Raw genomic sequence first — 144,179 nt, 5'->3', positions numbered from 1 at the left:
GCTTCAAATCCTGATAGATTCTGCTTGGAAACTTAATAAACGGTTCCATGGTGTGCAAATATATCTTCCCATTGAGCCTGTAGAACACTCAGTGAAAATTGAAGTAATAAATGATAGGCTCTTATGTTTTGGGCCAATTTGTGAACAAGCAGAGCTCTTCTGTTCACTATTTGCAGCCATAAATAATATTTGGCTTTCCCTTTGCCCTTCCCTTTAGAATTGGGATGGATTGGTTTCTTATCCACAATTTACATTCTCAGCGGGACCAAAAATGCATTATATTGACTTTCAGGAGTGCCAAGGTCCCTTGCTTGCAAAGCTTGAAACCTCCTATCCTGGATTTCTTGCAAATTTATCAAAAAAGATTTTAGGCTGTGGCTACCCAGAACCGTTTCTTCTCTCTTCTACCCAGCTGAGAGTTGCACAGTCTCTTGTCTTGGGTCTCTCTCTGGAATATCTTGCTTTTTCCCTGGGAAGCCACAGTGCTTCTGCTCCTTCGTCAGCTGCACAATCAATTACACCAGACCGTTTGAGCTTCCTTGGATCAAAAATTGTTCTATGATGCACTATTTCATCCAACTAAAGGTTAGAAACAGAGTTTTAATTTTATATAGATTTCCTGGCCTCCTTTAGAGGTGTCATTACTTGTGTTGAATTCCCATTTATAAGATAAACTATCAGCTGACTTCTTCTGAGGTTTCCCATCCTGTCTGCCATCCATCACTTACAGGCATGTATGCTTGCTTTCTCTTGCCACAAAATAAACATGGTGAGATAAGGACAAAGATGGGGCCAGAACAATAGTTGAAGGGCCAGTGTTTATACTTGTAGCCCTGGCTGGTCACTTCAAGGCATGTTAGTCACCTAAGCCTTGTAGCTCGAGAGGCAAAAGGAGTTATGCTCCCCTGTTTAAGATTCTAGTTGGTATCTTTAGAATCTTGACTGTAACGATCTGACTTACAACTCACAAATCTTATATTTATTTATTATTTATTTATTTGTTTATTTTGATTTGTCAATCTCTTACAAGATAATAGGTATAAGTATATACATAGTTATGAATACATGAAATGGGTACATATAAGAAAAATAAAAGAAACAATAAACAGGGACGGTAGGCATGTTGGTGCACTTATGCACGACCCCTACAGACGTCTTAGGAAAGGGGGTCAGTAGTAGACAGTCTAAGGTTAAAGTTTTTGGGGAAGAAACCACAGGGTCAGGTAGAGTATTCCAGACATTGACCACTCTGTTGCTGAAGTCGTATTTCCTGCAATCAAGTTTGGTGTGGTTAACCTTGAGTTTGTATCTATTGTGTGCTCTTGTGTTGTTATGGTTGAAGCTGAAGTATTCATTGACAGGTAAGTCATTGCAATGTATGATTTTATATACCATACTTAGATCATACTGAAGACAGCCTAATTCAAGGTTTATAGGTCTAGAATTTCAAGTCTGGTGGCATAAGGTATTCTACAACGAGTAGAGGAGTGGAGAACTCTTCTTGTGAAATATTTCTGGACTTTCTCAATTGTGCTAATATCACATACGTAATGTGGGTTCCAGACTGATGAGCTGGGTATTCGATATTGGTCTAGCAAATGTTTTGTACGCTCTAGTTAGTAGTGTGATATTACCAGAAAAAAAGCTACGTAGGATTAGGTTAACAACTCTTAATGCCTTTTTGGCTATGTAGTTACAGTAGGCTCTAGCACTTAGATCATTAGAGATGAGTATTCCAAGGTCCTTTACAGAGCTTGGATCATCAACAAGATCTTGACTATTCAGCTTGTATTTTATTTTCTGATATTTTTTTTGCCAATATGTAAGACAGAGCATTTATTTATTGAGATTTGAAGTTGCCATTTGTTTGACCATTCCTATACATAGTCAAGATCTTTTTAAAGGGTAGCAGTATTGTCTGTGGTATTGAACAGCTTTACATCATCAGTGAAGAGAACGCATTGCTCTTAATGTGATTACAGAGGTCATTTTTGTAGAGTATAAAGAAAGTTCATCCTAGAACACTGCCTGGGGGAGTGAGTATTGATATTTGATAGGACACTCCCAATTTTGACCATTTGTTGTCTGACAGGAATGCTTCTATCCAGTTATGCAGTTGTCCAGAGATACCATAAGATTTTAGTTTTAGGAGTAGTTTGTCGTGTACCATTGATTCAAAGGCTTTACAGAAGTCTATGTAAATTGTGTCTATTGCTTTGCCCTGATTGAGTTGTGTAGTCCATATGTTTTTGCAGTGTAAGAGTTGCAGATTACAGGATAGTTTTTTTCTGAAACCAAATTGTTTATTAGAGAGTAGGTTGTTGACCTTGTTTGTGACCTGCATTTCTAAGACTTCTTCCAACTTTCTTTTGTCCTACTAGCATATTCTTTGCTAGTATTTGTATTTTGTATTTGTATTTTTGTTTTATCTTTGTTTATTTTCAAACCTGCTACTTTTCCATATTATTCTATTTTTTTCTATTAATTTGGGCGCTGTTTCCAATGGGTCTTCTAATATAAATATCAGGTCATCTTCAAAGGCTTGCAATTTATACTCTTCCTTTTGAATTTTCATTCCTTTTATTTCTTTATCTTCTCTAATATTCCTATTCAACATTTCCAATGTTAACACAAACAGCAGGGGCGACAGTGGACAACCTTGCCTTGTCCCTTTTAATAGATTAATATAAAACATAATATAGACATATATAACCATTGGTTGAAAATATAACATAAATTTTAAGATAAAACTTGGAACATCTCGTATAAAATGATGGAATAAATAGTTTAGTCATGGATGATTAATAACTGAGCACATGTTAGTTTGACAATGTGAAAATTGACATAAATTGTGAGTAAATGACTACAAAAAGATAGCACAAAAGATCTGCAACCAACTGACACACTGTATGGATATAAAATGGAAGATGTTTTAATGTTTTGTTTTTAACAATAAAAATTCTTTATATAAAAAAAGAATGTTTCTTATAGTCTCTACCCAAACTCATTAAAATGAAAGTCAAATCTATGGCTTTCCTTGACAGCCATATTGAAATAGTTAGCCGGTGTCTTAATCTGAGTTTGATTTTGAAGCTCCTGCTCATAATCTTCTTTCATTTTTGTCCCTCTCCCCATTGTGAATTGCTTTTGGTTCTCTCTTCCTTTTCATTGTTGCTGACAAGGGTGATCTTAGCAGAAGTTTCTTTTTCTCCTATTTATTTCTTCTATTTATTCATTTCTTCTCCTATTTTTCTTATTTCAGCCATCAGATCTAATGAGACATTTACTATATGAGAATAGTAGTATTCCAGGATCAAACATAACTCTTTCAGGACTAATATTCCCAGAGATCCTTTGCATAGGTTGAAGTGATTACTCCCAAATATTGAATCAATTGACAATGGAATTGATTCAAGTGACAATGAAAACAACCCTTGTTGATATAGAAATTCCCAAATATATGTGTATAGAACTACAATGCCCTCACATGCTTCCATATCTGTTAAAGGGGTGCCCACAGAATGCAGTCCCACTGAAGCAATAAGTTAATGTATCTTTTTATTAAATATTACTTTGGATAGTATATATAGAACAAATTATGAGTTCTTTTTATGACCATTTTACAATATTTAAGAATTATTTGTAACATTTTTTCTAAATATTATATGGACATATTAGTATATGGATATAGATATTGCATTGTGAACCCGTAATCTATATATATAATAACAAAAAAGCACTCACTCATCATCACAAAATCTCCAGAACCCCATAAAGCCTACAAACTTGAAATTTGCTCGTATGTTCCTCTTGGTTTCTAGGAGCTCACTAAGAAAGGATTTTTTGAAATGACCACCAGAGCATTAGTATTTCCTATATTATTATTAACACGCTCTGATGCTAAGGAGTTCTACACCCCCTCCCCAACTGATTTCTTTTCAAGTGGGGAAGGAGTGTAGAACTCCTTAGTTCTACACCCCCTCCCCACTTGAAAAGAAATCTGTTCCAAATGCAAAACAAGCAGAGGAGAGAAGTTTCAGTTTCAGGTTTAGTTTCTCAGCAGCAACCAGCTTTAGTACAGAACAGTTGAGCTAAGCCACACCCAGGCTCCTTGCTGTCTCCTTGCTCACACAGCAAATATGGTTTCAGTTTCCAAACAGCCCTCAACTCTCTCACACACTGACAGGACACTAGCCAGCTGAATACTGTTGGATACTTATAGTCAGAGGCACATTTTTTTTTCTTCCCCAAAAACTTCCCTGATCACATAGTTTCGTAGCAAAGCAAGGATACCCTGCTAGTGACCTATAAAACAAACATGTTTGTACCAGATAACATTGATGGAATCAGGCTAAGGTAATTCATGTCTTACTAAACCTTTGGTAACTAGAAGCTATCTTTGATAGTATTATACTAACCAGTGTCTCCATGTAGACAAATTTTTTTCTTTGGGATGCAAAATATGCAGGACTGCTGTCACACGTGTATGTGAAAACTGTTTTTTTTTTTTTTAGTTTTAAAAAGTTAGCCTTTTTTAAAAAAAATTGATTGCCCCATTTTTTTAAAAAAAAAGAGAGATCAATGAGTCAAAGCCCATGAAAACAAATAAGCATGCCCTGTCTTTTGTTCAGTATCAAGATGTACTATCTGGCTGAAAGAGAAATGGGAATACAGTACTGTTGTTTTTATCATGTACTTCTCCTCAGAGCAAAACTACTGTCAGGAAGAGACAGGCCAGAGGGTTTTACACAGAAGGATGCCTTATACCAGGTCAAAATATTGCTCATTTGACCTAGAATTGTTTTGCTCTGATTGGCAGCAGTTCTCCGGCTACCCAATCCATTGAACCCAGACAGGTCAGGGAATCCAGTTCTTTTGCTTACAGACACTCTCTCCCATTGAGCTATCTTTCCTTCTTGAGGACCCATTCTTTAAAGAAACAAGAAAATAGCTTTGTCGTTTGCAGAGAATCTTTTTCACATCAGCTTCACTGGGTCAGAGCATTATGAAATATTGGGACGCTTCTTTTAGAACCTATGATCTATTTTCAGACTTACTATGTTGAACTGAAAGTATGGGGAAATTCATTTGTTTGCGTTTTAATCTAACTTACCTAAACAGAAATGGAAACTTGGATGCAATCATCCTTCAATTGTCATCCTTTTCTGAATGTTGTGATGCAAAATTCTGAGAGTGGGCTGGGGAATTAATGCACACATTTGGGGAAATAAATGCTAGAATAATATCCTTGAACTTGAACTGAAAGTGCTTAGCTCACATCTGATAGAGTCATAGAGTAACTAGCATGTGCCTACAGGTGCTACTAGTCCATTGACATCACATCACATAGCATTTTCTTTCATTTTGTGTATTGTGGGCCAGATTTGCTTCTATCAGATTGGGTTTAACCTTCACTGTATCTTTTTCCATGTCCTTCAGCCATGTGGTGGTGGTTGTTTTTGAAAAGCTCTACTTTGCTACCCTCAAGACTTGATTTCCAGAGCAATCAGGAAGGAAGTTATGAAGTGGCCTTGCAGCAGATTTGTCCAAAATACCATATTTGATGCTTCTAATTTCATCAGCCACCACAGGTTGCTTTCAACTTCTCTTTCAACTGTCTACAAAAATCACGTTGTTTTCAGAAACATTAGATCTCCACAACACAAACTTTCACTACTCAAAATTTGCTGGAAGACACATCTCTGTTCTGCTCTGTGCAGATACTCCAGCAATACTTTAATGGTTTCAGGTATTTTGTGATGGATTGAAATCCTTAATATTTGATGTACATAATGCATTTGGGGAAAAAACTTTAACAGTAATCATCTTGAAGCAAGATTCAAGATTTCATATCATAAAGGAGCACTGCTAGTATTAATGATAGATAGAGGTTCATTTCCATGCCAATGCTTATGCTGCCTTTTTATCAAAGGTACCATATCAGGGTTTTGAAAGCTGAGATAGCCTAGTTGATTGATTGTTATTAGCTGTGCCAGCTATTTATGTTCTTGGACTACTGATACAAGGTATTTAAATTGTTGAGCTCTATCAAAATAAATTGTTGCCTTAGAGCCATTGGTTGTGAATACCTTGGTCTTGTCTTTATTGATAGTTGAGCCATATGGAGTTTTTAACATTAGGATTCCTTTTCACTATCTGCAAAAATCATATTGTGTCCACAAATATTAGATTGTCACAACAAAAACTTTTACTAGTCAAAACTTGCTGGAAGATACATATCTGTTCTGCTCTGTACAGATGTTGCAGGTATTTTAAGGATACCTATTGGCCTTAAAAGAGCATTTAAAGTATCAATACTGCAAGGAAGGCCAGGTAGAAATCAATTATCAAAAAATTAGAATCATGGTATTTGCCAAAGGCCCAAGAACTACTCCTAGATCATAGATAGCCACAAGATTGAGCACATCTTCTTTTTCAAATATCTGGGGGAAATCCTCCTTTCTGCTGAAGATAGGAAATCCCTCAGGAACTATGTTGCTGAAAATGCATGGAGCTGATGCATGGAGCAATGTCAAGCTGATGGGAAAAAGATTCTCTGCAAACAGCAAAGCTATTTTCTTAAATGCCATTCTTAAATTCCTTGAGTCAAGATTTGGTCACTACTGTATATGAGGTAGCACCATTAGAAGCCAAGCCAATAGTCCAACTTCTTTAGGATGCCCAGCTGAGTCTCGTTGTCCAATTTTGTATCATTAGAATTTATAAAATCCAAAACTGTAAAATCAGCACTTCAAGTCTCAAATTGTGTTTCTAATGTCACCCTGTAACTATTGAGACAGGCTTCATGAAAGTGGAGGTCAGAGTGTGGGTAACCATATTCACTTACTGGCTCAAATTATTCTTTATTTTTCCTTGGCTTGCCGATTAACTACGAGGAGTAATTTTCAATCCACATGGAAACAAGCAGTGGTAACTAAAATGTCATCCCTGGGCTTTTCTCCAGGTGTTATATTCAGCATGGTATACAGGCCAAAGTACTCATTAAGCAGCATGTAGCAGCTATAGAGTGCCCAATTGGCTCTAGCCAGGACCTCAGCTTTTACGGTCTATAAATCCAATAGGTACTCTCCCTCCCCTGTGACATACTTAACCAAACTTGAAATTCCTAAATACCAGACAGCATTATAATACCCTCCACTCACCTGTCCTTAAAGGCCAATTCAGGAAGATTCCTCACCCAGAAATACAATACCTTGTAATTCTGGACACACAGAAACAACAGAGCATGAACTTCTCCAGTGCTTATATTACAGAGACATTCATATTAACCTCATCCTACCATTATTAATAGCCAGGACAATTCTACACCTCCCTCATGCTTTTAGATACCAACCATGTCACAATATACAATGCTGCCAGATTCTGTGCAGCAGCATTCCAAATTTATGGGATGATGACTTGCCATAAACTAGGCCTAGTGAGCACCTAGTTCACAAATTGGTTATATATCAAATATAGATATAGTCTTTCATATACTTTTTATGCTTCCCTATAGCCTAAGACTCCTGTCCTTACTTTAAATCTTTATAAGCTTTTATGTATACATTCTGCTTTTCATATTTTCTTTAAGACTGATGTATCTTCTGTTTTCAATTGACTGAACCCTATCTCTTTATGCTGAGCTTTGACTGTTATAAAGGTTTGATTTTATTAGATCTGTGATGAATTCATCTTGTCCAAAATTGACACCCTGTTGATTGGCAAGGACTTTCCAGTGACTACATCAATCATAATATTGGTCAGCAAGAGAGAAGTAGCATAGCCTTGTCTCAACAGTAAACATGGGGAGGATTTTGGCCATTTGGCCATTAACATAGACAGAACTTTGTGAATCTTATGTGCCTGCTGCAGGAAATGTCATGTTTTAACCAGCACAATTTCTACAGTGAGAAATTTCTCTTTGGAAATGTTCCTACAAACATAATGTATACCATATAAACATGAATGATACTGCAGAAAATTGTTTACAAAATATTTATACTGGAATGCACATCAAAGAAAAGTATATACTGTAAATGCAGATGAAGAAATGGACTTGAAAATGATCTCTTATTTTATTATGATCCAATATTCATTTTAAAAAATTGCAAATGTATCGGTATATACGAATGGGATGAAACAATCTTAAGAGCAGGAAAAAAACATTGAAAAAATCTGATGGTGATAAGATTGATCTGTTCCTATAAAGATAATCCTTATAACCATGTTACCTCAGAAGTAGCAGCAGGCAACCATATTTGCAGGGTATCTTGTGTACTGTTAATGGTTATCTTACTGTTGATAAATGCTCAGAAAACTCTGGGTTTCCCTGGAGCCTAATTTGAACATCATTGAAAATAAAAATGGCCTTAGCATTTAGGAAGAGTGAACTTCTTTAAAAAAAGGAAAAGAAAAGAGAAAGAAGCCCTGATCAGCAATATTCTTCTATTAATAGAGTCTTTGGTACAATGGAATATGATATAGCCATTTTCCTTTTTCTGAGATCTGAATCTGAAGAATGGGTATAAGCTTAGGCTGATCTATTTATTATCACTAATTTATTCCATGTGGTAGAAAAGGTGAGACCATGTATGCCACACTCAGGTTTCGTATATTGTTTGCCAACAATAAGATTTTTTTTGAGGAATGCCAATCAACTGGTTCTACTGACACAAAATACCAGTTGTAATCATCAAGCCCTCTGTTTCCTTCTATTATTTTAATTTTTCCAGTTCATTAACTGGATGCTATTGTGGGGAAAATAAATGATAACCATTAGTAACAAGCTAGGTCAAACCTTTTTTAAATTATAATGATCAAGATAAGATTGGATGAGAGACCAGAATCTTCTAAACTAGGGCTGTCAAACTCCTAGCCCACGGACTGGATGTGTTACATACTGGCCACGCCCGGTTTAGCGAAAGGGAAAAAAGCCCCGATACATCACATGATGTAGCTGTGACGTGAGATTGACACCTCTGTTCTTAACTAACATCCTGACTATTGCTTAAGGTCACACCAGACTAAATCAGTGTGCCTGAATGGCTGGGATTGGTAGATACTACATTGGCTGTAGATACTACAAGGGCAAAGGTCCCACAGCAAACTTCCCACATTGGTTCTGCAGACATTCTTTGGCCTTTACTGTTTCTGAACTATCTTCTAGCTATTATTTAGCATTCCCTTCCCCCAAGAGATACAGACAATGTCCTCTTCCCTGGGATTCTGAAGAGATCTGAAGATATTTGCCTTTGGTCTCAGGCCTGCATTTGAAGTGTTTGTGGAGCCCTTGATTTGGATTGATTTGGTTTGGTTTCTTGATTTATGACTTTTTTTAGTCCAGGCTGCCTATGGTATAATATGTTTTAAACCATGTTTATTGTTTTGTATTTGTATCTCTATGCAAGATACCCAGAGTCTATGAGAGGGGTATAATAAATTTAAACTAATCATCATTATTGTTATATCTGGGAGGACAGTTCAAGAACGGAGGCAAGACTCAGATAGCAACAACAGCTCTTTATTTGTGACTTCAGATCTGAGCAACTAACCCCAGCCGCAGCAGCCCTTTATATAGGGCTGGCTGCGGCTAGGCAGCCAATGAAGGCGATTTGAGTTTGTTGCTCTTGGCAGGGCCAATCGCGGCAGCCCGTTTACTGGCCAATCGCATCAGTCTATGGTGACCAATCACGATCGGTTATCAGCGGGCCAATCAGATTTGCAGGCTACGAGCCTGCTAGTCCAGAACACCCCTCCCCTCTCGGTTCCGTTTAAGGGGTGGAGTAATATAGTCTCACAGGTAGGCAGGTCTTCGCACCTGTCTGCCTGACTTACGCAATTCCGCTTGTCCCTGTTCAAACTCGGGTTCAGATGGACTGCTTGCTGGATCAAACAGGAACGGTGAACCGGTGCCATGGTTAGGGCTCTCCTCTGGTGCCCCCGGGGTGATAGAGTCCTCACCCTCGCTGTTACTGCCATGGCTCCCGGGGCTCGCTGAACCTGCCAGGTTGCTGCTTCTTGGCGAAGCATTTGACTGTCCAGTCTCAGCTGCAGCTGGTGAGTGTTGCCAACCATGGTGCGGTGATCTCGGTGTTAGCTCAGAATAAACAGGTGTTGGTTCTAATTCTGAGTTCACTGCTTCCCCTCCCCCCCAGTGTCAAAATTAGGGTCAGGGTTGGAAGATGTGGTTAGTCTGGAGCGCAGTTGGTCAATATGGCGTTTCCATGCTCTGCCATCAGTGGTGAGTAGACAGTAGGAGCGGGGACCCGTAACTTGAGTTACTTGGGCAGGAATCCAAAGGGGATCCCCAGAAATGTTTTTTGCGAAAACAAGGTCTCCTACCTTGAAAACACGGTGCTTGCTGCTGGAACCCAGGGGCTTTTCCGGGGTGTAGGCAGGGTGCAAATGATCTAGAAGCGATCTGAGTTTCATGGACATCAGGAGTTCAGCTGGGCTCTTGTTGGTCGTGCTGTCTGGTGTGATGTGTTGTGAAAAAAATGCAATTGGTGCTTCTGAGCCGTTTGGTAGGACGTGGCTCAGGATGGCCCCTACCCCAAATGGTGAGGCATCACACGTGACAGTCAAAGGTAGTGTCTCGTTATACTGAATTAGTACTGCCTTTGAGGTAAGAAGGTCTTTTACTTGCTGGAAGGCGTGTTCCTCCCGACGTCCCCAAATCCAGGATGCCCTTTTATCGAGTAGTCTATGAAGGGGCTCAGCAACAGTCGCCTTCTGGGGTAGGAAGATCTTATAAAAGTTAATAAGTCCCAGGAAGGCTTGGAGGTTGGTTTTATTTTTGGGTCTTGGGGCGTTTTTGATAGCTGCCAATTTTTTTTTCTGTGGGGTGGATTCCTTGCTTGTCAAGGAGGTAGCCAAGAAACTCCACCCTTTCTGTGCAAAGCTGGCACGTTTCCTTCTTAACCTTGAGGCCAGCATTTTTGAACCTCTGTAGGACTGCTCTGAGGCGTTTTTCTAATTGGTTTTTTGTGGGTGCTGCTATTAATACGTCATCAAAATAGGGCACGACCCCTTTTATCCCTTGTAATAGTCTCTCCATCAGAGAGAGACTGAAAGATGCCTGGGGCTACGCTTACACCAAACTGGAGCCTGTTGCATTTGAATGCACCACAATGTGTGACTATAGTTTGGGCTTCTGCAGTCTCGGGATCAACTGGCAGCTGTTGATACACTTGGGCCAGATCTAATTTTGTGAATATCTTGCCACCCCCAAGTGAATGCAGGAGATGTTGAACAACTGGCACTGGGTAGGCGCTCTGCTGTAGTGCGTGATTGAGGGTGGCCTTGTAGTCATCGCAGATTCTTATGGACCTGTCAGGCTTTATGGGGGTGACAATTGGTGTCTCCCATCGGGCGTGGTCAATAGGTTCTAACATGCCTTGCGCAATTAATTTGTCCAGTTGCTCGTCAATTTTGGATTTGAGAGCAAAGGGAACTCGGTGTGGCTTTAGGCAAATGGGTGCAATGTCGGGGCGAAGATTAAATGAAATAGGGGACCCCTTGTATTTGCCTAGGCTTTCGTTGAACACTTCTCGGAAGTCGTGGACGAGAGCTGCCTCCCAGTCATTGTCTTCAGTATGATGGATGCCAGCCATTCCGATTCCTAATGGCGCGAACCACTGAAGACCCAATAGACTTGGCCGGTCTCGGTCTACGATGGTGAGTGGTAGAATTGCCTTATGTCCCTTGAATGAGACCTGCACATGGCGGGTACCTGCGACTGGAATCCGGTTGCCTTGATAGTCTTTCAGTATGAGTCTCTGACTGCTGAGGTCTTGGCGTCGGATGTTGGGGATTAGCTGCTAGAGTGTTCTCCAGGATACCATGGATAGTGATGACCCAGAGTCGACTTCCATGTTGCACGGTTTGTTTTCAATTGTGACCTCTACTCGGATCTTTTTAGCGTCAAGTGATGAAGCGTGGCCGATGGTGATGGTTTGATGAGCCTCCTCTCGTCTGGGGGTGTCGTTAAACCTTCGGGGTCTGCTGTACCAGTTCCACTGGTTGCTAGGGCGGTCCCTCTGCATGGTGGCGTTGCCATCATTTCTCTTTGGGCTGCTCCCTCTCCGTCTGGGGCTGGAGTTTCTCTTGTTTCTGCATACCTTCGCGATGTGTCCCCGTTTCTCGCAAAAACGGCATATGGCGTCTAAGAATCTGCATTCAGATCGGGGATGGTTTCCCCCACATCCGGCGCATTGGTAGTTGGATTTGCGACCCCGCTGGTCCCGTTGCTCACGTTCTGACTGGAGTCTGTGGACTTCTTCTTCCTCGCTATCTGAGGATGACTCGACATCTTCGTGATGGGTGGTCGATGTGTACTTGTCTGAAGGTTTCCCAGCATCGTTGGTGGGTTGGCGGTTGGTCCCGCTGGTTCGACGCATCCGTGCTGCTGATTTACGAGTGGCTTCGGCTGCTGTGGCATCTGCTATGGCATCTGCAAGTGAGATGTCTCCCTTGGCCATGATCTTGCTCTGGACGGTTGGGTCTCTGAGGCCAAGGACGATGTGATCTCTCATGGCTTCTTCGAGGTTGTCGAAGCCACACAAACCACCCAGGTTCCTCAGGTCTGCCACAAAATCCCCAACGCTCTCTCCTTCGCGTTGGTCCCTCTGGTAGAACTCATGTCTGCGAATGAGAGTTGGCACAGCTGGGGCGTAATGGTTGCGCAGGATGGGAGCAAGGGTGTCCCAATCCATGGTTTTAACTTCAGCTGGCTTGGCTAAGGCTTTAGCCATCTTAAAAATGGCTGGTCCACAATGGGTTAGAAAAACGGCTGGTTTCTTGCTGGGCGTGGCATCTTTGAGGTTGTTGGACTCCAGGAACATTTGAAATCTGTCCATGTACGAGTCCCAATCTTCGCTAGCTGGATCGAATGGTGCGGGTGGTATAGCACTGCTGGCCATGTCGCCGTCGTTGCACTCTGTCAGCCACGTGGCTCCTTCGGCTAGCTCAATTTCAATAGCTTTCATTGCCTCCGTATCCCATCCTCGTCGCCAGTGTTATATCTGGGAGGACGGTTCATGAACGGAGGCAAGACTCAGATGGCAACAACAGCTCTTTATTTGTGACTTCAGATCTGAGCAACTAACCCCAGCCGCAGCAGCCCTTTATATAGGGCTGGCTGCGGCTAGGCAGCCAATGAAGGTGATTTGAGTTTGCCGCTCTTGGCAGGGCCAATCGCGGCAGCCCGTTTACTGGCCAATCGCATCAGTCTATGGCGACCAATCACGATCGGTTATCAGCGGGCCAATCAGATTTGCAGGCTATGAGCCTGCTAGTCCAGAACAATTATCATAATAAATTCTTTCCAGCTATTTCTGAGATATGGAAGCTGCATTTGCTTGGGCTGGGTCAGCAAGACCTCCTTCAATCTGGCTAAGTAAAATACTATTTTATTTTCTTCTCTCACAACTATGTCACTTAATGGCCACAAGCTTTTTATTTCTTCTTCCTAATACTAGACTTGTTCAGATCATCTACTAAAATATTTTTGAATAATATTAAAATATCTTAACAAGTGGAATAGAAAGAAGGCAGGTAGAAGAAATACAGATCCTACATGGTCAGAAATAAACAGAAATAATAAAACCAGTCTGTTACTAAAATACATGAGAACCAGCTTTTGTTCCTAAAAAACAGTGCACTCTTTCACTGCTGAGGTGGAGGAAAGGGACAAAATTTTAAACATATTATAAATATGACTTCAGTCTGATACATATTATAATAGTTCCTAGAATTCTTTGGTAAAGGCTCTATTAGCTAGTCTAAAATAAACTTTATCAGAAGCTCTGTGCCTTTGAATGCTTGCTTCTAGTCTAGCATTGTCAAGAAAAACCTGATACAGTGAGATGGTGTAAGGAAAAAAAATGTGTTATCCAGGTAGCATATGGATGGACTTATACACTGCAAATTTCACAGGCTTGATTACTATTTGTGGCACACAACTGAAAACAAGTCAGCCTATATTTGTCAAGTACAAATCTTTCAAGATTAGTTTTATTTCATGTTTTGATCAAGTAGCAAGGTTGGGAGAAGGTTGTAAATGGCGCATATCTTGATTTCAATAAGGCAATTGAGAAAGTAGTCTACGATATATTCCTATTAGCAAGCTAAGTAAGCACAGGCCGGATGACATATCAGTTAAATGGTAAATCTGTCTTGGAAAAGATGGCAGTGAAACTGAAGCAAGCAGCCAATGGGCTGCTGCACTACCTGGCAGGTCTTTAGAAGCTAGAAGTTGTGCTGCAGAGAGCTTCAGAAGACCAGAAATAGCCCTTCTTCCCACCTCCCATTCAGTAGCACTCTGTCTTCGCTGGATGAATCCAGTGGCTGAAAAGCATGATGTAAAGCATCCATACTCACATCCTAGTTACACAGGTCAGGGTACTAAAGAATCAGAAGTCCAGGAGAATGAGAAACAGCTACAGGGTTGAATCCTGACAACAGTTCTAGAATTTGTGCATATCCATGGAGAAAGGATGCAGTTGCAGAAGGAGCTAATATTCCATCCAGCCTCAACCCGCTTACAACTATGGTGGTTGATATTTGGCACCATGTCAGAGATCATTCCGTCAAAATAAATTGAAACATTCAACAAATAGTGCTGGCTAGAATTTATCACATCTTAGAGCTGGTGAAGATTCAGAATGCTTCCCTAGATTTTCTGGAGACTTGGTTCTTCTTACAGAACAGATTTACTAATGTGAACATCAGTCACACAGTTTAAAAAGTTAAGGCAATAGGAGAAATTCTTCTTCAGGGACTTATGAGAATCGCTGTTGCTACCAAGAATCTCATCAGCCTGAACCATCATCAAATAAGCAATTAGGTGGGAGCATCTGAGCATCTTGTCCAAGATTTGTAAAGAAATGGTGTCCTGTGCCTCTCATCACAAGAACATTATTCTGTATCATCATTAAAACAAATATACAAGTTTTTAAAGATGTGGTCATCAATAGTTGCTAACAAAACTGGTAGTATCGAGTGGACTATCATAAGATAAATTTTGGGTTCTGTATTCTTCAATTTATATTCTTGACTTGGATGAAGAGATGGTAGATTGCTTATTAAATTTTGGCAGGAGACTGAAATAATTGGAATAGCTAATACTTTTCAACACAAAAATAAAATCCAAAATGACTTTGATGAGGTTAGAAAAATGAATAGTATAGTATAGTATAGTATAGTATAGTATAGTATAGTATAGTATAGTATAGTATAGTATAGAATAGAATAGAATAGAATAGAATAGAATAGAATAGAATAGAATAGAATTCTTTATTGGCCAAGTGTGATAAGGCGCACAAGAAATTTATCTTGGTGCAATTGCTCTCAGTATACATAAAAGAAAAGATACATTCGTCAAGAGTCAAGAATCATAAGGTACAACACTTAATGATAGTCATAGGGTATAATGGTGAAAATAACAAAATGAAATGAAAATAACAAAATGAAATTTAACAGAGACAAATGTGAAGTTATTCACATAGAAAACAGATGCATGAATATAAAATGGCAGATCCCTGGCTTGGTAATGATTGTTGTAGAAAAGATATTGAAATAATAATTATTGCAAATCAATTATGAATCAGTATTATATTTGCAAATAAGGCAAATATAATGTTAAAAATTTAGTTTCAAATTATGAGAAATCTGTTTCCCTTTATTCTTCATTGTCCAGATTCCACCTCATATATATTCTGTCCACTTCTGAATACCATGTTTTAAGAAGGATTAGGAAAAGCTGGACTAAGTTCAGGGGGAAAATGAGGATGATCAGGAAAAACTGGTATTTAAGTTACAAGAAGACAGATTCCAAATGTATATTGGAAGACGTTTCCTAATAATATGATTAGACAATGGAGCCAATTATCCAGAGCTAGGTGGATTCTTCATTGGATGTGTTAAACAGAGACCAGTCACCTGTAGGTTGTTTTAAATTGAATTCCTATACTGAGCAGGAGGTAAGACTTCATGGTCTAAATCATCATTTCCTGATTCTGGCAATTTTATGATGTGTGGATTCCAATTGCAGAATTCCCCAGCCAACATTCTGGGAGTTGAAATCCATACATCTTAAAAGTTGTTGAGGTGGGGAAACACTGGTCTAAATGGTCTCTTTCAACTTAGTGATTCTATTATCCTAAATCAATAAAGTGCATGCTAATCAAGTAGAATAATATTACTATCATCTTATACTATTGCTACTTTGAAGATAAATTATCCATCATGATTCATTATTTATCCATATATAGTGTTGACATATAGTATATTATATATGACTTACTGCAGGATCAATTTTTCCCAGGCATCTAAATAATTATTGATTTAAGTGATCATTTCATGTGTTTGGAGGTTTATATTAAAGGGATAATAATAAAAACTAGCCCTAATCATGGATATTTGCAGTGTTTTCTCCTGCCCATATCAACCCAAAACTCCTAAGATAGAGGTCAAAGAGGATGTTTTGTATTTGGCACAAGACAAATAAAGTGATCCTACATATTAATGATATGAAAGGTTTTTTATCCTATTAAAAATGGAAATCTCACCAATGAAGTGACAAGAGGCTAAAAATAGAGTTGTGCTCATACAATTTGCAGAACAGAATAACAGAGTTGGAGAGGACCTTGGAGGTCTTCTAATCCTACCCCTTGCTCAACTAGAACAGTGGCCCCCAACCTTTTTTGTGCCACGGCCTGGTAGCGGCATCACAAAATGATTCACGGCCTGGTACCGGCATCAGCACGCATGGCAAGGCAAGCCGAGCGACCGGCCAGCCAGCCGTCCCCCGCTTCTCCCCGCCACCTTCAACTCCTCCTTTATACCTTTGTCAATGGGCTTTGGGACGGCTTTGGGACAGTTGCTCGGCTTGCCTTGCCTTGGGTGCTGAAAGAATCCTCATGCCTTAGTTTTGTTTGAAGCCGCCCCTCCCCTTCGATGAAACTAAGGCACAAGGATTCCTTCAGGACCCAAACCCTTTCCAATCAGAAAAGCTCACCAGAAGCACTTTCTCATCAAAACAAGATGGCAGCACCCAGCAACCCAGCGGCCCGGTAGAAAATGTTCCACGGACTGGTACCGGTCCGGGGCCCGGTGGTTGGGGACCCCTGAACTAGAAGACCTTATTCAATATCAAACAAATGGTTGTCCAATCTCTTCCTAAAAACCTCCAAACCTGCAGGACCCACATTTCTGGAGGCAAGTTGTCTGACTGATTAATTGTTTTTTAAGTGTCAGGAAATTTCTCCCTACTTCTAGTTTGGTTCTCTCCTTAATTAATTTCCATCCATTCTTTCTTGTTCTGGTTTCAGGTACTTTGGAGAATAGTTTGATTCCCTCTTTTTTGCAGTAAAGCCTTAGATATTAGAATACCGCATATAAATCTTTGATGGCTTCTTAGCTAAATGCAGACAATAGAGTTCATCTTCTAATTCCTTAAGAACAACTTCAACTACATAGCATCACCTTTGGCTCTTCCTCTTGCAGACATCCAGTGTAGATCTAAGAAAACAGGTATGAGAAGGTATTTTTCATTCATTATAATCTTAGATATTTAGGTGTGCCAGGTAGAGGAAATGGGCAGGAACTGAAGCCAGGTAGGAATATCTATGCTATCTGGTGGATATACCTACTTTTGACAAGTGGCCAAGTTCCCATTGCAAAGATCTTGTACTGCAGCTTTGTTACCTGGCTATGATTTTAGCAGGACCAGCAACAGAGAATTCTTGGAGCTGCAAACAACACATCTGGAGAGCCTACGTTAAAGAACATTGCTGTTCTTCAGGATGCACTGCCTGTCAGTGCACTGAGTCACATGGATTTCTCAAAAGATGTGTAGGATTAAAGTGGCATATGTATAAGTGCTGCAACTGTCAAAATGGTGGGGACTTTACAGTCAGGTATATCAAACTAGCTCGCTGTAGTATTTAACATGATTGATTGCTGTCTTTATTTAGTCTATACAAATTCTGCAACTTTTCCAAACCCTCCAAGCGGGACCAAGCAGAAGGCTATCCCTTGAATTCCTGTTTGTATTATTACCATCTAATGAATTCGGTCCTACAGCAGGTGTCAAATCATATCCGTTGTTTTGCAATCGACTCTGAATAGAAGATGTATGACTCCTGCAAATGAATCTAATATGAATCTAATGAGCAGTAATGAGCAACTGTTTTGTCATTATTGAGGCAACCACTGTGATACTAATAAACTCTCATTTTTGCTCTTTAGAAGAAAGCACTGGCCAGGATTTATAACATGGCCTTAATGTCCCCAAAGCCTGAGGCAAAACAGCAAAGTGAAACCCCTAAACTGAGCATAATTTAGTCATTTTCGATCTGGCAGGCCTCTTATTTTGTCTTATTAAAATGAAGCCAGTTTTATGCCTTTTGAGCATCCTCTGGCTTGAAGGGGAAAGATGAAGAATGATTGTCCATTAAAGGAGCATAAAGCTAAAGAGGTGGGCATTCTGCCTTAATTTCATTTAATGTAAACATAATCATTGTCTGCCTCTGTATTCAATGGCCCTTTCAGAGCCATAAAGGAAATAATCTGAATACACTTAGAAGGGAACATTTGGGGTCTTGTGCTTGCCTGGGCATCTTGACATGTTACTCACTGACTGGACCAGAAGAATCAGTGATAGACATCAAAGATGGATATCTGTGTCTCTCTATCACTAAATAACTACACAGAACAGATTTAGTTGAATTATTCTGAAGAAAGAAATCAGTTTAACCAGAAAAATCTTAGTCACTGGTTAGAGGTTCGAGGAATCCGTCCATGGAATCCAGGATGGAGTACCAGTATTATCAACATACATTTTTCTCCTACTTATATCTGATGAAAAGTTTGTAGGCAAACTGCAAAATATTTGGAAGCTAACAATATACTGGAAGAAAATTAAGGTCTGAAATATTTACTTAATTTTAGCGGGGAAGGAGAGAGATAATATGTTTTAAAATCCTATAAAGTAGCTGTGTGGACAAACTGCAGTATTTTGTTGCAAATATATTTTCCAGATATGTTTGTTTATATAGCCACCCCATTTACATAAATATGACTTCAGGTAATATATATCAATAAAACCAAAGAAAAGCAAAATTATTCTTAAACCAACAAAATAAACAGGAACCGAGCTAAAATTGACATAATGCTATAGAGTTAGGGCTCTACCTCCCAAACAACCAGGCTCCTGGCACAATGCCTGAAGGGAAAACTACGATTTTAGATCTTTTTTGAAAACTAACAGAGTTTGTAGCCAAACACATTTCAGAAAAGAGACTGTTCCAGAGAGAACTCATCACAGCAGAAAAGGAAATGAGGAACAAGTAGAACAAAAGTTACATAAATAAATAAATCAAAGTGCTGACCTATCTTTTTGGAAATGAAAATAAGGTAGGGATGGTGGGTACATTTTGAATGTTCACAGTATATAATGGGAACTCCCAGAAAATGTCCAGGTACAATTTACCATTTATTTACCATACTATAAAATAGAGGAGATTGCGCTCTGCTTCTAATCAGGATGCTCTCCTCTATCCTGTATCTTTGTTATACTTCATATGGTTGAAGGCATACTTCAACCATAGTACTGAACTGTAGCTATCCACTCTTTTATTTTCTATGAATGAATTTAGACTTTTTAAATTAAAATAATACTAGAGCTTGCACTTTGCTTAGTTTATGCCCAAATTACATTGAAAAACCCTTCAACAAACAAACAAACAAGTAAAATACTGCAGATATAAATGCCTATATAGAATACATATCAGAATCTTTACTGGTTCTTAAATTAGTTTAAAAGGAGAGGGGTTCCTCTAAATTTCATAGAAAAAGAATTTGAGCAGATGTTGCATTGCACTGAGAATTTTTCTAACCTGGGAGAACTTTTCCATATTTTTATGAATACAAAAATAGAAAGCTGCTTATTGAGTATGATTCTGAAAAACTTCTAACATCCTATATTATTTTCCAAGATGAAGAAAACATTTATTATAAATTATATTCCATTAAGAAGACATTAGATACTCAAGAAATCTACATTCTCAGCCAGGTTATCAGAAACTCTAAATCTCTATTAAATTGCATTAATATATATATATATATATATATATATATATATATATATATATATATATATGTGTGTGTGTGTGTGTGTGTGTGTGTGTGTGTGTGTGTGTGTGTATTTTCTTAAGTTTTCGTGGGTACTTACATGTATGGTATTCAGTTTTGTTTGGGTATTTTCCCACGTCATTATAGTTGTGCTTTTAAAGTTGTAGCAACGTTTCGGCAGAATCTCATCTGCCATCATTTTATATATAATATATATAATATACACATACATATATATACATACATACATACATACATATAAACTTGTTACACATATTGGAAAACTGGATGACCCTCAAATTACTTAGTATACTTATCCCACCCATGGAAATGTTTGCATATTTATATGTGCAAAGTAAGCCTGTGTACCCATTTGAGATAAGGCAAAAGCTGTTGGGCATACTTTTATTAATTTTTTTATTAATTTTGATTTGTCAATTGCTTACAAGATAATAGGTATAAGTATATACATAGTTATGAATACATGAAATGGGTACATATGAGAAAAATAAAAAACAATAGGACAGGGACGGTAGGTACATTGGTGCGCTTATGCATGCCCCCTACAGAACTCTTAGGAAAGCGGGGAGGTCAATAGTAGACAGTACACATTAACTCTGTGGACAAACCTTTTCCGGGTTTAGTGCATAAACATGTTCACTTATATATGGTCACAACTGTCTTTACTGAAAAGATGGCCACCATCCAGATTCCATTACTTTTCTGCTTATCTTGCTTCCAAGTACAAATTATATACATGATAATACAATAATGCCATGTTTTTAAAAAAGAAAAGACAGCTGGGTACCCACCATTATAGCCCGCAAGTAATGTCCTCAAAATGCAGTTCCAATGGTTTTCCAAAAGCTAAGTGCTAGCCCTCCATCAAAAAAATAATGCTTGTGGATGGTGCAGAGCATTCTCCCTATGCAATAAAATGAGACTTACTGTAGAGATTTGTTCAGAAGGTTGAATGATTCCACACAGGGTACAGCTGTTTGTTTTACTGCATGATGCACTATATACACATTGAACTACTGAATGGAGAACATATTGCTGGCATTTAAGATATTATTATAGACACAGTGGTGTAATTATGTGAGTGGAAGAGCCAAAAGAAGGGGGAACGGGAGGAGGTATTGCAATAACTACTTTCCAATATTGTGAATTAGAGATGTGTGAATACCAAAAGCCTTCTTTGCAGCAGACTTAGTGAAATTTCAGACGTAGTGAATTTCAGAAGTAGTGAAATTCCAGGGTAGGGTGTTCTTCATTCTCTAGATGTTAGCTTTTGTAGTCAAGAGGGGGGAAATTACAGGATACAGATAAAACATCACGATAAACTTGAGGTGTTGCTTAGACAACAAATGTCTCACATATAAAGGGGCATTTGAGCATTTACAGAATTCACAACCTAAAGCTCCCTGAAATTGGAGAGACTTTTAGAGTTAAGTATTCAGGTAAAACCAACCTACTTACTGTTTTCTCTTCCTTTGCACTCTTTATCCTCCACCCCCAATGATAGGGCATTTCCTACAAAAGGACAATCAAAGCTGACACAAAGTTCTTGCATGGATTGTCCCTTGATGGCAAGGAAGGTCATTTCTAGCTAAGAATCTTCGGATTTGTAGTCCTCTTAAAGGAACTCTTTTCTTCTTCAGATGGCCTTGAATGAGATGGCATCATATTATTTGATTTTGGGAAAGCCACCTTGTGGCTATTCCAGAAAGCCTTAGAAATAAATTTGTTGATAAGTGACCTCTCCACTGATGGATTTCTGAATCCTTTTGCTCCTTAAGTGCTGCGATTGTGGCTATTTCTGATGTGTTGACTAATTTTTAATTTCCTTATTGACATATGTAAACCACTCAGAGTCACCCACTGGAGTGACATATAAATAGTAAACAAACAACAAACATTTCCAGGAGTGAAAAGAGCGCAGACCAAATATTCTTTGTAGAGTTTGCGTGAGGTGTCGGTGGTGATATTTGAAGTGCCCACTCTGCTGTTTTAATGTGATTTTAACTGATTGCTTTTTATGATATTTATGATATAGTTTTACATGAGCTCCTTAGATTCTGTGAAATTTTGATACATTGAATAAAAAACAATATTGTTTCTAACAAAAAGAATATTTTTTCAGAATTATTTTCAGTATGAATAACAACAGTAGCAATGTGATGACCCATAGTCTCTCAAAATAACCCAAAACCCAAAACATACATTAAAGTCCGGTAAAGCCTTCAACTTAACTTCACTGTTTTATTAGGCACAGTTTAAAGTCACAAAAGTAAATAATGAGGTAAACAGAAATCCAAAACAAACCGCATTGATGAGAGTTCCAAAGCAAGCCAAGATAACTAATTATAAACTCCAGGAAAATAACCGAGAAAAGTCCATGGGAAGAATGCCAGCAAAGATAAGCCTCTTTCAAGGTAAACACTAATGGACTTCAGCAATTCTAACTACACAGTTGAAAACTTATATACATAGCTCCCACCTGCAAGCCACGAGGAGGATCATGGTAATCTCTTGAATAGATCTCACTTTTCCCTGATCCTCTCCTCCCTGCGTGACTTAGGATAGATAGGGCATAGGCCTGGATCCTCCTCTGGCTGATCAGCCGGCCTCTGCCTTTCCCCAGCCTCATCCACCACCTCTGGAGCCACACTCCCACTCCCTGTTGGCTGTTCTTCCTCTTCCTCAGAGTCAGACTCCACCAGGGGCATGACACTATTCCCCCCACAGGGCCCCCTTCCCCAGGAACAGGCAGACGAGGACATTGAGGAAACTGAGCGTGAAAGTCCTGGACCAAACGAGGAGCATGAACATCAGTGGCATCGAACCAGGTGAAGTCCTCTGGTCCATAACCTTTCCATGCCACCAAATACTAAAATTGGCCCCGCAAATGGCGTGAATCTTGGATGCTATCCACTTCATATTCCTCCTCTCCCAGAGGGGCTACTGGGGCTGGCTGTGATGGAGCCGGTCGATGCGGACTGTCGGGCAAGGCAGGGACTAACAGGGAATGATGAAAAACAGGATGGATATGCATGGTCCGTGGCAGGGAGAGACGATAAGCCACAGGATTGATCACCGCCTCGACTGGAAAAGGTCCCAAGTAACGGTGATCGAGCTTTTTCGATGGTCGCATCGTTGGTAAATATCGAGTAAAGAGCCAAACCCGATCGCCGACCACTAAAGGTGGAACATCATGACGATGTCGGTCTGCAAACCATTTATAGTCTTCCTGGGCTCTCTCTAGTTGATTGCGGACCATGTGGTGAACAGCTTTTAACTCCTGCAAAAATATATCCGCTGCTGGAATTGGGGAATCAGACGGGGCTAAAGGGAAAAGTCGTGGATGAAACCCATAGTTACCAAAGAAAGGGGACACACAGGTGGATGCATGTTGAGCATTGTCATAAGCGAATTCTGCCACCGGCAGCACTTCCACCCAATGTCTGGTTGAGTATTGCTGAAACAGTGGAGGTACTGCTCCAAAATAGCATTCACTCTCTCTGTCCCCCCATCAGTTTTGGGGTGATGAGCAGATGACAGACACATCTGAACCTGCAGTTTTGCGAGTAGGGTCTGCCAGAAGCGTGCCATAAACTGTACCCCCCCCAATCTGATACCATGAGGTCTGGTAACGCATGCAACCGGAAAACATGGGAGATAAACAAGTGGGCCGTTATCTTGGTTGATGGAAGACCTGCACATGGAATAAAGTGGGCCATTTTAGTCAACATATCCACCACCACCAAAATGGTTGTGGCACATTCAATGGTGGTAACTCAACGATGAAATCCAATAAAACTGCCCCCCACAGTCGTTCTGGCATGGGCAAGGGCTGCAAGCGACCAGGGGGTACACCAGGAGCATACTTGGCTTGGCGACAGATCCCACAGGACGCCACATATCCGAACACTTCATGTTTAAGTCTCGGCCACCAAAATGTCCTAGAGATGAGGTGCAGTGTTTTGAACACCCCAAAGTGTCCTGCCGCTGGACTATCATGATATTGACGTAGGATAAGGCCATGAAGAGGACCTCCAGGCACATAAATGTGATCATCGAACCGCAACAGGTCCCCAATATACACCCAAGGAATCTCTTGTCTCCCATTCTCATCCAATTCAGGTTCCTCAGTGGTCGCAAAGAACTCCAATGGAATCACTGTCCAGGGCAAGATTTTATCCTCCCTTCAGGTATACTCGGGCTTCCAAGATAGGGTGTCGGTGCATTGATTCCCTCCACTTGGAACATAGGACACCCAGAAATCAAATCGAGCAAAGAATAAGGACCATCTCACCTGTCGCTGGTTCAATGTCTGAACTGTACGTAGGTGTTCCAAATTGCGATGATCCGTCCAAACCTTGATTTGGTGACGATTTTTTCTGTGTCCATTTCCACCCCAGCAGGTGAAATACAAGTCCCAAGAAGTCAATCGTGGTTTGTGCAAACTGACACTTCTCACGTTTAGCAAACAGGTGGTTATCACACAAACATTGCAACACTAGCCGCACATGCTGCCAATGTTCCTGCAGGAACTCTGAGTAAATCAAAATGTCATCTAAATAAATGACCACAAAGATAAGCCTCTTTCAAGGTAAACACTAATTGACTTCAGCAATTCTAACTGCGCAGTTGCAAACTTATATACATAGCTCCCACCTGCAAGCCACAAGGAGGATCATGGTAATCTCCTCTTGAGTAGACCTCACTTTTCCCTGATCCTCTCCTCCCTGCATAACCTAGGATGGATAGAGGATGGGCCTGGATCCTCCTCTGACTGCTCAGCCGGCCTCTGCCCCTCCCCAGCCTCCTCCACCACCTCCGGACCCACACTCCCACTCCCTGTTGGTTGTTCCTCCTCTTCCTCAGAGCCAGACTCCACCCGGGGCATGACAAGCAGGCTTATATATTGCTTCACAGTGCTTTACATCACTCTCTGAATGTCAGCGTGTTTTCCACAATAATCTGGGCCCTCATTTTGCCAACCTCAGAAGGATGCAAGGCTGAGCAACCCTGAGCCTATCAGGATCAAACTCCGGGCAGTGGGCAGATTTAAGCCTGCAATACTGCATTCTGACCACTTCGCCACCATGGAGAATTATGCATTTTTAAAATTTTATTAAGCCCTTTTTCAAACATTACCTTTGAATAAGAACTGTATTTTTCAGAATACAGTGAGCCAAATTAAAACTTTTTTTATTTTTAAGTGAAACTTTTATTTCCTTCTGCTTTCCTCCTTTTATGAAAGAGGCCTGACTACATAGGAGACCTCTATTCCCTGTTACCCCGCTGGGTTCCTCAGAGTGAAGGCTTTATGGCTTAGGACAAGATGAGGATGGAACCTGTGAAATGGAGAGATGGGAAGTAGCTAAGGTGATGGGTATTGTTAACTGCTGTAGAAATTGGGGAATATCCACTGGTACTGGAGCCATTCTAACATGAACAGGAGTGTTTACCTTTTCCAGCCCTTCTCCTTCAAAGAAGTAGTCCACTTTTAAGTAAGACGTTTTATGGAAAGGCTGCCTATTGTTGAGAAACACCTCAAAACAGGTAAGGCTAGGACAAAAGCTAAATTGATGACTTACTTAATAATCTACTTAATGTGGCATGATCAAAAGAGCAGCCTTTGATTATTGCCACAGTTCAGTCTATACCTATGCAATGCATTTATTTCAGAAATGGTGTGATATGGCAATGGCTAGGTCGCTGCATTCTATATTAATATTCCACATTGAGTTTGCAAGTCTAGGATTGAAATTTCAAACACAAAAGAGAATCAGGATGAAAAGCACTCTCTGGACTACATAGAACTCCTTAGATATGGCTCCCAAGAGCCTCCACATTTTTAAAGACATGGTATGTATTATTAAATATATGACTGGAGATAAATTCTGTTAATTGGATTTAATTTAGTAACATGTAAATTACAATGAAATTAAATCAAAATTTGTTTTTGTCCTGGCATAGGCAGCTAATATTTAGAATGGGGGCCCTCTTACACCAATTATGACCAACCCACCCAGGGGAGTCACTGCCAGTTAGAGGAGAACCTTGTGCTAACTGGATCAAATGGTCTGATCTGGAATATAAGGCTGTTTTCTTCCTAAATAGGAAAGTAGGTATACTTTTTCTGAAATGCTACAATGTTATGTACACATTATTTAGAAGCACAAAAGGCATGGCTAAACATTTTCACAATTATCTTTTGGGTTATCCACAGATTTATTCATAATTAATTGATCAGCCTGGTAAGATTTTTTTGAAAGAATCAATTGACCAAGTCCTTTCTAGTCTCAGTTTCTTCTGTTTTACATAAACAATCCCAGTCATATACAATTGCATTTAGAATTCTGAATGCATAACCTATCAGAGAATCTAAATAATTGTCCATTTGGGATAGGGGAAGAGGATGGTGCAAGGAGGAAAAAGAAACTCTTTATAAGACATAACATTGGCAAATTACTCCAGTGTGCCATCCATATTTAGTACACATTATCCAAGACATAGTACATTAACTGACTCATTAGCTATTTCCAACCATATGGACTTCAGTTTAGATGGGTCACTTTCATAATATTTTGAGGTGAAGTTCCTTAATTATTGTAATTGCATGATCTCAATCATGAGGCCAGACATGTGAAATTGTGCCAGAGCTTTTCAAATGGGTATCAGTGCCTCCCAGACATTGACAGAAAAGCAGGGCATACTCCTTGGACATTAAAGCCCCTTTGGTACTAGAGAAGTAATTACTGAAAAGTTTTAGAGAACTTGGTGGAAGCAAGTAAAAAACACACTGATCAATGAAACCAAACTGCCAACCAATCAGCATCCTATATGGACATGGAAAAAAAATACCTTGTGATTGCCATTTTGAAGGAACACACTCCATGCTTCCCTTGTTGCAATGCTGATGTTCTTTATACCAGGCAGTGATGTCTCTTGGTGTAATTTTAGCAATGGGATTTTAAGCGCTCTGGAGCTAAAGGGAAAAAGGATGAATAGAGAAAGTGCTGAAGTGTCAGTGTTAAATACCACAAGGGTGTCACGCTAGGCAACAGTGTGAGAAGTTACACGTCGCTTGCAACTGCTGTTCCAAGTGTAGGTGTGAAACGGTAAGGTTTCAAGATAATTGCACCATTCGTTGTTATCCACAGTTCCAGTCTGAAGTGAGTAGCTAAAAAGCAAAACATTATATATATATATATGTCTGTCTGTCTGTCTGTCTGTCTGTCTGTCTATCTATTTATCTATCTATCTATCTATCTATCTATCTATCTATCTATCTATCTATCTATCTATCTATCTATCTATCTATCTATTAAAAGCATAGCATGTTGTAGCTAAGATCTGTTTTCTCGTTTCATATTTTTCATATATATATATGAAAAATATGAAATGAGAAAACAGATCTTAGCTTCAACATGCTATACTTTTAATATTGAATAATAAAACAAGTTAAATCAAAGCAACATCCATAATATTCTGTATTACTTACTATCACCTTTTGAGGCATTTTAAAAATAAGTTATATTCTGTCTAAACATCAGTGTTAGCCAAAGTTCATACACCTGCCAATTACAGAAACATCTGGTGAAAAGAAACCTCCCAGCAGCTGTACTGGTCACCAATCCCTAAGGCAATTACAGGCAGCTCTACCTTGAAGCTCCCTTCTGATCTTCTCTTCAGTCTCTGCTTTAGGGAAGGACAGAACTGCTGTTGCTTACTGACCCTCATGACAGTTCAGAGTTGATTGGAAATGAACAGAAATTTCTATATTCCCCATAGCAAGATGATATTAGAAGGTTGCTGTGTGACCAATATGCAATGGTAGCTTTCTCTTTGTGCCATATCCCATTTTTCTTTCTGTAGATTATGGATTGTCTTGGGAGAAAATGTACATGTACTAAGTCTCTCATAGTTTTTTTTATTCTGTTTTTATGTTAGCCACTTTGAAAAATATGTAAAGATGAAAACTAAATGTATGAAGTACAACTATTTAAATAAATTTACTTCTAGAATGAGAGCATTTAGCCCCCCTCTGTACTGACGAATGCTATGGGAATCAACCCATCAGGTTAAAAATTATATGGTTTATCATGTAATCCAAGTATATGAATATACTGAGCATACACAAAGAATACATTGTTTATGGAGGTTCTCAGTCATCCAGGTCATGATTGCCTCAAAGGTGGTTATTTAAAAGGCACCTTTTGCTTCTCATCCAAGCAGCTTCTTTGGTTCTGAAGAAACTGAAGAAACTTCTTGATGAGAAGCAAAATGTTTTCAAGGAAAAAAACAACAAAGTCCAGTTGCCTTTTGAACAGCACAGTTGCACAGCGAATACATTATTAGCATTTAATCCCATTCTTTCTTCAAAGATGGTGACTGGTTCAATCCTAGCCTGACATTCTAAGCCTGCCTTTCAACCTGGCATTAACTCAGATGTGTCCAGTCTCCAATTTCAACATTTACCTGCTGGAATTTTGGAAGTTATAATTATAAAACAGGGCATTTTTTTTTGAAAAAAAGAAACTACTAGCTTTGCAGCAGTTTTTGTTTTCTGTTTTTATCTTTTTACACATATGAATGAATCCCAGGTACCTTTATAAAATAGCAGATAGGCTACTCAGAATTGATTTGACTGTTTTTGTTCTTGAAGCTTCAGACAGCATATATAGCATTCCTCTTTCCAATTTTATCTTCACATGAACAGCCTTATGAGATATGTTGAACTAAGAGGCAGTGACTGAAGCTACCCATTGATGTCCATCATTGAGAAGAGGAACTTGGATCTCCAGCATCTTAACCATGGGCTAGAGGGGAGAAAACAGACACATTCAGAGACAACAGGTTTTTTATCCCAAGTCTACATATAATCTTGTCAACTAGAAACACCATTCTTTTATTATATTGGACTTTTTAAAGAAATACAGGGAGAAAAGAAAGAAAACTATTTTAGCCTGAATGGGTAATATTGTTTTAGAAAATCAAAATATCTGGATTTATGAAAAACACTGAGGTCTTTTTTTCCCCTCTCCTCTGTAGGGAGATAATGAAACTCAGTGTAAGCAGTTGCAGCTCTGCCATCCATTCTGTACAGCCCTGTGAGATCTGCAACTGACATTAATGATGACCCAAAAGCCACCATATTTCATTGATGACTGCAGATTGTCATAAAGGCATAAGCTGTGCTGGAGGTCAAAGCAATTCTTCAACAGCAAAAAAAAAAAAAAGGTTCTTTAGAGAAGTAAAAGTCTACAATACAAAAATGGCCATGCTGCATGTTGGAAATACACTAGGTACTGTGAGTAGCAAAAATAAGGATTTCCCTCTTTTTCAAATAAGTGATAAATTATAAATAAATAAATTATAAAAATGAATTATTTCATACATCATTTAGAAGGAATTCACTGTGACATATGTGAGGATGGCCTCAAGCTAAGATAGCTTTAGGGTTAGACAAGTTCAAGGGAGATGAACCTAAATTATTAGATGCATTGGCTGCACCGAGTATCCAAGTTCAGAGGCTTTATACTTCTGTGTACTTGCTGTTAGGGGAAACAGGGCAGATGACATCAGACTTTCCTAAAACAAGTGATACTAAACTAAAGAGTTCTATCCAGGGGTGGGATTCAAATTTTGTAACAACTGGTTCTGTGGGCATGGCTAGGTGGGCATGGCCATGTGACTGGGTGAGCGTGGCTTTTTTTGGCAGCAAATCCCCCCCCCCCCCATTTTTCAGGCCTTCTGGGCCTCAGGGAAGCCTCCTGGGCAGTAAGTAAGTACGGGGAATCCCAGCACAGCTGATCATAGGAATAGCTGATCGTCCAGAGGTGGAAAAAAAAGAAATACCTTAAGGAGTGATTGAGCAGGGAAGAACACAGTCAGCGATGTCGGGCATGTGTGCAACATTGCACATGCGCGATAAAGACTGACTGGGCAAGGAGGGGAGGGGTGGGCGGAGAGGGGAGGGCCAGCCAGACACAATTTACCAGTTCTCCAAGCTGCACAGAATCATAACAACCGGTTCTATAGAATCGACCCGAACTGATAGAATCCCACCTCTGGTTCTATCCATGCCTGCTTCAAAGCCAACTGCAATGAATTTGGTAGATTGCAGCAATATTTTCAAGCAATCTACAAATCTCAAAGAAATATGGCATATTCAGATTTTTTTAAAAGACAGTGTAGTGAGTATTACTACATTACAACACATATTTGTGGTGTGGGATCACACAACACATATTAATTTAAGTGGCTAAATAGATTGTGGATTATATGAAGTTTTTAATTCTTAAAATAATTGGACTAAATTAGGACTGAAAACTAAGATCATAGTGCGATATTCTGATCATCATAATATGTTGGCTTTCACCGATTTCTTCTATTTTCTTCCAAATAACTGTATGTAATACATGGAATTAAAGCCTTGAAAAGTATCATTTTGACTCTCAAGTTCAGCTCCCATTTGGTGAAAAATCAAATGAAAGTAATCCTGGTAGCTTGGTTTCCAACTTCTGTTTGAACAAATCCAGTGAAATTCAATATCTCTCAATAATTAGTCTCACTGTTGACTTGTTTTATTAGTTCTTACTTAATTTTAGCCTGTATCTTATTTTAACCTGTAACTGTACTATTGGAATAAAAGTAACAGATTATGGCATAATATTCCTCTAAGTTTTTTATTTTCCTCAGTTCCTTTCAATCTGTCTTTGTGGCATTTAGTAACTATCCCCAATTGTAATTTCTTATAACTTGTCACATTTTATATTACTTTATATTACAATGCCCAGAAATGGGCACAGAACTTGAAAAGGGTATAAAAATAACGGAACCCATAGGTTTACCTCCCATGATACATAAATAACACTTCCATTGATGCGGTTAGATTCTTTTTTAAATTGTAGCCAATTATATTGACTCAAGAGAGGCAGTTTTGTCTTGTGGTTAAGGCCTCAGGCTAGAAACCAAGAGACTGTGAATTCTGGTCTCACCATAGGCATGAATGTCAGCTGGGTGATTTCAGGCCAGGTTCTCTCTCAGCTCATGGACTCAAGCTCAGGCAACAAGCTAATCCATCAATTTCTGTTGCAACAATGGATTAACACTCAGATGATTAAAAAGAGAGAAGCTGCATTTGCAGGAAAATGCTAGAAAGAAAAAAAATATTAGACTGATACAAAATCAAGAGAGACACAAAAATGCTGGTGGCTTCTTTATAGTAAAGGATAGACTTCTATTTTGTAAAAATATACTTATAAAAGTGTTATGCAAGTGCTTTATTGTTACCTCTGCACTAATACTATACTATAATTACTCTTACAATATACCAATCCCCTTCAGTTACTGATACTATGACAATGATTATACTTCTCTATACTATTAATGTTCAATTAATTATATTACTCTACTGCCTATTACAATCACCTATATACTATGTTCTATACTATTACTGGTATGCATTGACATTTTTTTTCTTAAGCATGTCTGCCTTAAATTCCCTATCTCTGAGATTTATTTTCTTTTTTATTACCAGCCAGTATGTAGAGCTCTCCACCTTTTTTAACATTGTGCTTTGTCTTGCTGTACTGCTATATTTTTCCTCTCTTGTGGACTGCCCACTCCTTCTGTAGGAAAAATGCTTTCTTTCCTTTGGCTTTTCTTTCTTTTTTTGCTGGTAGCTGTGGAGCTATGAAACACACGTCTCCTTCCACAGATGTGTGAAAGTTGCAGTTTTATTAGCAACTCTGCTGTGCTGATGCTGGGAAGGCTAAAATGGGAGGGAAAGAAAGCAGAAGCGTATGAAATTTAGTTAAATGGCCTGCTCTTCTACACAACCTAAAACCACATTTGGCTTGATTGTCAAATTTACATGCCATTCTACAACAGCTGGTTTCATTTAAGTTGAGACAAAATAATTTCAACTTATTTCCAATGAAATGTATAATTTTCCTGTTTCTTTTGCTTTATTTGTGAGTACATATACAGGATATCAATCCTACTTTAGGTCTGGCTTCTACAAAGTTATGAGGGTTATAACTCCTCCTGCTGTTCACTTCTTGAAAACTGGTCTCCGATCCAGATTTAAAAACATTTTTTAAACTTGCATGGGTTGATTGTAATATGACTGTAATGCATGTGTATGGGGGTAGATGGGGATAATGTTTTCTGCTGGCACTACTCCTAAATCCATATATAGAATCCTAAACTGGAACAGGATCTTATATCTATATATGGACTTTGGAAGAAACAAAAAGTAAGCAGATCAATGCATATTTATCTTTCATAAATTTACCATAAGAATTACATTTAACATTTAAAAATACTTAGCAATTTACAACACAACCTTATGTAAACAAATCCAGAGAATAAGTCAAAGTTATTTCCACTGCCAGTGATTGTTCTATAGTGATTGGGCCACCACAGAGAAAGCTGGTTTTCTGGGAAGGCCCCCATCACTTTATAAGGAGGTGGACTCCTGTCAGTCAGACTCATTTTATTTTATTTTATTTTTATTATTTATTTTTGTCAATTGCTTACAAGATAATAGGTATAGGTGAAAACATAGTTATGAATACATGGATACATATAAGAAAAATAAAAATAAATAAAAGAAACAATATGACAGGGACATTTAGGATCCTCCTTTTGCTGCCATATAATAGTCTACACTTTCTGGGTTGCAAAAATCCAAGATGGCCACAAAATGTCATCAAGATCACCAATGAACAGTATTTTACATCCCATGTTCATAATTCTTCATTTTTAATCTTTACAACTCTATGATGTCAATCTGGCTGAAAGGTAACTAATAAACATCTCTCTTATGCTACAAAATCTCTGTGAAGCAGCATATACACAGGCTGGCAGCAACTGATTCAGTTTCACATGCTGCAGGATAAAAACTTAGAAGAAAGAATGTATATGTAGTAATCACATATTAAAACATTACGATAGACAAGGAGCAGTAAAACTGTTGAGAAGCACAAAGCTTGATTACTGAAATATACTCTATTGGGGGCTGCTCCTGATGGCTACCTGGAAACTTCAACTGGTCCAGAATGCAGTGGAACCAGTAGTGATGAGCATGCCTTGGTATGCCTATGAAACACCTCTGATTTCTGAGGTGCGCTGTTGACATTTTGCTCCCATATGCTGGTTGCTACCTTTAAAGCCCTAACTGAATAGATCCTGGTTATCTGAGGGATCATCCATCTCCTACCTATAGCATCTACCCCACCAATTCTATCCTTCAGGATTGGCTTGTTCAAGTCGCGTCAATTAAACAATGTCATCTATCAAGATCCTGGAAAAGTGCCTTCTCTATAGTACTCTCTGAAGTGAAGCTTTCTTCCACCCTGAGAACTAGATGGCTACCACTGTGCTGTTGGTTAGAAGAGCTGGGAAGACCTGGTTCTTCAACCAGGCTTTCGGCCAGTGTGTCAGGATTCCGGCAGTTACCCCCATTTAAATCATGAGTCTCAAGCCAAACTTCCAAAACTTCAAAAAGATTTATTGGGAGTTAAAATGTCTGGCCCTTCAGGGATGTAGCTGACTCTGAGACACATAATTCATTGTCACCCTTGACCCTGGTTTTCCCCCACCCCCTGGGTGTATCATAATCCATATTCTCCATTGGGACACATCCATAACCAAGAGTCATCAATCATGCTCTTCAGTTAGAATACTGTGTGGCAGAAACTTCAGTCACCTAGTTACTATCTTTGAAAACTATTGATGGAATGCACTTTTGGTTTCCAAGCTGCCACACTGCTCCCCCCTCCCTTTCTGTTGGCAACTCTAAAAAGACCATCGAAATATTTTATGAGTTGACACAGTGATTGTGTAGCCCCCTTGACACATCTCCATCTCGCACTTCCCTCTTTGATTTATTAAATTGACTGTCATTTGATTGTCCTGAGCTGCCCAGGGCAGCAAATAAGTTTATTTTATTTTATTTATTTTTATTTATTTATTTGATTTGTCAATTGCTTACAAGATAATAGGTATAAGTATATACATAGTTATGAATACACGAAATGGATACCTATAAGAAAAATAAAAGAAACAATAGGACAGGGACCGTAGGCATGTTGGTGTGCTTATGCACACCCCCTACAGACCTCTTAGGAAAGGGGTGAGGTCAATAGTAGGCAGTCTAAGGTTAAAGTTTTTGGGGTTTGGGGAAGAAACTACAGAGTCAGGTAGAGTATTCCAGACATTGACCACTCTGTTGCTGAAGTCGTATTTCCTGCAATCAAGTTTGGTGCAGTTAACTTTGAGTTTGTATCTATTGTTTGCTCTTGCATTATTATGGTTGAAGCTGAACTATTCATTGACAGGTAAGTCATTGCAATGTATGATTTTATATTCCATACTTAGATCATACTGAAGATGGCGTAATTCAAGGTTTTCTAGGTCTAGAATTTCAAGTCTGGTGGCATAAGGTATTCTACAATGAATAGAGGAGTGGAGAACTCTTCTTGTGAAATATTTCTGGACTTTCTCAACTGTGCTAATATCAGATACGTAATGTGGGTTCCAGATTGATGAGCTGTATTCGAGTATTGGTGATATTACCAGTAGTGTGATATTACCAGAGAAAAAGCTATGAAGGATTAGGTTAACAACTCTTAATGCCTTTTTGGCTATGTAGTTACAGTGGGCTCTAGCACTTAGATCATTAGAGATGAGTATTCCAAGGTCCTTTACAGAGCTTGGATCATCAACAAGATCTTGACTATTCAGCTTGTATTTTATTTTCTGATTTTTTTTTTGCCAATATGTAAGACAGAGCATTTATTTGTTGAGATTTGAAGTTGCCATTTGTTTGACTATTCTGATACATAGTCAAGATCTTTTTGAAGGGTAGCAGTATTGTCTGTGGTATTGAACAGCTTTACATCATCAGCGAAAAGAATGCAGTTGCTCTTAATATGATCACAGAGGTCATTTATGTAGAGTATGAAGCGAGTTGGTCCTAGACCCCCCCTGCCTTGGGGACACCACTATTGACAGGTACAGAATTTGATAGGACACTCCCAGTTTTGACCATTTGTTGTCTGTTTGACAGGAATGCTTCTATCCAGTTATACAGTTGTCCAGAGATACCATAACATTTTAGTTTTAGTAGTTTGTCATGTACCACTGAATCAAAGGCTTTACAGAAGTCTATGTAGATTGCATCTATTGCTTTGCCCTGATCAAGTTGTGTAGTCCATATGTTTTTGCAGTGTAAGAGTTGCAGATTACAGGATAGTTTTTTTTCCTGAAACCAAATTGTTTATTGGAGAGGAGGTTGTTTGTCTCTAAGTGGAGGATAATGGATTGGTTAATAATTGATTCCATGACTTTACAGCATAAGGAGATTGGTCTGTAATTTTCAACTAGGCTGGGGTCTCCCTTTTTGAAGATGGGGATGACCGTGGCTTGTGATCATAGGTTAGGCAGGTAGCTGGTCCTGAAAGATTTTTCAAAGATTATGCTTAGAGGTTTGGCTATGGCAGTGGATACCTTTTTTAAGAAATAGGCACATATTCCATCCGGTCCAATAGATAGAGATGGTTTTAGATTGCATAGTGCTTTTTCAACATTGTCTTCTGTAAAATCGATATGTATTAGATCATTGTAGTTGTCTGTGGTTTGGCTAGGAAATATTGGGCATGATCGATACTGGGCTGTTTACAAATACTGAGCCAAAGAATGTGTTAAAGATGTTGGCTTTAATGGTGTCGTCGTTGCAGTCTTTACCATGAGGTCATATCAGGGGTGGTACGGACCTTGAGTCTTTTAGTTTGTTGTTTACAAAATTGTAAAAAGCGTGGGTGGAATTGGTGCATAGGTTTTCCTCTTGTTTAATGTGATAATTTAATAATTATTTAATAATTATTATTTAAAGCAATAGTACAAATGTAGGAGTTAAATGGGACTGTTTAATATACAAATGTAGGACGTATGTCCTACATTTGTATATTAAACAGTCCCATCAAATCAAAAATCGATTTCCCCCACAACTGAAAAACCAGTAGGCCAGGGATGAGCAACCTTTTATGGCTCACTCAGGAATTCTGGGAGTTGAAGTCCATAAGTGATAAAAGAGCCAAGTTTCCCTACCCTTGGGCTAGAGGACAAGCGCAATTAATCGCCTCGCTGACCGGCCTCTCGATTTCACACGGGCCGTTAGTTTATTCACCGACTAGTAACTTTCAGTGCCGCGTCACGTGACTGGGCGCAGAACAGCGGCTGGCGGTGTACGCTTTCTTCTGATAGGCCGCCAGCCGCGAAGGCTTGTTTTGGGATTGAGCAGCGTCAGAAGAACCTCAGGGCGAAGAAAGGGAAGTAACGCCGAGCGCGTGCGGGAGAGGCGGGGCGCGTGGCCTTGCTTCTCCAGGGTGGTAGGTGGCGATACGGCTCTTTCCCCAAGGGAATTGCGGGGTGGGGGGGAGGCAGACGGGTCTCTGTGCAGTTGTGCGGGTCGGGGAAGACTGTTCTTCGCTTTAGAAGTATTAATGCGTGAGCTGCCCTTCCTCAACTTCTCCTGTCTCCGAAGCGAAGAGCTTCGGCCCTTTTTCGGGTATTCTCTCCTTGCTTGACTTTTTGCAGTTTTGGGCGCGACGGTAATAATGTCGTTGAACAACGAGAGTCAAAGGAAAAGGGCAACCGGCCGCTGTCCTATGGGCAGCTCCATGGTCATCGCTGCTCCATTTGTGGTTTCTTAGTCACCTACTCAGTTAATTCTGTCTTGCCTGCTACTCACTCTTTTCAGGCTTAATGGAAGTGAGTCGCCCGGACTCGCTGAGAGAGAGAGTGGGGAGGTCATATAAAGTTTCTTAAATACGTTAAATGTTTTTAACGCGTCCCGTCCCCAAATAGTCCTCCGTCCTCCTTAGAAGTCTATATAGCCCGAGGAGTGATTCCAAAGTTCTTGGTACTTTTCTTCATATGAGAATGTACTATTATAGATGCTGGAAAGCTGGGAATGAATTCTCTATTTAAGGCTGCTGCTTGGGAGTAGCGTATCATACATGTACCCTCTACAAAGATAGCTCGCGAAAGGGGCATCCACCGAGTTGCTGTATGTGTCAGTCCTGCTTTTGTTGGAGTTGATAGGAGGGCGCCTGTAATTTGGATGCTCTGTAGGGAATACACATAGTCTATTCTCTCATATGGAGGACAGAGTTGTAAGGAAAGCTTGACTAATATGTTAATTCCAGGGAATCCTTCAAACTTAAAAGCCATCTCTTCTTGCAGATAGCATGTTTCAGTTTGCCGTCTCTTTCTTGGTAGATGGGGATGTTGAATATTGAGATATTGAATATTGAGATCTATATGAATATGTACATACATTAATACATCTTTTATTTATATTTTATCCCTGGAGGCAAAGCACATTTAGTTTTAAACAAGAAAAAGTAATAAAATACAAGTAATTTATAACAATGTATTGTTTATTTTTTAATTTCAAACTTATCTACAGTATAAATCATTATTCAAATACCCTGTGGATATGGAGTACTCACAGTTCTCACTTATGTAATTGCTAGTCTAGGTGGCCCAGTTGCCTTTAGTTAGTTTTATATGGAAAATAAAAATAATAATAAAATAATAGAAAAAATATTAATAAAAAGTTAATTCCAGAAACAATAACCATATTGCCTTGGGACCATAGAAGCTAGAATTCCTGGGAAAACTATGCTTTTAATCTTGTTTTTGTTTTTAAATATTGTCTTGACCTGATTTGAATGAAAGAAGAAGCACAGAGTTGTTTCGCTTTATAGAATTTGAATTTTTGATTTGCCATTACCTTTTTGTGAACTTGGTCTTATCAGTTTATTTTCAATTGCTATCACCCAGATATTAAGCAAGTGGGTTTTCTTGTACTTATTTCTATGGCAGGAAAAACCCCTTTAAAAAAAAACAGATGTTAAAATATAACTAACGAAAAGAGTAAAATGTTCACCTAAGAAAAAAGGTTGAAAACTTGGGTTTGGGATTTTGATACCAGTCTTTGAATCTGAACTTCCCCTGTTACTGTAGTGTGGGATTAATGAAAGTAGAAGGAAAGTATCTCCTCACTTTTTGTTAACTCAAGGGTCTTCAAACTTGGCAAGTTTTAAGACTTGTGGACTTCAACTCCCAGGATTCTGAGCTAACATGACTGGAGGAGGAATTCTGGGAGTTGAAGTCCACAAGTCTTAAAGCTGTCAAGTTTGAAGACTCCTGTGTTAACTGATCCCTTTTCTTCTTGAATCCAAGCATATAAAGGTATTAAAAATGCTTTTTGCTCTGAGTTTACTTTAAGTCTTGACATTATGCTACTTTTGGCTGCCTAGTCAATATGGGTTTAGAGCACTAAAACCAACCATGCATTCTATCAAAAAAGTTTTTATATGAAATGCTGTAGTTACTACTAAAGTATAATAGCAAGCAATTGTGTACAAAAAGACAGCTGAAGAAATATAATAAATTGATAATATTGCCAAAAATATGGGCAATATTGCATGATGCTCAGTTTCAATTATTTTAAGGGGTTTTCAGACTTTGTCTCAAGAAGAAAATACTGCCTGTTATTCATGAGAAACAAAGTTAGATATATGTACACTGTGAAAAGTAGGGGCAGATACATTCTTACCAATGTATCAAGTGAAGATCCATCCAAACATCACTGCTAGAATCAAGCCAAATGCTTGTAGTTTACAAAGGAAGAGTGTTATAATTTACTAAAGATATCTGGGCATATTCACCCTGAACAGTTGAAACTGATAAGGCAAAATATCACTATTATATATTTATTACAACATTCTATCCCTTGCATTTCTCACAACTCAAGATGATTTTTATTATGGCCAAAGCTGCCTTATTCAATTATATTCTTAAATCTTCAGCTGAATCACTTTAAGGTGAAACAAAGAGGCTAAGCTTGCTGATATCTGTATTATGATGGGTTTTGTTTTGTTTTTTGTTTTTTAAAAAAGCTAATATAAGAAGTCTATGGAGAAACAGCATGTTCTTTTTCTAGAATTGTCTTTTATTTCTTCTGTTCAGGCATAATGCCTCCCCAAAAGCATAGAAAAAACAACCTCCCAGATCCTCTTCAAGAAGGAATAATATTGACGGATACCCAAAAACACAAATGGAGGTTGGGTCCTATGATTGCTTATGGAGGATTTGGCTTGGTCTATCTAGGTAAGACATGTAGTATTAAAATATTTTGTGTGAGAAACTTACTACTTGAAATCATGCCTCAATGTAACTAGGAAATGGATATGTTCTTTGTCCTCCCTCCTTTGTTGTGATGGGGGGGGAGGCTTTCTGGAAGTCCACTATGACTTCTTAGACACTTCAGATGTGAATGTTGCCTGCAAAAGAGATTTAATACTTTATAAAAAGAACCCACTTTATAAAAGGAGGAAAAACTATACTTTGCTGAATAATAATTAGGATTAAAGGATCTCCTTCCAAAACCTTTGCGTATAAATCATGAAATTAGACATGTCCCCTGTTTTGTTTGCAACCTCAAATAGCCGAAAGGTGTTTTTTTTAAGTACTTTATCATATCTTGATAAAGGAACTTTGAATCCTTGATTTGAATATGAAATTGACTCATCATTTTTCTGATTCAGTGTCAGTCAAATTGTGCTATTTTTTAATTGCTGTTCCAAACCAAATATTGTAATAAATAAAAACATATATTTTCTGAATATTTCATTCTTATTAATTTTATTATTTTGTGATATAGAATGAAAACAAGCAAGAACTAATATTTAGAGTAAAAGAGAGAAAAGAGAAAGAAAAGAGAAAGAGCAAAGACAATGCAAAAATCAAAGAAAAAAAATAAAGAAGTGACTTATTTTCTTTTACAGCCATTATAAGTATAGATATAAAATATCTCTGTATGATTACAGCATTCTGTACATTTTCTCAATATTATTTTTATTCTAATCTTCAAAATCATATAACATTTTTTTCTTTTTCTTGTAAAGAGTCAATAAGGGGTTTTCAATCATCATTAAATTTTGACAATGTCCTATAGTATTTCTAGTTAAAGGAATGGCTATCTCAGTAAATCCAAGGATCTTCACTATCCATTTCTTCCATTGTGGGTAATTTTCAAACACTTCTTTATATAAAATTGTATTTCATGGTACAAAAGAATCCACTGATTATTTATTTTTTGGTTCTACTTTGCCACACAAACCCTGCTTCCAGAGGTGAGAATTGTGGAGAATTGATGGGGAACATGTCCAGGATTGGTTTCAACATAGTTATTTTTCTCACTTGCACTTGAGGAAGACACCAGGAGTATATCTATAAGATTAAAGAATTTTATACCTTAAATGCCAGTTGGATAGTTTACTAGGATTAGTACCCAGGCAGAAGCTAGCAAATATTTTACTTTCCTTGATTAAAATAATTCCATTTTAGATAAATACTTTTGCCTTGCTTTGGTTTTGCAACACTGAAAATTGTTAAAAGTGATGTTTCCTTGGTCTCCAGCTTGAGTACTAAACAGTTTCATGCCCATTTAACTTTGCTGGTTTGAGTAGAAGTGGAAAATTAGGAAAGGAGAAATATGTAAATAAGATTTCCTTGACAAGAGGACTTTCAGATTCATTTAGTTTATGCATCTTGGCTTATCAGATGGGAATTCTGTAAGTTTTTCTAACACATCTGGAGGGCACCTGACTAGTGAAGGGTGATACAAAAAATGAAGGAAAGCAGAAAAATAAATCCTGTCTTCCTAGCTGTTACTTTGCAAAAATAGTAAAGAATTTTGAAAACAAAAATCACCAGAATTGGTACTTTCTGATCTTGGAATGTCTACAGATTGTAGATATTGTGAAGTTAGCATAAAAGTAAAGCCCATAGGAAATTATTACTCTTCAAATTTTTATAACTACAGCATGCTCGCACACAAACCTCCACTTTCTTGAGGCTATCCATATTTGCAAAATGAGTATTCGTTGCCAGAGCTCCAGCAGTGGCAATGAGATCAGCTGTGGACAAGAGTTGGGAATTCTGTTTAATTGCCAATAGTCACTGCTTTCCTCTTCCCTCTGTGTAAACTTTGCCTGCAAAACTGACTCCACAAGATGTACTGCAGGCATTTTTTCCATTATTTCAGGAGATGATTGCTACACAAATAAACTATTGTACATGGAAATTTGTAGGTTCCAGCTGGCAAGCAAAACCAGCAAGTTACTTTGTCGGACTTCTGGGTGCCATGGTGCCAGGTTATCATTGTGTGGGGAGAAAAAAAAGCAATATTCTCCAGAAGTGTGCTCTGATGTTAACTTTTGCATATGAAACTAACAAAAGCTATGGGAAACAACCATGGCTTAATGGCAGAACTCATGCTGTGCAGGCAGAGGATCTTACTTTTTTTTTCTTATCACAGAGCAAGACCACTTTCAGTGGTTAATGCTTGGTTAGCTGTAAAGGATGTCTTACTCTGTATAAAATGGATGCATTGGGCATTTTTTTAATTAAACTTGTTTGCATAAGTTAAGAAAATCTTAGGTTTATATGGTATTGGGTTTATTATAAAATACATTATAAGTACATGCATAAAATGGAAGAGAACTACAAACAAAAGATTAAAACATATAATTTGAACAGCTAGAAGTTATTATTAAATGCCCAGTCATATCCTGCAAGTACACCTATCATCTTTTCGAATGAATATGGTAAAAATGACAGAATAACAAGGTAGGTCGAAGATAGCCAGTTTCTTCCCCTTTCAATTAGTTTGTATTCTGATTTGGATTTTAATGATTTATAATAATATATTCATTCAAAGTTTATAAATTATTTTGATCAGAACTTAAAAATTGTATGAAGTTGTATGCAGGTTAGAAGACGTTTGTGTAGAAAGACAGTCATAACTTGATTGTAATTAATAGTAGTTGAGTCCTAAGATGTAAAACTGAACTGATATCTAGAGAAGATCAATTTGGAATGGGCCTACCATAAATCATGTCAAACTAGTGCTTCTTCATTGGATATCATTATCCATATTTTCATGAACATGGGGCAGAAGTTATGCAAAGGACTAATTAGTCTGGGGATGAATTTCAAGGTCCCATTGGAAGACATCTATTTCCTGTTGTTGTGAAATAAGGAGAGGAAAATATGGATATAGTCAACATGGAGATGAGAAACTAGTTACTACTTACTTCTCTTCAAAAAACTTAACATGTAGGAGTTCTGGATTCTGAATCAAGGTTTCTTGAAAATCATTTCGATTTGTGGTGTTCAACTCCCAGAATTATCCAGCCAGCATAGTTTTGGTTGAAATTTTGGAAGGTGAACTCTATGTATCTAATCACATCCATCTTAGAAAAAGCTGTCCTAAATTATGTACCTGGGGAACCCTATAGTTCCAAGTCCTTTCTAATCCATTCACTGAATAAATTGAAATCAAACTGATGATTTCCTGGCATACTACTTTAAATCTTGTAAAAACAGGAATAATATTAATGATAGAGCTTTATCACATATTATGAAGAAAGCAATGAAAAATTACATTATTTCATTTATAGCCAAACTCTTGTTAAAGAAAAATCCTTTTCCAGTTTTTAATATGAATATAACTACATCATATCTTGTTGAGTTGAAATTCAATTCTAGATGAAGTGGCTCAAGTCTTCCATAACTTTCTCTGCCTTAATTTTATCTTACAGCTTCCCCTTGTCTTGATGTTCCTGTAGAAAACAATGCTGTGCATGTCATTAAAGTGGTAATTATTACAACTTTCAAAATATTGCCTTTTTATTGTTTCTAATCCAATAGAATTGCATGCTTTCCTTTCATTTTTATTTGTTTATTTGAAGAGGGTGTACTCTTTTAGACAGAAGATTCACAGAACATCAGAAGTGGTATTCAGCAGGATCTGACCAGTTCTGGAGAACCGATAGCAGAAATTTTGAGTAGTTCAGAGAACCGGCAAATGTCACCTCTGACTGGAGATTTTACAATATCCTTCCCCTGCCACGCCCACCAAGCCATGCCCACAGAACCAGTAGTAAAAAAAAATTGAATCCCACCACTGCCCACATAACCAGTAGTAAAAAAAATTGAATCCCACCACTGCAGAACATCTTAGGGCAAGACGATCCTTGCTCTATCAATCACAGGCTTAAGAAATGATCAAAGGAAGGAAAAAGAAAATTAGAAAAGTTAGCACAAGGTATTACCCTGATTCTTGTATTTTTTCCAAACTTTACTAACAATTGTTATAGGACCATGATGGAGAACCTATGGCATGTGTGCCTGAATTGGCACGCAGAGCCACTTCTGCTGGCACACGAGTGGTCGCCCGGAAGAGCCCCACTGCGCATGCACCACCCGCCTGACAGCTGATTGTCAAGTATCTGGCGTGCATATGCGTGGGGCATGGGAGATGCATGCACATGTGCAGAGACGCACAGCGCACATGGAGGATTGTGTGTGCATGCGCAGAGATGCACAACACTCATGGGATATCATGTGCGCAAGCGCAGCGGGCATGGGGGGATGCACGCATTACCTTTTCAGCACAGGAGCCCAAAAAGGTTAGCCATCATTATAGGAGGGATCAGTATTGTGTTCTTGCCTTTTGATGAGAACTTTTGTGTTTCAGCTCTCTTCTTGTGTTACATCTGTATATGTTGGTGTGTCAGGTGCCAAAAACAAGAAAGACACAGTGATTCTTCCAATAATGTCTTTATTGTTCCTCACCTCTTGCCAAACTAAGGCAGGCTACTACCTACATGAACGTTTACTTTGGGAATGGTTAGAAAAAGGCTGTCTTTGCCCTCTTTCTCTCACACAAACTATCTGAACTGAGTTGGTCTATTCCTCTGGAATGTAGACTGTTCTACAGAGGAATTATTGAGTCTGTCATCTGCACCTCTGTAACTGGTTTGGTTCTGCAACCCAACAAGACAGACGCAGACTTCAGAGGATAATTAGGACTGTAGAAAAAACAATTACTACCAATCTGCCTCCCATGAAGGGCCTGTATACTGCACGAGTCAAAAAGAGGGCTGTGAAAATATTTAGAGATCCCTCACATCCCAGACATAAACTGTTTAAACTCCCTCAAAATGACGCTATAGAGCACAGCATACCAGAACAACTAGACACAAGAACAGTTTTTTCCCAAAAGCCATCACTCTACAAAACAAATAATTCCCTCAACACTGTTCAGCTATTTACAAAGTCTGCAGTACTATTACTATTAATCTTCTCATCACTCCTTATCATCCATCCCCTCCCACTTGTGACTGTATGACTAACTTCGTTGCTTGTATTCTTACAATTTATATTGACTTTGTTTCCTAGTATGATTTGATTGCTTATTGTACCCTATGACTATTTTTAAGTGTTGTACCTTATGATTCTTGACTCTTGACGAATGTATTTTTTGTTTATGTACACTGAGAGTATTTGCACCAAGACAAATACCTTGCGTGTCCAATCACACTTGGCCATTAAAGAATTCTGTTCTATTCTATATTCTATTCCTATTCCTATTCCTATTCCTATTCCTATTCCTATTCCTATTCTATTCTATTCTATTCTATTCCATTCCATTCTATTCCATTCCATTCCATTCCATTCCACTCCACTCCACTCCACTCCACTCCACTCCTCCTGGGAATCCATCCTATTACATTCCATTATGTGGTGTGTGGATTGAAAAGCTTTGTATGCTCTGCTCTGAATCTTGTGACCAGAAAAAAGTAACATTTAGAATGGAGTACTCAGTAATATTCCAATCTACTTCCCAACTAGAGATCTCTCTCCCTCTCTCCCCACCCCTGTGTATGTGTGTGTCTGTCTGTCTGTTTGTCTATCTATCTATCTATCTATCTATCTATCTATCTATCTATCTATCTATCCTATAATGTTTTCTTATGTTTTCGCGGGTATTTATATGTATGGTATTTAGGTTTCTTCGGGTAGTTTCCCACGTCTTAATATTTGTGCTTTTTTTATAGCGATGTTTCAGCAGAATCTCATCTGCCATCCTCAGGCTTGTGTGTTGGGTTCTTTTTAATCTTTAATCACACACAATCTTTAATCACACACAAGATTAAAAAGAACCCAATACACAAGCCTAAGGATGGCAGATGAGATTCTGCCGACACGTCGCTAAAAAAAAGCACAAATATTAAGATGTGGGAAAATACCCGAAGAAACCTAAATAATATACATACATACATACATACATACATACATACATACATACATACATACATATCTGTAGCCTCCAGCTTGTTCCACCCATCTGTGCATTCCATCTTACTTTTGCCAGCTGCTTCTACCAAATCTGGCTCTATAGTGTTCAGGTTTTGGAGTTACCGTGCAATAGATAGATGGGTGCAGAGTTTGAGGAAGTTTACTTAGTTTATTTCCAAATTTGTTTGGGAAAAATAATAATGGTATATTTAATAAAAATAGTCTTTACATAATTAATACTGAAATCTTTCTTATTAATAAGTCAGGGATACCTAATTTACTTGTGCCTTTCTCCATGACCTGAAAGACAAAGTTATCACAACAGAAATTACGAATTTTGTAGGACCATGCAGGACAAAAGATGGTTCAGTTATCAAAGTCTCCCATACCAGTGGTTTGATTCCTTTTTGAAAATTGTGCAATATATAGTTGGAAGGCATTATCCGCACAAGAGTTATACAGAAAACATAGAATTTTTTTTAATAATCCAGACAAAAGGTCTTCTTTACAAAATTATGCGAGACTGTTCAAGCCAAGCATAGTTAAGCAGAACTGGACCAAAGAATGCTTGGTTTTTCTGGATTTCAAATCAAACAAAATCTAGATGGGGTGACTAGACAAATCTGATGTGTGGTTGTCCTTTCTCCTCATCAAGCTCCACTTCTTAACACTTCTCCCTATTTATATGTAACATTAAATTATGTGTAATTGACATGAAACTTTGTGCTTTTTTATATATATCCGTATAGGAATATCTTGAAAATGGACCCTTGTTTGCAGAACTGAAATTCTACCAACGAGCAGCAAAACAAGAAAACAGTAAGTCAGTCAACAGAAGTGTCCTATATCAATCTATTATCAGGGGTGAAATTCAACCACCGTGGCCCACCTCGGGAGAGATGGTAGGGACAATTTGAATCAATAAAAACATCACCCCAATTGCTATTACTATTATACCAAGTATAACAAGCCACACCCATAGCCAAGCCCACACAGCCAGTAGGGGAAAAATTTTAATTTCACCCCTGGCTATTAATAATATTTTTTCAGGAATAATAGCTTTGGAATAATCACTTATGAAAATTTAACTTTATTTCAGTGTTACTTTTAGCAAATGTATCTTCCCAACTAGATCTCTCTCTCTCCCCCCCCCCCCACCCTCTGTATGACATGTATGAAAATATATATTTTCATAACATTGTATTGTAGTATCTCAAAAAATCATAGTTATGTTATGTTTTATTTTTAAAAAGCTGGACAGTTTTAAAGAACTTGGTTTCCTCTCATGTTTTGTCAGTCAAAAAATGGATGAAGATGAAGCAACTAACATTTTTAGGCGTTCCTGTTTTCTTGGGATCAGGCCAAGTCAAACATCTTGGTAAAAGGTAAGGAAGACATTACAATACAGCAGAGCTGGACAAGAATTCTGGGATAGGGAATTTTAATAGACCTTTCTTGAAAGTAATGAGGAAACACTTTAAGATAATGTGAAAGAAGGATATGCTTCGTGTAACATCTTGGAGACTGCTGCTACATTAGGTGGATTAATATCTAATCTAGTAAAACAAATCAGTTTATTACACTCATATACTTTTGTTGTTGACTTTTTATGTAAGGGCAGTATGTTCTCATTGTTTTTCTTTGTGGTCATACTATATTAGTTACAGATTTATGGTGATGGAAAGATTAGGAGAAGATCTTCAAACTATCTTTGAAAGACAAGGGAGAAAATTTTACAATGAAACTGTTCTGCATATTGGGATGCAGGTGGTAGGTATAAAACCTCAGAGTAAGCCTGGGATGGGGATCAATGGACCTTTTGAGTTTTAAGTACTGTCTTTCATATGTATTTTTAAATGGTCTGTTTAATTTTGCTTGAAAGAATGACTACAAAGGAGGAGGACTTTCTCCATACTTCTCTTCCTCTGTTGTAATGATTTGAAACTAATTAATTAAAACTTGAGCTGAGCGTCTGCATTTCATATTTAAAAGATTTTTTTAGTCTATCATGATTTACATGTATTTTTATTACTTGAAATCTAAAAATTGGCTATTTGCCTCTACTCGCCCCTTTTAAGTGATTATTCAAAGTATACTATCAAAGTATTATATATTAGTTTAATTAAATAGCTTACTTTGCCTTTTCACTCTGCATTAAGAAATATGTTTTTCTCCAAAATATGATAACAGATAACAGATAATCAGAGTTGGAAGGGACCCCCCCCCGCCCAAGCGAGAGACCCTACACCATTTCTGACAAATGGTAGTACAATATCTTGAAAGTCTCAAGTGATGACCCTCCCACAACTTCCGAGGGCAAGCTGTTCCATTGGTTAATTGTTCTCATTGTCAGAAAGTTTCTCCTTATTTCCAGGTTAAATCTCTCCTTGTTCATTTTCCATACTTTATTCGTTGTCTGGCCTACAGGTGCTTTAGAAAATAGCTTGACCCCTTCCTCTCTGTGGCAGCCCTTCAAATATTGAAACACTGCTATCATGTCTCCCCTGGCCCTTCTCTTCACTAGACTAGCCATGCCCAGTTCCTGTAACCGTTCTTCATATGTTTTAGTCTCCAGTCCCCTAATCATCCTGGTTGCTCTTCTCTATATTTTTTCTAGAGTCTCAACATCTTTTTTATAGTGTGGTGATCAGAACTGGATGCAGTACTCTACGTGTGGTTTTACTAAGGCTTTATAGAGTGGTATTAATACCTCACTTGATCTCGATTGTATCCCTCTGTTAATACAACTTAAGATTGCATTACCCTTTTTGGCTGCTGCTGCACACTGCTGGCTCATATTTAGCTGGCTCATAGTTAGACTCCAAGATATCTGTCACAGTTACTGCTATTAAGCCTGGTTTCACCCAGTCTGTATGTGTACTTTTGGTTTTTCTTGCCTAAGTGTAGGACTTTACTTTTCTCTACATTGAATTTCATTTTGTTAGATACAGCCAGTGTTCTAGTCTGTCAAGATCCATCTGGATCTTGAGTCTATTTTCTTGGGTGTTAGCTATTCCTGCCAGTTTAGTATCATCTGCAAATTTGGTAAGTTTCTATTACCTCATCTAAATCGTTAATGAAGATATTGAAGAGTACTGGGTCTAAGGCGGAACCTTGTGGCACCCTGCTGCTTACTTCCCTCCATGTAGACTTAGACACATTAAGGACTACTCCTTAAGTACAGTTTGTCAGCTAGTTGCAAATCTATCTGGTGGTAGTGCTATCTATCCCAATTTTTCCTAGCTTACCAAAAAGTAGGTTGTGGTCTACTTTATCAAATACCTTGCTGAAATCTAAGTATATTTTGTCCACAGTATTTCACTTGTCTACCAATTTAGTCACTGTTAAAGAATAAAATAAGATTGGTATGGCATGGTCTATTTTTAACAATCCTGTGCTGGCTGCTAGTTATTACTTTATTTGTTTCTATGGATAGTCCTCAACTTACAGTTCATTTACTGATTGTTCAAAATGGCACTGAAGAAAGTGACTTATGACCGTTTTTCATATTTAAGACCATTGTGGCTTCCCCATGGTCAGTGATCAGAATTCATAAGCTTGGCAATTGACTCACAGTTATGATGGTTGATGTAGCCTAGGATCCTTTTGCAATCTTCTGACAAGCAAAGTCAATTGGGAAGCCAGACAATTACTACTAACTTAAAAACTGCAATGATTCACTTAAGATCTGTGGCAAGGTCACAAAATAGTGCAAAATTCACTTAGCGAATATGCTTAGCAACAGAAAATTTGGGCTCAATAGTAAATTGTAAGTTGAAGACTACCTGTAATATTTCCCTTCCTTTATTTGATAAAATTTGTTAAGTCTTTAAATAATATTGCGGGGGTAATTGTAATAAAAATACAAATACTAGTTTCCTTTGTAATACAGTCTCTCCTTGCCCATTAGCTGGATGTCTTAGAATATATTCATGAAAATGAATATGTGCATGGGGATATTAAAGCAGCAAACTTACTTTTGGACTACAAAAATCCACATGAGGTAAATAAATATATTGTATCCCCTATCCATACATCTAATTTTTCATTATTAAATGTTCTTCAATTTTGTAAAAAAATCAGGATGTAGAGTTGGTTGTTGCTTAAACTACATGCATTGTTGCTAAGAAGAAGAAAGCATGAGGGGTTTGTGTTGTTATTCAGATAAAATTCACAGTCTGATTTACAAATTCTTATTCTATGTAGTAGCTCAATGAAGTGATTTGTTACCAAAACTTTACCAAACACCTGACTCTTTCATGGCTCTAAGAATTAGATGTCTTGTTTATACATGTGAAGGAAATTGCTCTATGTGCTTTTTTCATATAGATGCATTGAAATCAACATGAGAAAATGCATGTAGAGCTAATTAGCATGCTGAAAATGCACATTTTACCAGTTGAAAAGTATTTCACTTCTGTTTACCTCTGTCATAGTTGACAAATTGAGAGGCTAGTGCCAGTTGCCAAATCTAGTGTTAAAGGCATTCATAGTTGCTGGTTACTTTGCTTATGGCAGATTTACTGAATAAACTTCACTTGCCAAAGAAAATCACAGTGATAGGTTCAGGAAATTCCTACCTTAAAAGAAAGTATTTTTTAATTGGAAACATTTAATGTGGGAATCTACAGATTCAAAGTCCTCAAACGTCATTAATTTCAGTACCCTCTAGTGAGCAACTGTGATGACTCAGATTCAACCATGTTATTCCTAGTTCTGATTGCAGCATAGTCTTTAATGACTATTTTCAAAAAAAAGATGTTCTTGACAAACTCTGTTGAACAACTGCTTTTGAGATACTGACATTGGGTTGTTGTTTTTTTGTATTAAGTTTTAGTGGAGAAGATTCAATTATACTTTTAAATAGGAGACAACTGCATGGGCATTAATATGTACTTTTAAATATAGACTACAGAATAACTTTTTATTTTGCTTCAAAATAATGCAAATTATTTTACAGAAATTTACAGAAAATATAGACAGAAAAAACATAGTTGAATTTTGAAGTGTACAATTAGACACTTAAGTATGTTTTGCAATGTAAAAAAATATGGTATAGCTGTGAGACTTGTGTGCTGAGTAATCCCTTCAACTTCAACAAAGAATGATTTTGTCTCTGCATGGGACAGCTGGATCAGGCTCCCTGCTTACAAATGGCCTAGAAGTCAATCAGAACTCCTTGCCCCCAGGGATAAATGCTTTGGGAAGATCAAGTTTTACATCTTGAGCTGCAGTTGATTGCCGTTTTACTGCTAATAACGCTGTCATTGAGTTCTGCGGCCTAATTAAGTTGGCCTCCTAATATACTGGTGATCTAAATTTATTACTGTGCTAACAAAGCAATATATCTCATCAGGTTTATATGGCATCTCCATTGACTAAAAAAAATGAAAGGTGAAATACTTCCCATGTTTTTGTTATGTTTTTGTTCAAACTGTGTTCTGCTACCCTGTGGATACTTTGCCTTTTAAATATGGTGAGTAAAAAACTTGAACCTGGATAATTGAAGCATGTATGTGAATATTTAAAAACACATTTTTGGTTTCCCGGAGGTCATTGCAGAGCATTTATTTAGAATGTGTTGTTTGGAATGCTGTTGTATAAAAAGGTAGGCGAAAGTCTTTCCCAGTACTGCATTTTCCTTATAATGGATTTGAAGACAGTATTTGTATTTTAGTGCTATTAATAGTAATTTATTGCAATAATACAAAAAAGTGGTTTTAATTCTCTTACTACTTAATGCTGTGCAATAAAACCAGGCCTATATTGTTTTATAATAAATAATTTTTATCTGATAAGGTTGGCGCTTGTAAATTCTAAAGATTTAAGTTGGATTCTCTGTGTATGTATAAAATTCTCACACGTGAAGAGTCTTCCCCTCTTTTTCTTTTCTATTGAGTATTCCAGAATACATAATAGAATAACAGAACTGGAAGGGACCTTGGAGGTCTTCTAGCGCAACCCCTTGCTCAGGCAGGACATCCTATACCATTTCAGACAAATGGATGTCCAATCTCTTCTTAAAAACCTACAGTGATAGAGCGCCCACAATTTCGTTTCAACAAAATATAGTTTGTTGCATAAGTCACAGTTGGTTTGTTTCACATAATACGCTATTTGTCTGTCATGATCTATAGATAACACTGACTGGATTTACACAACACACTAAACCAAATCAAAATTAGCCACATTATGGCTTAGGATGATACATAAATTCAATATCAAGAATAATTAATTTGTGGGGCCCTTGTTCTAATCTGGTAAAGATCTGCATCACTTAAGTATCCATAACTGTTAATTTTCCCTACTTCCCTTGAAAATAAAAAATATGTCATTCTTTAGCTTCCTAGACTGCTGATTTCCTTAGCTACACTGCAGTAGCAGTGATGTCATCATCATCTTTAGACCAGGGGCGTCAAACTCATGTTGTAACAATGGTGTCATGTGATCTATTGTGACTTTTTCCCCCTTTGCTAAACCAGGCGTGGCCAGTGTGACAGCCCTGCTTTAGTTTTATTGTGACTTCCTCTCCTATTCTTGGTACATTAGATTAAATAATTACTCCTGTAATTACTCCTCTTCATGTCAACATTACACTGAAATTAGGCTATATCTTAAATTGATAAGCTCAGTAGTATAGTTGCTTCAGTCAATTCCATTAAGTTGGGTTTTCTGTCACATTGATTAGATACATTATTGTCTTCTGGCTTGGCTGGGTTGAATACTAAGCAAAGTGAATTCAGCAGAAAATGCAAGAGCAAATAGAGGCAGTCAGTCAGCCTGATAAAACTTTTTGTCTTTTCTGAGAATTCCAGATGCTGCATCCAATCTTCAGCCTTCATATCATAATCTCTATAGATCTGTTGGATGAGATATGCACTGGTGTAATCTGAAAAGAATGATCCCATGAAAAAAGAGCACTGTGCTCCTGGTTCCACATTCTAAATATGCATAGGAGATGCTGCAACAAGAAATTATATTTTTAAAACCTGTCACTTCAGCAGTCCCAAGACTGCAAAGCTTGCCTGAAGCCCAAAGAGGAGCTAATCATTTTAATGGAATCAGTTACAAGATAACTTGCTTATTTACCTTTTACTTTGAAAAAAAAAGATCAGAGAAAGAGTATCAAGAGCAACATAATTAAGAGAAGGTCATTTCTTGAGATGTGCATATTGTTTTAGGACAGGAACAAACTTCCGAGGAAGAACAAAAATAGTTTCACGGGATTGTTCTTTTCGGAGTGATATAAAAAATAGTTTCTTCAGTATAGTAGATCATAAATTAAAACTGTTTCCTACTTCCCTCTTTCCCAACTCACAGCACCTACATGGCTGGCTGTGTGTGAAAACAGTTATTTCCAAACTGTATTGTGTATGTGCAGTATAAGGATACTTTCAACTTATGCTAAATAGTTTCTCATTAAGTTGCAAATGCCATTTTAAAAGTTTTAATAACAATCCTTGTTGAATTTTGGATAGTTAAAATATTTCCTTCATCATGTGGATTTGTAAATGTATACTTGATGGGCACCATTTTTGCCCTTCATTAAGAGACATATATTTATTAAATTTATATACTGCCAGTTTCATCCTTCTACTATCCATTAATGCTTTGAAAGACTTCATTGAATGAAGAACAGCAAAAGTGTAAAATTAGAGGGCAGCCCACAAAAGCTTTGAGTGCAATACTCAGAGGATCCCAGAAGTTGCATCTAATTATAACTTTTACTATGACAGAAATATAAAATTATGAAATGGAAGAATATATTTATTAAGACATGCCTGCATAGACATCATGTTCTTTTTTGAGGCAAGTAGCGTTATACAGTAGCATAGAAAAACTGTAAAAATAGCAAGCAGAACAAATCAGAAGCAAGACATAAGAAAGAAAAATCTTAATAAAGTTCATATTCACCATACTTCTATTCATAAACACTGTTTTTTCTTATCTTTTTTTTTTTTTGAGGATCTCAACATTATCTAACCCTGACTTCCTTGATGAATTTATTATTATTATTATTATTATTACTACATGTCTCTTAAATGACATGTTCACGCCACTATGCTTTTCTAAACATAGTACTCACCTCTCTTGAGTGTGTCTGTACATTGTATGCATCTTGATGGGATGCAGGCAGTAGTGGACTGTTGTTATTGCTTTGGTGCTCTTGAATCAGTATTTGACTCCTGGACAAGGCCTGCAGTTTTCTTGGCAAGATTTCAGAAGTGCTTTGCCTTGCCTCATCCCTAGGGCTGACCCAATGTCATTTAGCTGACTACAAGTCTCAGGCAGGGGTAGAACTCAATTTCTTGGGTTTTAATTGTATGCCTTATGCCTTATCTACTATATCAAAGTCGTCTCAGTGCATTGGTTTGCAAGTATTATTTAGAGATCCTTGCTTTAATGAAAGTGTATGTCCACTTGGCTTTGGTTGCACATGCAACAGGCAGCCCAATTTTTGCCATAACTGATCATACTGTCCATATCATTCACAAGAAATGTTGCATTCTGCACAGCTATAACTAAGGTAATCAAATGTACTTTTCTCTTAATTGATTGTATTAATTGAATGTTGAATGAAAGGAAATTAAATTATATTTTTATCCTGCTTCTTCATCTTTGCACTGTTATTTAAAGAATAACCTTTGAAACATCATTCATAGCTTGGCCCAGATGGAGTTGCACATCTGAGATTTTACAGGGGTGTAAGTGCAAGTAAAAAAGTGATACTTTTCTGCAACATATTTTTCTTTCTTTCTGGCATTCCATTTGTATCAATATACTACCAAGATCTTTATTTTTTGTTTCTTATTATTTTTAAAAATTAACTTGTGGAATTTACACAAAATAATGCAGTGATCACTAATTTGGATGTTGTAAAGAAAGATGGGATAAATTCTTGAGAACAAGTCTGTCAAAAGCTGTAGTCTTAAAAGACAGTTCTTGGAAAAAGCAGAACATGCTGTTTCTCCATAGACTTCTTTTATTAGTTTTTTAAAAAAAAACCTTAAGTCTTTAAAAGTCTAAGGCAGGATCTCCCTTGTAGACTTTAAAGTATACAGCTGTTGTTCTACCAAACTAGTAGTGGCAGCAGACTGATATAATGGGTGAGGCTAGAATTTACTAAGGAGAAAATGCTAATGTTGCTTTTGAGTCGAGAATAGTATGCTTGTAAACACCAATTCAGGGGAACAACGGTAGGAAGAAATATCTCTCTTTTACCTGCAACTAGTTGCTTCTGTGAAAAACAAAATATTCTAAGATGGGCCTTTTTTTGATCTGGCTGAATTATTTTTGTCCTAATTCTTATAATGCACTGAAACATGACGTGCAAATAGAGAGTATACTTCCTGTTAGGAATGTAAGCAACCTAACAGCTATTTGGGATGGAAATATATAAACCAGCATAGACATTTTAAAACTGTTATCTTTAAGAAAATGCAAAATGTAATTGGGTGTGGTTTCTCAAACGGCCATAAGACGGAGCCAGAAACCTGGGTTATCTTAGTCTCAGAAGAGAGTGTGTCTGAGTGAGTCTCTGTTTTCATTCTGTTGGAAAGTATTGCTGTTCCTCCATTTCTTCTAATTGACTGATATTACTGGATTTGATGTAAGTCTGATACTGAACTGTTTTTGACACTGGACTTTGATATTTGGATTATCCCTGGACAAAAAACTGACTGATCTTACCTGTGAATGACTTTGGACTGCCTATTTTGAACTTTGCTTAACGTTTCTGGAAGTAAAACCCTACATTTACTCTACAGTGTATCTGTGTGCTGTGTGTGTATTATTCAAACACTACTTTCTATACGTCTCCCTGTATGCGCTCATTCTCCTAACGGGGAATTACCTCAACACTTCCTTCAAAATTTGATATTATACATGCGGAAATGGAAAGCATTCCATTGGAGAAGTAGGTAAAGAATATGCCAAAACAGGACTTTTCTCTTTCCCCACTTGGCCAACTGTTCCTTGTTTCAAAATCGTACTCTGCTTTAGAAACAAAATGTTTTAAAGCATAGGTCTTACATTCTGTGATAGTTTATAAGTTTAAATTGTTTTATTTTTGCAATTCCATGGTTATTTATATGTTAATATTAAGATGTTTTTCTATTAAATAAAAAAAGTTAAACTGATTAAGAAAGAAATTCCTACCATTAACATATCAGGGTGATTTTTCTCACTGAATGTAAGTGCCATAAGATAAAAATAAGATGTTAAGAGGTCAGTTGGTATTGCTTAGGTTTCTGTCTTTGGATTTCTGTTTCATTTTAATTTTGCTTCTCCCTCTCCCTCCGTTTAATTATGTCCAAAAGTTGTAGATTTAACTGGACAAGTTCTTATGGTTTTCTTGGCAAGGTTTTTCAGAAGTAGTTTGTATTGCCTGCTTCCTAGGGCTGAGAGAAAGTGTCTAAGGCAGGACTAGGACTCACTTTGTCCTGGTTTCTAGCCTGACGTCCTAATTACTACACCAAATTGGCACTCTTGTTTTAGTAATCTGTGTCAAATCCAGGTATTGCAGAACCCACCTTTTCAGGATAATACCATGTTCACTTTGGGGGATAGTAGTGCCTTAGAAAAGTTCTGAAAAGCAGCTCTTCAATTGTAGAGTATTCCTCTAGAATGCTTTCTGGGGAGGAAATTGGTATGTTAACACAATGGGTGTTTGCGAAACTTTTCCTTTGTGTTCTTGCCTATAACTGAACCCATCTTGAACTTGTTGCAAGGCTGGTTGTTGAAAGGTGGGATCTGTATGTGAGTGTGTTTTATGAGAAGGAAGGCTCCCATAAGCAGCATGAAGAAAGATAAAAGACATACTGCATTTTATGATGTCTGGATGCCCACCTGGAGAGAAAGAAGCCTAAGAACAAAATGTGATTTTATTCTGTATTGCTTGGAAATAAGGCAGCGCATAGAAGGCACACAACTTAGAAGGGGAAAGTAGCTGTTAATAGCCCCCAGATGTACATATTTTATCCTGGGGTGCAATTTGGCTTAATAAAATGCAGATCTAACAGTGTCCTTAAGCCACCATTTTCTTCTGGCTTAATTAGAAAGGTTATACTTTTTCAGAGGACGAAAGCATCATTCATGTCTCTGCTCATGTCTTCCAGGTTTATCTTGCTGATTATGGACTCGCCTACAGATATTGTCCCAGTGGGAACCACAAAGAATATCAGGAAAATCCTAAAAGGAGCCATAATGGTACAATGGAATTTACCAGCATAGATGCACACAAGGGAGTCGGTTAGTTTCTTTCATCTCTTTTCCTCCACTCCCCCTTCCTCCTTTCCAGTTTCAAACACTTCAGAAATTACTTGCTGAATTTGTGAAACATGGGAGCAATGGTGGCTCTCAGTAAAGCTGAAGTGGCTTTTGCATGTGATAACTTTCTGTCCTATTAAGATGAATGTAGTTATTCGTGCTATTGCAAAAGGTGAACCTTTTTTTGCCAGCATGGGTCCTGAGAATATTTCTGGAATCTTTCACTGTGGAGTTTGTACTGTGTGCTTCTTAGGCTAGAAGCCAGTTCCATGCTTTGTCTGGACTGCTGATTGGGTAAAAAGAACAATCTACAGTCTGAATGAGAAGTACTGAACCATACAACCACAAGTAGTCCTTTACTTACAACCACAATTGAGTGAAGAATTTATGTTGCTATGTGAGAAATTTCTAAAGTTTCACTATTGCCCCATTTTATGACTTTTCTTGCCACATTTGTTAAGTGAATCACTGCAATTGTTAAATTAATAACATGGTTGTTAAGTGAATCTGGCTTCCCCATTCAATTTGCTTGTCAGAAGGTCGCAAAAAGGGACCATGTGACTCCAGGACACTGCAACTGTCATAAATATGAACCAGTTGTTAAGTATCCAAATGAAAATCATGTGACCATGGGGATGCTGCAAAGGTCATAAGTGGGAAAGATGGTCATGTCACTTTTTTCAGTGGTGTAACTTTGAATGGTCACTAAATGAACTGATGTAAGTGGAGGACTGCTTGTAGAAGTCTCTAATTTTTTTTGTTCAATATATTGGCCTCTTTTTTTTTCTCCAGAAGTTCAAGGCAGCAGAAAATACTCTGTCCAATTTTTATCCCATCAATACTACATTGCCTAGATTAGTCAGAGAGATAGTGATTGGCTGTCAGGCATGAATAACTAGACCCACTTATGTAGAGCTCAAACTAGCTACTTTATTGCTCTATGCCTATTTCACAGGAATCTGCCCAAACTGGCAATTTCTGCATGGGAAACCCTAGCCTAAGGCTCAAAGGCTCTCTTATGTTTATGTAGTGAGTCCAGAATAATGCCCCACTTGAATCCTCTTCCCAACTCAGGTGGTTTCTCTCCAACATTGGCCTGAAATTCTCTGATATCTTCAACTTGGGTCTTCCCACTTCAGCAAAAGAGATTTTTATGCAGTGTGGTGCCAGTTATTGTGGCCATGCTGACTGGGGACTGAGACTTGTAGTCAACTACAGTTGACCCTTTCATACATGAAAGCCTACGTTAAGTTGATCTTTAGGCCACCTGTCTCTTCTTTTGCAAGTACTCAGTGACTAAATTCATATCTTTCTGAAATTTCTTGGTATGGTAAGTCTCTCTGCCTAGCTAGTTTCTTACATATTTAAAAAAAATATCTTAATTAAAAATTGGAAACTGACATGTTGAAAAGCAACATTCTCATATCATTTTTTCGCCATTAGAGGACTGCTAAATTTCCTTAGAAAATGAAATGGGCTGTATAAAGATTACTAGAACATATAAATAAGGATGGCTGCATCCTACTGATTGATTGATTATTTATTTACTGGTATTATATATCACTTCTCTCATACAGTGACTTTAGTCACTTAGTGACAATCCCCCAAAACATGGTTAAAAACAAAAGTACTGTTTCCCGCCACATCAGGCATCCTTGAAACTCAACCCCCATTGTAACCAAATGCTCAGGAAGAACCAGCTCTTTAAAGCCCCTCCCCCAAGGCTAATTAAAGGTAACGATCCCTCTAAACTCAGGTGGAAGACTGTTCCAGGGAGCTGGGGCAGTCATGAAGAAGACATGCCTTCAAGGTTGCATTAAGTGGGAACATTTAAGGGAAAGGACCTGGAATTGAAAATCCAGCCATTAACCTCGGAAAACAAAAATAAGGGGTAGCAAGGAGGGCTAGAGGGAAGTGGCTGATAGCATGCTGTACTAGGTCATGACAACCTCTTTTGAACAAATAATCCCCCATCCCTCAGAGCCATTTTGTGCAACAATCCGCAATATGCTTTCAAAATTTCAAAAGTATTTTATGAGATCAAATTGTGGGGGATTCCACAATTTTGTGGTTTGATTGATTGAATTTGAGCTTACATAATATGCTACATTGTTGTTCATTCAGTGAGTTGTTGTCAAGTACATAATGGATAGATATTATCTGTGAACCTAGTCATTGTCTCATCAGCAGTTGTGGAGGAGGACTGGTTTCCTGATGGCCATACTATTTCAATTGCTCTTGTCAATGGATCTAAGGCAACCAACAATATAATGAATTAAAAAGTTTAAACACGGGTCAGCCTCATTTAACAATAGTAATTGCAAAAAGAATTTCTGCTACTGAGCAAAGCTATTGTAAAATGTAATATGCGACTATGTCATTTAGCAATGGAAGTTGCAGCGTTTCCAGTTGCTGTCATTAAGCGAATCTTGCAATGTTGTTAAATGTGATATATCACTATTTGCGACTGACTTTGCTTGTAGGAAGCTAGTGCACAAAGTCGCCAATGGTGACCCGGTGACCTTGCTAATGCCATGATTACAAACTATTCACCAAACACCCAGATTGTGACCACATGGTTGTGGGATGCTGTGACTGTTTTAAGTATGAGGAGCATACTTGCCACTTATTCAGAATCATCTGAAGTTCAAATGGTCACTGAACAGTCACTGAATGGTTATTAAGTAAAGACGATCCGTATATGTGGACTAGGTGAAACTGCACAATATCACTTCTGAAATATATGTTAAAAGACCAAAGCATTTACACAAACCTTCCGAAAAGTTAGAATTTAGTCATGTTTCTAGAGAAACAGACTGGAAAGGTGTAAGCTTCCCTAATGGGGATTATTTGGATACTTAGAGCCTAAAAACAAGGCTGGTCCCCAACCAGAGCTAACTGGTTTGATATAAAGCTTCTCAGTGTGTCCAGTATGCACAAAGAATAGGAGAATGCATATCTTTCACATGCTGCTCCTCCCTAACTAGTTTCCTACCTCCTCATACCAAACGTTCAACCACAACACTTGCTAATCTTGCAGTCCATCGTTTTGCTGTTACTAGATTTGGTTATTGTTTCATTTACTACTTCTCTTGCACTGAGTCTGTGGGCTCTTTTATATTAAAGTAGTTATATTACTCTCATTGTTCTATAAGCTATGTGAAGTGTTAACTTAAAAAAAACTTTTTTTCTGGTAGACTTTCATATATCTTACTTATTTAAACTCACTTTGATGGTATTGGAAACACATTTGCAGGTAAATTACATACATAGTCCTTTTATTGGGTATTGATTGTACTGCCTTGCATTCCAAGGCAGACTTAATTCAACAATTCCCTAATTAGTTAAAGTCATAACCTGTGTCTTGTATTCATTTACCATTAATTAAACCTCAGCTGTTTATTACACTGCCGTCCAAATTCAATAGCCAGCCCAAAGAGCCATACAAAAGGAGAGGAAGGTCAATATTGAAAATATATGGTATGGTGTAGGTGTCGTTCTCCCCCCCCCCCCCAGCTTGCATTGCTTGCAATCAATAATGGTCAATGTAACACGACTTTCTTAGTTGCTATGTCAGCAAGACACAAAGTCAATTCTCGTGTTATGCTAGTATGAAAAAATAAAAGTGATTATTGGCAATGTTTGACTTTTGTTTGAGAGTGTTGGTTTATTTCAATTCTATCTAGAAATACTTCCTGCTGTGCCTATATGACATTATCTGTTTTTTTCTTCATTGTCCACGACTGTATGATTTCCTTTAACCATCTTACAGTCTACATTCCAGCTTACAGAAGCGTAACTCAGTCTTCTCCAAATGTACTGAACTTTAATAACACATTACCAAGTCACTTATGGTACAAAATGCAGAATTTATTTCTTGCATGTCCCTCATCTTTTGCAGCTCACTAGAAGGGAGAAGGGAGGGGAGTTGTTTACACAAACATTTGTAGTTGTTAATAGCTCCTGAACTGTTATCTTAAACTAATACTTTCTAACGAGTTTTGCTTGGCACAAACAACTATATATTATTGCTTTTTCTATTAAAAGGACCATTGACCATGTAATGTACAAGGCCTTGATAATTTGCCAGCACTGTTAAGACCTGTAGTCATTTAAGGCTGGTCATTAGGAAAAATGAAATGGGACTCTTGTGCTTCCCTGATGCTGAAACTATTGCACTGTTTGACCTGCCAGAAGCATTTTGGACTAAAGCAGCTATAATGGCCAAGCAGTTCCTGACCCAGACAATGGGGATAAGGAGAATGCGAATCTGTTAAGTCTACTGATGCTGTGCTGGTTTTTTTACTGGTTCTTTTTAGAGCTGGGGAATGCTTATTTTCTGAAAAGCAACTCCAATATTTTATGCAGAATTATTGGATGAAAAATAGGGATTTGTAGCTACTGATTGGGTGGCTATCCTTGTGGCACAGGGAGGTACTATTGCTTAATTCTCAGACATAGTTAAATGCATTTGCATTATAGCTTCTAGTTCTGTGGTCTGTTATGTTATTTAATGTGTTAGTTTTTCGGAACAAATAGTATGTGTACCTTCCAGGATCTATAACTTTTGAGAGCTAAAAAATGTTTGGGCAAGTATATTTTCTTTTTGCAAAACAATAGCATACTCAAAATATCAAATCCTGTGTGATATTTAACATTTTGAAATTTCATGGCAGAGTATTTTGTGAGTTGCTTGTTCCCAAATTTTTCTATTGAAAATGCTTTAAGTGAGAAACATTATTTTGTATGTGGAATTGGGTTTCTGCAAAATAAGATAGGATGCTAAAAGGGTTAAAAGGCCTTGTAGAATCACAACCAGCATATTTATTTTGTTATAATTAAATCCCTACAGAAAAGTTGTTCTATATTTTAAGGAAAAATTGAGTATGTATTCGGACAAGAGAACATTCCCACAGTGAATGGGAATGTACTTCTTCAATACCGTAGTCATTTTCTTTCTGTTTGTGTAGTTGTAAGCAGTTGAAGCTATAGGGAAAGATGATGTATTTTAAACTCTGACTGCAATTTGGAGATCATTTCTAATTTTAGCTTCTAAGGGGATAAAACTTGTTTCCACAACATCTTTTCTGTGTGGCAGTAGATATTAATAATAAATATTGACTACTTCCAAATTCTGTCTACATTTAGCATAACTGGGGGAAGGGAGGGTGATGGCTCAGCAGTTGTCAGCTGGAAACCTGAGAGGTCAGGTTTAAGACCTGAATATCATCTAATGGAGTAAGCTCCCATCACATTCCCACCTAGCAGCTTGAAAGCATGCAGATGCAAATAAATAAATTGGTACCACTTCAGTGGGAAGATAATAGCGTTCCATGGCCTTTGGCATGTCATCCAGGCCACATGATCAGGGAACAACACTGGCTCCCTTGACTAAGAAATAGAGATGAATATTGGCCTTTAAGAGTCGGACCTGAGGGGAAATCTTTACCTTTACTTAGCATAACTAAAGTAGTTAGGGCAAATATACATATATGCTATAACCATCCACATGCTATTAAAACAATCCTAGAATATGAGCTTTCTTGATCAGAATGTGAGCTTTCTTGATCAATTTAGAACCAACTTTCTGGCTTTTCTCCTCCCACCCCATCCTTTCCTACACTGAATTAAACATACAAAGCATAGGAACTCTCATTCCTGACTGTACAATGCAAGAATCCCATGTTTCAGAAGAAGACCCCTGGCCAGTCCTATCATAGCCAAACAAAAAACAAAAAAAACAGCCACTTTGGGTAATGAATGGAGTCTCAAATACAATCTCCTTAGTCTGTAGCAGTAATTTCCTGGAGCCATACTTCCCCAGTTCTCAGGAGGGTTCTGCCATTCCAATTGGCTATCACTATCCTGTAGGAATCTCTCTGGAGGAGCAGGAATGGTGGGAAAAGAAAGGATGTTGGAGGGAAATAGCAGGTGTTGCTACTGTATAGTGCAAACAGAGCACAGGTTTTTTTATACAAACAATCCCACTCCAATCACTGGTTTACCTAAGTAATAGTCCTGTATGAATAATGCTGGGCTGTATGCATTAACAGATCAGCTTATTATATGATACCCACCTGTGTTCCTAAGATGAGAATAAAAGAAATATTTCTGTTCTGCATGCATAACTAAGGTTTGTTTGGCCTTTAAAGCAGAATTATGACTATCTTGTGACAAATACAATAAAAACAGCTGAAAACTCATAAAAATGCTGTTTAAGTAATAAACATTTAGCATTTCTTGCTCCTATTCCTCCAGATTAAATTTCTTGTCCTTAAGACCATAGCTCTAAGCAACTATACAATTGCCTTATTTTTATCATGGAACCTGACTGCATTTTATTGAGCATTCATTTTTTGAAATGTTGCACTGTGAAAATAGTGTTGCTTTTTCCTGCTTGTTTCTTGATAATTAAAGAGAATTATACCTGTATCAAGCATGCCTCTTAAAAATTTGTTACATAGTAGTGTTAAAAAGTAATATTTGGGTCAATGCTGTATATGGATTTTTGTAGATTTTCTACTCAGTGAGGCATGCAGTCAATACCTAATTTCTCAGGAGATATACTGCACTCAACGTATTGAGCTTCTTTTAAATACTCTAGGCTCTGCGTACCAAGTGCATAAGACTGGTTTTAATTTGCCATCATTGATGGACATCAGAGGAGTATGAACTGTCTGAATTAAATTTGTTCCAGCATGTGTATATCAGGGCAGGATGAAAGGTGAGACAATTCAGGTGCTGTCTGTCCTATTTTGTTAACAAATGAATTACAGAACTGATGTTAGCAGCTTTACTCTTTCTCTAAAAGAGCTGCAAATCAACATCTCATTATGCTTTATTAATTTGGGAAAACAGCACCAAAGCATGCTCATTTGTAGTTTAAAATAAGAGTATGGCAGTTCCATATATGGAGTTTAATACTCATATAAGGCCGGGCCTTATTTTTTTTTTTGAGCCCTGAAAAAATGGCTAGGCCGTCTTTTCAGGGGTGACTTAATTTCCCCCCTTGCATCTTCGGGTGGGTGGGCAGCGATGGCTTGGATGTTGACCTCGGCATTGGTGGGGCACTTCATATTGGGGCCAACGCAGGCAGCACCATATCCGGGTGTGCAACAAAAGTACTTCCTAACGGCAAGCCCCCCCACCATTCCCCCCCATTTTGCATGTTTTAATATAGGCCTTAATTTGGGGGGAGGGGCTTAATTTCATTTCATGCCTATAAAACATGCTGGGACTTCCTATTGGGGGAGGCCATATTGTTGGAGAAACAGGGTATGAAATTCAGACTTGTATTCAAAACCACATTCAATCATGAAACAGCCAAGATAGAGATGCCTTTGGTACAGTCTCATGTAGTTTGAGATAAATTTATTATGAGGATTTTTTTTCCTTTGTATTATTTCTCTTATGAAAGATGTACAGCGCAGCTTACAAAATTAAGACAATAAATAAAATGCAGTTTATACACAGGTTTTTGGAATGCAGAACAAAAGCAAAAAGCAGATTAGAACAGGCACAGCTGTTTTTAAAGCATATAGACTAGATTGCTACATTGACTAGACTAGTAAATCAAAGTAGAAGCACACTGAATAAATATCATTGTTAAAATATTTAAATGCTGCTTTTCTGGGGCAGGGACTGAAAAGCAGTATACATAACAAACTATAAAAATAATATAATATCAAGATGACAAAAGCTACATAAGGTATTACCAAAATCAGTATTATAAGTAAAAAAATGTATGAAATTTGAAGAAAAAAAGAATATGGATTTATCCATGTAAATTGAACTCATACTGACTAAATCCAAGTCTTAATTCCCAATTTTGTAATGAAACCTTTCATTAGATGTCCATAGCCAAAATTTCCGGCTCTTATCTGGTTACTTTTATGTTGTTATCTTGAGATTAAAAGATTAAATTCTACTTATAGAAGAAGCTGTGAAAGAAATTTTCTTAGCTAAATTAACTAACTGTTGTATTTCTTGCCTAGTGATATGGTTGGCTAGAAAATATATTAAATTTAATTTGTCTTTTTATTATTAAATTTATATCTTGCTTTTCTGTAATTTTAAGGCCAATTTTTCTCTATCTCAGCAATTAGTACCTTGGTATATTGATCAGGGAATTCCGAGAGTTGAAGTACACAGATCTTAATGTTGCTATGGTTGAGAAACATTGCTTGAGGAAGCCTTGAACAATTAAAAAATACTGATAATAAAACACAATAAGGTTAATACAATGAAAAACAAAGTCAAAAGATTGGTGAAACAGATGTATTTAACATCTTCCTAAGCAGCGAGAGAATGAAAGCCAAGCAGGGAATGTACTGTATTATTTAGTGGTCAGATGAAAAGCTTCCTTTCTAAAGTACTTAATGAGGTTCTGGTAGGAGAAGGATCTTAAGAAGGTCCCCCTCTACTGATTTCAGTAACAGGGCAAATTCATAGTGGAAGAGCACCTTAAAATAATGACCAGTAGTACAGATTTTCTAGTACAAGCATCATGATTTCTCTTCCACCAATGTGCAGCCTGGCCTACTGCACCAGTTTGCGATTTCCCAATCTTTTTCAATGACAGACCCATGGAAGGTACAGTGAAGTACTCCAACGGTAATGTAACTTTATTGATTAGTCAATTGACCATATCAAGAATATTGAAGTAGTTAAGATTACTTATACCTGATTTTAAGACCAATTGCTTATACTATCCTGGTTCAGAATATTTATACATTAATATAAATGCTACCTATGAAAAAATGTGAGTTGCTTTATGAGTCTTGTATAAATAGTTGAACTCTTTTTATTCATAAAGTAGCACAAGTCATTGTTGGGGATACAGTGAAAATTGTAGGAAGCCTTCCTACAACAGTGAGGTAAGAGTGAGAAAACTTTTTTCAAACAGCCGATTGCTTGAAGTGTAACATTTGCTCTGCCATTCACCAGCCTCCCTGATTTTAAAGTAAACAGAAATCCTTGAGAGCAAGATACGTCCTGCATGATAAAAAAAAAAGGTTTTTAATTGAAAGTATGTCCCCCCACATTTTTCTCTTGACTTAATTGCATACTAAAGCTCTGATTTAACTGAATTTATGATTCTGTTAACATAATGCAGAGATAGGCAGATCATTTAGTTGATTTTCATAGTGATGGTGCAACACATTTTTGGAGAAGATATCACCAGTTTAATCACAGACTGTATTGGTATTTCCTCCAACCTGATACTGTAATGTTTTTGCAATATAGAAACTGGCTGTGAGGGACTAGCATCTGCCCAGCATTGCACTTTAAATTAGGTATGGAAGAGGGCTTTTTTTTTTGGGGGGCTTATTGTGGAGAGTTGCTGAATCTGTTACAAGGACCCAGTCTTGTACATGAGCAGCTTGATGAGTGTCTTCTTCCTTTGGAATCCCCTCTCCTTTTTATTTTATTTTTTTTTGCATCTCTGTGCAAGTGTGGACAGGATTTTCTAGCTGTGATATCAGAAGTTTGATGTGCTTTCAGTGCCAAGGAAATATTAAAATAAGCATGCCTTTAATGCTCTATTTTCTTTTTGTATTAAGCTTATTTGCTTAGGCTTTTGCTATAGTTTTAAATTATTTATTTTTATGTAATTTGCCCTTTTGCTCAAGTAAGGAAAATGTACTTTAAAAATAAATATAGTCTGGTTATGTTTTGTTTTTTAAAAAGAACTTTAGAAAACTGATTTCTACTGACTATAATTGTGTCCCATTGAGAAATATATTATAAAATAACTCATACAGAGCCCCTTACAGATAAGGAAACTTCATACTTAATAGCAGTGACTTCTTGTATCATAATTGTTTCTCTGTCTGCTTGGTCACAGACAAAACCATGGCAGAATTTATAATAAGAGATAGAATTTACCCTTCCTCTTTCTTGGCTAAATTTTAATTCAGGTAGAAAAATGCTTACAGATTGATGTCATCAGAAGGATTTCTGGGTATTTTAAAGCTGTTTGCCAAGTACATTTTCTTCATTCCTATGCAAGGCTGCACTTCATTCCATGCAATGATTGCACCATTTCTGAAACTGTTGCCAGTAATAGGTTGTTGGAGATTAGAAATTCCAGGAACAGGGCATGTGTTAAATTCCCAGCTCTATCCCTGGCACCTAAGTTGAAAGCAAAATGGGGTTGAAGTGGTATCTGCTGAATGCATCATAGGGTTGTTACTAGTAGATTAAGCGAAGTGGTGGCTTGGAGTCTTCCACCCTTTTTTCTTTGCTTCTCACCTTATGGTCTAGGATTGTTCATGAGTTGCCCTGGGTAAGTGATGAAAACCCCACCTCTCTCTCTCTTGAGCATTGTGTATTTGAATGGGTAGAATACATTTTATGCAGTTTTTAAACATAATGCATTTTAAGCATATTTGCTTTTTGAAACTTACAGAAAATCATGATGAAGAAGCAACTAATGTCCGTGCACGGTACTGAAGCTTTACTTCTTTTCTACTTTATTTATTTATCCCTTCCTACAAAGTTAGCATGCTAACCATAATACCTCTGAGACATAGTCAGTAAACAGAAACAATATTCCTGACCAATTCTTCCCTCTATCACCAATCTTGGTCAATGTTTTCATAAGGGCACTTTATAAATGAACACCTAATTGAGATGGGGGCAGGTTTAGTAGGTTTGGTAGTGATTAGTCCACATAAGTATGAGGAGTGGATATTTTTTTATTAGTATGCACCTCCTTTCCAGGCATCACTCCAGAGCCAAATGTTGACTTCCACAATTTTATCAAATACCCTATTCACACCAAAGACTGGACAACCATTTGTCTGAAATGGTATAGGGTCTCCTATTTGAGCAAAGGATTGCATTGGAAGACCTCTGAGATCCTTTCCAACTGTATTATTTTATGATCTTATGTTACATTTGAAAGCAAAAGTTCTCAACTTGCTGAATTCATTGCCACTTTTTGGGATAAGGTAAAAGTGGATTATAACATGTAGAAATTTAAAGTGTACATCTATACTGTTAAATGACTACCACACAACAATATTTATTTGGTTTAGAATTATTCAGGAAAACACTCCCCAAAGGAAAAGATAAGCAGTCAAAAATAAACATTCCACACTTTTAATTTCACTCATTTTTAAAATAAATTATTTGGGGAAAACTCTTGGTCTTTTGAAAACACAGTATATATTTTTCAAAGTTCCAGTTGAAAAGGCCTATTTGCTTACAGAAAATGACCATAACCTGATTCTAAATGAAAGTTGGCTTTTTGTTAGCAAAATACAGGCTTGCAAAAGTATTAGGTAATAGAGAGGGACATTTTTCAGACACGAAATTATTCAAATTGTCACTTTGTTTATGACATCTAAAAATGATGTAACATGTTATTTTCTCCTCTTACGTACACAGATTTATCCTTTCTTAAGAAAAAAAATTGAGAACTCCAGTAATTCTGTTTCTTATCTTAGTAATATTTACTACGTATATTTTATCAGAGTTCTATTGAATATAGGAAATAGCAACACTATTTCTTTTTCCTAGAGATTGGAGAATTTAGAAAAAATGCTAATTTTCAAAATATTGTGACTCTCGATAGGTTAGCATGAATATAAAATAACAAAGAAAAATGGGCTTGTACATCTAAAATTTGGAAAATCAACAATACTTTTTGCATTGTTGCCTATTTACAGAATTGGGCAAAATGAATTTATCTAATGTTTCACTTTTGAAGCTACAGACCACTAAGTGATTAGATATTTACTATGAATTAATTATAATGTGACACTTTCCTTATATGATAGATGAGAAGTACAATTTCTATAATTGTGACAACTCTTATATAGGAGATTAGCTATGATTTCTCCATATCTGTGATATATTTTTATTAACATTTTGAGAATTGTGAAGTGATTGTGTTAGGACAGCACTTATAGACATAGATGGCAATACAATAATTTGTTAATTTTTTATGATTGGAATTCACCTAAAATGGTACAATGGAATTGTATATGTAGAAGATTGATTTTGTTTATTTTAATATCACAAGCAATGCTTTTAGGTTTGGACAGAATGAAAGCTAATTTAGAATAAAAGAGACCCTCAAGACAATAAGATAGTATCCTGCTATCTAGAGTGAAGGGACTTTCATAATCCAGTAGTTGAATAGCAGTTAATATAGACAGAATATGTAAGAATTTATGTGCTTTCATCATAAAAAAAGAGTTGTGCATATGCACAGGAATGAATTTAGTTCTATTAGACTAGGCTTCCCTATTTTATAATCAAATATTGTGTTCTGAGAAATTTTTGTAATAAAATACAGAACTTGTTGAGTCAGTGAGAGGAACATCCTCTCTGGATTATCAGTTTTTTTGCAGCCTCTTGCATCCCATTCTGGATCTAAACTACCAGATTCCTAGCGCAGAGCTACAAATTGGAAAAGGAAGCTTTCCTGATACAGAGACTTCCAGGTATCTTGGATTATTAAAAAAACATCAACTCTACCAGGCATGGATTTTCTGATTTCTTAGCGTTATCCTCTCCCCATTTGTTATTGCAAAGTTGAGAACATTGTTTTGAATATATGTACAATATATATATATTCATTCAAGTACAGAATTCTGTCTTTTGTTTAGAAAAAATTAGGGAAAAAAAGATGGTTACATGTTGGTGTGTGTGTGTGTTGCTTCTTTTGCAACCCTAGCTCACAGGTCTAACTAATGTCTCCTTGATTCTTACTTTATCTTTAATAAAGTGTTTAGATGCATGTTGCTAGAAAGAGCCATTGAGAAACTTACATATCTTTAAGACAGCTTGTGGCTTATATTAGCTCTGCTATTAAATTCTACCTACCATAAATGATTTGCTTTTAATAATTTGGAAATAAATAGATTTAGATTGAATGAACACTTCAGCAAAAAAGAGCCAAGGGATTTATGTTTTCAAGCTATGTGAAAGCATTCCTGTCTCTTTGTGCAGATATTTTGCTGCTCAAGTTGTAAGCCCACTAGAGGGCACTGTTGTCATGCTGTTGGCCATCAAGCATCTCTGGTTTAGTGGAGCAGGAAAGGCCATCACTGTTTAGTCTGCTCTCGAAGGGTCTCGGCATGACCAATGTGGACCCCATGGACTTCCTGGAACATGTGTTAGCAATTTAGGAGCAGACATTTATTTCTTTGTTTTACTGCCTGGCTCTTGGAAAAAAGTGTTGGTGCCGGGTTATGGGCTGTCTGGATCATGTCAGAGGCCATGGGGATCAAGTTCATGTGACAGGGCAAGCAAAGGGATGGAGGAGGTGAGGAAGCTGCCCCTCCCCAGGAGCAACAAATCGCTGCCTGTCTGTGGACTGCAGCCAAAAGACAGGCCTTGCGGAGTTCCTGGGACAGCTGAAAAAACACCGCATAATTCTGTCCAATTCCCTCTTTTGCTGGACTAGTGCATTAAATTGTACAGTTTTAATGTTTTTTTAAAAAGAGGTGGTGGTGGTGATGATGGGGAAGCTAGCTCAGTAATAATTTTTCTTTCCTCCTTCAAATTCCCAATTTAGCACCATCCCGAAGAGGGGACCTTGAAACCTTGGGCTACTGTATGTTGCAGTGGATCTGTGGAAGTCTACCCTGGGAGAGGAATTCGAAGCACCCTGAGGCTGTGCAGGCTGCGAAAACAAAGTAAAAAAAAAGTGTTATTTATTTATTTATTTACATGTTCTGCCCTAACTCTGCAAAGCAGGACAGATTGAGAGGATGGGGTATATGTTGGGAAAGTATGTGTGCAGGGATCACACTTTGTAATGAATTCGTCCTTTCTCCCCCCCCCCTCCCCCCCAAGAAAAAACTCCTTTAGCAAATCAAAGCAAACCTTAAGTATAGGTGTATGAAATAAAATACATTTTTGGATGGAAAGCATTGGCCCCTAAGTTACACTTCTGAAAGAATTGCAAGAATACAGTCAACATTAACTGTGCTTATTGTTCTTATTTTAATTAATATTTGATCCCCTTTTGTAAAAAAAATCCATTGGAAAGCAAGCTCCTTATTGCTGAGGGAGTCGAATGGCTTCCCTCTCCTCTTTTGTATTATCTCTGCTAAAGGACAGCAGCTGGCAGCTTTAATGAAGATGACAGGAGAAGGTTCTGCTAAGCTGCCAGGAGGTTCACAGATGAGGCTTTTTCTTGACAAAAAGCACAAGGTTGTTTTTTTTTTTCCAGTTGTAATGCATTCCCGGTCACTGGAAGGGAACCCATGTGTGGTTGTGCTTGTGTTAGGCTCCAGGATTAATCCTCAATGAATGAACTTTTCTTAAACAATCACAGCCTAGAGAACTCCTCTGAGGAGCCTCATAAAGTTGACATTCCAACTAATCTTGCTGCAAAGGTATTCACCTACACTTGGATCCTATTTGTTCTCCAAAGAATATATTCTTATGAAACTTTTGAAACTTATCTTTCAAGGATGGGGGTTACATGCTGTCACAACAATATTGTGAGATGGTCAGTTCTGAACACTCCATTGTTTAAGCCTATCCATCTTAACTCCCATCCATTTTCCGCTACTCAGTAGTGCATATCTCTTTAACTTAAATAAATGAAAACAGTCTGTACAGGATTCTTAGCCTTGACAGCTTTAGATAGCTAAGATAGCTGAGCTATCTTACTGTCTTGAATCTTAGGGTTTTGAATTTTTAAAATACAAACTAACCTCTGAAATATAATCCTGCAGCAAATCTCATTGAATACAACTGGACAATTATTAGTTGCAACTACAATATTCTGTTTACTTGAGAGACTTCGTATAATTACCTTTAACTTGACTGAAACACATGTTGGCATGTAGCGTTGATTAACTATTGGATAACAAAAAAGGTTCTTGATAAGTTGTCAGTTTTATTTTTAAGGTACCTTGCTTTTGAATGAAATTTTATTGTCTCCATTTATTCCCTTCTTTTTAAAGAGTATTTTCAGAAAGGCCATTCATAAGTGTGAAAAACAAAAGGAAACTGGAATTTCACCTGCTTCCTTCCCTGAAAGCATGTAATTAGCCCCTGCAAAATGGAACTTGTGTGGCAGTCTCTCTGCCATTACTGTGGGACATAAGTAAGTGAATTATTGGGCCCCACGCAGCCAGTTTCTTGGCTCATAATATACCAGTTATGCTGCAGTGGAGAGTTACACGTGGCAAAGGGAGAAAAGTTTTAAATAGGGCAAGTCACAACAGAGATACACAATAGGGATGGCTTGTTCTGAAGAAATCAATCTGCACATTCAGTTTGGCATTGGCTCTCTGCAGAGAGAGAGGGAGGGAGGGAGGTTAGCCTGCAGGCTGCAGATAATACAGATTGTATCTGTAAATGTTGACTTTGTACAGTATTGTTTAATATTTTCTCCTTTAAAACTCTTGATCACTACAATTCCCCATTACCTGTCTCTTAATGCAATTCAGTATTCAGTCAATGTAATCCTTAAAAATTATAATTCTACACTCAACAGTTAACCCCATGAAAAAAATGGTACATCTTGTTCCCAAAGTCCCATTACCACATACACACACATATATGCTCTTCGAGATTCTTGATATTTTACTACAAAAAATTAAACATTTCCAATGTTCATTGTGCTAATGCGGATTGAAGAACAAATTATAGACCCATGTTTCAAATGCCCAGATTTGGTTATTCTCAAGTTAAATGCTTGGGTAGTTATGAGTTCTCCATTAAGCTGTGTTATCTGATTAACTAGCATACTTGGTATAAGGCAACATTATATAAGTTAACTAGCCTAATGCAGAGAAAAGGTTTTGTAAATGTGTATATCTCTTTTTCCCCTTTCAATTCCTATATGAAACATCTTTATATTTATTAGAAAGGTAAGTTTTATGTCAGATAAGATGCAGTATTCAGCCAAATGACTACATTGCATATTTGACAACTCAGTTGGATTTTGGGCAAAAAGAATGAAGAAAGCATCTGCTGGAGAATTTGTGAAGCTAAAGTTGTCTGGTGTTAAGACAGCTTTTTGCCAAAGATGGCTTTGGATTCTAGCATGCATTAGTCTTTCTAGAATGAAAGGAATTATTAGCTTAAACAACAGGAGGACTCCAGATTTGGTACAGACAAACTGGTCTATTTCACTTAAAGTATTAGTATTACATATAGTTCTCTGTTAACAATGAGAATTGGATTTGAACTGGAATTGCACTAAGCAACATAATCATATATTGTGATGCCATGTGACCATACCATTTAGCAACAGCAGTTCCAGTTCCTGTTGCTAAGCAAACACTATGCAAGTTGTTAAGTGAGGACCTCATATACCACTTCCTGCTGGCTTCCCACTGACTGCTGAGTGTCCAGATCACTGTCACATGACCTCAGGGATGGTGTGAGGTCTGAGGATCAAGCATAAGTATCGCTTGTTTAGCACTGTCACAAATTCCACAAGTGGTGGTTAAACACAGTATAGATCACACAATGGGGCCTAAGCATAATCTGGTATGTAGATTTTTAAAACAATTAAACAAGGACAGATGAATGTCTGTACAGGTGGTTCTCGACTTAGATCACAAATGAGGCCAGCATTTCTGTTGCTAGGTAAGACATTGGTTAAGTGAATTTTGACCCATTTTACAGTCTCTCTTGCCACAGTTGTTAAGTGAATCACTGCAGTTGTTAAGCTAATAACCTGGATGTTAAATGAATCTGGCTTCCCCATTGACTTTGTTTGTCAGAAAAATGATCACATGACCTTGGAACACTGCAGACGTCATAAATATGTGTCAGTTGCCAAGCATCTGAATTTTGATCACATGACCTTGGGGATGCTGCAATGCTCATAAGTCAGTCTTTTCAGTGCTGTTATAGCTTTGAAAGGTCACTAAATGAACTGTTGTAAGTTGTGGACTAGTTGTACTGTTTCATTTGTTCTGTACCTAGAGCAGCAGTGCCCCAACCTTGTGACTTGGCAGCCCAGCCGGCGGGGGGAGGGGAGAGGAGAAACGGGCCACATGGGCTGGTGCATATGCACGTGCAGTTCAATTCATCTAAGCGGCCAGCCAGCGTGCAGGCACATGCACATGCAGTTCAACTAGTTGACTCGCATGCATGTGTGCATCGGCCCACCACTTGTGCGAGTCGAGCTGTGTTTGTGTACTGGCCTGCCATGCCTGCGGCCCAGTTGCAAATAGGCCACATCCGCAGCCTGGAGGTTGGGGACCCTTGATCTAGAAAACATTCTGCAACATTTTTTAATTAACATGTAACAAAAGCTTTATCTCTAATTTTTCCCCCATGGTTTTAAACACTATTTGATAGCCCTGTTTGAATGATATGCTTGTGAGCGATGGGGTGGAGAAGGTAGCATGCTGTGCAAACACCTTTATCCAAACACATGACCGATGAACTAATCCATAAAATCTTGGGCTAATGCTAAGTTGTGCTATGTCTTCAGTTTCATGGTCTTCGGACTGGTTTGAGTAACATTTGTGAATTCATGGGATGTATGGTGAGTTCATGGGCTAGGTAAGGCAGTTTAGATCTCATTTTCATCTTGGAGCAGATGGATAGTGATCTAAATGTGAAGAGCAACTCTGTCAGCCCTTTCCTGTGCTTAGATAACTCTTAATACAGTTAAGATTATTGTATTTAGGCCAAATTTAGATAGCCTACTTGGGATGAGTATGGATTTGAGTAATTTCCAGCAGGCCCTTGAAGATTTTTCAGGATCTTGCAGACCATTCTGCTATGTGCCTCATTAATTACTGGCAAAAAATGACAATATATATGCTTGATATAATTGGCCACAAGCAGCCCCTCTGTCAAAGTGCGCACAATGTGACTAAGTGAGAAAACCCAAATACAGTTTACAGAGAGGTTTGTAATTTATACATAGTGTACATATAGTACATATAAGTTTTATCCATACAAAAACAGATATACATACAAGTACTTTGAGACAGGCCTTGAACAAACAGCCATCAGCAAATTACAGCACGGAAGCACACACAGAGAGACACACCACAACAGGGCCTCTCTTATATTATAGCCTCTTAAAGTGGTGTATTTATTTATTTATTGGAATTTATAAAAAAAAAAACGAAGAAGAGAATAAAAATACAATGACAGGGACAATAGGCACATTAGTACACTTATGCACACCACTCTACTGACTACTTAAGTATGAAGTAAGGTCCATGGAAGTCAATTTATGACTGAAACTGTGAAATAACCCTGCTGACTCAAGACTACCATTGCATCATTACATTACAGTATTATAACAGCTGGTTAGCTTTGAAATCATCATTACCTTGACACCCTCTCTGTCTGGGTTTTCTGAAGGGCTGTGGAAAACAAAACATCTGAAGAAATGCCTATAATGCTGGTGGTGAAAGACAGAAAATGAATCTGACTGAGCACAAGATCAAGTTAGATTCAAGCTGACTCCAAGGTGGTCTCTCTTTTGCTTGATGTGCTCAAACTGGGCACCCTCTACCATGCATTCTTTCCTTTGAATTCTTTCCTTTGGGGCATAATGGAACTGACAGTGATCTAGACCAGGGATCAGTACAGTACAATCCAGTAGTAAAGACTATTATGTGTTTATTCTGGGCTACTGAATTTGTGTATGGGAGAGTGTGTGTGTGTGCGCGCGTGCGTGCACGCGCACATGCACTTGTTTTAGCATAGAAAGATGTGGACGCTGGGGTGGATTAAGCCTGTATAAGCAAGCAATTGACATATATGTTGACTTCAGGCCAGCTTCTGCTAATGGAGTCAGGATAGGAGGTGAAAGCCACTGGAAACTTCCTAGTAAAAATAAGTTAAAATATTGGGACCTTCGAGGTCCATTTTTGGCCTCTCTCTCTCTCTTTTAAAATATTTTAATTTTTCCTCTGTTAAAAGGATTTTTAAGAGAAGATTTGAAGGCTGTGATAAGCACAACTCCCAAGGTTTTCAGTCCTTATCTTGTAGAGATAATTTGAAAGGTAGAAGAAGCGCATTGTAGGTAGGCATAATCTTTGCTATAGCATTTTGTACTATAGAAAAGAATGTACAATTTAACCTAGAAATTTATTAAGCAAGAAACTCTTGATTTGGTGCAATTTTGGAATTACATTAGATTAGTATTCCGTATATTTACTTGGGAATAAGCCTCACTAAACTGAATAAACATAAATAAGAATAGCAAATTTATCAAATACCATCAATGTATAAATTCTATTTGTGAGCAACAAGGAGGATTCAGGTGAACTCTTTAAAATGTGGCTATTAATCTATACTATATTACAAAAGGTTTGGCAGGAGTTCTTGTGAATTTATTTTCTTGGCCATAATTCTGTGTAGTCTAATATCTGTCTATAAAGAGTTAATATAAAAGAGATGGAGATTTGCTAACTATTCTTGGTTCCCAAAGAGAAAAGAATTCGTTAGCTACCAAAGGGAGGGTTACTATTCTGCCCCCAATCTCACAAGTGGCTCATTCTTTTGGTTCTAGGCTTCTTGATGAACTGCCTGATTCAGTAACAAGGTGGGCTTCTGCAGGAGAAAACTGTGGTAAGTGTAAACACATGTGAGCATTATTATATATGTCACTTGAGGATGGCCACTCAAATTGCCTAGTTTATGATTCCAAATGGCCAATATTTCTATTTCAAACTTGGCTTGAAAAAGCTGAAAGGTGCACCTTCACAGTGGTAGAGAAAAGGATATCCTTCTGTTTCCTCCAAGCTTATCGAACTATGGACCTGGTCAAAATATTTTTCTCTTTCCTGCTTCTGCCTTCAGCTGGCACAGCATACTGTGATGCCTTTTAGAGCGACCTTGAATGAAGAGTGTCTTACACCTTCCATAAAAATGAACTATCCTTGATATTTGGCCACCTCAAGTCAAGTTGATTTGGTGTTTTTCTAAAAGAAAAGAGTGATGTGTGCTTTATTGACATGCCATAGAGATGCTTCATTCAGTGAGCGATAAAGGAATAGGTGGCTAATGTTATTTTTTTGTAAAATACCAAAATCCCACAATAGGTAGCTAATGATAGTTTTGAAAGAAAGTTAGAAAAAGTGGATACTGAATACCATATTTATTTTTGTTTTGTTAAAAAAGTGTTGCTGCTAGGTTGGTATCTTGCTTCTGTTTGTTCAATTTAACTTGCTCTACGATTCTGAGACAAAATGTTCACACAAGAAGTTAAAATGCTGTAATTATATAGTATATACCAGCACACTGTTAAGTTTGGCAAAACCTAAATTATTTTGTTGAAGATATTTAAAGCTTACTTGGAAAGAATTATTCTGCAAAGTGTTTGTTGCTGCAAAATATGTATGTTATTTAAGAGCACTTTTATATTTCCTCATGATTGTCAATATGAAATTTGCCTTTCTTCATAGGAGATGAACAACCTGCATGTGATAATGGGTGGTTTTTCCTTTTTCCTTTTGGTCCTCATAATTCTATAATGAATAGCATTTACCAAGATATAGCTACTTCCTTAAAGTTATTTGTTAGGAAAACTTTATTAATGCAATTTTAAAATGTTGAATAAATCACTATGACTACATATGCTATGTTAATGCCAATTCCCCTTGCTAGAAACTCTTGAGTGATCTGTTTTAAGTGACTTGAGTTATTTGGTGTTATCAGCAAAATTAGCCACCTCCGGATTATGAACAACAGTGACATTGGTATTGGTAATTCAAATAAACAATGTCCATTGCAATCTCCTTTACAAAAGACTTGTTGACACTTTTAGAAGAACTGGAACCTAGTGGGATTGTTTCTATAAAAACAAATTATTCTTCAACAAGATGTGTCCTATTGGCTTGAAAAGTTTGCTAATGTTTCTAATAGTTCACTTGAAACAAATATTAAACTAAGTAGCCTATCACTTCTTACATTACTCCCTAAAACCATTAACTATGATACTTTCCCCAGATTAAAGATGAATTTTCCTCTAGTACTTATTCTAATAGAGAGGTGGATTTAAGGACATATAATACTGTTAAGAGATCAGCATTTATACATTTTGACTTGTCTGTGGCTGAATACCATCTGGTCCTGCCAACTGAATTTCAAGGAACTATTTATGTCACTATTTCCGAGTTTCTTTTTTCTTTTTTAAAGTTTTAAAGTTAAACGTTAAAAAGAATACAAAACACAAAATACAAAGCATTTAATTAAAAATGAAACAAAAACAAAAATGTATACATTACAAATTAGTTAAGACAGTGCTTTCTTTCAAACAATATTCTAATACTTATTTCATATATCTGGGCAGTACTCCTACTCCCTCCTTATCTATTTACTCTCTGGTTTCTATTATTTATCCAATTATACCAGTTTTCCCAGACTGAATAATATTTTGAGTCTTCCTTTTCTTTTAATCTTAGGGTAAGTTTGTCCATTTCAGTGCAATTGTAGACTTTTTGGATTATTAAGTTTTCTATTGGCATCCGATCACCTTCCCAACATTGTGCAAGGGCTATCCTCGCTGCTGTAATTATATGTAAAATTAAATATCTTATTTCTTTTCCATATTCACCTTTTATTATTCCTGATTAAAAAAAATTCTGCCTTAAATTCTAATTGAATGTTTGTAATTTCTTTTATCCATGTCCGTATTTTTGTCCAATATTTTTTATTCTTCGGGCAAAGCCACCAAGCATAAAAGAAGGTACCCTTGTTTGTTTGCATTTTCAACAAAGTGGGCTTAAATTTGGATACATATTAGCTAATCTCAAAGAGGCCAGATACCACTGATAACACATTTTGTATTGGTTCTCTTTATATACCGTTGATTTTGTTATTTTGTAATTTTTTTTCCAAATTCTTTCCCAGTCTTCCAATTGAATGTTGTGCCCTACATTCCTTACCCATGCTATCATTGGGTCCTTAACTAATTCCTCTGCCATTTCAAACTCTGATAACTATACATATTTGAGATTACTTTTTCGTCTGTACCCTCTAAAAGTTTATCTAATTGGGTTGGTTTTACTTCTATTCTGTATTTCCACATCTTTTTTATACCTTGTTTTGAGCTGGAGGTATGGCCACCAATCTGTATTCAGCCCTTGCTCCCTGAACTCTTGATTTGTTTTTAGTATTCCTTGGGGCTCTAAAACATCATAATATTCGGTCATTTTTCCAATTTTTAGTGCATTGGGGTGTATCAGTGCCTCAGAGTTTCTATGTGTATTAATTCATGTATGAATATTGTTATACATTTCCAGGACAATTCATTTAGTTTCTCTGCAGCGTCTTGACAATTTTTTCATGCCCCTGTCTCCTTTACTACCCAGCCTTTTATAACTTCATTAGAAGGTATTTCTATAATTTTAATCATTAATGCTTTAAGCCCAAATAGGCCTACAATTATTATGTTGTTTGTTGTAACCTGTCATGCCCCCGGAGGAGCCTGACTCTGAGGAAGAGGAGGAACAGCCAACAGGGAGTGGAAGTGTGGTTCCAGATGTTGTGGAGGAGGCTGGGGAAGGGTAGAGGCCGGCTGAGCAGTCAGAGGAGGACCCAGGCCCACCCCCTATCCATCCTAGGGCATGCAGGGAGGAGAGGATCAGGGTAAAATGTGGTCTACTTGGGAGGAGAGGGCCATGATCCTCTTCATGGGTTGCAGGTGTGAGATCTGCATAAAAGTTGGACCTGCGTGCTAACAGACGCTGAAGACAAATTAGTGTTTTATTCATAAAGAAGGTTTATCTTGGTTGGTGTTCTTCCAATGGACTGTCCCTGGTTATCTTCCTGAAGTTGGGAATTATCTATCCTGGTCTGTCGTGGAACTTTATTCAATGCGGTTTGTTTTTAGTTTTTGGTTTGTTATTGGCTCTTTGAATTTGAACTGTGTTTCTTTCCTTTGAAATGTTATTTTGAAAATAGTTTACTCCACCACTGTGAACAATTAAACAGCGAAACCAAGTTGAAGGCATTAAAGGACTTTTAGTTACATTTTGGGTTTTGTTATATTTCTGGTATACTCTGGATCATCACATTTTGTCTCCAGCCACCCCTTCAACTTGTTTCTGCTTTTCGTGGGGTAATCATGGATCAGCTCAGAGCAGAGAACGCCCAGTTTAGCCAGCAAGTGGCTCTTTTGACTGCACAGGTTGCACAGATGCAAGCTGTCCGGCCACACCGTAAATGCCCAGGAGTGGTGCCAGATAAATTTGATGGATCACTGGCCCAATTTCCAGAATTTTTTGGGCAGTGCCAACTTTATATGAGCTTTCGGCCAGAGGACTTCTCCACTGACCGGTATAAGGTGTCGTTTTTTATTAGTTTGTTGTCAGGCTCTGCAGCATGTTGGGCGACGCCTCTGTTGACCCAGCCCAACCATGGGTTGGACAATTATGCCGAGCTTTGCCGTCAGTTTCAGGCCATGTTTGAGGACCCTGTTTGGAGCCAAACAGCAAACAGACATTTGAGAGAGTTGAAGCAGGGGCGTGGCTCGCTCATGTATTATATTGCTAGCTTTGGGGTGGTCGCCCAGGATGTACAATAGAATGAGGCAGCACTGTTAGACCAGTTCCAGGAGGGTTTGTCAGCGGAGGTGCTGGAGGAGTTGACGCACACTGAATGCCCTTGCACCCTTCAGGAGCTCATGCCTCTGTGTCTTCGTATTAATGCTAGGCTTCAGGAGCTACAGGTGCAATGATGGACAGAGACTGCATCTGTTCCCAGCAAGACGGTGCCTCTGGTGGAAGTGCCTTTGGAAGAACCCATGCAGTTGGAGGCTGCTTGCCCTTGCCTGACCCCAGTAGAAAAGGATAAGCGTCGTCGTGATGGGTTATGCCTCTATTGTGGCAATCGAGGCCATTTTGCAGCCAAGTGTCCTGTTAAGACATCCACAGCAGCGACGTCAATAGTGGTGGGAAATGAGTATTGCCCAGCCTACAGGGGTCTGTAGGTCAAGTTTCAAAGTCCCTAGGCCCGCCATCTTCACCATCCTTGCCATCCTCACCATCTTTGACATCTTCAACATCTTCGCCCCAGTCGTCATTGGTGAAGCATCTTGTGCTGACAGCAAGTATGTTTGTGCCTGGTCATGGAGCAGTGGAGATCCAAGCTTTGGTCGACTCAGGGGCCGTGGCCAATTTCATGGATGCTCATTTTGTTGAGCAGTGGTTCATTCCCAGCAACAGGTGTCCCCGCCAGTAATGGTGGAGATGATTGATGGTTGGTGCCTTCGTATGGGACCTGTGGTTGCTGCAACCAAACCCCTTTGCATGTGTATTGGGCAGCACATGGAGGAAGCCATGTTCTACGTTGCCGCAGTACCTCATTTTCAGGTGGTGCTGGGTTTGGAGTGGTTACAGGCCCATGATCCACAGATTGTCTGGTCGTCTGGAACTGCGCAATTTCTTAATAGGAAGTGTGCCAAACATTGCTTGTGTTCCTATGTAGGGGGTGTGATTACGCCCAAGGACTTGGATCTACCTGCAGAATTAGTGATCTATGTTCCAAGTGGGGGGAATCAATGCGCTGACGCATTGTCCTGGAAGCCTGAGTATACCCGAAGGGAGGACAAAATCTTGCTCCGGACAGTGATTCCTTTGGAGCGGTTTGCGGCCACAGAGGAACTTTGGACCTTTGAATGAGGATTCAGGAGGCGCAGCGACAGGATCCATTTGTAGCAGCTCGGCGTCATGAATTGGATGAGAATGGGAGACAAGAGACTCCTTAGGCATATATTGGGGATCTGTTGCGGTTCCGTGATCGCATTTACGTCCCTGGAGGTCCTCTTCATGGTCTTACCTTACGTCTATGTCATGATAGTCCAGCAGCAGGACACTTTGGGGTGTTCAAAACACTGCACCTCATCTCCAGGACATTTTGGTGGCTGAGAGTTAAATATGATGTGTCAGGATATGTGGCGTCCTGTGGGATCTGTTGACAAGCCAAGTATGCTCCTGGTGTGCCCCCTGGTCTCTTGCAGCCATTACCAACGCCATAAAGACCTTGGGGGACAGTTTCATTTGACTTCATCACTGAATTGCCACCATCGAAGGGTGCTACAACCATTTTGGTGGTGGTGGATATGTTGACTAAAATGGTTCACTTTATTCCATGTGTGGGCCTTCGTACGGCCAGGATAACGGCCCAGTTGTTTATCTCCCATATTCCAGTTGCATGGGTTACCAGACTGAATAGTATCAGATCGGGGGGGTAAAATTTACAGCATGCTTCTGACAGACCCTACTTGTGAAACTGCAGGTTCAGGCATATCTGTCGTCCACCCATCACCCCAAAACTGATGGGGGGACAGAGAGAGTGAATGCTATTTTGGAGCAGTACCTCCGCTGTTTCAGCAATACTCAACAAGACAATTGGGTGGAAGTGCTGCCGGTGGCAGAATTTGCTTACAACGATGCTCAACATGCATCCACCTGTGTGTCCCTGTTCTTTGCCAACTATGGTTTTCATCCACAACTTTTTCCTTTAGCTCAGTCTGACTCCCCAGTTCCGGCAGTGGATACATTCTTGCAAGAGTTAAAAGCCATGCACCACATGGTCCAAGACCAACTAGAGAGAGACAAGGAGGACTACAAACACTTTGCAGACTGACATCATCGTGATATCCTGCCTTTAGCAGTAGGCGATCAGGTGTGGCTTTCTACTCAATACTTACCGACAATGTGGCCATTGAAAAAGCTTGATCACTGGGACCTTTTCCGATCGAGGCATTGATCAATCCTGTGGCTTTTCATCTTTCCCTGCCACAGACCATGTGTATCCATCAGTGGTGGTATTCAAAAAAATTTACTACCGGTTCTGTGGGCGTGGCTTGGTGGGTGTGGCCATGTGACTGGATGGGCATAGCTTTTTTTTTGCAGCCCCCACCCATTTTTGTGAGCTTCTTAGCCACAGAGGAGCCTCTGGGGGGCGTTTTTGCTCCCCTAAGGCTCCTCTGGGGCTCTGGAAGAAAAGGAACAGAGCATGGGAGGGGCTGACCTCCTCCCTCCATTTTTTGCCTTCCTGGGCCTTAGCAAGGGAATCCCGGCATAGCTGATCTTATCTACAGCTGATTATTGGGAGGGGAAAAAAAGAAATACCTAAGGCGATTGTCAGGCAGGTGGGTGGGCTGAGCGAGCTTTGGGCAGGAGGGCGACCAGGTGGGGGGCGTGGCCAGCCAGAACTGACTACCAGTTTGGCGACCCATGTCAAATTCTTGCTACCGGTTCACCCGATCTGTTGCAAACCAGCTGAATACCACCACTGGTATCCATCCTGTTTTTCATCGCTCCCTGTTACTCCCTGTGTCGGGTAACAGCCTGCATAGATCAGCTCCACCACTGCTGGGCTCGGTAGCCCCTCGGAGAGGCAGAGTATGAAGTGGATAGCATCCGAGATTCATACCATATGCAGGGCCAATTTCAGTATTTGGTTGCATGGAAAGGTTATGGACCAGAGGACTTCACCTGGGTCAATGCCACTGATGTTCATGCTTCTCGTTTGGTCCATGACTTCCACGCTTCGTTTCCTCAATGTCCTCATCTGCCTAGTCCTGGGGGAGGGGGCCCTGTGGAGGAAGGGGATAGTGTCATGCCCCTGGAGGAGACTGACTCTGAGGAAGAGGAGGAACAGCCAACGGGGTGTGGAAGTGTGGCTTCAGAGGTGGTGGAGGAGGCTGGGGAAGGGCAGAGGCTGGCTGAGCAGTCAGAGGACCCAGGCCTACCCCCTATCTATCCTAGGGCATGCAGGGAGGAGAGGATCAGGGTAAAATGTGGTCTACTTGGGAGGAGAGGGCCATGATCCTCTTCATGGGTTGCAGGTGTGAGATCTGCATAAAAGTTGGACCTGCGTGCTAACAGACGCTGGAGACAAATTAGTGTTTTATTCATAAAGGTTTATCTTGGTTGGCGTTCTTCCAACGGACTGTCCCTGTTCCTGAAGTTGGGAGTTATCTATCCTGGTCTGTCGTGGAACTTTATTGAATGCGGTTTGTTTTTGGTTTTTGCTTCCTTATCGGCTCTTTGAATTTGAACTGTGTTTCTTTCCCTTGAAATGTTATTTTGAAAATAGTTTACTCCTCCACTGTGAAGCCAAAACAAACAAAACAGTGAAGCCAAGTTGAAGGCATTAAAGGACTTTTAGTTACATTTTGGGTTTTGTTATATTTCTGATATACTCTGGGTCATCACAGAAACCCATATTATATCCTGGCATGCCTTCTGAATTTATACTCCATTCTCTTCTTGTTTTTTATAAAGGATTTTTTTAGCTTGTTCGATGCTTCACAGAAACCGCTTTGGTAATTTTGGGGGGCTTGATAATATTGTCTAAGTTGTGGTACACATTCTAGCAGGGTTTCTGGTTATGAATTTGAATAACTGCAAGCATTCTGGAGAGATGGTAGCCTTTTATTATTATTATTATTTTGACAAGTTTCTTACACTGGACTTCCCTATTTTCATTTCATTTTAAGTTACTTTTGCTAACAAACCTCTGGTTTCCTTTGATTTACTAACACAATTTATATAATAAAAGGATTAAGATGTCCTCTGAGGAGGAGGTTGATCTCATTTTTGATGACTAAGCAGGTTTTTTTTACAATAACGTTGATGTAATTTCTCATTGCCTTCTTTTAGGATTTTTAAAAAATTTCCAATAAGCCTGAAATTCTCCGGTAGTCTTCTTTTGCAGCACTAAGCAGGGCTGAGTTTAGATAACCTTTTTAACTCAAGAAGATTGGTCGGGTGCTGCCATTAGGCCTTATATCTAGCTCCCCTTTGTTCAATGAATAACTGTACGAAGACAATTGTTCTGGATATCACCTTTATTATATGTGGAATGAACATTTTGACATTTTCTATGAAGATTGCTGTTTCCATTTTATATGAAATATTTCATTTTTTAATGTAACATTCAAATAAACTTAACATTTTTGGTGGGTTTGTTTGTTTGAAAAGACTTGCAGTATAACCAAGTGGCTCACAAGAAATACTTTATGTATAATCCACTTTTGGAACTTGTTCTTAAGCTGAAAAATCAAACAATTCTACAGGTGTAATAGTAGCAGCCATATCAATTGCATTTTTGAACATTACAAAAATGCAGGGAAGTCAAGAGATCATAAGGCAAGTTATAAGACCACAGAAATAGCATGAACCGTACCATGGATCAAATAGTCTTCAGTGCAAATTGTGAGTGTTTATTTTCTTTACATTGATGAATCACTATGTGCTTGTCTCCAATTCTTCACAACTAGGTTGAGTACTAAGTAAAGGGTTATGTACTCACCTTTACTTTAAAGGTATACATTTGAGTTTTCTATCCCTACCCCCCATCTTTTTTTCCTTTTCAGGTGTATCCTTCTAGAATAAAATCTGGAGTTCAGTATTAATAGCTCTAAGCTCTGAGTTATTTGTACTTCATCCATATTTAAATATGTTCCTGTTACATGGCATGAAATAAACTGGTGTGTTTGTATTTATTTGTAGGCTTGTAGAAACAACAACTTTTTCAGCTATTCATTCCAAACTGTCAAGTAACTACATTAAGTTAATGCACATGTTTAATTGGTCAGTAGAATAAACTTAAGTGGGCCATGATGTAACCAGTGGTTATAGTGACATGAAAAGCAATATAAACTTTCTTCAAATTCTCTGAAAAAGCCTGATAAAATGTGTATTTGATACAATGGAAAAATCTATATTTGTCATAAAGGCATTTGATTAGCCAATGTTGAAAGTAGAATGAGGAACTAGAGAAATACATAACTTAAGTAAATACTTATATGATTAAAATTATATTATTGGTGTGCGTTAACTGGTCTGTTATGTTTTTTCCAGATGAAATAGCCAGATTTTTAAAAAATGTCTCTAATTTAACATATGATGAAAAACCCCAATATGAAATATTGAGGAAAATCTTTTTCAATGGCCTGGAACAAAAAGGAATTTGTTACAAGGAGACACTGGATTTAACTTCTGTTCAAAGCACTCTAAATGAATGCACAATTCACCACAGGAAAGTAAGTAATGAAACAATAAAGGTCAGGTCTAAATAAATAAAGGTAATAATACACCTTGTAAGTATTACCATGTTTCTCCAACAATATGCCCCCCCAATAGGAAGACCCAGCATGTTTTCTAGGCATAAAATGAAATTAAGCCCCTCCCCCCCAAATTTAGGCCTATTTTAAAACATGCAAAATTGGGGGAAGGGCGGGGGGGACTTGCCATTAAGAGCGCCCCGTGGGCAGCCATGCCTCGCCACCAGCCGCTCCTAACGGGCAATCATGGCAGAGCACAGAGAGCTCCCTACTGCCTCCAAGCACCTTTGCTGCAGACTCAAGACCTTCGGCACCCACCGATGCTGCTTCCTCCGCCTCTGTTGCTTCCTTTCTACCCGTGCCTCCGCCCTGTTTGGAGCTGCCGCTGCGTTTGGAACACCACCACCGCGTTTGGAGCTTCTGCTTCCGAGTTTCGAGCTGCTGCCGTGTTTGGAGCACCACAGCGACAAGGGTAGAAGGGAAAGCAATGGCAGTGGAGGAAGCAGTAGCAGCGGGTGCCAAAGGTCTCAGGTCTGCAGCAAAGGTGCTTGGCGGGAGTAGGGAACTCTCCATGCTCTGCCATGATTGCCCATTAGGAACAGCTGGTGGCGAGGCATGGCTGCTCACGGGGCACTCTAGGTAAGGATGCAAGGAGGGGAATTAAGTCACCACCGAAAAGACGGCCTAGCCGTATTTTCAGGGCTCAAAAAAAAAAAAAAAAAAGACCTGGCCTTATTTTATGGGAAAGATGGTAGTTAACTTTAAATCAAATTTGATATTTCGGGAAATTAAACTTGTAGGAGTATATAAGATGTCTTTTTCAAATTATTCCTTTTAATTGTTGAATTGAAAATGTGGTAACTTTTGAGGGAAATGGAAGAAAAAAACAATAGATGTGAGGATCAAAGAGATCCCTGGTATATTCTTAGCAGCTAACAGAACCTGGCTCAAAAGCTAAATTTTTCTGACCCAGCTGAATTCCCCGAAAGCAAACAAAGATAAACTCAAAAACTGAACCGTTCACGGTTTTGTTCTACAAATACCTCTTTGTAGTTAACAGATGGCTTGCAGCCAAGTAGTCCAATTAGAAAAACCTTCAAATAAATCAGTTATCACACTTAATCCTTCGAACATTTTTTGCCTTCTGCAAAAGCAAAAACCATTTGCAACCAGGCTTATATTCCCTAGAGGGAAGGGCCATTACGTTGCCTCCTTACTCCCGAGTCATCTGTGCAGCTTCAGCTGTTCCCTCCTACAAAATCATCCTGCGCTCACATGCACTTAGCACAGGCTCTTCTGAAACTTCATCACTGCTGCCAGCACCCACCATCCCTGAAGGGAGCAGTCCACTCCCTGATGGTCCCGCCCCCCCTCCGAGTCCTCGCTCTCCTCCTCTATCTGCACCTGCTGCCAGCTAATCACAACATAGAGTTGGACCAGGTTAGTACTATTTTGATATTTTATATCCATAAAATATCAAAATAGACTAGAGTGGAAAATAAAAAAAATATTCCAGGAGGCGGCAGTAACTAATCATGGTTTCAGAGGAACTGCATCAATATTTCCACGAAGCCATTCAGTACTAAGCTTGCTTTACAGGAATTTCAACTTGGAAGAGCTTCGGATTATTGCTAGAGACAGATTAAGATGGTGAGCATTTGTCAATCCAGTCACTTGGGAGTAAAAAAGGACTGTGGCATCTAAGTAAACTGTAAAGTAGATTATGCTACATTTTTAAACATTTGTTTCTGATTTAAGGTATGGAACAACCACTGCTCAGTGTTAAAGTGCTAAATCTTCAGATTAGATAATCTAGTACAGGGCCGTCAAGCTCCCAGCCCACAAGCCAGATGCATCACATGTTGATCACACTCACACCTGGTTTAGCGAAGTAGAAAAAAGTCCCAACATGTCATGTGATGCTGCCATGACACCCCTGATCTAGTATATCAAACTTTGACATTTTCTTGGATAGGTTCCAAAAAGAATTTTACACTCAAGTTGGGGGATATTGTCTTACTTGGAGCAGATAAATTTTATATTTTCTGCATAATATAGTTTTTGTTAGTCGTATTTGTGAATCATCATGAATGCCAGCAACATTCCAGACCATATTTAAAGCAGTTGCTTTTTATTGCTCCAGCTATTTCATTTTCTCTATCACTAGCACCAACCTCAAGATTTTAATTTTTGGCCATATTTTCATTCTTGCCTCCCAAAACTCTGTACTTGGATTATGAGTGTCTCAATATAAATTAACCGTGGTACCATAGTGCTCCTTATTTTTGTTATTGGAAATTTACACTAAGAGTAGTAGTAGTAACAAATCTTTATTATTAATCTTGGATTAATATCATTTTCCAAGTCCAATTAAAAACATGAGATGGCTGTCTCTTACCATATGGATAAGTCTGAAGTCTTTGTTGATGAGTATTCATTAAGGCAAGGTCAAGATGTCATTCAGTTTTAATATCCCTAGTGAACTTTGGACTGTCACAATAATGTTAGTAAAAAAATGTGGGATGCAAACTAAAGTGACTGATCGGCTGTAAGATAAATGGTGATCCAAATCTTAGTGCACAGATGGTTTTGATTTGCTGAGTTTTGTAGCTGTTGCAACTGAAGACATAAAATAGCACCTAGTCATAAATTAGCTCTTTGGAAACCAAACCTTGGCACCAAAGCTTTACAACCTTCAATTAGTAGCAAAAGAAGTATTTGAATGACTCTGGTATTGACATTGGTAGGTCTGCATAGTAATCATTCCTAATAGAAGAGAATCTCTGTTTGAGGGGCTTTTGCATGGCTAATTAACTACCACTGAGAATATGTAATTTTTTCATGATCTCCCGATTGTCACCTTTCTCTCATGGTACAATTACATTTTATTGTAGCAAGTGCCTTTGGAAACCCAATTGTCAACACTATTTACGTTGTGCAGAAAAGCAGAACAAAAGTTCATGTTTAATAAAAAGCCACTGGATTTTGATCTTGGTAATTGCCAATACTTTTTCCCCCCAGAGTTTTATAGACTTTGGTATTTTTTTCATCACTTCTTCCACAAAGCAAAAAGCCATTTCCTTGCTGCTGTGGTTGCCATTTAATCTAAATTAATTGGAGCAGCTTCTTTTTGTATCTGTGATTGGTACACTTTTCTAAAGTTAATTGAAATATGCATTTTAATTAAGAAATCTTGCTTTTTGACAAAGTTTACTTCTTTCATCTGTAAACACAGATCTAAGTTATAGTCACGGATTCTATTAAAGCTATAGCAATATCCTTAATATTCTTAATAATTCTACTTTAAAAGATCCTCTTGGACCGTAATCCTCTGAAACATCCAAGGATTTATAGGAGCTCCTCATAAAATGAAGCAGACTTCCATTCTCAGATTCAGCCTCCTCCCTCCTCATTCTTCTCCAAGGTTTTCAAGTTGGGAAATCTAAAACTTATAAAATACCAGAACAGCACACCTAAAGATTCACAAGTCTTATGAGTTTTCTCATTCTAGGACTTGGAAGTAAATTTAGACCAATTTGCTTACAATGGGGAGTACTTATTTTAAATATCAGAAAATAGTTTAACACCAATCAGTGATCATACAGTTTTACAATAACAGGACACAGCCTGCATAAATGATGTCTTGTGATATAGGTTGCAGTTGGTTGGGCACACACACACACACACACACACACACACAGAGTTAGAATAACTTTTGTCACTTTGAATGTACACTAATCGGCTTGTATTAAAATAAAATACTGCATACTCTCTCAAAGGGTCTCCACCTCTAATATACCTAAACATGACAAAATAAATACAAAAGTATGCATATACCTACATATGAGAAATTGATAGAAAACTATCAGTTACTATGAGTCACTTAGATAGTGAAATTGGCATTGTATAAACTTGTTTGATGAATAATAAAAATAAATTTGTGATGGATTTGGCTGGGAACAAGGACTGGAATTCTAGCCAGAGATTGTGGTCTGCAGACATCTTCGGCATACCTGAGGATTTTTTTTTTCTTTGAGCTGCTTGTATGTCACAATACACTTGCTTTTAAAGCTGTATTTTGTTTCAGTTGTGATTTTCCCATGCAAGATTGTAGTGATGAAGGGAAGGGAACTTCCACTAATTCCAAATTTGATATTTGGGGTCTATTCTTAGTTTTTACCAATGCAATTGCTTCAGAGCTGTTTAAATAGAGAAAAAAAGACCTGCAGTTCAGATTTGAGATTGAAGTAGGACAAATAATCTTCCATATTAAAGTATTGTAGAATTGATTAATTTATATAATGACAATAATTTTGTACCAGGATATATTTTACTTTATTTTAATACTTTAAAATTTGTAGCTTGATATGACATGATAGAAAATACAATATAATCCATTTTTTCCTGTCCATAACATAAAAAAAAGATGGAAGAGATCCTTCATATTCCAAATATGGAGCTAGCAGAAACAGAGATAATACTGGCAAGAGTTTATAAAAAAGTAATTACTCCTTTAGTTGTTATATGTGTCTGGTGTTTGTCATAATACAGTAAATCCTTGATTAAACAAATAAAGACAAGGATTGCTTCAAAGCTGAATGTTTGCTACGTGATGAATGGGATTTTTCTCACCTAGAAACATATGAAAGAAAAGCATCTTTACCGATAGCAGTGAATTATTGCCTTAAGTCGTTCAATTTTGGCAAAACTCAGATTCTGGATATCCACCAAACAGTTACATTAAAATTAGGCTTGTAACAGTGTGCTGACGAATATGGGGATTGATACCAGCTTAGATAATTTTAAGATCTCTGGCTTGGAGTATCTTTTTGTTAAAAAAGGGCATAAAAAAGAACACATACTCATTGCCTAATTAAAACATTCCCCTTTCCCTGCTATTTGGAACTAAATTTTAAATCTATTTTGTAAAAAAATGGTTTAAAGAATTGGACATGATAAATCTTTGCCCATTCTTTGTAAATAATTCATAACTCTTGCCTCTTGAGTGGAATACTGGAATTGGAGATACCCATTCAAGTTTGTGCTTTGTCCAGTGCATTTTATTTGATGGTCTTAGTGCATTGCCAATGCATCCTACTTCATAACTCTTACTCCATTTAAACATTGGTATAATTACTAATCTTTCCAATTCCTTTTACTGTTACTGCTCTTTTCTAGGTTTCATAGCACAAACACATTTTGCAGCTGTTCAGATTTCAATTTAAACAGCCTCCTGATACATGTAAACCAACAGCTTTAAAGTAATAGGGAATTTTTAAGGAAGAGGCATAAAAAAATGAAGAGATATTGCCTATCAACATGTTATAGATTACATTTAAAAGCTTAGAAAAATATTTTAGTTACTATTTTTTCATTTGTGACACTGACATTAAAATACAGCATGATATTGACAAACTGTTTAACCTCTACTAAAGGTTACTAAGTCATCTTAATTTCTCTAAAAAATATACTGAAACATTTTTTTAAAGTAATGCTGCCTTAGAAAATCAAATTGTAATAATCTTAAATAGCTTCAAATTTCATAAAATTTGTCTATTCCTTGCATGGCTGCATTAAAAAGCAATGCTTTTTTCTAGTATTGTACACGATCTATTTTATGTTAGGACTCATTCAAGTTCTTTTAACATAAAACTAATTCAGTGGATGAAGGCTGCAGCAGTACTATGTCATTTCATGGATTGCACTCGGGATGGCTTAATTTGTATATTTAATAGGCTCATTTGCTGATGCCGACACTGAAGCAAGTAAAAGGACAAGAAAGCCAACTAGAGAACAAAGAGTTTTTTAATCTTAGAAAAGCTACTGCACAAATGAAAAGTAGCCAAATACAAGATAAGCCAGTACTGGTTAGATTGTATAAGTTTACTGGAACTTCAATGGTAAGTTTATGTTGCATTAAAAAAAAATCATTTTACCTTTTTTCTAGAACATGAAGTACAGATGATAAATGGAAATAAAGTATATTTGTCTTGAAATACATTCCATGAATATGAAAATGTTGCTAGAAATTACTATCAAATAATATGCCTAATGTCCCAGACAGAGATTACCAGGGCTAACAAACCATTAAGAACAAATATTCTGTTCCATTATTATAATTAGTATGGTATTTTCTAAATTTAAAGGCTTCTAAATTTTTACTCAAATCTTCAAAAATTTAAAAACTTCATTATATTACTCAATGCAAGATTAAGATAACTGACCCTCAATTCATATTGCTCACATAGTAGTCTCTACAAATGTAAATATTTAATATTTCACTGTTGTGACTCATACGCTGCACACTAGTGGGTACCTAAGGTATTTAAAAGATATTTAAATACAATGGGTATTTATGCAGTGCTTCAGACACCACACATTTGGAAAATTGTAATTTTCTGTGATTATATAAATTAAAAATTATCTGCAAGAAATAATAGAAATGTTTGATTTGCATGTTTGGGAATGGGAACGGTCCTTAGACTTGTACGTTCTCCACACTTTATAAAAGTTGACATGTTAGTTTTCTAGTATATGATTATTACTTGTTTGAAACAAATTTCAGTCTTTTCCAAGTGAAATATCTGTACCCCCCCCAGGCACAGTTTGCAGCAAAACATTAACAAAAGACTCTTCAGATACATCTTTTTAATCATTCCACTTTATTGGGTTTTTTTTAAAAAAAATCAATGTAGTAACTATTTTTAGTTAAGCTTTGGTAATATAAGTAAAGAACAAAGGGAAAAATACTTAGACCTCTCTAGCAACAAAGTACTGAATATTTGGTCTCAGACGAATTGCTACTAGTAACATTTTGCCTTGTTTTACAGGACAATGTAAAACCACTGCCCTGCACTGATTCCTGCAGTTCTTTCCAGAATTTTGAAGAAAATTGTAGAGAAAATGGAGTCACATATTCAGTAGTCCATCAGCCAGAATGTGTTCAAAGTCTGACTAGTACTTCCACATGCTGCCCCTCTCAGATTGGACTGAATGGAAAACTGTTTCAGTATATTGTGGCCATTGTTGTCCTTGTCTTCTTAATAATGCTCTCTCTCTATTTCCTTTGATACCTTCTCCAGTAAGTGCTCAGGAAATGCAGTTATCCATTTGTATTCAGATTTTCTTGGTAGATATTTTCAGTGTGATTTGCTAGAATAAATTTGTTTCCAAATAAAATTATCTTATGTACAGATTAATATATAAAGTTGCCTATATTTTCCAGTATGCTACAAAAACTATCAGATTTTAAACATTTGAAATATACACCATTCCCCAAACTCCCAAGTTTAATGCTTTGTACACTGGGATGCACTACAAGCCTACAATGAAGTTCCCCATGAATTACAATCGTATTATTTTCAAATTTATTTGGAACCATTTTTATTCATCTTTGCTTACCTTACTACAATACGGGCATTCACCAAATATGACATTAAAACTTTGTCGACTTGAAGGAAGCCCACGTAACCACTGGAGATTAAAACAAGGTGTTATTTGCTGCATTTGAAGATAGATGATGGCTATGAAAATGTTGCAAACAGAGTAAGCATCTCTCCTATTCAAGGCTTTAAATCAAGAGTACATTCTGATCAAAGATAATCTCTCTCTCAAACACACACAATCTTCCCTAAGAGTGAAGTTGACTTCTTAAGAGAACCAATTCTGATAGTTTGGTTATACTTAGGGTTACATTTGTTTTAAAAACAATGCTAAGACTCATCTAAAAGTAGAATTTGCAGTAATTATTAGTTACTTAAAACACTGAGAAATAAAATAGCAAGTGATGCATAACTGAGCAATAATATTCTACATCAGTATATATCATTATTGTAAAAATCTACTTGTTCTCTACCAAGCAATTAGATTCCCCTTAGTTTTAAATTCATACAGCTACTGCATGGAGTTAAATGCCTAGAACAAAGAAATATTGAATGCTTATGATAATCATACCTCATATAAACAAACTTGATGAAAAGATTGGCCACAATGAGAGTCATCACAAACCTGGTCTGGAATAACCCCATCCAGACGATAAGCATAGCAAATACCACAATCCATAGAGAAATCCTTAAAAATATAAAATATAACTATACTGATGAGGTGGTTGTGTTTAGTACATGCACTGCACACAAATCAAAGTTCATCCAGGATTTATGAATAACACAAATAGCAGAAGTTATACAGCACACTAAAACAAACCAAATTACATGATGGCTCAACAGCATTTGTAAAGTTCATCAATTATGTCAAGTTGTAATACATGTTAACTTTTTTGTAAAAAAAAATCAGGCACTTTGACATTAATTTTATCAATTTTATATCGCACTGTAGCTGTCTATGAATTTATATACATGAATTACACATATGCACGCAACCTGTTTACATCATCTATGGCTTATGGAATGTTTTGCTAGGAGTCCTACCTCTTGGCATAGCATTCATAACTAATCATGCCTCTGCTGAATCTCTTCCTGTCTAAAACTAATATTCAAATATGAAAGGGACACCGAAATCTTCCAGTATCAAATGGGGAAGGATAATCAGTTATCCCCACCATTAAAAATGTTATGTGCAAATGGGTTTCTTCCTGAACAGGGAAAGCCTTGGGAGACTCCCCATCTAGCTGTGTCCATAAAAGAGGCAAACAAGCAGGAAAAAGCTTTGCAAAGCCAAAAGCAGCCCACATAGGGGAAACGATCCCAGCCATATTAGGGCTTAGTACTGCATCCCAATGCCAGAGAGGCTTCCAAACAAACCTCCGTGCTTGGCCAATGAAGCCACATTTATGGACTGGGTCTTTGCCCCAACCAGATGGTCATCAAGAGATTGTTAATGTCCTTGGGAAAGCCATCTGCCTGCGTGCAAAGATGGCAGCTTTAGGACAAAGTTCCCCAAACCTTTCCACTATTTATTCTCCTTCCTCTCCCAGAAACCCATATTTCTTCAATAAAAAGAAGGAGGAGCAGAATTGTTGAGCTCCCCTCCCCACAATTAACTTAAATCTCCAGGTCTGCTCTCCAATCTCATCCCATATAACCACTTAGTTTGCTAAATTTAGTGCTTGCCTGGAAAGAGGGTGAAAAAAAGTTATTTACCTTGTTGATTCATTGCTAGACTGAAAAACAGAGGAAAGGAAGCAAACAAGCAAAGAAAACCTTTCTGCAAGTTGTTTGTCTTGAGCTGAAAAAAAAGCTCAGCTCTAAAAAAAAAGCGGCTAAAGCAAGGTAGATAGTTGCCCTGGAAAATTCTTAAAAGGCAATTCTAATGATCACATGTGTAGCTGAAGGCCCCAGAATATGTTCAGAAATTATGAGGACACTATGCCTTACTTAACTTGTATCGAAGTTTGATGATTGGAACTATTTACTTAGGAAATGCTAAGAGAAAAAGACCAAAAATGAAAAAAGCCAAAAACAGTCACTGGATATTGTTTGATTAGTTCAAATCTATAGATCTGCCCAACTCCTAAAGCTCAGTACACAACTATAAATAAACTTACTATAAACTGTAAAAAGAGTAAATAAAATATATGAATAAAAAATCAAACAAGAATAAAATATTGAAAAAAAATCCAGGTAGAAATTATGTGTTTTTCTCCAGAGGGAATTAAATGATACCTCAATTGGTACTGAGAAACTGGAAGAAAATTGTAGTTATCTTGCTTTGGAATATTAAAATGGACTTTAGGAGAAAAGAACTATCTGGGCAAAGTGTGGAGAATAAGATCTTGGCAGAAATGATTTTTCTGCCAAGTCTTGAATCTGAGACAATCCAAGAGAAATTGATAATTGGTAAATCCAGGAATGAGGGGTCTGTAAGAATAGAGGGCTGTCGTGAGTTAATTAAGATACTTTTTATTATGTTTGGAAGCCCACAGGGGAGGGTATTTTTATGCAGTTTGGGTAACTTGTTGAGCAATTTTCCTAATGCTTATTATTGGCAACTCCAATATAGTAGTGTATTGGGGATACCAGCAAAAGAAGGGACCTTAAACTTGACTGCGATTAAGCTTTAGGGGACCTTTCTGGGAAAGGCTCTAAAGCTGGGAAAGGTAGAAGACAACGAAGACAACACCACCACCACCAAAGGATGACCAGCAGGAAGGCAGATCATTACAGAAGCAATGAATGCACCATTGGACGATCTGAATAACTGGGTTGGAGACAAACTGTTACGGAGAAAATCATAAGGTCATTAAGAGTTGACAAAGATTGAAGGCAAATACTCAAGAGAAATTTCTGAACCATGGTGAGGAATTTGTTCCCAAAAATGGATTTTAGATGAGAGAAACTATTGTGCCAGGCCCATTTTGTGCTGTATCTTATCTGATTCCGAAAGGATGCTTCAGAGTTGAGGGGTGTGAATGAAAGAGATGCCTGCAATCTTTTAAAGCAGTTACACCTTTTCCCAGAATCAAAGAAGTGGCCTGCCATAGTGACCAAACAATCCTACAAACACGGATCCTTTAAGGAGCTGCAGCCTAGTATAATATTTTTTTCTACATGTACTCCAAATCAACTTTTTAATCTGATCTGAACCACCGCAGAGTTCTGTTTTGTAAATACCTGGCATGCTTGCAAGAATCTAGATTGTATCCATTGGGAGAACGTTTGCTATAGAATGGAACCTTCAAGGCCATAATGTGATTGGAGTCAATAACGTACACCCCCACAATCTCTTGCACATGAAATAAAGATATATAATTGTTTTGACATAGAACAAAGTGAAAGAAAAGAAAAATTTCCAAAATGTTGGTGGAAAATAAAACTAAAGGGATTAAAGGAAGCATGCCTTATTGTGCATGCCTCACATGGGACCGAGCTCCTACCAGGAAATCCTATTAAGTTCTAGATTGTTCTGAATGGGCTCTTGTCGTATCCCATCTGAGATAATCACAGAGCTACAATGAAGAACTAGCCTTAAACTTAATTGGGTAAAATACACATTACTGTTTCTAATTAATTGTGTCTTTTAAAGCAAGTTTAAATGTTTTAATCAGTATTTATAAAACCTGTCTATGGTAGCCACCATTTTAGATGAGACAGTGTTTTCCCTAAGATAGTAGATATATATGCATCACCAGAGGCCATCTAGAAATAAGTATTCTTTTTCCCCATCCAGTGTTTTATTTGCATGCAAATTTAACTTTTTGTATTCTTCTTTAATTAACTAAGATCTTTCAATCAGCTTATAGCTTTACGTTTTATCACTCACAGGATGATAAAAACAATAAGACCCAAGGCAGGATATATGGACAAATATTGCCTTTATGATATTCTTCTACAGATTTTCTATTAGTAGACTGAAGATAGGAAATCATAGCCTATAAAGATTCAAATGAAGCTTTGATTAATCTCAAGCAATTCCTTTCTCAACTGATCTTGATGTATACATCTTTTTATAGGAAAGGGCATTAGGTGATATGAAAGCTCTCAAATTACAGTGACCTACCAATGTGTTATTGCAGAGTGTCACATATAATATGTGCAAGATATTACAAATTCTTCATGAATAAACAATATCAAAAAATGATACTGAGATATTCCAAAATTGTATCTAGTCAGAGCATTTACAAACCCGACATTCTACGGGCAAGGAAGAAAACATATCTTTCCTGGTTTTATTATTATTGTCATTCACTGTGAGAAAATACAAAGAATAAATCTGAATAGGAGGCCAACTCCAATAATTAAGATCCACTTTACCGTTAGAAGTTTATGGATTTTTAGCGTCCACAGGCCTTCCTACACAGCTGCCTAACATAAATAGATCATATTTTTATTTAGCCTATTCTCAGAATTTTCCAAAATAGGAAAGAATGGGCAGGTAGATGAATGGAAGAATGGGAACTTCTTTCTCTGATCTTAGTGTACTTACTGTACCTGAAACAGATTTTGTTTATATTTTTGTATTAAATGTATTACATTTAAAATTAAATACAAAACACTATATGTATTATTTGGTATCAATTAATACAAAAAAACACACACATACACACATCATTCAAAATCTCCTTGAAGGAATACATGGAGAATAGTACTCATGTACAAGTAGAAAATTTTTGAATCATCTCTTTGAAAAATAGTTTCCAACTATTTTTTATTTTTTTTAGTTTCATTTCCAACTATATAGTATTCAAACATGGTGAGCATAGAAAGTATAAGATAACTTACAGATTTTTCTAGAGCTTCTCGAGATGGGAAATCAACTTCTAAAATCTCTTTTAAATTTTTTAATAAACTATTTTCCGGGTTCCTAAAAAAGGAAGAAATACGATTATAATTATGTTAATTAAATTATGAATCAAACATATTTACAAGCAGATATACTTACCACATATGTATATTGCTATTCAGCTTGATTTTCAACGGATTTACCACTGAAAACAAATTGTGCACAAGTTTATATTTTTCACAAGAAAACATTATTTTTCAGAATATAATCATGAAGGAGTGATGGTTCTATAGTTCATAGCAATTAAGACAAGACATTTGCAATGGAAGGAATGTCCTGCATGTGTCCTCAAATTCAAACTAAAAAACTGCACCACTATGTAATTTTAATGCATATGCATCATGTATGTAACTTATATTCAATATTCATTTTTTTCAGTATCTCTACACAATGTTATACATGTGAGTATGAGAGTTGGTTTGAATAAATTGTCTTCATTTTCAAGGGTTTGCTGCTGCTTGAATTAAATACCAGATTTCTGTTTCAGAATTATTTGGAGCTGAACTCATCAACATACACATAATGAAAATTTATATACAGAGACATGCACATCTGGCGTAGACTTGATAATGTGGCATTAAAATTTCTCTATTTAGATATTTGAATAAAAAATAATTTGATCAAATTTCTGAAGGAATGCTTCCAACTTTATAATACCATTATGAATTTTACTTCCATCTCAAAGAAAATTAGATAGTTTCAGAACATTTCTGCATGAACTTAAGTAGCTTTTTCGAAATTAATTTGGAAACTCCCAAATTCATACAACTTGTCCCAGAGCTTCACTCAACCAATCTGATTTGAATGGCTATTTTCCTTGAAGCTAAGTAACTTCTCCATATGAACTGGAAATTGTCATCTTTTTCAAGGGTATATTTTAGAGGAATAATTTGATCAAATCATCCCACTGAAGTTTGCACAATCCCACGAAAGAAGCACCTCTGATCTTGATAGAACATCTAGGTAATATAGTCTTCTCACTTCTGGGCACTTATTGCTGCCTTCACACAAGAACTGAATAATCAATTTGCTTTTGATCTGTCTAATGATAAGAGATAGACAGGAAAAGACAAATAGCCCCGCATTAAAACAGAGCTCAAGTCTTCTACAATTGGGAACAAGGGGCAAAAAGGAAAAATGGCCCCGTTAGAATCATAAGAACTGTCCCTTGAGAAAAACGATTTCATGGATAAAGATTGAGAGTACTGTTTTGCATAGCTCACTTTTATTCCTATACATGTGTGTGCTTTAAAAAAATTAGATTCTTGTGGTTCACTAATGTGCCAATTTACAAAGAATGCATTCACAGACCTCTCAACATTTATGATTTAATTAATCTGCATGAAATGATGCCAAGAATTACTTCTTGCTTAAAAATATGTTAAGTGCCTTCCTGGGTCATATAAATCATTTAATGATCTAAACAAGTAGCAGATCCTGAGTGGCCTATATTCTTCCCATTTTTGATGCAGACCCTACTAACATATTTAGGAGAAAAAAGTAGTTCAGAATACTTGGAAGGATTATGGGTTTGACTTGAACACACACTTTAAGTTTTGTTTTTTTAAACTTGGGAGTGTGGGGAAAGAGAGAAAATAAACAAGAATTGAGATTGTGGAAGGTTTGCACTTGTTTGGTTTTAATGCAAACTTGGTGTATATGTCTGTAAGATGTAGCTCTATACAAGCAAAAAGCTATGTCTTTTCTCAGCAATGTTGTATTATAACCTAAACATAGCTGATCATAAAACAGAAATTACAAAAATCAAATAATAAAAAATCACATTCCCAGAAAACAGAAAAATCAAAAATTTATTTCAGATTCCTGAAAATGGCATGCTTGAATGGCATGGCAATTTTCTTCTGCCAGCAAACAGCTGGTTTTACAGTCAAAGCTGGTTCTTTGGAGGCATGCACTCCAGATTCAAATGGAGGAACTAGGAATGACCCAAGACAACTCTTGGGGGACTGTGTACCCATCTGGGAAGAGGAATCTTGATGGCTGTAATTCTCGATAGGAGCAGCTGTAAGGTCTCCATCTTTTTCTTTCAGCTGTTCTTTTTTTTTTTAAGCGCACCTCAATTTTAATTGCACATTTGAAGTTTTCTTTTTCTTTCTGACTTATGTCCTCAACTGTTAATTGAACTGGTTGAATGCTGATTTATTCTACAACCCCTTGCTGGATTAAACATGAACTTTGTGCATCTTTTTATTGCTTTATTTTGCAGTTGTGAATCACTTTCACTTTTGCCATATGAAAATCAACAGTGAGAGGGGTTTCCCTGGGTAGTGAAAGTGATCTGATTTCATTTACATTTGCATAAGATTTTAACTACAAGGGTTTTGTATTTTATTAGTTTTTAAAAGCTATGGTCTTATTTCTTTCAACTTCTGTTGGGAACTCTTTTTTAATTCACTTTTTAGTGTAGAAATATCTCATTTTTTCTGTGATCATTTTGTTATGATACATCTACACTTTTCCTTAAGAGGAACTATTTTATGTTTTGCTGTGAAAGTTCACTTATGAGAGAGTTTTGGATTATATTAAAAATGCAAACAAAAAAATAAGGATTTTGAATATTACATATCATATATTCCTTACAACGGCCATAAAAAGATATAAAAGAAAGATGAGAGCCAGATCAATTTAATGATAAAGCCCTCTGGGAAGCCTTTGGAAAAAATGCTTTCTAACTTACAAGCTCTACTTGAAAATTTGGAAAAAAAGGTTTGATAAATTAATAACACTTTTAAATCAATCCAATGGCACTAGATACAAGCAAAATTAGTTAAACCAGACTTACAATTGGATGAATTGGAATATACTTTGTTGCTGGCAGATTTGAAGGGAAAGAAGTCTGCTTTGAAAATTGCAGGCTGGTTAGAGAAAGGCATGAATTCAAAAGACCTAGAGATGGCAGAATTGATGAGTGGTGAATTGGACTTTATTAAGAAGTTTAATGGAGATTGGGGAATGATCTTATTATATTGAATCAGAAAGCAATTGACAAGAGATGCTGCATTTCAACTTGTAGGAAGATTCTTTGAACAACAAATGCTATGGTGTGCCTGTGAGGTTCTCAATTATCCAGGTCATAATTGTCTCAAAGGTGCTTTTTTTCCTCAAAAGGCAACTGGATTGTTTTTTCCTTGAGGAAGAAAAAAATTCTCTTGGATGAGAAGCAAAATGTTTTCTTCTTTCTCATGGAAAAAACAATCCAGTTGCTTTTTGAAGAAAAAAGTACCGCTGAGACAAATGCTGTGGAAATATTTAAAACAGAGATTTATGACTTTGGGGGAGGAGATGCAATTGTTGGGAAAAATTCCAATTAAAACTTTTAAGGAAAAGTTTTATTATTAAAAATCAATTACGGACATTTTATGCTAGATGGATTAGAGATTATTAAAGTGGTCCAGGCTAGATCAGAAGCCACTGTGTACTTTCTGCGAGTTAAATAAAATAATAAATTTGAAGACTTTGAAGTTTAACTTTGTTTTTGAGTTTACCTCTTAACTATTTTTCTTTATATAATACATAGATGCCACATCAAATTGGTAGGGTAAATAGAGGTGCTGAAGTTCATAACATTGTGGGACTGCTTTGTGGGTAGGGGATTATTATTGCTGAAATATATCAGTATAGTATACAACTTGGGGGGGAGAATATGTTTGTTTTTTAGGCACATTTTTCTTTGTCTTGTTTAATTTTGCTTTGTTTTTTCCTTTTCCTTGAAGTTTGTATTTTAACTTTGTGAATAAAAAATTTAAAAAATCATCAAGAAAAGTGGACATAGGAATTAAGCATAGTGGTGTCATCTACTTCCTTCCAGTCATAATTATATTCCCAATGCTGTCCTGAAGTTCTGCTATTACTGTGGCATGAGAAAGTGATGTATAATACTCTACAAAACATGTTCTGCACATGATATGTCTGCTATTTTGCAGTTAAATGCATCCAAAACAGTTTAAATTGCTTTATATATTGAATGTTTAATGATTTTCTGAACAATAGTTTTATAAGAATTATGTTAAGTGATGTTATTATGTATTGCTTGTCTGAAACAAATATATTCAGTATACCATACATAGAGCTTAACTTATACTAGCGTAAAATATTAGACATTGCAACAGAAAATCTTTGAAAGAGAAGCCATCCTACCATGGTCAGCTCCAAGAAAGTAACACTCAGGAAGCATGGTGGGGTGTCTGGGATCTATCTCGATATTAAGTGAAATGTTACTTCCTGAAACAGACAGATATACTCATTAAAGTATATAACTATCCAGTCTATTTTTTTAAAAAAAGGCATTAATCTTAATTGTACAAATGTTGTACACAGTATTCCAAAACTACAACAATTCCACCTTTGAATTCAAAATATTTATCTACCACTTCTAAATCTGAATGTGAAAGTGACTAGATTTTAGTACCTTAGTATGTAACAAGTCCAGACTGACTTGCTCTTTCTACCTACTTCATCCTTTTTATTTCTTAATATTTAACAGATAATCAGAGTTGGAAGGGACCTTGTAGGTCATCTAGTCCAACCCCCTGCCCAAGCAGGGGACCTTACACCATTTCTGACAAATGGCAGTCCAATCTCTTCTTGAAAGTCCCAAGTGATGGCGCTCCCACAACTTCTGAGGGCAAGGCGTTCCATTGGTTGATGGTTCTCACTGTCAGAAAGTTTTTCCTTATTTCCAGGTTAAACCTCTCCTTGTTTCCATCCATTGTTCCTTATCTGGCCATAGGGGCTTTAGAAAATAGCTTGACCCCTTCCTCTCTGTGGCAGCCCCTCAAAAATTAGAACACTAAATTTGAAGTCATTTATCAATTAGATCAACTAGACATATTTCAGTACATTTGAAATGCATTTTATTTATAAAAATACAGTAATTTAATATAGTAAGTTCAAGTATTTACAAAAATAACATGTGGTGGCTATATTAGGAAACCTTTCCTTCTGTGCTATAAAAGCTGATCTGAAAAAGTAGCAGGTATGGTATATATGTGTCTTCCAAAATGAAATGTTTGCTGAAAAAAGTAGTCATACCTTAGTTTCAGTCGACTAGAAGGGATAAAACTTGTCCAAGCAATGCAGGAGTGGGCAGTTGTTTGATAGGATGACTACTTTTTTTAATTTTTTTATTTTTAAAAGACTCATCCCACAAAAAAGTGGAATATAAACCAGCTGGAAGTTATGACCCAGTTTGAGAAACTCTGTAAAAAGTTGTTATTACTGTTAGGATACTATTACTAACAATACATAAAAAATAATACCAGGGAGAATGAGGTTTCTTCCTCAGTGAAATAATCTAAATTTTGAAATGTTATGTCTAACAGAAGAAAAAAGCTCCTTTTGATCATATGACTATGATCCCTTAACCACTAAAGTCCCTATGCAGTTGTCTTTTTTATTCTTACCAATTGCAATCCTTCGCCTTGTGGAGCTCCTTGTGGGTTTCTCTGGCTCAAGGACCCAGGTCTTCTCATCAATTTCATCTAGAACATCCCAAAACTCCTTCAGTGATTCTAATGCTGCCAAGAACTGACTGTGAATGCTCAGTAAGGAACTCTAGTATGGAAGGAAATTGTAAGAAATATTATAAGTGGCCTTTAACAAAGCAATACAGAAGTACTGTTTATTAACTGTTTCAACTTTTCAAAATCTAGCACATAATGATAAAACATATCATACAATTATACATAATGCATACATGTATAATTATATATGTATATTACAATTAATATTTCAGTCCCTTTTGAAAAATATTCACTTTTTAAACCTCTTTTAAAATATTTCTACTTTTTTACATTTAAACTTAAAACTATTCAGTGTACAATCATGTAACAAATAGATTTATTTGTATTTAATGAAGAATCCATGTGAATTAATAAGGAAGTAACTTACAGTTTATTTTTCCAAAGCACCTGAAAATCATTCACATGCAAAATTCCAAGCAATTTAAAAATGCTAAAACAACTAAAAAAATATACTGCAAATCCAGTATGTCTCTATTTAAATGTCTTCTAACAATTATTGGGGCCTTTTTTTTCTATTTTTCCTTATTAAATCTAACACATTTCTAAATAAAGAGATTCTGAAATCCAGGATTAACAGGGAGAAATTGTATAGCATGCACATCTCCAAACAGAGACCACCAAACTCCCCCACCCCAGCAGCAGGATGTGTTGAAGAAGCAAGCAAAAATTATACTTTTATGAGGAATATACAAACATGGTTTTTTTTTATCCATTTTTTTTCAAAATGTCAAAAAAATAAGTTGTGGATGGTTTAAAAGTTACTCAGGTGAGTTTTAAGGATTTTACACACTTGAAAAATATTTTTAAAAGGACAGAGCTTGAGAAAGAACATGTTGGATTTATTGTCCCTGCTGTTATTAAATTATATTAAAGTGAGAAAGCACTTAAGCAGAAAAGTGTGAATACTGCCAATCTCAAAATGTAACGCTTATTATCTTTAAAAGCATTTTGTTACTTTTATAATACCTGAAGTGATATAATAGTGTCAGTCACTTAACCAGATCTTACAGCATAATATCTTCATCTTAAGTACTATTATTTCCAGTATTTTAATAATTTTCACACTGTCTTGGAATGTGATCTTTTGTGCTCTGATGACACTTAAATTAATAGCATAATTTTCTGGTACTTGCAACAGTTGCTTTCCATTTTGATTTTTTACATTTCCCTACCTCATGTACAGACAAATCTTTTTAATAGCCATTTTATCTTTTTCTTTAGGGAATTCAAAGGATTTTTTAGTAAAAATAAAGAGACACCAAGGGATTAGAATTTTGAAATCCAATTAATTTTAATACTAATTGCAATTTTTCAGTGATGTTCCTTGAAAGGTAGCAAAATTTTAGAGTGATCTGCTCATCTGATCTTATTTGCATGTTTCTTTGATGTTGTAGTTGCCTTTCCATATGCATAACTGAATCTCTATGTTAAAAACATTTACACTACTTTGTCATGCAAATTATAAAGAATTTATTTCTAATTTTACACTTCAATTAGATCATTTCTGTACATATTTCCTTAAAATAATTTACATGTGTTTCATGGCAAGACATTCAATAATGAAATAGCCAATCTGCTGCCTCATAATTTTTAAGATAGAGTTATTTACTTAGCATATTTATAGATGCCCCTTAATTTTATCTCAAGGCAGTGAATAAGCTTTGATATACAATGTCCCTCCCACTCAAACTAATATGAAAATGATTATATGCATTTCTCTAAAATAGTAGTGCAAGTGAAGCTCTATTGAAGACATTGTTTTTTAAAATAAGGCATGGCAAGAGGAAAAATCCACAAAATTTGCAGGTTAATTCTAGAAAACATACAGACATTTCATGAATTCTTAGAGAAAAAGAATAGATTGCTGGAATAGGATAAATAACTTTGCTGTTCTTTTTTTACTTCAGGACCTTCCTCTCCATTTAGTATATCTGCATGCAGTCCAAAGTTCTTTTCCCCCAATAAAGGAAACTAGGCCACAAAAAACACAGTGGCTGGACACCATCAAAGCTGACACCAGCCGTAACAGAGAAACTCAAAGAAGTTGTACAAGATCAGAAGATATGGAGAGACCTGGCCCATAGAATTTCCAAGAATCAAGTAAGATTGAATGAATAATATCATCATCATTTCAGTATACTAAGGATGGCATATGAGGCTCAGGGGACATGTTGCATATCATTTACTTTATTACAGCCTTAATACACCAATATTGCTTACTCTTTCTTTATATTAAAAAACTAGAAAATCATGTCATCAAAGTTTAGTATTTTGATTCTGGAAAAAAATTCACATTTGCCAAAATGGATGTATGAATAGAAGAAGTTTTAACATCATGTATATTGCTGTTTACTTGAACCACTATCATCTTGGGCACATACTTAGGGCCCCAGGCTTGAGCATGGAGTCAAGTCTTTAAGGGCTTCTGGAAACCAGACATCACCAATTTAATTCCCAGAAGCATGATACAGTGCAGTTAACCCTGCAGACATTGTCAGCTGACACCCCTTAGCAGATGGGAGCTGGACCACGCTCCTCCTGCTGGATGGGGTGGGTATTAAAAACTAGGCAGGAGATGGCCTGTCAATTTACCATATTTTACGTACTATAAGATGCACCTGACCATAAGACACATCTAGGTTTAGAGGAGGAAAACAAGAAAAAAAAATCAGGCAGAGCCTGAGAGGACCACAGATAGGTGTCCTCTCATGAGCCAAATCTGCCTATTGACTCCTGCACTGAGGAAAAGAGACAGGAGAGGCTGGGTTCAGCATTGTAAAAAGACTCTACCGCCACGGCCCGACTGCTATTCACCAAAGGACTGGCATTGATGCACAGACATTTCCACCCACTTTGGGGGGCAGAGGGAGTGGGTCTTATGGAGCGAAAAATACAATACTTGGATTTTTAAAATTTCTTTAACATATGCTCATGTTTCTAAAGTTATAATGGAGCTGTAAAATGCACCCAAAGGGCTATCAAAATAATTGGGATTGATAGCAATTCCTGTCTGAGACAAGACAAGACTGGTTTGAACTGAATTAACAAATTCACACTCCTGCATGATTTCTATTTATTCAGTTCTTATCCACCACCACTATCTTTTCAATTTGGTGCCCTTCAGAGATGCTGCAATTGCAGTTCCCAGCATGGTCAAGGGTTTATTGGTTCAGCATTTTATAAGCGAGCAATTTCCTATATGATAATTCTATGTTTTTAAAAAACTATTTTAATTAAAATTTATACCAGAAAAGTCTCCAAATATATAGAAGCCACTTTACCACATCTTGCTTCCAAACTGATTGGCATATTACTAGCTGAATGACTATTTTAAAAAAGTATACTATTGAAATGTCTACCTTTTAAACAAAAACAACTTTTCCATCTAAGCTTACATTAAAAAACAATGTTGGGTGATATACCTGCTATTACCAACATATTCATTAAAACATTTTAAACAGCATTTGTGCTTCACAGTCCATTAATCTGTAAATACTTCCATGATTTGCAATACTTCTTTTGGATACCAAGCCACATAACTTAAGGTAAAAGTCAACTGACATAAGTTTATGTGGAAATATTCTTTTAAACTAAATAATGGTGCAAAAGATTTCCTAGATAGGGATTATCTACTACGTTTCTTGGAACACTAAATAAAAAGAAAGAAAAGAAAAATATACTGTAATGAACAGGTCCACAAGAATATGGATTAGATAACCCCCAAGATTGCTATTAATTTATTCTTTTTTCACATTTGCTTGGAAAAATTATTTGTTTTTGTCATTTACTTGAGCTGGAACCCTTTCTCCAGTATCCCTCCTGATTCAGACATTGACCAAAGAAAATAGTATCAGATTTCAATTAAACACCTCCGGCTGTCAGACATATTGTATATATCATTGATTTAATATTCAATAATTTCACTGAAGATTTAGTCATCAAAGGTAGAAATCCTCCATGCTTCTTTGGAAAATCCAGTATTATGTATTTTAGTAGAATTAATTTGACTAAAAATTCAAAGGAAAAGGCAGTGCCTTAACCCATGAATAAATACCTGCAGTAATTGGACATTTTTAAAAAATGAAATAGACAGCAAATGAATTTTGCTAATTAGACAAAAGAAAGTCTGCAACTGAAGTAAGTAGTTGTACTGGGACTTGTCACTAGAAAGCTCTGTATATATGGCAACTGGAACAATGGCAGCAGCCTTGCCCTTGGTACCAATTTCTGACTATTTTAAAATGTCTCCTCTGCATCAGAATCCACTGGCTGCTGCTGATCCTGCTGTGAGACACCTGCACTGGCTACTAGGCTTGTCACGATGCACAAAACCCTACCATCTTCAGCTTGACATTGTGCACGTTATAATTATTCATCCAAATGAATATGTCAGAGAGGCAGCAGCAGACCTCTCATCAGAGCACAAGAAAAATACATCAAAACATTATCAACCCAGCAGGAAGACAGGGACCATAAGGAAAATTACCCATTTTTAATACAGACGCCATAAAGCCATGTCTATTATTATATAAAAAGCAAGAGGGGGGAGAACCACCATCAAGCTTTGAGTCCAAAAGTACTGGTGGAACACAAAATGAGAAACAGATGTTACGGAGAAATCAATTATTGTATCTGAAATCTATTTAGATTCTCTTAAAACAAGTTCTGTGCTAGTATTCTAATTTTGACATTTGTCCTCTGAGTTAAGAATCTGTCAACATTTTCATTAAGATGACCTACAATTATTAGAATTTAAAACCCATCAAAAGTTAGAATATATACTGAATACAGAAAATAACTAAGGACAAATGCCAACGAATAGCTCACTAAACATATATGAATCATTTTAATTTTGGGAGAAAAGTAACCTGATTAGCAGATAATACATACATCCCTTTGGGGATAAGCAATGCTGTGCAAAGTGCAAAAAAGGGATAAGAAATAACAAACCAAAAATAAACATGACTCACTTGTTTTCACTTATTTGATACTTATTCATTCCTTGCAACAGACCACATTTTATCTATTATCTTTTTACTAGCATTTGTCTAACTTAAAATCTCAATTTTCCCATCTTTTGCCAATTTCTACTAAGATAAACAAATCTATCTACTTGCTGTGTTTTTGCTGTTTACATATCTTTCAACTGTTTAGTCAGTTTTCTTTGTCAAATGTGACTACCTTGTATATTATATATTAGTTTTCACATTCCTTCTCACTGTATCCTACAATCTATCTAACGTTCACACACATCATTCCAGTTCTTTGATCAACAATGTGGAATCATTTATATATGAATGGAAGTTTCACTTACTGTGAAATACTAATCTCATCCAGAAAAATTAAGTGAAACAACTACTGCAAATGATCTGGACAATATACACTTGATAATGTACCCGTCCTTTTGGATAAGCTGAGGCAACTGTTTTCCAAACACATTCTTCCCAGTTATTGATAGATCCTAAGAGCCACTTTGATCGAGTGATTAAGGCACCATGCTAGAAACTGGGAGACTATGACTTCTAGTCCAGCCTGAGGCACAAAGCAGCCATTCACTCTTTCTCAGTCCTAGGAAGAAGACAAGGGCAAGTCCATTCCATGCCAAAACCCTTCCTGTAGGTGTAAACCATTGTCTATATATCCAAAGATTTCTCTCTTGGGCCAGCAGAATTCTAGAATCCCCTGCCCCCCCACCATTGGATGATGACCTTCCATAGGAAGTACAGAGGAGAACTTTGCATGTCCTCTTTGGCTTTCCTGCCTAGCTGTTCAAAAGTCTTTGATATTGTTTTCAGGCTCTTTGTTGTGTCATTTCTAACACGAAAGAGTAGAAAGGGATAATAATTGGCAAGCTTGATTATAAGCCTCTCTGCTATATCTTTAGTCCTTGTACCTGGGAGACAACATACCTCCCTTGATAGATTGGTCTGGTCTACAAATTGCTGATTCTGTTCCTTTAAAAAGTAAGTCACCTATCACCAACACCAACGGAACAACATGGGTGCCACAGAGTTTGGCTCTCTTCCTGCTACTATTTAAGAACTAATAAGAGAAGATCATGCCTTGTTATATGATCAGTATCATTAATATAGTAAAGTTACCCAGTTATATTTCACCAACCAAATGAAGCTGGAAATGTTTAAATATATATCTTTTTGGAGACTATAAGTCTGGACAGGCAAATACAAGCTTAGCTAAATACCAGTAAGACAATCTACAGTTTTGTTCAAAAACATCTTGACTCAGGATGGCCCTAGTGATAGCTCTAGGTAGGGATGCCATACTAATAAAGCTTCAGGTCACTGATTTTGGGGTCATTCATAACTCATGGATCCTATTGGAACAGCAGGGGAAAAACCATAGCTGGATGGGGTGTTTTACCTACATCACTATTTGATAGAAAATGCACAATCAGGAGGTTAAAAAATTGAGACTTCAGTGTAAAGGAACACCAACGCTCTGTCACTATTCTGGTTAACAAGTCTAATTAAGATTGGTTTTGAGCTACATGATGTTATATGGCTTGGCTCAGAAGACTGTAGGAACCATCTTCTCAAGATGAAATGTGTCAGACTGATTTGACTATGAAAGGAGGAAGCACATAGGGTCTTGTACAGCAGTGGGATCCTACCTGTTCCACTACCAGTTTGATGATCATGTACAGCTTTCGACACAACAGCTGAGGCCTGCAGCGCCAATCAGCTGAGAAGATAAAGAACAGAAAAGTGCGGAGGCAGGTGGGAGGGCTGATCCTGCACTTTTCTCTTCTTTCTCCTCTCAGCTAATCATCGGAGACTTTTTTTTACTACAGTTCAGCTAAACCAGTAGGAAGTTTTGCTACCGGTTTGGCCGAACCGGTAGTATACCACTACTGGTCTTGTAGCATTTCCCAATAAATCATGCATACTCAGACTGTTTTTTGCAGGCTAGGATCTCTGAACTACAGACTACTTTGCAAGTCAATATATTATTGCCAACATCCGACCTGCTAGGAAGTACATGTAGTACATTGATACACACCAATTTCTTATTCGTTGAACATGGTAGCAAACTATACATAAAGAATACTTTTACATTGAATTAGGATATGGTTCTTTAAAAATGTTCTAATGTAACAATTAAATCTTCACCATAGCAATATGAATGTAGGCTTGATGTTATTTGAAAAAATACGCTTGTATTTTACATAGGCATGCATATCCACACGAAAACACCATCCTTCAGTAAATTACAGATGCTTTGAAAATTGTATACCATGATTCTTTTCACAGGATATTTACTATATTAATATGTTAGTACTTATGGTATCCCATATTTACAGTACTTGACCATTATTTTATTTATTGTTGTTAAAATATTTATTTATCACTTATTTGAAAAGCTAAAGCAGTTGATACATTAGTAAAATAAATAAAAACTAGATTAAAACAAAAGAATAAAAAAGAATCTATTAAAAACAAAATGCAGTCTTAGGGAGTTATATGGAGTAACAAAAACATTTAGAAAATGAATTTTAAAACATTTAAGATATTAATATTGGGCCTCATGTAACCCAGAATGAAATGTCCATTTTTAAAGTGTTATATTTGAAAATGCTGCTATTTTTTACCAATTACAAGTCAAAATTAAACAGCTTGCTTTTTATTAGGGTGTATTTGTTCAGTTTATAAAACCTTAGCAATAGCATTTAGACTTATATACCGCATTACAGTGCCTTTACAGCACTTTATAAGCGGTTTAGAGTCAGCATATTGCCCCCAACAATCTGGGTCCTCATTTTACCAACCTCAGAAGGATAGAAGACTGAATCAACGTTGAGCCTGGTGAGATTCAAACTGCCAAATTGCACTCAGCCAGCAGTCAGCAGAAGTAGTCTGCAGTACTGCATTCTAACCACGTTGAGGTTTTTAAGAAAATGAATAAGATTATCAGATGTTTTAATAGGTCCTGACATAAATATTCACAAAATTTACCTGTATAAAGAATTTTTTCAAATTTACATTAGTATAGTACAGTCTTAAAGCTTAACATACTATATTTTGCTTAAAAAAACAGTTGCTACTGAATTAGAACGCTGGTAACATCAAGACAAAGAAATAAAGATTATCCACTTTGAAGCTACAACTAGAAGGAAGCCATAGATTAGACATTTAAGAATATGTTGGCCGGTGGCAATACCATAAGAGATTGTGAACTAGAAAGCAAATAAAGTGAGTAAATTATAGTTTACTTTTTTCAAGAAAAAGGGAACTACACTGCCAATTGTCCATTGATTAGACATAGAATCCAACACATGGCTTTGGAAATTTGGGTGTAACAGTGAGTATGATCATAGTGTAATTTTAACATTCAGTATCTTGAAATTTCATATAGCACACAGCCATTTGTTTCAGACTTTATTTAAAAAGTGTGTGTGCATCAGGGCTGAAGATAGATATGCTTTTCTGTTCTTGTGCTATTTGTTCTCTTTATACCCGACAGCATAGTAAGAACAATACCAAAAATGTTCAGTATATGGAAAGGATGGGAAAATTAAGCATTTTACATTCTTGCCAGAGGGGGGCATCCCATCAGCAGCAGAGATTTTTAATTGTGTGAAAATAAAGTATGGTTTGCAAAAACCTATCTTTAGAAACATTTTGTACCAGGATAAGATATAGTATTCACTATGTCATAAGTAATTTCTGACTAGCTGTATCTTGTAACTATTTCTGCCTGTCTCAGGTGTATATTAAAGGTTCCAAGTCATCTTTATATATTCACAGAATATTTCAAAGGCAACGCAATACTCGCTGAGAATTTAGAAACTGTGATATGCTTGCATTCAAGTCACCAGACCGATTAAGAAACAATGAGAATTTCCAAGTAAACTCTGCAATTAACTTGAACAAGAAACTGCAGAATCTGAATTACCATAGTCTTAGAAGCAGAAATTATATATTGCTAAAGTGCTTTCTGAATGTTGAACATCTAACTGGTAGATTGTCAATAGCCCACATACGTTTTAATCTGTTTTGCCCTAAAAGTCCATCTTACGCTATCGATTTTTATTACAGCTTTCAGATTCTTTGTATATCCTCCTTTATTTTTGTACAATTCAAAGCAGCATTCCTTCTGTCCCCAGCCTCCACACACAAAGACAATAACTACCCTGTGAAATTGGTCAGGGAAAATGAGTAGCCCAAAGTCACCCAGCTGGTTTGCACACCTAATGGAAGGCCAGAATTCACATCTCCTGGGTTTCTGGTCTAGCATTTTGACCACTACAAATTAGCTGTGTCTTGGATTACACCCATGTTTATTTTTAGAAATACTAATACCTATGAGATTGGAGATAATTTTGCCACCACAGAATAGGATTTAGAAGTAATGTTATACAATGAAACAAAAGTTAATTCCTATTGAACACTGTTGGGTATGTATCCATAAGATTTACTGGGAATTTTTTTTTTTCTTTCAATTTTATTTTATTCAAAATGGTGAATAATTGACATACAAACATACTCTTTAAGCCAGGAACTCATTTTATGGTTCACTGGATACTATAACATTTATATTACATTCAAGATTAATTTAACTGAATCATTAATTCATACAGTAGAAATTGTTAAAACTGTACATTAGGTATGAGTCTAACAGCTTCTAAAATACATACATACTTCACAAGGGAACAAATGGATGGTTGCTTACCTGTGGAGTCCAGGAAAAAGAAAACTGAACTGGTAAGTCAACAAGACAGTCCGGTTGCTCTCTGGGATACTGACACAGAAAAAAAAAGAACATCCACAATATTTATTCCTTATGAATAATTTTTGAAACAAAAGCAAACAATAGATTGAAATAAACATATTACCACTTTTTCATAAAAAGAAAAGCCATTCTAATAATAATTAAATTTATATGCTACTTATTCCCAGCAACTTCTAAAATACTGTATAAAGAACTTAATAATTTTTAAAAAATGTTTTCCTAAATGTAGGGACATATTATTTAAAACTATTTTCTTGTCAGGAAACTGTTAGTGATTCAAATTTTAGATTCAACTGTAAAGTATTTCCTTACAGTTAGATTTCTATAGCAATGCAGAAGTCATCCAATTCTAATAAAAAACATATTTTACATGGTATTTTAAAGTTGCTATTTACCAGTAAGAATGAAAAGATGTTTCCAATGTAAATAAAAAAACCTGAGTTGTCAAGCTTCACAGAAACTATCATTCACATCCTACTACTGATTTCATTATGTGCATGTCTTTGTATATGTACATGTGTGTGTGCACGTGGGTGCATACATGTGTGTGTGTGTATTCATACAAACACACAGAGACACATACTCACTTTCTCTCTCAAAAATTCTGTTCCATCCGATATGAACTCCGTACATTGAAATGAGCACAACAGCAATAAAACAAATATGGCCAATACCAAAATAGATGCATTGATTAAAATATTGATACTCTTCCCTAATTCACCTTAATAAAAACTCATTATTAAAACTCAAAACATCTGATATGTTTAGAGAAACCAAAGTTAAATATAAACACAATTTAAATCTTCCCAAATAAATCTTCCCAAATCTTGGATACTTGCCACCTACTTTGAATAATGTACTATTCTCCTTTGTTTTTAGTCTCCCTAACTTAATTCAGTAGTAGACCACATCCAATTGACTTTTATGGTAATGAACTTCAGTTTCTCTGTAACTTTATATCTGCCTCTGGTAATCTCCTACTGATTCTTCACACCTGCTCCTCATCTAGGTTACACTCAAATTTATTTTCATTTCTCTGGCTACTTGGTATTCAAATTTGCCCTTATATTTTATTATGTATACTATGTTTTATGTTCCCTGCTGTACTTTCCATTTTAAAAACAAAAGTTTTATGGTTTGCAAAAGCTCTTATGCTTTGTTGTTATGATATTTTCAGTCAGTTACACTAATAACTTTTGAACAAGCAACAAAATAGAAAGGAGTGATTAAGGGAATTCATCTGAATCACAGATGAGAAGCCATACACCATTGTTTTCCTCTGGAAACTACTTTTTGGATTTGGAAAAATAAATTAAGTCACTTTAAATATCTAAATCTTGTAGAAAACAATACTGTATTTAAATAAGGAATATGTGGATTTTCAGTCTTTCATATTAGAAAAAAACCCACAACTAAAAAAGAATATGGCAATAAATTAGTGTGAAAATCTGTAGAAAATATTAATTTGGCAGTAGAAAATTCAGCAATATAAAGAATTTGTTCAATTGGAAGAATAACAGGACCATTCAATGGAATTTATTGTTTATTAAAAGTCCAATAATTATAGTTCAAAAGTAGAAATCTTAAGTTATTGGTTACAAACCAATAAATTTCTTCTGAATATATTAACTTATTTATCCAATATAATTATGCATGCATACACGCACACACACATACACAGACCAACAAAATATATACGGCTCATAACTCTTAATGATAAAAATGTTGTAAGAAAATTAGTATTCCATGTCTTTGTAAGTTTTACTCTTAATTTAAAAAATTACGGTATTAACCACCATTATCAAGTATGTATCCAAAACATGAAACCAACATATCAGACATTCCAAAAATTAAAAAATAATCATTTCATTTAGTATCAATATCATTTCATTCTAATCTAGAATTCTATAGTATCTTTCTTTAAAGGAAATAAAATATACCATATTTTTAATAATCAAAATATCATTTAAAGTACTACTTCATTAATCTGAAATGTTATTTTGTCTCATTTTACTAGTGTCTGAAAATGTTTATTCAAAATATTTTGATATTTAGTTTTCCAATTTGCAAAATATGAAAGCTTCCTCCTGAACACAAAATATTTCTTTATGCATATTAAAATTGCATTGGCTATAAATCCTGCTAAAGTAATTTTTGCTTTCTTCTGAAATAGTTACTCCATACACAAAGTTAGCTTCTCAGTGAAATCTGCAGTAACTAATATTAGAAAGAAAAACAAGAGGTGAACGTTAAAAACCTAAATGAGATTTCAGTATTAAATAAAAAGGCTAGTGCCCCAATTCTAATCAGTGAACTACTTCTGAGAAGTATAGCATGAACACAACTCCCTCATCTACCCTTAGAATAGCATAATGTAAATTATTTGTTACATTAAAATGTATTCATTTTTCTTTCTATAGAGGAAATCAAAGCCACAACTGTATTTATCAAATCATCACTATGGGAAGAGGGAAATAAAATTCTATGTACTCTCTTCACATTATGCATTTTGTAAATCTCCACTAGGTTTGTTCCTGTAAACTGTGTTTGGAAGCTGGGGGAAATCAGCATAAATTAATGAAGGAAAAAGCAAATGGCACAATTGTATCAATTTCCTTTCCAAATCCACATAAAGTTATTTGTTCCATTGAAGAAACATAAAATAAGGGATTCCCTGAATTGACATTTTATAATTTTATAATACTTTTAAGACAGGAGGGTATTTTATGTTTATTGATTTCAATGAGAATTCAGTTTAACATATGCTTAAATTTCTTCTTTTGAAATCAATAGCCTTTGAATGTATTTCACTTTGGCAGAATTGTCCACAAAAAATATATTGCTTTTGTTTCTTTAAATAAATGTGACATGAATGAACTGCTCAGAACATTTATTACATAAATTACTACAAATCAAATTCCCATGTCATCAAGCACACGTTTCATATATTAATTTTCTCCGGTGGCAAGTTTAAATGCCAGACACATTTTTAAAAAGGACAAACACAATTGATCCTTTCATCACTATAATCTTGTGAAACAGAGTTGATTGATGATCATGAGTTTCAACTAGATACTTGCATAATCTGTTCTTTGCAAGCTGCAACTAAAATAACTTTCCAACCAATATTTTCATCTTGGATAACATAAAACAGAGTATAAAAAGAAACTGAAATTGAATGTTCTTGGTTTAAGTACTGTTTTGCAAGTACTGCCTCAGAAGGCATAAACAGCATTTTAAAACTTTATTCCATAATATTTAATTAAATGTACATAACACATCAAATTAAAAGATTTCATTAAAGATTTCATTCAAGTGTTTGCTCTTCATATTACTGATTAGAAAAAAATATGTATATGACAAATTAAGAAGATAGTTATTTCATCTGAAAAGCACTATAAAGTGCTTTCTGCAGCTGATCTAGACTACAATCCTACCCGGTTTTGCATTTATGAACAGTTACCTAAAATCAAACCACTGCTTTGTGAGCATGCTTAGTTAATAAGGCTATCTAACTTATTTATTTTAAAGTATTTGTAGATCCCCTCTGCTCAGATTCTGGGCAATGAAAAAAAAGGCTTAGCCTAATGCCCCACCTCATCCCAAATTAACATCAAACCACAAAGCTAGCTGTCTTCCATGATTCATTCTAGCCCAAAGTGCAACTGGAAAAGAATGGCTAAAACATCAGCAGGGTAGTGGCCAAGCATATATTTAGAGTACTGTGAAAAGGCCTGCCTTCTGACTATCATTTTTACAGATAGTCCTCGTTTAAGGACCCTAATTGGGACTAGGAAAGGGAAGGGGCAGAAGGGTAAGGCTAAGAAGAAACTGGAGAGAAAGATATTTCAAGGCAGCAAGCTGTCTGCTCTTCTACAAATCAAGACCAATTAAATTGCACTAGAAATGGTGAAGGAAAAAAGACTACCTATAGAAACTGCCTGCTTTTCCCCCCTCCTCTATTCCCCAGCAGGAGAGAGAGATTGGAGAGAAAATGGCTTCTAGAAAGTATTGCAACACAGATCTGGCACTGGACGAGTCATACTTATTGTAATGGCAATCATGTAACTGAGGGACATTACAAAGGTCATAAATGGCAGTGAAGTTATTTTTTCAGCACTGTTTCAATTTCAATTAGTCACTGAACAAATGGTTGTTAAGGAAGGGCTTCCTAGATGGCCATGCCAAACTGGCAGAAACATCTACAAGTAATAGAAAATGAAGAAGCTAAATACTCTGGGACAAACTGACAGGCACCTACCACGTAAAATTCCAGATTTAAGAAAAGAACTGGAGAAGATAACAAAATACAAACAGGAACAGAATAACTGTGACAAAAAAGCAAAGGTAATACCAATAGTAATAGATGCTTTGGGTGCAATCCCAAAATAACTGGAGCATCACTTGAACACCACTGGCATTGACAAAATAACCATCAATTGAAAAAGGTAGTTTTACTCGGAACTCCTGACACCCTGCAATATCTTTAACATCATCAAACATCAACATTTCCCTAAACCAGGTCCTTGGAAAGGACTCAATAGGACCTTGGAAAGGACTCAAATCTAGTCTGAACACCTGGTTAACTATGCAACGAACTATAGTAATAGAAGTCATGGTTGTGGTTAGAGTATCTAAGTAGAGGCTGTAAAAGAGGTTCAATGGGACAAAAGGTGGAAAAATCTTATGGTAGATTTGGAGCTGGGAATGCTGCTGGCGACAGTTTCCAAAGAGTTTTATGATGACTTGAATATGTAGAAGAAAATTTGGAACAAACAGCAAAGCAATCCATGCAGAAGGATAGATTGTGAATAATCAGTTGAAAGGTAGCAAGCTGCAAAGAGGTCACTACCTGGGAAATTCATATATACTTATTGGAATAGTGAGCCTCTCTGACAGGTTTTAAGAGGGGGTTGTTACAGATAGTAAAAAATGGAAGGCAAGGGTCAGTGTGATTGATAGTGAATGATGGGAGATCAAATGCTGTCATGATGACTGTGATTTTATTTTACGGTCCCATCAGTTCTTGCTTGTAGGCAAATGATATCTCTTGCAGATCTTCTAATGCACCATTGTTGCTACTTTGTCATGTCTTTGTAATCAGTCTATACAATCTTCTTGCAGCAGTTAACCAAATGGTCCATTGTTTCTCTAGCTTCCTTGCAGAAGTGTACTTGCGATCTAATGTTGTTATTAAATTTATTTGCTACCCATCTCGCAATTATGCTGTGTGATCAACAATGGCAATCTCTACATTGTTTTCTCACTGTTTTCTCCCTGAACAGTTACCTTTGTAGAAAGAACTGCCAAGAACTGGCTGACACCTCCATCATTATCCAGAAATGTCTTGGCTAGAAACCATTTCCTAGGTGTCCACACTCTTGCAATTTCTTTTCAATCTCTTTTCCATAATTTCTCCAACATCCACCCATCTGTCACATCCTAACAACTCTCCCTGTAACACACCCTTTGATGTCCCATACCTTTTCAATTCTTCCTAAAATACAATCTGTTTCATAACTTGCTAAGTAAAATAATTGAGCCTCAAATAAATATTTGAAATCTGACTGAACAGAAATAGACAAACTTAATTCTCACATCAATCTACAATGCTGCCTAGATGGGATCATGAATTCCTCAGACTAAATCCAGAATTCCCTCTTGACACCATTAGCCCTTTATATTAAAAACCTCCACGTTTCAATTGTATTGCATCATTTAAATTGAAAGCAAAAGCAATTCTTAAGATACAAAGGATTATATATGATTTTTCAGCTAATTAATATCCACAGATGTGTATGGAAATTTCATCAAGTTATGATTTTTTCCCAACATTTTAAAAACTCTTACTTTTGAATTTAATTTCAAAGTGATTTGATGATCCCGACCAGAAGAATCTTCAGCTTTTAACCTGATGGTACTAAAAGCAGAATCAATAAACAGAACCCTACAAGAAAGAAAACAAGTTCTGATGTAACTCTATTCTAATCCATTCCTATTAATTTTTTTCAAAATATATTAATTGAAAATCATCTATATGACAGTCCTTTTTGCCATTATAAATTTACTGCCGTTAATATGTAAGTAAACTGTTTCATTCAGTCATATACTTTTTGAGTTATTTATATTATATGTCAGAACTCATGCTGTGGAAATGAACACCATGTTTCAGTTTTGTATCACTGTAACTTTTGGCATATAAAATGTGCTTCTGTCAGCCTTTATTTCTCTACATATTACACTTCCTGGCAAAATTTAAAATTTTCATCCTTTTTTGTATAATGATCCAGAAAAAAAATGTATCCCGCATTTGCAGGAAAATACTACAAAGCAGATGTTTAGATATAGGTATATAGATATAAACACACACACACACACACACACATACACACACTCACTCGTACTAATAACTGGTTTATACTCTTAAGCATATTTCTCATAACACTGTTTTACCTGAAGCTATAAAACTAGCTTTAACATGATATTAATATTTCAAGGAAATTCTTTCAAACAAGTAAAATAGTCTAGAGACAGAATTATTTTTAAAATTCATTCTAAAGGTAGATATTTAAAATGGTAATAGCTAAAATTGGGAGGAAGAATGGTAGATAAAACTTTTAATTGTAATCCATCAGGGTTATTTCTCCCACCTGCCTGTAATAGTATTTCTTTTTCCTTGTGTATTTTGGTCTGCACTATCCATCTTAGTCCAGGCAGTCACTGCTGAAAATTACTAAGGTGAGATAGGTAGAAATATAAAGCCTGGTTGATCACATCACAGCATATTATACCTGCTTTTCCAAAACAAAATGATTGATGCTATGAAGCAATATACTGTACACTATCTTTGTATTTACCCTATCAGGTAGGGTATCAGAATATAAATGAAGTGACCCTCTAACAGTATTCTTCCTTAAAAACATTCTGACTTTCTGACAGAAATCAGGCTGAATTGGAAAGGAGTCCAACTCAGTTCTTATAAGCAAAAAGTTAAGTTAGACATCAGTTCCCCTAACAGAGGAAGAAGCCCAAAATGGGAGTTTTGCTCTAAATAATCAAATTCAGAAGAGCTACTGTAAGTATAAATGACATTAGCTTTTATATAATATTAAGATTTTAAACTTTATTAAATATTAACTATAACTATTTAAAAAGCAAAATTTTAAGTACTGAAATAATCAGAGCAAACTCCAGTATACTGTATATAAACATTTTAAAAGCTGGCAGGTTAAATTTTTGGCATTTGCAGAAGAAGAATAAACATGAATACTTATTCCATCCCAAATTTTCTATATCTCCGATGAGGCCAGAATAATATTGTGGAGGTGGTTGGGCACGTAATTCTTCTGTGTTTTTCAAAGCAAGTTCCTGTTTTTATTTTTTAAAAAAAGTTTATTTAATTCATTTTTTGTGACTTGGTTCCTGTCTGTCTGTCTAACTATCTATCTAATCATCCAGTAAATTTATCTATGAATCTTAAAATTAAAACTAGAAATATTTTTGCTTATATTCCTATTCAGTATGACATACACTACAACTATTCACATTATTCAGAAATAAACTTGAAAATAATCAAAATGATTAGGTGCAGGTAAATTGTTCATAAGTTCATAAATACACAACTACCTGAAAATAAACCCAATTCAGTTAGGTTCATTTCTTGTAGATATCAGTTGGCTGAAATTCTAGTCATGACAATTTTAGATAGATAGCAGCAAGGTCTCTTGGCTAAAACAGAAAAACCTTAATCCATTAAACTGCTTTTAAACACTTGGCTAGCAACCCCTCCACATTTTAAACAGGTATTATTCCATGCATATATGCATATATATGAAGTATGTATCAGATATTAAAAAATGGTGAGTGTCAAACACTGGCTAAAAGCACACTTTAAAAAGAAAGGGATCCATTAAATGAATGGCTGTCTTAATGGGAAGATACATATAGAAAATCTTCAACATCAGCATAATCCCTCTAGAGTATAGTGCAGCTTTTTAATTGCACAGTTTAAAAAAATGAAGCTGGGAAGGAATTTTTGGTGCCTATATTTGAAAATAAAAGATAGTCTAAATAAATTAAAAGTAATCTGATAACAATTTCATAACATTTATTGGATTATTTTCCTTTTATTATTCTTTTCCACTATCACCGCCCATGTGCTCAAGATGGCAAAAAACAGAGAAGACTACAAAATCCAATTTCAATTCAGGTTCTAAAAGTTCAATTTTTGAAGGATTATCTGCAATAAATAGAGTGTTTTCTCAAGGTAATGTATTCATGCAAACCACAAACTATGCAGCATTGCAACACTGAATTTATACTTAACTTTTTACATAGCCCTGTGCGAAACAAAACTTTTTACTTTAATCATTTTTATAAAATTAAGGTATAAAGATGTGGATTTCATAGCACAGGGAGGGAAGGGCATATCCTTAGAAAACAATTAACATACAAAATAATAATTAAAAGATAGGCTTTTTCATGGGAGTTAAGGGACTAGTTAACATGAGCCTTACACGTGCTCTTTATAGTCTTCTTTTAAGAGCTATACAAGTGCTACAATAAGGGAGCAATCAATCTTTAAAAGAATTAATAATTTTGAAAAGTCATAAAATAATGGAAGGTATGGAAAAATCGATGATAAAAATTCAAAAGAACTATCTAAAAGGTACACATATACCACTTTATATGCTGTATTTACTACAAAGGATATTTTCTTGAATGGCATTCTCTTAGAAGCAAAATATTTTAAGCAAAGTACTATTTACCGATTTAGAAAAGGGAATTAAAAGGGGAAAACTCACTGAAGCAGTGAAGGTTGCTACAAATGAAATATTCATATTTTATATTCTTGTGGAACCTGTCACCAGACTTCATTTTACTAAAGTTATTATTCCTACTTACCATTATAAAATCAGAATTTATTATTTATTAATTAAACTTATAAGTCACCTATCTTACCTCAAAATAACAATGAAAGATATAAGCCCTATATCAGAATCATACACTGTAGATGGGAGTGCTCAAGAACTAAATATATACATAAGCTACTAGATTCATATAGCTAACCCTTAATAAGTCCACAACAAGGAAGAAAAATGGACATTCAATACAGATACTCCTTGTTCTGTCTTATCAATATTGATCCTATCAATGAAAAACTGAAGAATATTTATTGTTAACAACAAAACAACTATCTAGTTTACATATTGATCATTCATTATCACAAAAATGATTTTATAACAGCTAGTTTTGCAGGAGTAGATTTATAACTATTGACTTGAAAAGTGAAATTTACAAGCAGTAGCATTATCCTGTACAGATAACTATTTCTTAGAAGGATTTTATTTTAAAATGTAGGTATTAAATTATTAATGAAACAGATACCTTGTTCACTATAGCATTAATCAACAAATTGATTTCAGTAGTCCTCTGCAAAATTGAAACTCACCAAAATAGTCTTCAACTCTACCATGAAACTGACTAGATCTGAAGAATGTTCCAACCTCTGAAAAACAATTTTTTGTTAAGAACTTCATGCAATTTCTTTTTATATTATGCTAGATATGGATTATTTTTTCAACATTTAGCTGGCAACTAATATTCTTAAAGCAAAGTTGAAGAATCACATGAAATTAGCACTGGGCGATATATGATTGGGGGATATATGGGGGATACTGGGCATATATTAGCACTGGGCATATACTGGGCATAAATTAGCACAGAAGGCATATAGTTAAAATGTTTACCTCTGTCTCAAGGCTTCCTCAGCTTTAGGCGGGAACATGGAGATTACCACATTATGATCACCACATTATGACCATCAATCAGTAGAATGGACATTGCCAATTGAATGGATTTCCACCATTACCCCCAAAATCCCGCTATGTTTTAGATACACAAATTATTTTTGAGCTCCTGATTAGGAAAAGTGAAGGAGGTTGAAAGCATTCATGAAAAAAAATCTGACAAGAAACTGAGAAGTTAAATGGCACATCAAAGTAATTCACTAGAACAGGAGTCCCCAATCCTCCGTCCATGGACCAATACCAGTCTGTGGCCTGTTAAGAACCAGGCCACACAGGTGAGCTGAAGGCATGTCTTCCAACTCCAGGCATGCAGTGAGTCTGCAGGGGTCAGGTCAGGACAACAGAGTGGCAGAAGATTTCCTGTCAGCTGCGCTTGCAACTAGCTTGCCACTCCTAGGCTCCATGTCCTTCTTCTTCGTCCTCTGTTACCTCTTCTTCCTCTTCCTGGTCCTGTTTCTCTTCCTACCTCTTTTTTCTCCTCTTCTTTCTCCTCACTTTCCTTTTCTCCCCCTTCCGGCACCCCATCCAGGTACCCCATCTGTTCATGCAGCTCTCCAGATTTGCAGGCCAAACGCATGCCAGCTTGCAACCAAGGGCTAACCTCTCCCCTTAAGAGCTGCATCTCCAAGGGAATCGCTCTCTAGTTTGAACCTTTTCCAAGGCCACTGAGCACGCTCTCTCTCTCTCCCCCTCTCCCTCCAACCCCATATGGGACCGTTTAGGTCCCATCTGAGGGCTCCCATATATATATTAGAATAAATGTAATGCGCTTGGAAAACTTCCATGAAATGAGTCCCTGGTGCCAAAAAGGTTGGGAGCCGCTGCACTAGAGTACAAAGCTATCTTCTGACAATAATTTTCTTAAATGAAGGCTACACAGGTAGTCCTAGAGATACAACAGTCAATTACCAAATGTACAAAGTTATGACAGACATCCCCAATGCACGTAGGACCCTGTTTCAGTTACAATGGTTGCAGTACCTGTGATCATTTGCCTTTACCATAGGAATGTTGCATCATCCTCGCCTTCTATCCTGATGTGACCCCTGCAGCTCTGGGCCTGCTCCCCATATCTCTTGGAAGCAGACACCATTTTCAGTGTTCTGACAATTCCTTGCAGAATATGGCCGCAGCTTTCTGCCCTGATCAGCTGCCCGTCAGGAGATTGAAAATGTCTTCTGGCTCTTGCTAGGCTTTGGGAAACCAGATCCTACATGCTAAGGTGACAGCTTCAGGATGAGCTTCTTAAAACCCTATCCTTGCTTTAAACTCCTTCCTCATCCTAGAAAGCCACATTTCTTCAATAAAGAAAACAAAACAAAAAAGCTGGAAGAGACAGATTGTTGATCTTTCTCTCCCCTCCCCAACCAAGTACTAAACCTAAACTCCCCACCTCTGCCCTCCATTCTCTATCCCTTTGAAAAACCTTACTTTGACTGCAGGCTGCAGAGTGGAAGAAGGAAGGAAGCAATGAAAACCTTTCTGCAGCTTTTTGCCTTGAGCTGCCAAAAAAAGTTGATCTCTGAAAGTTTAGCCACCTGCAGCAAAATGGGAAAGAAGCTGGTCTGGTAGAAGCCATGAGAAATTTCCAGTCTCCTGCTGGCCAGCTGATTGGGCAAAAGCTCTGAAAGGCTAGGGAACTAGAAAGACAGGGGCATCTTGACAGGAAGAAGGGCAATAGTAAAACCAGGAAAGGCAGGCAGGTTCAGTTTTCCTTTCCCATTGTTCTCTGGCAAGACAACAAGAAGCAGGATATGCGGTATCTCAGGAGGTAAGGGAGGTCCTGTGCCTGCACTAGGCATGTCAAAATCTCTGCACCTGAGCCACCTTGCTCCACTTATCAGATAACACATTTGTTAAATGAGTGGCACTGGAAAGAACAGGGTTGGCTGATCTTTATTTCAGGCTCTTCGTTTAATGCTCATCCCAACTTCCAACCCTAATGGGCAGGCTCCATTATAGTCATAACTTGAAGACTACCTGTATGCATCATTGGGGAAACAATATTTGGTCACTTTCAATTTTTTCCCCTCTCTTTCCTATTTTTTATATGATACAACTTCGCAAAAAATACTATGGGTTGGTCTTTGAATATAATTCAGTTTTATTTTTGCCTATCCCATTGGCTGTTCTTTTAACCATTTTTTGACATTTTATCTTCTTATTTGATAAATTTGTTGCTCTGCATTTCCTTCTTTGCCTTAACAGTTATAGACATATGACTCCAGAACTGACATTCCTCCTTCACAGAATTCTGTTGGATTCTCTTTGTCCCTTAGAATTAAGGTCATAATTTGTTGAGCTTTTGATAAAACCCATAATCCATGTACTATGAACCATTTCAATAAAAATCAATATAGCAGTCATGATTTTCAAATTAATGTAGATTCTATCATTTTTTTAAAAAAAGTTTGAATGGATACCTGCTTTAAAATCAGATGATATCCATGAAGCAACTTTTTCAGATACCAGCTACACTGAATCCTATAGAAATAAAGTTTTCATAATTAATTAAACCTAACATTCAACCTAACATTCAAATGAAACAGACATAGATAGATAGATAGATAGATAGATAGATAGATAGATAGATAGATAGATAGATAGATAGTTTGGAAAAAGATAAAATGCATTAACCCATCATTATTTTTAGTACTTTGCATCTTATATGTTAACATCAATACTGTACTTTACAACTAGAAATTTCCATTATATACGTTTATAAATGGAGAAACACGTCTCGATGAAATGTTATCATACAGCATTTGAAAAACTTCTGTAAAGTTAAAACTAGTCCTCAATTTACGGCCACAAATGGGGCCAGAATTTTGGTCATAAGTCAAGGTACTCACATGATCAGACCCAATTTTTCAACTTTCTGAATTGTTGAATCATGCATTTGTTAAGGAATCCCGTCATGTATGATTCTGTGACAGTGTGGGAGGAGGCTGTGACATTTTATGACAACTAAAAATGTGCTACAGGCCATAAAGTTCCCTTTCTGAATCTATCATGACTTTAAACCAGTTGTAAATTGATAACTATATATGGTATATTTAATAAATGTATGCTTTGGAAATTAGTACGGATGTGCAATGTGATGGATCTAAAGCTAAAAAGGTACTTCACAGAGATCATGGGCATGGTAATTGTGCAATCTCAGGGGAAACTTGCAATGGCGATACTGGAGCTTCATAGTGGACATGGACAAGCTGTCAGTGTCTTCTTATCTCAAAGGCTTATTTTTCTGCAACAGGTACACTATGGGGCCCATGCCTACTCCAAAGCACTTTTTGGCTTGGATCTGAAGCACTATAAATCTGTAGAAGTAATGCAAACCTTATAGGTTTTTGAAAACCCAACTATTTTATTGCATTTTATTTTAATAACTGTCATTTTCACACATTAAAACTTTACAAGAACAAATATTGTTAAAAGTATATTGCAGTATATTGCAACCAAGGGCTCTTACGAAGAGCACTTATGAAGCCTTGCTCCTCCTGTTTGTTCAGCTGAAATACCTGGTATAAGAAATGCTGCAGATAAGTTCTTGGCCCATTGTTTTATTTATTTATTTTTCACACTTTTTAACTCCCTCAGAGAGATGCTCTGGCCAGTGTATAATTTAATCAATAAAATTAATTGAAATTGGTGTATATTCTTAAACACTTTTGGCCTGTGAATCCAAAATATTAGTCTTATTTCACACAGGATTTAAATCTTTCATATGAATAACTATCACATAATGTTATAAGAATTCTACAAATTGATTGAAGAAGTTTAAAGGAGGTAGAGATACTGTTGTCCAAGTTTTAACAGAGAAGACTGACCTGAACGTGGATTTAAAAATAACATGCTAAAATAATATGGAAAAGGTTGTTACAGTGGACATAAAAAATAATGTCTTCATAATTAAAAGGGATTATATAAACAATAAACCAAGAAAGTGACGTGGAACGTTTTTCTATATTGGAATTCTTAAAGCTTTGAAGAATTTTGTGAAAAGGGACAAAGAAAGAATGAAAACAAGTTCTAAGATAATATTTGAAGGGATCAAGACTGTTACTAAGGAATATAAAGTTAGTTTATTTGATCAAGGTTAAAATAGTTATATTATCTCTGGTAATCAATGAACTTTTGCTAATCAAGATTGAAATGACAACTTTTTAAGATCTGTTAAGCTATTAAGTTTTTTAACAGATGGAATACAAGAAAAGATCATTTGTTTTAAGAAAATTAATTCTTTTTTTTTTGTAAATTTTATTTGAGTTTTCACAAAGAAATACAAATAAAGCATCTTTTTTGAAAGTAGTGTAATTCCGGGTTACATTTCTTCGTACAGACACAAAGTCAATTTCATGATCATTTTTATGTTCTATTCCATATTTTATTACTGTTTTACATTTTCTACATAGCTTCTCCCCTCTTTTAATTTTCTCAATTTTATTTTAATTATGTCATCTCAATTCAAGTCATTATATTCATACTTTTTGTCTGTCCTGTTTTAATTTCATATTATCTTTTCTCATTAAACAAAGTTTCTCCTGTAGTTGCTGATTGGAGTATGACACCTTTATATATTTTAATTTTATCCATTTAACTCTTATTTAAGCTTCAATATATACCTTAAAGTTATAACATTCAATATAATACATAACTTCCATTCGGAATCTGCTTGGTACATTCTTAAAATACACACTATATTCTTTAAAAAAAAGATTATAAATATATGTAGTTAAAACACATTCCATTCCAATTCAATTCTATCATTAATGTTAATATTCATTAAAATCTTAACTGTTTTAACATTACTTTTCAATTAAATATCATACTTCTATGGGAACAGTTATAAGCTTTCCATAATTAATTTTCCCCCCTCTTCACTTATATTTTATAAAACATTAACTAATTAAAATGTTTCCGTCCCTTCCTAATTCAATTCTCTCATTTATTTTATTTCATTTGTTTTGTTAACAAACATTTCACTGGAATACAATAACTATTTTATCCCTCATTTTAATCATACATTGTTTCCAATTTTCTAAAAATTATTTCTATTACTAATATAACAATACAATCTTATGTACCTTTACGGAACCCCTTTTTCAGTTAAATTTTCATCCATTATCTCTAAATAGGCCCTGTTTCTCTATATCTTGTGTCTGTCCTTTGAAACTTATTTTCCTTTCCTTCTTCCCTCTCTTCTTCTCCCTCCCCTTTTTACCCGCTTGTCTCTCTGCCTCTATTTCTCTCTTCTGTATTCCCCTCTTATGTTGCTTTCCAATATTATACTTATTTTTCGAACTATTTTTCTTTTCTTTGGTTGTTTTTTTAAGTCTTAAATTCTCCATTGTCTTTCCCCCCTTTCCTTTTTCTTCCTCACACAGAATTACTTGTTCATTAAAGATGGCTTCTTCTTTGTCCCAGTCTTCTTGTTTTGCAGGCGTTCCTTGTTTTTTCTCATAGTTCCAAATCTCCATTTCTAAGAATTGAAAGACAAAGCCATTCTTGTGCATCTTCTTTGTACTTTTTAAGTTCCATTTTCAATTCATCAAGAAGTAGTGCCATTGTATAAATTTTTAAACAACCACCCGATTGATTTTAGTCATTCAAATGCAATAACCAAGAATCTAAAGATCACCAACTAATCCAAATACACACAAGCTGTTTCTTTTTGCTTTTTTTCACTTTCTCTTCCTGGGGTTCTACTATTTAGTTGCCAAGTTTCAGTTAAAATGTATCTTTTAGAAGTCTTATTGAAGTTTTGCTGTAAATTCCTTTTAATTCCAGGCAGTCTCCTCCCTTTTTTTCCAGATCCTGCCCTTTTATTCTTTTTCTCTCCTTTCCTGCTTTTAAATTTTTTTTAATGTCCAGAAATCTTTATTATCCCTTTGACATTTTATTTTATTTTCAGCTTAATTGCCTGTTGATGTCAAAGCAGACTTTTTTTTCCCGATTTCTTATTTAAGTCTCTTAGTTGTCAATATAGAGAGAAGAAAAAAAAAACCAAACCTTTCCCTTTTCACTTTTCTTCGCTGCTTCAGAATCTTCTTTGGAACAATGTTATTTTTTTTTAATTTAAATTTCAGGGTACCTTAGTTGTTGCTTTTGCAATTTAACCCGGTCAGCCAGAACTTTCACTTCTTATCTTCCTCCTGCACATTCTTTTCTGGTCAAGTTCTTCTTTGAGGTAGCCATTTCTGACCACCGCTGCAACCGCCTTCAGAAAAGGGAGTAATGGCCAGCTGAGGAGGAGAGCTGAGGCTCTCCTCAACCCTGCTGGCAGTCTCCCCCCTCTTCACCACCTCTATGGGGTGGCTTAGTCCCGAAACCAGCCGGCTCGGGGCACTCCAGCGGCGAACCCAGACAGAAACCGCGCATGATCGCAGATTTCTGTCTGTCGCCAAAGACACTCAAACCGGAAGCCTAATAAAATTAATTCTTAAAAATATTAAAATTATTTATATTTGTTAATAGGAAAGTTATTTCTTTATATAGTTCCTTTCCTTTACTATATTATTTTTCTTTTTCATTTTTTAATATTTTTATTATTTTTTAGTTTGTATTAACTTTTATATTTGCAATTGTAGTTTTAATAAAATTACTATTTAAAAAAGCCATGCCAGAAATTGATTTTTGGCTTTGCTTCAGTATAATTTTGTAGAGGTCAATGGCCCCCAAATCTATTTTATGTAACATTCCTTATTTTGTTGATATTTCTCAGGGGCCTTACATTTTACTTAGTAAATGAATTCTAAATGCAAGATTTTCCTAAGGAAGTTGGCATCAAATCACATGTAGGAACTGACATAAGTAGGTAAGTCTTTGCAAATAGAAAGAGATTACTTGCGCAGATGAAAAGAAAAAGAAGGCCGAAGTTTGCTCCATGTATAGAAAAGGTGGACTGAGACCAATGAAAAAGATACAGAGACCTAAATTTAAAAAGGCCAGGCTCTTTTTCTTCCTCCATCTAACCTCCTGGAACAAAACAGCACCTTAAAGCCTGCTCTCCCCAACACCTTTCCTCCACCTCACCCTGAATCTGACATATCAATGAACAAATGGTAATAACAATGTCAGAATTTAGAAGACACTCTACCTTTGAAAAATCTTCAGACATTTCCTCATGCCCTATTTTCCCCAATTGTTCCCATTTTCTTTCCCTATATAAGTATGCTGAGTTTCGTTATAACTTAATCAAATTTTAGATGCTCAATTTTATGCATATTTATAAAACTTTAAATTTAAAAAGCCATAGAAAGCCAAACTTGGGCTGATCCTTAAACTTCTTGCACAGTGTAAAGTATGACTCAAACAGCAAGGCTATTTTGAGAAGTGAGACATACAAGTTATCTTATGAGTCAATCTGGCAAGAATAATGATGCAGTAACGTAGGGCTTGACTTGGTAGGAATAGCCATACATTAATGCAGAATTTACCAAGCTAAATCTGAGAGATTATCTGAAAAATGAGTGGATCTTGATGTAATAGATACATCATACAAATAACATGTGCTATGAAACAGAACATCATAGTGCATATCTTACTGTCAAGTTGGAAAAGGAAGAAGTTGCTTTCTTGGGAGAATTGAAAATATTTTAGTTTTCTAACAGTCAGTTATTATCTGAGTATATCTTCAGTTTGATTGATTCTAAGACCGAATAAGAAAACTAAGATCATGGCATCTGGCCCTCTCAATTCCTGGCAAATATATGGGGAAGCAATGGAGTAGTGACAGATTTTATTTTCCTGGGCTCCAAGATCACCACAAATGGGGACTACAGCCAAGAAATTAAAAGACGCTTGCTCCTGGGGAGGAAAGCTATGGCAAATCTAGACAGAATACTAAAAAGCAGAGGTATCACTCTGCCAACAAAAGTGCATATAGTCAAGGCTGTAGTTTTCCCATTTGCAATGTATAGTTGTGAAAGGAAGGCTGAGCACCAAAGAATTGTGGCCTTTGAACTATGGTGCTGGAGAAGACTCCTGACAGTCCCTTGGACTGCAAGGCAATCAAACCAGTCAGTCCTAGAGGAGACCAACCCTGACTGCTCTTTAGAAGGCCAGATCCTGAAGATGAAACTAAAATGCTCTGGCCTCCTAATGAGAAGGAAGGACTCACTAGAGAAGAGCCTAATGCTGGGAACGATTGAGGGCAAAAGAATGGGATGACAGAGAATGAGGTGGCAAGATGGAATCACTGAAGCAATAGGCGTGAGCTTAAATAGATGGCAGAGGAACAGGAAGGCCTGGAGGAACATTGTCCATGGGGTTGCGATGGGTCAGACACGACTTTGCGACTAACAACAAACAAGACCAAATACATCTTTCTAGTTATATTTCTGTAGCTCTAGCCCTCAGAATTATAAAATATTTCCTCACTTCTATAAATTGCATTAAATATTCTCAAATGATGACTTGACTACATTTGAGTTAACTCAGGGGTATCAAACTCAATTTCATTGAGGGCTGCGTCAGGGTTGTTTGACCTCAAAAGGTTGGGGGGGGGATTGTGGCTGGGGTGGGCATGACGCAGGACTGTACCTTTACACACATGGTTTTATACACTTATAAAAATAGAGAAGTGTACATTTCTGTGATAGTTTTTTAAATACTTATTTGATCTACTTGATCACCTTATGAGAGATCAGATCAAGAAACTGACTCCATAGAAAGACTAGAACTATAAATTATTGACATAGGCTATAGTAGCAGAATCTAGCAAGCCTGAAAGATAAAATATTTTACCTTTCCTCCCTTTTATAACCTTCAAGGACGGCCTCCTGCAGCACTCCACAGGCTCCATTTTGGGCCTGGAAGGCTTCCTGCAGCACTCTGGTAGCCAAAACCAGTTATGGAGAACACAGCCCCCCATGGCCCATTTTTGCTAGCAGGGGCACCGCAGGCCGGTCCTTTGCTATTTCCAGGCTGCCCCGCAGGCCAAATCTAAGCACCCACAGGCTGGATGCAGTTTGACACCACTGAGTTAACTAGTATCAAGATCAACCAATAACAACAATTCAGTCACTAAAATTGCTGACATGTTGGAAATATCTTCAAGTCAAATTAATGATCATTCCTTTCCTTGTAGGAAAATGAAATGATTTTGAAATGAAAACAGTACATAAAGCAATTATGCTCCTCACCTAGCATTTTTCAACTGGCCATCCGTTGGTAACAATATCCTTATGTGAAAATCTCTCCCCTGGAAATACAAAATCACATTAGGCATAATATTTTCAGATACATGAATTTATCAAAGCCTACATGCTTGAGCATATCAGGAATTTTTAAAGATATGTTCTAACATTATTTTTTTACATTTTAAATGTAATTTGTATTTAAATTCATCTATTTAAGGCCTACACAATATATATAATAAAACTAACACTGGCACTAAATTGTTAATATAAAATAAACGTTATTTGCTCAACAAGAGTCAAATATAGGAATAAATGGACCAATAGTCAGACTTTGTATAGGTTTTCTACATATGATTTGATAAAGACATGACTGAAAAGAAAAAAGAAACTAGGAGCAAAACCAAGATTTTTAAAATAGTCAATACTGATTAATATAACCCACAAAGAAAAGTTCTTTCGGGAATTGTCCATAATTTTTAATAGTAGGAATGGGGTCCCAGGAGAGAATAAGAAACAGTAATCTATTCCAGACCTGAGCATTTTAGTCCATGGGCTACTTGCAGGCCTTTGACTCTCCCTGTCTGGCCCACAGTGCAATGGGGGAGGAAAGGGGCAGTGGCAGGACAGTGACCGTCCATGATAGTCCCAACTTCTCTTTAAAACTAAAGGTAGTTTTCAACTTACCATTCTTTTAGTGACCATTTGAAGTTATGACACTGAAAAAGTGACTTATAACCAGCATTCACACTTACAACTGTTGCAGCATCCCTATGGTCACATGATCAAAATTTGGGTGTTTGGCAACTGGTTTATATTTATGACATTTGCATTCTTCCACGGTCATGTGATTTGTTACCTTTCCAGCTGGCATCCAGCAAGCAGAATCAATGGGAAAAGCCAGATTTGCTTAACAGATGCTTGATTCACCTAACAACTGTGATGATTTGCTTAACATCTTTTTCATTGCATAGCAAGGCACAACTGATTTAACAATTGCCTTGCTTTGCAATGGAAATTTTGGGATCAGTTGTGCTCATAAGTCAAGGACTACCTATATTCATTTCATTTAAGAATGTTTTTTTTTTAAATTCCAGCAGCCTATTTGTTTAATAGCTTTCGGATTCTGAAGAAAAAGATACATAATGCTTAAATGTGATTAATTGGAGATTAAACTTTATTTTATTCGTTCTTATTCTCCTATAAGTTTCTCTCATATAACTAATATAATTATAATTTTGTCTTGTTTTCCTAGTTATGTACATTTGTAAAGCTTGTAATTCCCACAAACATCCATATACCTCTTTTATATGGCTAGCTCCATTTTCACTGTATCAACATTTATTCAGAGATTGAATATGAAAGGAAAGACGAGTTTGTATCTCAGAAAATATAGTTGACAACTTAGAATTACATTATGTGCTCAATAATACTTGAATTACTATTTAAACTGTCATGTGTTAATATTACAGGTTATGGAACTTGAAAACAACTACAGAAAATGTATAAAATCCTGCCATTTCAACTTCGTGCACTCTCATAAAATCACTAAAACTAAAATGTTAGTTTTCTAGTATAGTTCATTAAGCTCTAATTTGTAAAACGATTAATGCCAAGTTTAATGATTAAATTTTTTCAACATTTCTACAAAACACTAATTTCAAGAAACTGTCACAATGTAATCGGAAGTACAGAGAAGCATAATTAATGTATCCTATAGCCTTTAGTTTCATAGTATATTGTAACTTATATTTAAATAGCCTTTTTTAAAAAAATAAAAAGCAGATGTAATTGTGAATTGCAAAGGTCAAATAAGTATAATTTGGCATATTACTTTTTTAAAAATCTACAAACCTCCCCATTTTACTGGAAAAATAAATATATTGTAGACTTAAATTATAAATGGGCAGTAACCTTAAAAATATTAAATGGGGAGAGGAGAATATTTCTTCCCTTTTCTCCAATTGTTCTTTGCAAACAAGTGTATTTCTCCAAATGTATTTTTTGTAAGCTAGAAATAGATGGTTTAGAAAATGAGTGATGCAAATTCTTTTGAAAAGTAGAAAGAAATACAATAAAAGTAATGTACGCTTAAATAATACTCTCTTCTCCTACGATAGGACATTTTCCTAATGATAGGAAGTCATTTCCCTAGGGCTGTGATTCTCAACCTCAACCACTTTAACTTCAACTTGCAGAACACTTGCTATAAAGTCCTTGACTTACAATGGCTTGTTTAGTAATCATTCAAAGTTATGACTGAAAAGTGACTTTTGACCATTTTTCCCACTTACAACTGTTGCTGCATCCCAGTCACGGGATCAAAATTCAAATTCTTGGCAACTGACTCATATTTATGATGGCTGCAATGTCCTGGGGATCATGTGATCCACTTTTGTGACCTTCTGACAAGAATCAATGGAGAAGCCAGATTCACTTAACATCTGCAGTGATTCACTTAACTGTGGCAAGCAGTCATAAAATGTGGCAAACTTACTTAATAAATGTATCACTTAGCAACAGAAATTTGGGGCTTGGTTTTGGTCATAAGTTGAGAACTATCTGTATACCCCATGCTTCTGAACAAATAGGCCTTACTTATCCTGGCAGAAGATAAAGACACTGCAGCGTACTTAATCTCGAGGACAGAACTGGGAAGCTAACTTAAGGCAGGGAATCCTACGAAACATGGGTTTTCCAGCACTTCAAACAGCCCAAAATTTTCAGGTTGCTTACTGTGTTATGTCCCCAAAGTGTTTTTCCAGGTGGCAACTGGACTTTGTTTTTTCTTTGAAAACATTTTGCTTCTCATCTAAGAAACTTCTTTGCCTCTCACAGGATAGTATAAAACCTTTCATTCCCCACTATTCTATCGAAGCTGAAGAAGCTTCTTGGATGAGAAGCAAAAGGCCTTCGAAGAAACACCAGAAAGTCCAGGTGCTTCCTGAAAAAGTACTTTGGGACAACCATGATCTGGATGACTGAGAATCTCTACAGACTTTTTACTATCTTAAAATAATAAAATCGGTAAGCCTTAAAAGGGCTATAGGACTTCTCTTCTTTGATACCAGCGGTTTATTATACGACTGTCCTTCTAACAATACCTCTGTTTTGTGTGTGGAGATGCTAGCGAGAGAAACAGGGCATTTATGAAATATCTCTTTCTGCAGCCGAAAAGAAGCAATGCAAGGCTTGGATATACTTCCGAAAAAAACATAGGATCACAATTCTCAACGAACACAGAAATCATCAACAGGGTGGTTTTCGGGGACCATCCTATCCCTTAACTGCCACATCACATTCTCGGAAAAGAAACAGAAAAAACACGAATGAACCGGAACCGAGATATTCCAACTGCTACTGCCAACACCACCCCCTCCTCGCCCGCCCCGAGTGTTTCGGTACCTGGGCGGTGACGAAGCCCTCATAGACACTCTTTTCCCGGTTCTGGGGCAAGAGGAGCGGGCACTCGCGCAGCAATGACCCGAATCCAGTAGCCATTTTTCGGCTTGTTCCTTTCCCTTGGCCCCTAGAACGGCACACCCTGGTCCGCCAAAACAAGCGCATGCGCTTCTTTTTCCTCCCTCGTCAGGAAAACACACTATTTTTATCGGGCTGTACTGTATTATACTGTATTTTCTCATTAATCTTTAATGAGAATTAAAGCCGGGGGAAAAGCCTTGGAGAAGAATCAGGCGAAAACAACGAAAATTAGACCACGCCGCTAACTGAAAGCCAACCCGCGCTCTGTTTCGAAGCGACAACTTACTGCTTATTCCTGATTGGACAGAAAGGCCACAGCGCCGCGCGGGAAATAACGGCCGCACCTCTGCGCGAGGGGCGGGGCTTCATGAGATGTAAGAACGCTCCCCCGCTTCCAACTTTTCAATGGCGGGATTCGCTTTCGTCCAGTGGGGATTGTCCCTTTTTATTTATTTTAGGCTGTCTTGCGTTGAAATCAAAATTTGACTTCCGTCCAATAAGACTTTTTCCCCTGCAAGTAGTACTGCCATTGGGCGTTTGTCGTCTTCATGAAATAAATTCGTTTTGAAGGGGCCAGACTGTTGATATTTATTAGTTCTTTAAAGACGCCGGCAGGCTGCTTTTCGCATCAGTGAGAAAATTGCCTCACTCATTTCAAACTATAGTATAAGTATATACATAATAAATGAGTACAAATAAATGGATAAATAAATAGATAAATAAACGAATTGATAAACTAGTATTTTCAGTTATTTAAAGCACCCTATATAGAACTGCCTCACGAGAAAAGTTCGAAGCTACACAAGTCCAAACTGGGCATTTCTCTTTAAATTTGTGATTATATCAATAATTTATAATATTTATTGTAACCAAATTATATTACTCATTTCAGTTGTTATGGCCATCCATGTAAAAATTAACTGGTCAGCTAACCCAACCTAAAACACTTAACAAAATAGATAATAAAAGCATGAAATAGTAAAATAGCTCTAATGATCTGAGTGCTAAAGCCAACTGTAACTACATAGCCAAAAAGGCATTAAGAGTTGTTAACCTAATCCTATGTAGCTTTTTCTCTGGTAATATTACACTACTAACTAGAGCATATAAAACATTTGCTAGACCAATACTCAAACACAGCTCATCAGTCTGGAACCCACATTACGTATCTGATAATTAACACAGTTGAGAAAGTCCAGAAATATTTCACAGGAAGAATTCTCTACTCCTCTCCTCATTGCAGAATACCTTATGCCACCGGACTTGAAATTCTAGACCTAGACAACTTAGAACTCCACATTGCAATGTCCTACCTGTCAATGAAAACTTCAGCTTCAACCATAACAATACAAGAGCAAACAATAGATACAAACTCAAGGTTAATCGCACCAAACTTGATTGCAGAAAATACGACTTCAGCAACAGAGTGGTCAATGTCTGGAATACTCTGCCTGACTCTCTAGTTTCTTCCCCAAACCCCAAAAACTTTAACCTTAGACTGTCTACTATTGACCTCACCCCTTTCCTAAGAGGTCTTGCATAAGCGCACCAATGTGCCTACCATCCCTGTCCTATTGTTTCTTTTATTTTTCTTATATGTATCCATGTATTCATAACTATGTTTTTACTTATACCTATTATCTTTTAAGCAATTGACAAACCAAATAAAATAAAAAAAATAAATATAGAATTATCAGGTTGAGTATAAGGATGGTCATACATTCTTAATATGCTGAAAATATATGGTGAGTATTAACAAGATATGCAAACATTCTAGGATTCACCATGTGTGGTTATTTAACAGAATAACAGTTGGAAGAAATAACATTAATAGAGTTGGAAGGGACCCTGAAGATCTTCTAGTCTAACCCTATGCTCAAACATGAGACCGTACCATTTCAGACAAATGGCTGTGCAGTCTCTTAAAAGCCTCCAGTGATGACGTATCCACAACTTCTTAATGTAAGCCATTCCACTACATAATTGTTCTCAATATTGGAAATTTCTCCTTAGTTCTAGGTTGTTTCTCTCCTTGATTAATTTCCATCCATCCATTAATTCTTGTCTTGTCTTCCGGTGCTTTGGAAAATAGGTTGATACCTTCTTTGGGGCAGCCCTGCAAATATTGGAACACTGCTATCATGTCACCTCTAGTCCTTCTTTTCACTAGACTAGATATCCAATTCATGCAACTGTTCTTTACATATTTTAGCTTCCAGGCACCTTTGTTGCTCTTTGCACTCTTTCCAGACTGTCAACATCTTTTTTATAATGTGGTGACCAAAACTGGATGCGGTATTCCAAGTGTGATTTTACCAAGGCATTATAAAGTGGTATTAATACTTCATGTGATCTTCACTATCCCTCTGTTAATGGAGCCTAGGATTGTATTGGCTTTTTTGGCTGCTGCTGAATGTTGCCTGCGTTAATGGGTGTCTACTAGGACTCCAAGATCCCTCTCACAATTACTGCTATTAAGCCAAGTTTCATTTTATCTGTATCTGTACATTAGGTTTTTCTTTCTGGTCTAAGAGGAATCTCTCCAATGCTGTAATTATTGTGATTTTATTAATAAACTTTTGTTTATTATTTATCATAAGCTTCCCAACAGACGGGAAGCAGCTGGTGAAGCTAGGCAGAATCACATCTGATACCTGTACAATTAGCACAGCTCCCCCACAAGGCTGCGTGCTTTCTCTACTTCTCTTCTCCCTATATACCAATGACTATCTCAGACAATCCATGTATTAAAATACTGAAGTCTGCAGATGATACAACAGTGATTTGTCTCATTCGAGATAATGAGGAATTTACAAACAGACAGGAGGTTGTACATCTTGCCTCGTGGTGTAACCGGAACAATCTGAAACTGAACACACTCAAAACTATAGAAATGGTAGACTTTAGGAGAAAGCCTTCCATACCACCAGCTCTTACAATATATACAGTATCAACAGTAGAGACCTTCAAATTTCTAGGTTCTATCATATCACAAGACCTAACATCAAAAACATCATCAAAAAAGCACAACAAAGAATGTTCTTTCTGAGCCAACTCAGAAAGCTTAAACTGCCCAAGGAGCTACTGATACACAGGAACCACTGGTGGTCCGCAATAAAATTTTGATGATCCGCAGAGAAATGTCACCCGCAAAGCAATTAATCCAGGCTGTGCAGGAACACAAGGCTTGTGTAACTTGTATTGCAAACAACATGAGGTAGTGAGAAGAGGGGGGAAAGGGTGGAGGGAGGGAAACTTGCCCCATTCAGCCCATGCACGTGGCCTGGCCACCGGGCTGCTTCTTTCAGCTTCTTTCTTCTTCTGCTTTCAGCTACACGCAAGGAAAGCAGCAAAAGTCTTTCTTTCTCTCCCCAAACTCCGCCAGAAACGAGTCTTTGGGACCCTGCAGGGCAGGGATGGGTTTCTACCAATTCGGACTGGTTCTATAGAACCAGATGTTATGAGTCTGAGCAGTTCAGAGAGCCAGTAAATTGTGCCCCTGGTTGGCCCCGCTCCTTCCTGCCCGCCCACTCCCTGCCCCACCCAGTTATTCCTCATCTCTCCCATCATTGCTAACCTGCCTTTGCCTGCCACTGCTGCCTGCTTTCCACTGCGGCCCTGATCTCCCTGGGTGAGTGAGCCCACAAGCAAGACCCAGTCGAGTTGACACCCAACTCGGGCCAGCCTAGGCTGCTGTGCTGTCTCCAAACATCCCACCCCATCCCTGGGCTTGTATGGGCTGGGGCCTTGCTTGCCAGCAAGAGGAGAGAAGAGAACGTTCTCTCCTCTCCCTGGCCAGAGGCTCGTGTCAGCAAGGCACCCCTTAATCAACTCCAGGACAGCTGACAGCGGCTGCAGTGGGTTGAACCTGGAAGCCCTGATACACCACGTGTGCAGCCACATGGATGGCGAGTGGGGGAAACGATCCTGGAAGCCCCTACGCTGCCAGAATCACCATCGCCGCCTCGCTGCTGCTGCATCTCCCACCCCCTGCAGGGCTTTCAGTTGCAAACAGGTGAACTTCCCTTGGAGCTCGACGCCTTCGTGCAAGGATAAGGGGCATGTGTGTATGTGTGTCTAGAGTGAATGGATAATTCTAAGGGACTGGATGGCTTTGCACGGCTGCTGATGGACTACACAATCCTAAAGTGCTAGGACTCAAGCAAGCAAGTTCTAACCATGAGTGGTTTATGTTACTTTTTTGTTATCATCCCCTACCCAATAATTATATATGATTTTTTTTTTGTCTATGCTGTAATCAGTGTCTCCCATTTTTCATCATTTTGTCTTTGTAACCCATTTGTAGGGTGTGGAAGTGCTTTGTATGTACTTCATGTACATGTGGTTGATCTATGTCAGGGGTCTCCAAACTTGACAACTTTAAGATTTGTGGACATAGCTGGCTGTAGAATCCTGGCAATTGAAGTCCACAAGTCTTAAAGTTGCCAAGTTTGGGGACCTCTCGACTAGATTATCAAGGAAGAGAAAATAACATGCAGCAGATGCCTAGCAAAATTTAGTAATACTACAGGCTGTTTACATTGAAATCAGGTGCAAGATAGTGATGGTAGGTAAATTATTGGGCAGTTTAGTTTGGTATTTATTTCAGTAGGCTGATTTTAGAAAGCTAAACAGGATCAGACCTGGTAAGAACTTGGCTGGGAAGCCAACATAAAATGGGGTATGGGGAGGAATTGGGTTAGAAAGGAAAGAAGAAAGATAGGATAAGATAACTTTTATTGTCATTTTTTTACTGTAAGTACACTGGCACACATTAAAAGTGAAATACAGTTACATATCCATACACATACATAACACACATATACACATGCTACACACACACACACACACAATCATTGCCCATTTTGAATACATAGCGGAAAGGAAGAAAGTATTGGATAGATATACACAAATGTGTGTGAAAAAAACGGCAAAGAAACAGGATTATAAAAATACAGCTTCCAATCTTAGCAGTTATAGATGAGAGAGAGAAAGAGAAATGAAAAACAGAGATGAAGAAAGAGACAGAGAGAGAAAGATGAGAAAGAGAGAGGGAGAAAGAAAGAAAGACAGACAGAGATACCTTTTTTTTAAAAAATAGAAAAATGGCTCTTTGAGTATTTAAGGTTGCAGGCCCCTGGGTTAGGCAAACACCATGATCGTTAAGTGAACCTTGTGGTCATTAAGCAAACACTGTTTATTAAACAAGTCCATTTCCCCTGATGGACATTTTTAACCAGAAACCAGAAGGAATTGTTGGAAACTGGCAAAAAACACAGAAAACCTTAGTCACAAGACTATGTGGGATGTTGTAACTGGTCATAAGTGTGTGTGTGTGTGTGTATGTCTGGATGTCAAAACACCAAAAACAGGTGAAGTAGCTCTGGGGAGGTCAGTCATAAATTAGAACACTTGCTAAGCAATTGGCCATTAAGCGAGGACCACTTATATTTGATTTGCCAGTAACATGGCCACCTAGTTACGCCCACCATGACCACCTAGCCATGCCAGTCAGCAAGCCATGCCCAGCCAGTCACATGATCACCAAGCCACACCCACAAATTAGGCCACGCCCACAGAATCAGTTTTTAAGAAATTTGAATCCCACCCCTGCTGCAAGGCATCCTGCTCCAAGAGGCTGCGCCAGTGCAACAAGTCTCACAAAGATTCATTTCTGGCGGAGTTTGGGGGAGAGAAAGAAAGACTTCTGCTGCTTCTGCTGCTTTCCTTGCATGCTGCTGCTTTCCTTGCATGAAGCCAAAAGCCTCTCTCTCTCTCTCTCTCTCTCTCAACCTGAATTATTGAGTCTGCCACCTGCATTCTATAACTGTCTGGTTTGATTCTGCAACCCAACAGGACAGATACAGACTCCAGTGAGTAATTAGGACTACAGAAAAAACAATTACTAACAATCTGCCTTCAATTGAGGACCTGTATACTGCATGAGTCAAGAGGGCTGTGGAAATATTTACAAACCCCTCACATCCTGAACATAAACTGTTTCACCTCCTACCCTCAAAACGATGCTATAGAGCACTGCACAACAGAACTACTAGACACAAGGACAGTTTTTTCCCAAAAGCCATCACTCTGCTAAACAAATAATTCCCTCAACACTGTTCAACTATTTACAAAGTGTACACTACTATTATTGTTAATCTTCTCATCAGTCCTTATCGCCCATCCCCTCCCACTTGTGACTATATGACTGTAACTTTGTCACTTGTATCCTTACTATTTACATTGACTGTTTCCTAGTTTGATTTGATAGCTTATTGTACCCTATGACTATTATTAAGTGTTGTCCCTGATGATTCTTGACAAATGTATCTTTTCTTTTATGTATACTGAAAGCATTTGCACCAAGACAAATTCCTTGTGGTCCAATCACACTTGGCCAATAAAGAATTCTATTCTATTCTATCTTAGTGTTTTCTCCCATATACACTCTCTTTGGTATCAGTCCTGAAAATGTTAAAGCCAGCAACAATCAATGTTATAAAATACCACATTCTTTTGGTCTTCTAGTCATTTTAACAACAACAAAGTGTTATCAAGTTGTTGGATTTTATTTATTGGCTAATTGCTATCCAAAGATCACAGTTCACAATAATAAAAATATAAAATTATAATACCCAAATTAAACCACTCACAACTACAATAATTCTGACAGCAATATCCAAATTAGAAAATATAATGATATGAGTCAGTTTTGCTTTCAACTACATCACAGCTTAAGAACAATATAAACTATAACCCATCCAGCAGAAAATAACAAAGATGATGAAGAGGGTTGCATGCTAAACACTAAGAACCAGTTCCAATTACCATATCAGCAGAAAAAGATGGACTGAACAGCAGCTTGCTTTCTACTACAAATATTTGTATCTGTTTCTCTAAAATATAAAACCTTGAAATTTATCTATCTGCATATACAAAGCTTGATCTTGGCTCCCCAGAATTATTTCTTCCTGACAAAAGTCCAATAGCAACCATATAAATCAGCTGCCTTCCACACATAAAGTACATAGGTTTTCTAATGACTCGTTTATATCTCTTTGAATTATATTGTATACATAAAAAAGCCCTTTCAGACGTAAGACCAGATCAATCCATATGGTGTACTGATTTTGAAAGCCCAAAAGGATGATCTTAATTCCTTCCAAACCTTGAAAATACTTGGAGTTTTTCCAGATTGTCCAATGAAGGCTTTCTCTTCGGAAATAGCAGGTAAAAATCCTGAAACTATCAAATAAGATCTTTATGAAGTTTTGAATTCTTTTTTTAAAAAAATGTTTCTGTGAATCCTTTTTCAAAACCTAGTTTTTAGCCTAACTTTTTTTAACCATCAAAGCTACAGTTTCCATAGCTTTTCCTATCTATAATTTCCCCACCTATAACATTTTCTCATCAAAGTACAAATAGATAGTACTAATAAGTTTACATGTAAACATGACTAAAGATAAAACAATCTTGAGAAATCCATCAAATGGATACCAAATTTTAGAAAAAAATAAGAACAAATTGAAATAATATATGACAATTGTGGTGAACCTATGGCACGCAAAGTCCAAGCTCAGCTCCACCATGCATGCATGCCTCCTGCCGGCCAGCTGGCCTTCAGGTCTCTGCCGTGCATGGCCGGGGCGGGGCGCATGCAAGGGCACATGTATGCATGGGGGAGAGCCTTACATTTAACAGATAATCAGAGTTGGTAGGGACTGTATAGGTCATCTAGTCCAACCCCCTGCCCAAGCAGGAGATGCTACACCATTTCTGATAAATGGCAGAAATGTCTCAAGTGATGACGCTCCCACAACTTCCGAGGGCAAGCTGTTCCATTGGTTGATTATTCTCACTGTCAGAAAGTTTCTCCTTATTTCCAGGTTAAATCTCTCCTTGTTCAGTGCCCAAAAGATTCACCATCACTGATCTATGATATAACCAGGGTAAATGAAGAAAATGTAAGGGAGGGAGGAAAGGAAAGCAGGTTAGAAAACAATTGAGAAAATCCAAATTCATATTTAGGGAGAAACATTTTAAGAGATGAAATAAAACAATTTTGAATTGTAAGGCTCTAATGAACAAACTAACATCTTTGAATACTAAGATGATTAAAAAGACAGTATCAGTAGGAGAAAAGTACAAGTTTACTCTCTTTCATTTTGACTATAATTGTAATTAGTCAGGCACAGGCAGGGGGAGAATATAAAAACATCATGTTTTTTCTTTTTAAATTGCATTTTGCCTTAATGTTATGCTTTTCACTTCTTAGGGTTTTTTTCTCTCTTTCTCACTTTGTTTTTTGTTCTGTGTAATCAGTTGATCAAAGTAAAGTGATTTTCTTTCAACCAAGTTTAAAATTCAGCATTCCAGCAATTTTCTCTTTTTTTAATTCTCTGATTCAGTCTATAACTTTTCAAACCTTTTGTCTATATACTTTCAGTGTTTTCTGGATAATCAATATAGTTTAGATGTCTGCTTCCAAAACCTGATCAACAAAGTTTCATTCCAGGACCTAAGCAAAGAATGTGTAGTAGATATTTATTTATTTTTCTTATTTATTTACTTATTTAGAAAATGTTTCACCTGGTTT

The 144,179-nt window shown here is 36.9% G+C and overlaps 2 protein-coding genes across 5 annotated transcripts; one reads left to right on the top strand and one right to left on the bottom strand.

Annotated features, from left to right (window-relative positions):
* The first annotated feature begins 36,373 nt into the window (after positions 1–36,373).
* Positions 36,374–92,820, top strand: VRK2 (VRK serine/threonine kinase 2). Of its 3 annotated transcripts, none has more exons than XM_026696057.2 (13): positions 36,374–36,545; positions 39,196–39,336; positions 42,834–42,889; positions 46,125–46,194; positions 46,673–46,760; positions 47,037–47,145; positions 49,286–49,378; positions 56,493–56,625; positions 70,175–70,295; positions 76,112–76,170; positions 85,419–85,600; positions 91,357–91,521; positions 92,452–92,820. In XM_026696057.2, exons 2-13 carry the CDS (start codon positions 39,201–39,203, stop codon positions 92,689–92,691), a joined length of 1,452 nt encoding a protein of 483 aa, XP_026551842.1. In that variant the 5' UTR covers positions 36,374–36,545; positions 39,196–39,200; the 3' UTR covers positions 92,692–92,820. The 3 variants fall into 3 exon arrangements, with proteins under 3 accessions (XP_026551842.1, XP_087786533.1, XP_087786529.1); XM_087930403.1 differs by having other exon boundaries at positions 36,482–36,724; XM_087930407.1 differs by lacking the exon at positions 91,357–91,521 and having other exon boundaries at positions 36,427–36,545.
* FANCL (FA complementation group L) lies at positions 92,273–135,851 on the bottom strand. 2 transcript variants are annotated; one of them, XM_026696058.2, is made up of 14 exons: positions 135,506–135,851; positions 132,107–132,165; positions 125,384–125,444; positions 122,603–122,659; positions 120,422–120,519; positions 119,002–119,098; positions 113,092–113,160; positions 103,282–103,432; positions 102,017–102,100; positions 97,958–98,003; positions 97,798–97,879; positions 93,575–93,691; positions 93,023–93,094; positions 92,273–92,773 (listed from the first exon to the last, which is right to left on the bottom strand). In XM_026696058.2, exons 1-14 carry the CDS (start codon positions 135,665–135,667, stop codon positions 92,738–92,740), a joined length of 1,191 nt encoding a protein of 396 aa, XP_026551843.1. In that variant the 5' UTR covers positions 135,668–135,851; the 3' UTR covers positions 92,273–92,737. The 2 variants fall into 2 exon arrangements, with proteins under 2 accessions (XP_026551843.1, XP_087786546.1); XM_087930420.1 differs by lacking the exons at positions 119,002–119,098; positions 120,422–120,519 and having other exon boundaries at positions 135,506–135,849.
* Positions 135,852–144,179: the final 8,328 nt, after the last annotated feature.

This window comes from Pseudonaja textilis, chromosome 1 (assembly GCF_049901715.1).
Source record: "Pseudonaja textilis isolate UNSWEBS1 chromosome 1, rPseTex1.2, whole genome shotgun sequence".
Taxonomy (NCBI): Eukaryota; Metazoa; Chordata; class Lepidosauria; order Squamata; family Elapidae; genus Pseudonaja; species Pseudonaja textilis.
This window is presented reverse-complemented; position numbering and strand designations above follow the sequence as displayed.

Bases quoted from the DNA above. Each gene is read 5' to 3' on its own strand.
- FANCL (XM_026696058.2), bottom strand. From the start codon at position 135,667: ATGCGCTTGTTTTGGCGGACCAGGGTGTGCCGTTCTAGGGGCCAAGGG. The intron at 122,660-125,383 runs GTATCCATTCAA...ATTGTTTTTCAG, and splicing joins ATCATCTGATTTTAAAGCAG to AGGTTGGAACATTCTTCAGA. The intron at 102,101-103,281 runs GTAAGAATAAAA...TGTCTGTTTCAG, and splicing joins AAGGCGAAGGATTGCAATTG to GAAGTAACATTTCACTTAAT.
- VRK2 (XM_026696057.2), top strand. From the start codon at position 39,201: ATGCCTCCCCAAAAGCATAGAAAAAACAACCTCCCAGATCCTCTTCAA. The intron at 46,761-47,036 runs GTAAGGAAGACA...ATACTATATTAG, and splicing joins GTCAAACATCTTGGTAAAAG to TTACAGATTTATGGTGATGG. The intron at 49,379-56,492 runs GTAAATAAATAT...CATGTCTTCCAG, and splicing joins ACTACAAAAATCCACATGAG to GTTTATCTTGCTGATTATGG.